The sequence below is a fragment of the Ruditapes philippinarum genome, unplaced genomic scaffold (assembly GCF_026571515.1).
Source record: "Ruditapes philippinarum isolate M1 unplaced genomic scaffold, ASM2657151v2 ctg2686_1_1_1_1, whole genome shotgun sequence".
NCBI lineage: Eukaryota > Metazoa > Mollusca > Bivalvia > Venerida > Veneridae > Ruditapes > Ruditapes philippinarum.
In genome coordinates, this window is record NW_026860174.1 from 1 (window position 1) to 120821 (window position 120821).

Consider the following 120821-nt stretch of genomic DNA (forward strand, 5'->3'; position numbering starts at 1 on the left):
ATTTTTCTCTATATTTTTATGTGAATGTGATATTGTGACAAAGTGTAACTTCAATCTAGGTCATGCTAGGACTTTTAATTTGGTCTCATTTTGTAACTATTATAGAAATACTATATACCTGTACCCCCTTTCATGGGGTCACATTTCTTTATTTTTTGTCTATTTTGGGTTATTCTGACAGGGGCGGCCTTTTCTCTATATTTTCATGGGAATGTGATATTGTGACAAATGTTACTTCCATCTAGGTCAAGCTAGGACTTTAAATTTGGTCTCATTTTGTAGATATTATATATAACTACATACCTGTACCCCCTTTCATGGGGTCACATTTCTTTATTTTTTGTCTATTTTGGGTTAATCTGACAGGGGCGGCCTTTTCTCTTTATTATCATGGGAATGTGATATTGTGACAAATGTTACTTCCATCTAGGTCAAACTAGGACTTTAAATTTGGTCTCATTTTGTAACAATTATATAGGACTATATACCTGTACCCCCTTTCATGGGGTCACATTTCTTTATTTTTTGTCTATTTTGGGTTAATCTGACAGGGGCGGCCTTTTCTCTTTATTTTCATGGGAATGTGATATTGTGACAGAGTGTTACTTCCATCTAGGTCAAGCTAGGACTTTAAATTTGGTCTCATTTTGTAGATATTAGAGAGTACTACATACCTGTACCCCCTTTCATGGGGTCACATTTCTTTATTTTTCGTCTATTTTGTGTCATACTGACAGGGGCGGCCTTTTCTCTATATTTTTATGTGAATGTGATATTGTGACAAAGTTTAACTTCCATCTTGGTCATGCTAGGACTTTTAATTTGGTCTCATTTTGAAGCTAATATATAGTTCTACATACCTGTACCCCTTTTTATGGGGTCACATTCTTTATTATTTGTCTCTATTGGGTTAATCTGACAGGGGCGGCCTTTTCTCTTTATTTTCATGGGAATGTGATATTGTGACAAAGTGTAACTTCCATTTAGGTCAAGCTAGGACTTTAAATTTGGTCTCATTTTGTAACTATTATAGAATACTATATGGGGTCACATTTCTTTTTTTTTTGTCTATTTTGGGTTAATCTGACAGGGGCGGCCTTTTCTCTATATTTTCATGGGAATGTGATATTGTGACAGAGTGTTACTTCCATCTAGGTCAAGCTAGGACTTTAAATTTGGTCTCATTTTGTAACTATTATATAGGACTACATTACTGTACACCCTTTTATGGGGTCACATTTCTTTATTTTTTGTCTATTTTGGGTTATTCTGACAGGGGCGGCCTTTTCTCTTTATTTTCATGGGAATGTGATATTGTGACAGAGTGTTACTTCCATCTAGGTCAAGCTAGGACTTTAAATTTGGTCTCATTTTGAAGCTATTATATAGTACTACATACCTGTACCCCCTTTCATGGGGTCACATTTCTTTATTTTTTGTCTATTTTGGGTCATACTGACAGGAGCTGCCTGTATACTATATTTTTATGTGAATGTGATATTGTGACAAAGTTTAACTTCCATCTAGGTCATGCTAGAACTTTAAATTTGGTTTCATTTTGAAGCTATTGCATAGTACTACATACCTGTACCCCCTTTTATGGGGTCACATTTCATACATGATTGTAAACTTTAACTTGTGTTTCAACTTTTGCGAAAGATATTGTCTGTATGATTGCTTTTACATGAACCGCTTTAATTAAAATGTAAGATCATGTTTACGGTAGTATGTGATTGTGTTAAAATGAGGAATTGTTGAATAAATCTTACTGAAATTTATTGTGAGTATTTTTTGTAAACCAAAGAAGACTCCAACCCATGGTTATTGTTCTCGGGACAGTAATTAGTATACTGAGCAAGCACATTATTATAGTAACAATTGATATTTAATCCAAATGTTTACTTAAATAAGGTGCTTTCTAATTGGATTGATAACTGATCTATTAGCAAGACAGATGATGAGATCAATGAAAAAAAACCACAGTGCATTGTGATGTTACAATCCACCCCAGTAAATGTGTTACAAAGCAGAAATTTATAATATTAAAGACAGAGATAAATGACACATCCTATCAAGTGACTGCATGCCTAGGTGTCCGACAAGGCCTGATATAATTATTGTCACCAAGGATACAAATTTGATTTCAATTGCTTTATTATGCATCTGCTTTAAATAGCAATACAATACAAAGCTCATTTCAATTGCTTTATTATGCATCTGCTATAAAAAGCAATACAATACAATACAAAGCTCATTTTCATCCGATGAATGAACCGTATATTAACAAAATCAAGTTATTGACCTAAAAATCAATAGCAGTGTTTAACCGAGAGCTTATTGGTCGATAGCTCTGTAATTCTTATGAAACATAAAAAATACAAGGACAGGTAACTCAAAGTACTATCGTTCGCTGTTATTGGTCGTTACGTTATCGGTCGCCAGTTTGTGCTTATTCAGAGAAAGACAAAAAAAAGAAATCCTGTTTACATTATTTAATGCCATAGACCAGTAATGTGCAATGTCTTCAACGGCTATGAACTCCTTCTTTTCAAGCGATTTAATCAACACCCAGAAGAATGGATAGAATGGAGGGAGAAACTGAAAGAAAGAGAAGAACAGGGAGTGGATAGTTTCGGGGTAAAATTATTATAAACAAAACAACAGAATTGTTTACTGTTTTATGATCATTGGTGGCATTTAAAAAAGTCATATGTAAATCCTGAGCTAGTCTTGCTAAATTTATCTTTCTGCATCTGTGAAACACGTCCACATTTGTATACTTGTTTCATGTCGTGACGTAAAGTCATAAGTGATGAAGATCCTATCTGTCCTATAAACTATCAAATTAGGATTTTCTTGAACCAAATTAAAAGAGACTTTTCTAAGCAACATATTCAGCCATTCAGATACTAAGCCTTAGGGCATGCCACTGATTGGATGAAAGGATATTTATACAGCGCAAATTTTCAGTTGTTTGTCCCTTTGTATCATGTCCTTGGGGTAATAGGACATTTCGGACCATGGACGTTTCGGACCAGACACTTCGGACCAGATTTTGGGACACTTCGGACCATATTTCGGGACATATCGGACCAGATTTTTGGACATTTCGGACCATGTGTTGGACATTTCGGACCATGAGTTAGACACTTCGGAACATTGTTTTGTCAGATTATATATATTTTGCAATATAAATGAAGAAAATTAAGGAAAAAAACAACAACAAAAACAATACAAGCAATGTTTTGGTGACACACGTTTGCAAACAATTTATTATAAATTATATACAAAAAGACATGACAAAATATAACTTTTTTTCAGTTTGTAAGCTATATAAGTTATGAAAATGATATAAATTTTAACACTGTTATATTGCAGCCTGGACATCAAATTTTTCACAAATAATTAATCCATTTGTTTGTTGTTTATTGTTGATTTAAACCGTACTTTAATCACATTTCCAATCAAACCAATCAATTTAAATATTTGTTGTCAAATTAGGTAAAAATTACAATACATACTTCATTAATTGTGTGAAAGGTGACACAAACGAGTTCTATTTAGCAATTTAAACGTGTGAAAAACTGCACTGACAAGGATGTCGTTGTTCTTTATTACCTGCCAGAACACAATTTAACTTGGTAAAAATTAACTCTAAATGTATATAAATCAATTTCAAAACACCCTGAAATAACAAATAATTATAATTATATTAAAAAGGAATAAATGGTCTGTTGAAAAAAAAGTTCTGGTCCGAAGTGTCCCCATCATGGTCCGAAATGACCATATCATGGTCCGAAATGACCATCTCATGGTCCGATATGTCCCAAAATCTGGTCCGAAATGACCAAAAAATCTGGTCCGAAGTGTCTGGTCCGAAACGTCCGTGGTCCGAAATGTCCGTAATTCGTCCTTGGGCTGTTCAAAAAGGAAACCGGATGTTTCAGCCACAAACCAAATTGGCCCCAGTGCAAAATTGGGTCCATTGACGTTTCGGCCCTTTTCCATGAGACATTTTGGCCCTACTAAAGTCTGAAGTATACTGCAATTAAAATATGACACTTTAATTCATAATTTATTATCTTTTTATCTCTTGAGCTAATTAGATATATGTTAAATAATTAATGTTTCTAAAGGTGTAACAAACAATTTAGGCACTTTAATCCTTGATTTATAAAACAAACTGCAAAAAAACCCTCTGGATTTAGAAAGTTAATAGCAGTAATTCCTTAGAAAACATAATCTATTGATCTTAATTAAACTATTTAGATAAACGTTAATATTTTTCACAAAATCTTTTCATTTTCATTTTTTAATAAACTAATTAACTGTTTACAACTTTATGCTAATTTGTAGTTAGTAATATCACAGAAAAATTCTAAAGTTTAAAAAGAAAAAAAAAAACAAAAAACAAACAAACGTTTTATTATAATTTTGATAATATTTTTCAATTATTATTGTTATTAGATAATAATAGATGCTAAATGTTCGGTTACACAATAAATTTAACTTACCAGAATCGGCCGAATTACCGGAATTGACCGGAATCAGCTGTGAATTACAGGAATCGACCTGTAACTTTGTTATTAGTAAATTTTTTATGTTTTTTCTTGCATTTTTATAAAATATAAACAATATCAATGATTTATAAAAAGATTTTTGTAATTTATCATAAAATCGCTTTTGATTAATTTAACAAGAGATCTAATATCGGCGAGCTACTGCCAAACTGCCCAAATCGGCGAGGCATGACCGGAATCGGTCTGTTAATTTGTAATTGATATGCTATTAATATTCCGATTTTAAATATAGAATAGACTTAAGCTTAATGGGGCCCATTTGGAGAAAGGCCGAAAAGTCTGTGGTTGAAACGTTTTGGGTAATTTGCGGCCGAAATGACTCGAAATCATTCAAAAATACTTGGACTCTTATCCATTTCTGGATTTCCCTTTTTTCCCCTCCAAAATCCAATTGCCACCACTTTATGTGCGCTTTCACTATTCCCTTTAAAGTGAAAAAAACACTGTCTGAGAGGTACTTTTCCAGGAGGTATTAAAAGTATTAACTGAAACCTCACATAGCCATTTGCAATTTTGGGTCATATTTGTAGGTCTCTTTTATAGGTCCATAATTTTATCTTATTTCAGGATGTCCATTAGACCCTTGAAATGACTCTTTGACTCTTCAAATTTCCTAAAGGCCTGATTTGACCCTCTAAATTTGGAGGGTCACATTTTGATAAAATTATAGGGGTTTGACCTTGTAATTGGCAAAACTTTAAGTCCATACTGGTCAAAATGACCTTCAGGTTTCCATTGCTAGTGGAACCCCTTCATATTTTTTACTTAATTGTTCCAGCTTTTCCAACTTATAATGCACATGGTACATGGAATAGTATTAATCAGTGATTCAAAATTTTAACAAATTTTAATACATCATGCAAAATTCAGAAAATGGATAGTTTCAGGTATGTTGACAACATAAAAAAAGAATTTGTATGTCGTTAAGGCTTTCTTTTATTATAAGATGTAAAGAATAAGCTGCTTTTTTCAGGATATTCCCAGGGAATTGTGGTACTTGTCAGTGGCATTACACCAACGCCCGAGGTACTTGTTACAACTAGTCAGGGATGAGATTGAAAAAGAAAAAAAGCATTATCTTCGGAGAACTGGAGGTATTCATATTGTTTAAATTCTTTCAGTTTTGTTCGAGCTTTATACTTTAAATTAGATTAATTGGCTTGCATTTTTTCATGCACAAAACATCTGTTGTTGAAAATTTGTGATATTCTCCAAAGTCAAAAATAAATGGAAAAAGAAAATTAATAATGTGAGTTACAAATTAGTCATTAATATTGTAACTCTTTTTTACCAATCCCTGGAAATAATTGAGATTTTACAAAAAATTATGAAATGTTAGTAATAGTGTCCACTGGACTTTTAGACTATTAAAGTTACTAATTCACTAAGGTCATGCAGCACAACGTCAATCATGATAGGGTAAAATTCATTTTAAATTACATTACATTTGACAAGGTTATCTAAAAACTAAACTTCTACAAAAGATTCAGTTGCCATCATTTTCTTTTATATACTTGAACTGTATTTTGGATTGTGTTGTTATATTTTCAGAAACCCTTCTCACCACATACATTAATATGAATCACTTCACAGAGTTTCATCTCGACAGTATCTTCAAGTATGGAGAAGACAACAAATTACCAAAAGAGGTTACAAATATGATATTATTGTTACTTTATCGTCTAAATTGTATATGTAGTAATGTAAGAACTGTAATGAGTATTTGGAGTCATTTGCTACAATTTTAGAAAATCCTGGCACAAGCTGACAATTATTTTAATATGTTCACGGTCTTAATCGCAATTTAAGCCGTGGTATGATATAATATACAGTTGTTGATGATAAAAAGTTAAATAACTATGTCTATGGTAATAACTTATTTTGTAAGTTTGGCCTGAAGATAGGTTAAATATCAGATTCGCTAGGTCCATAGACTTGGACATTCACAAAAATTCTTAATACAATAACTGTTTTATTATATGACCCGTAATGACCAAGATGAAATTCTTCATAAGATATATTTTCAAAGTTGTCTGATTTATATAAACTATTCTATTAATTATTGTTTATATTTTACAGATTTTCAAATGTGCCAATATTCGTTACCTTTCATTGAAGTTCAACTGTCTGTATGATATACCTCCGGATATAGGCCACCTCCAGAAGTTGAAATATCTTGCCCTCACAAACAACCGTCTACATGTGCAATCTATCCCTCACACATTAACTTTCTGTTCTAGTCTACGCACATTATTACTGGACAATAACTTACTGGATGCATTACCAGGCTTCCTCCTTCAGATGCCTAATATCGAGACCGTCCATCGGCATGGCAACCATAACTATTTCAAATCCACTTTTATGTGGTATCATACAGATGTATACTGCAGGATTATGCCGTTGACTGGAAATGTGCAGGTTTCGTGTAAAAAGCCATTCAAGCTATCATTCTGGGCCGCAAAAGCTTTGATAGGAGCTAAAAAGAACTTTTTTACAGATAAGAATGTTGCACCAGTTTTGAAGGACTATATTTGTGATGTGTATGAACAGTTCAATATTTGCCAGAACTGTACAACTGCCTGTCTCAATAATAAACCAGGTAAAGTATATTGTTACCATTTAATTACATACATATACAGTGATTTTTTAGCTGATACATGTATAACAAAGGCCTGTAAAGGGCCCCTTCCCAATGAAAAATTTCTTTAAAATCATGCACTTTTCCTCAAAATCTGCACTTACACCAGCCTTTTACATGTTCTTCCCAACTTAGTTATTTGAATGATAATTCTTCCCAAAATCTAGAGACTTAATAGGCCTCTTCCCAATTAAGTGAGAAAATCCACCAATATTTTTTCCAAAATAGGATTAAATAAAGAACAGTAAATTTAAATCATAGTTCACTAAATCGTCCTGTCAGTGTTGGTCTCTGTAACTAAGTGGTGAAAGTTTTTGACTGCTTATTATTGAGGGACAACAAACTGTACATAAATAGTTGTGCAGATCTCTTATGTTATTGGTCTCTGTGAAGAAAGTTAGTTTAATGAAAACAATAATGGATCTGTGGATTGACTTGAGGATACTAGTAGTGTTAAATTTTGTTATCAGTTGATTTGTGAAATATAAGTTGCAGGAAAATTAACAGTAGTATGATTAATATTATTAGTATAAAGATATCCTAACAGGTTGTATGCCCTAGTATAAACAGTTGAATGAAATTATTAACCAGACCACAAAGCTCAGATTATGGAGCAAACAATTGTTTAAACACAACCAGAATTATAGCTATTAAAACTTATAATGAGTTTTGATATAGCACAATTCCTTTCATTGAAGAAGAAAAGATACTGATTTAGCAGCCTGGTATATATATTATAGATTAAAATTGAGCCACGTCACGACAAAACCAACATAATGGTTTTGCGACCAGCATGGATTCAGACCAGCCTGCGCATCCGCACAGTCTGATCAGGATCCATGCTGTTTGCTATCAGTTTCTCTACTTGTAATAGGGTTGGTAAGCGAACAGCATGGATCCTGATCAGACTGCGCGGATGCGCAGGCTGGTCTGGATCCATGCTGGTCGCAAACCCATTATGTTGGTTTTGTCGTGACGCGGCTTATATTATCTGAAGTTAAAAACCTGACCTTAGAAACATTTGATATTACAATTGTCTATTTAACATGTATGACACTGTGTCATTTAAATTTAATAAGATTTGAACATTTATCAAAATGAAAAAAAATAGTTATTTTCATATTATTAGAAAAATGCATTACTTTTCATTTCAGGATTCAAGGTGATTACTTTTAAGAATCCATATTTAGGAAACACTTGTGTGCCTTTCCAGCACTGGGTGTGCTCATTTGAATGTGCCAAAGCTCTTGAAGTTCCTGCCAGACATGAACAGATAGCCAAGGCTCGGGAACTTGACTCAAAGTATGAACACTACGTGCACGAGTGTCAGCGTGCGTTTTATAGATGTAAACGGAAGCAGAAGGTATTGTCATGTTTGTCGCCAGATGATATAGAGAGTGTATCGGACTGTGATAGTTATATTTCGGAGCCAACGAGTCAGCTGACTGACGAGTCGGACACTACTGATGAATCCGAGTCGATTCAGACACAACCAAAGAACTGTATTATAATGTGATATTACTCTGTTATGAAAAACAAACCTAATGAAGTGTTAATATATATTTCTATTAAGGTATTAACACCAATAAGTGGAAGTGTGTACAATTTGGTAAATTTCGTCACTTTCGGTGTTGATCTGTTTATTTACAACACGACAAGATGTTTTGTTGGTATTGATTGTTTATTTTAAGTTTATCATCTATGGACAGTAACAAAAAATATGCCATTTTTTCTTAAGCAAATATTGGTTGCAATAACTTGTTTAAATTTTTTTCCAAAGCATAATTTTTTACAGGGTTAGGTATGGTATACATATATTATTATTGGAAACACTAGTTTCAATTTAAGATTCAGATGGGGAAATTTTGTTAATTTACACAGACTGCATAATATTATATTACAAAATAATTTATTAACATCATTTCCCTGTTACATATGCATTGGAAAATATAGATATTGGGATACTGTACTCTTCATTGTAGATGGTAGATTTTTGTTGCATTGATTAATAACAAAAGAGAATTTCATTCTCTCGACCATATATCAGTTTGCATTTATTTAATTATAATTTCAGTTTTTCCAGAGCATAGGTATTTGTTAGCCTCATTTCCCTGTTATATTTGCATTGGAAAATATAGATATTGGGATACTGTACTTTTGTAGATGGTAGATTTTTGTTGCATTGATTAATAACAAAAGAGAGTCTCATTCTCTTGACCATATATCAATATGCATTTATTTAGTTCCTTTTCAATTTTTTCAGAGCCAGTAACACATATTATCTGTTTTAATTATCATATTTGTGGTTATTTTTCATTTTTTTCATTCTTGCTTTATTTTCATACATTACAGAAATAAGAAAATTGTCATGGTGCGGCTCATATGTTTTGTGTAAAACCACTTCATGAAAATGGTATATTTAGTAATTATTTATATTATTCATTCTTGAAAATAATACATTTTTGTCATTATACAATGTTATATAAGCACAAGTTTAAAAAAATTAAAGAATTAAGTTCAGTAATAATTATTATGATTATCAATTGTTTTTAAAGTTTTTTGAAGAAATGTCTGGATAATTTATTTTGTTTTTTCTGTGAAGATATTGTATAGTTTCAAAGTACTAAAATCAAATTAGTGTCAAAAATGATAAAATTAACCAGTTCATTATTCCACTTGTCAGGTTCATAATTCCACATGTTAAGGAATGTTAAAAAAATACCTCTCAGAAATGTGAATGAATTGCTTTACTAATCAGCTGATATTATTTCTTTTATTAAAGTTGCATATTTCTATCACATCCTGTTCCTTTTTAGCTTGACTATTTTACACACCAGGGCGTCAGCGTTAGGCTTTGGCTCAGTTTTCGCATGTAAGTTGGTATCTCCAAGACCACTGAAGGGAATAGGTTGGCATTTTACATTATTTGAGAGCATGATAGAAGGTCACTATACATGCCCATAAGCCAATAACTCTAACATGGATTTTGACAGAATTAAGGCCCTTTTTGAACAATTTTACATTATCAAGACTCTTGTTTAACTACATGTATCCAGCTCTGAGAATAGTCAAGCAAGCTCTCCTACCTACTGCTCTTGTTTTTAAATGTAATAAATTAGTCAATTATGCTGCCATTTTCTGGCTTTATAATACATTATGTATTTGCTTGTGATAAAAAATTTGTTGTTATTTCATGTAGACTTGTATTTCATTCTATGTAATATGGTAAAGGGAACCTGTGTTAAACTTTTTTTTTAAAAATATAATGCTTCCCTTGAGTAGTTGAATACGAGTCTATCTGAAATAAGAACTTGTGTAATTATATATTTACAAAAGTGCTTTTGAATAGTGCGGAGTGTCAATTTAAAATTGACATAACAATTGACATAACTACATGTTTATCATGTTGCTCCATTCTTTTCATGTTACATGTACACCACTATATTATTGTCATGTAACTATATTATTGTCATGTTACTATATTATTGTCATGTTACATGTACATTACTATATTATTGTCATGTTATATGTACACTACCATATTATTGTCATGTTACATGTACACTACTATATTATTGTCATGTTACATGTATACTACTATATAATTGTCATGTTACATGTACACTACTATATTATTGTCATGTTACATGTACACTACTATATTATTGTCATGTTACTATATTATTGTCATGTTACATGTACACTACTATATTATTGTCATGTTACATGTACACTACTATATTATTGTCATGTTACTTTATTATTGTCATGTTACTATGTACACAACTATATTATTGTCATGTTACTATATTATTGTTCTTTTTATGTCATTCCATTCTTGTCTTGTTACTCCATTCTTTACTCCATTCTTTTCCTTTTACTCCATTCTTGTCCTGTTACTCCATTCTTTACTCCATTCTCTTACTGTTTACTCCATTTATGTCATGTTACTCCATTCTTTACCCCATTCTTGTCCTTTTACTCCATTTATGGCATGTTACTACATTCTTTACATGTTACATTCTTTTTATGTCATTCCATTCTTGTCCTGTTACTCCATACTTGTCTTGTTACTCTATTCTTTACTCCATTGATATCATGTTACTACAAAATTGTCATGTTACTATTTTTTATTTTCTAGTGATGTTCAAATGAAACCTAAAAACATATTGAACTTTTTGTAATAACAAGAAATCCTGAATAATTCATGTTTGAGGTTTATATTTTTAGGCTTTTCATTGATATACTTTTAGTCACATTTGGTATTAACAAAAATGTAGTGAGATATTAATTTTTGAATTTTGTTTTATTTATTATATGTTTGTCAAATATTTCATGATATTTTCTCTTGAAATCCAGTAAATATTTAAGTTACACATTAGAATTTTGTATTATGGTTTCGGGATAGAAAACAAATTTTATGTTTAGCAACTTATTATTAGTGCTCGCCAATTTTTTAAGCCAACCACCGACGAGGATTTTTCAAATTTTCAGGTTTCAAATCTTAATAGAACAGATTTTATATAAACTGGACGTTTTATATTATAAAACGCAAGTGGGCGGAGCTAAGTTTCGAAGAGCGCTAAAGTGCCATATACGCATGTGCAGAGATCTTGAAGTTTACTCCTCCTACTAATCAATATTTATGCATCATGTTTTTACAGTACACGCACATGTATATCGTCACTACGGCATATAATTAAAAAAAGAGGTTCATTGAAATGAAAACAGGCAAAATAACAGTTTTATTACTTATAAAACTTCAAGTCTATACCATTACTTAATACATCAGTGTACACATTTACTTATATTTCATTTTGACCTTATAAAATGCTATGAATCATGCAGGAACTCGCAAATTTGGCTCATTTATTTATATAATTATCAGTAAGATATATATTTTTTTTTGTTTTCCAAAACGTTTTCTTCCAATGTTTCACAATTGATAAAATTTCGAAATCTTCATTGAAGAATTGACCGAGGAGATCGAAATCACCGCTATCATTTTGCGCCTCCTTATTGTCTGATTTACCTAGACAGAATGGGGGAATTAGCTATCCCGAAAATGTGTACCGCTACCGTGTTGTTGTTGTTGTTGTTGTTGTTGTTTTAAGTTTATTTTAGCTCGGCGCCGGAAATTCCATATGTCCGAGATCTCAGCGTCCATGCCGGTCCACTCTGGTAGTCTCATCGGGGACGTCTTTTTCATGCCGATCTTCCTAAGTCCTGTTCTTCGTTCGGTGGAGGAAGGACAATACCGGAAAAGCATCAAGTTCCGTGACGGCTGCAAACAGGCGGTTGACATAAAACGGCTCTTGTTAGCGCCACCCTCCAGAGTTAGTCACGACAGGTCAACCAATCACCTCTGGTACTTAAGATGACTTGACCTTGACCTGCCGTGTGCCTTCTCCGCGACGTGCACGCCTCTGGAGGGATTTGGAGAAGTTGCCCGCTACCGTCTTCCAAACATGGTTTATAATATACACATTTATGCTATCGTGTGACGTCACGCAGTGTGTTGGGCGGAAAAAAATTGGGCGGAGCACTAAGCCAAACTAAGCTACAGTCGCTTCGCAAGCTCCGCTCCTTTTTAGCTTTCTTATTTACGAAGAACACCCAATATGCACTCTAACCTATACATAGTAGTTTAGCTCACCTGAGCACAAATTATTGACTTAAGTTTGATTGTTAACAAACAAGGCTCTTTTCCTCTTTATTATAAGAGAACTTTGCAAATCTTATAAAATAGGCGAGCAATGCTGAGCCACCATGGCCGTCTTTGTATATTTTGATGTATAAGCAGACATATACATTTTTGTCATCATTAAAATAACTTTGCTTTCAACCTTAAAGAAACAACTAAACAATTAAACGTAATTTGTTATTGTTATAAAATGTGTCTTTCTTAGCATAAGATTTATGTGTAAAATTGAGACTGTTGCATATGCATGAAAGAAAATAACTTAATATATGCATGTAGTTGTTTTTATTTACTTTTTTGCTAAAAAAACAAATTTCAAGCATGTTAACATACTTCTCTATTTTTGCCACTAGAATCCTACATAGGCATTTGGCTGCAGAAGACGGGTATTAATTTAAAGAGTCACCACTGAGATTTTTTGACATGACCGGATTGAAAATATTTCTCTGTGATTTGTGTACCAATTAATGCAAGTCTGGACCAATAATTTGTGTGCAAATTTTCAGATAATTTGGTCGCCCCCAGCAAAATTATTTTTATTGTGAAAAATAGCCCAGAATGAAGCGTTGAATTGCTTTCCACTGAAATCCGCGTGGGAATCACACAAAATTGATTTTGAATTTAATTCTGAGTACAGTCTAAACCCGATTATTCGAATTGCTGGCGACTGAAAATTTACTCCGAATAATCGATGGATTCGAATAGTCGAAATCCGAATATTGTGATAGACAAAAACTACTCCATTTTGGCAAATTATAGCAAAACTATCGCTTACAACACATTGTTTCGAGCAATTAATCGAGAAAAAATAGATATTTATGAAAAGATGCGTAAAAATAAGTTTTTATTGGTATTGAAAGCATAAATACTTGCATTTTATTCTACATTATGTATTCTTTGTTATCGCTTGCAAATTTTTCATTTTAAGTGCTTCACTTGATATTTGTAAGATTTTCAACTTTTATGTCTCATAGCAAGACGCTATTGTTACAAAAATGTCTCCATTGCATACAACAAAGCGATTTCTGGACTAATCTTTAGCTCATCTGAGCACGAATAGCACAGAGGTGTGCTTTTGTGATTGGTATTTTGTAAATTGTTAAACTTTATATTTTGTATCAAAAGAAAAGTGTGGTTTAAAGATAAAATCAGTCTCTTATCAGCCCAAAATTTAATTTTCTAAATTTATGTGTCTAAACTGTTAAATATTTAAATATTTAAATTGCTTATCAATCCAATATTTAAACATTTTAAGTCTTAAATAAGCAATGAATCACCATTCTTTCTGCAAGTGAAAGAACTGGATCCGATCTTCCTTTCAGATTATTAATAAGAAATATTTTCCTTGCTTAATATTTAATCTAATAAATGATGATAAATGAGTAGACGCTAGAAAAAGTGAAAAGGAAATATTTGTCGAAAAAAAACTTGGTGTAAATATCAATGAGAGAAAGAAACTTCAAGAATAAAGATATTACCGTCAGAGGTTTAGCTAACCATTAAGGCATTCCCTATTTGCCAGTCTTGTTCTCGAAGATATCCCTATCCCCCCCCCCCCGCCCGAACTAACAATTTTAATTTCATGCAAGTGAAAGTTGTCGACAGGGTTGCTTTCATTGTCGGAGGCATCAAAAACACGGAGCGAGATTCGAACTTTAAAAGACGGTAAAACAACACTCGGACCCCTGATCAAAAGAAACGATTTCCTGGCACAATAACCATAGGTTATTTTTATATTAACCGTGGTAGTAGTACACATACAAACATTCCAAAACGTTTACAGCCATGTGATTTATGAATCGAACAAGTGAAAAGTTAAACGTTTACGGCCATGTGGATTTATGAATCGAACAAGTGAAAAGTTAAACTTACTATATTTTATACCATGCAACATAAACACATTGCATTGTTACATGCAGTATTGCTTTCCGTGGCATTCTTAGGTATAAAATGCAAGCTTGATTTCACACCTCCATTCATCAGCTCACAAACAACCATGGAAAAATCACCCTAATACGGTAGTTATATGCCCTTCAATGATTAAGACATTACCCTTTATGTTATTGGGACACAATTTATCTCCGATAACAGAATAAGACCTTGTGTTCTTTTGGATTTGCTAAACAAAAAGGAACAGTTTTCCGTAAGAAAATGTGAAGAAGGAAACTTGGATATATTTTTGAAATCTTTTCGCTGTAATTTGAGAAGGTATCAAGGAACATCATTGCAAATAATGCGTCGGTTTATATTGATTAGTTTACTATTTCATGTATATTTAACTGTACAAATATACTCCGGGCTTTTATTAGGAAATGATTGGTGTCGCGAAATGGATAACAAGTCGTTGGTGTGCAATAATAAAATACCCGAAAATATTCCAGATGGGATAGAAAATGTTAAAATAATGAACATAGTACCAAAGGTAACGCATATAAAGAATGACAGTTTCTATGGAAACCAATGGGCACGTTTGAAAAGTCTTTGGATTGGAACGATGGATTATACAGAATCATATATACCGTGGTTAACACTATACAACAATACGTTCAGTAACCTATATGCACTGGAATCCCTTACTGTATATATGCCAGCACTTGAACGCATTGAACGTGACGCATTTCGAGGTCTTGAAAATTTAACTGAGGTGAGTTTTATGGCGCTTGACAGAACGTCAGTGTATTATTTATTTCTGGTTTTTGAGAACACTGAATCAATGCCAAACTTACAAACTTTTAGAGTTAATAAACTGAACATATTTTCAAAACCACCGATGACTTCAACATCACTGGACCGTAGGGTTTTTCAAGCTTTATCGTTGAGAAACATATCAGAAGTGCATATGACAGAATCATCTTTCGATGTCCTCGACTTCAAAGCCTCTTTGCTAGTATGCAATCAAATTCGATTTGTCAATGTTTCTCGCTCGACTATCATTAGAAATGTTAACAGAACGTCAACTCCTTGTTCGTCACTTGAAACTGTTCTCCTGACAAAGTTTCATAAGAAAAGTCAAACAACCCATCTTCATTATGAGAATGTTCGCTTAAAATGGAAGTTATATACCAAGTTTTATTATTTTAAAAAGGCAAAAAAGTTGAATATTGATTTTTGGTTCAAAGATGTTTCGACAATTAAAAACACCCATTTAACAATTGAAAGTCAAGCATTTCAACTGAAAGAGATATCCATGCAAAATAATAAATTAAACTACATCGACTTAGTTCTTAGAACCAATATATCTGTCAACTTAGAAAAAGTTGAGCTACAAAGTAATGGTATCAGATATCTTAATGGTGGGTCATTCATATCTACGCCTTTATTGAAAACGTTGAATTTGTCGGATAATCAGTTATTCCAAATGCAAAGTCGCAACACATCGTCGTTTACGAAAGTATTCTTTTATCTAACAAAACTGCAAGTTCTTGATATTTCTTGGAATGAACTTACTTACATACCATTCAACACCTTTGACGAAAATAGTGAATTGCACGAATTATATATTAGAAACAACAATATGGGCCAAATAGCTCTTAATTCAAGCTTCACGTTGTCGATAGTTGATTTGAGGTTTAACAAAATTAGCTCCCTGAACGTAGTCAGTCGTCAATGGTTTGACGAAAATTTCAGTTTTCATTTCAATACGTCTAAGTTTGATGTCAATATCCAAGATAATCCGTTACAGTGCTCCTGCAGGAATCAAGACTTCGTGCAATGGCTTGTACACACACCGTTGATAAGAAACTCGTCCTATAAATTAGCTTGCTTTGACCACGAACATGCTGAAATAACGCCTCAGTTCAGTAATGACTTAAAGGAAGAATGTTTGCGGCCTATAATTATTAGAAACATAGCGCTAACTTCTTCAGTTGGGTTTGTTGCAGTTTCTTTACTTACATCTGCTGTTTTTGTCGTCTGCCGTCGTCACAGAAAACGAATTCTTAAAAATCGAACAATTGATGAAATAATTGCCCTAGTTCAGGACGGAGCATATCAATTTGAATTTCCTGTGTTCGTGTCATACTGCAACGGTGATGTCGACTTGGTCATGGCACATATATATCAACCTCTAGTAAATCATTTTCGGGAAATATTTGACACACCAAGGGAGTTGGTATGTATTGGCGACCGCCATTTTACACCTGGACGTAGTATTTATCATGAAATTCATAGATGTCTGGAAAGCAGTGCAGTTATAATTACCGTTGTATCCAATGAATTTTGTCAGAGTCAATATTGTGTAAATGAACTGGAGCAGGCTTATGACTTGGGAAAGCCAATTTTGATGATTTTTGTGGACATGGTTGATGAAAATGAAATGACACCTATTATGAGACAATTATTCAAAAGGTACACGCGCGTGAATATGCGGATTATTGACGGCGAAGTTCAAATTGTGCCATGCTGGGACAGAATCTGCAGATCAATTCTCGAAATGTTGCCACGATAACTCAAATTTGAATCAGAAACATTTCTGATTTTAGAATGATACTTTATGACTTATGCGCAGCATTACACCGAAAAAAAATCCGTTTTCAAACTATTCTAAACATTGGACTGGAAAATTCGGAATGAAGAACTTTATTCTTTTTGTGTAGAACAAATATACGAGATAACTGAAGAAATTGTTTCTGAATCGAATTTAATCCAAATCTTATTTTAAACATTTGGACTGTTAGAAATAATTGCCAATATTTGGCATTTTCAATCTACGTTTTAACATTTTCGTGCCTTCATCATATCATTGACATCTATTCCAGTCATGTGTGTTTGCATATGACATGTGTGTGCTTGTTTTGTATTGTTCAAAACTTGTCATGTAAGTCTTTTAAGTAATTTCTTTATTATTTGGTGCGCCGTGTATGTCTCATCCTATCCATGAGAGCCAGTTACAAGTAACATATCAAGATACTCTTGCAATGTAACAAAACGAGATAACTAGATAAACAATTGAAGCTAGAAAGCCAAAAAATATATGTGGAGTCAGGTCAGACTGCAAGGATCAGGTGGCTAAGACCATGTAGGGGTATAAAACTGAAGTAACTCACGTTGACGGCTCGTTAACTATTGCGAATTTAATTCTTTTATTATGGAATTGTATCGGCTATACTTGTTTATTTGTATATCTTGTTTGATTTTTTCACGTTTTGCTTTTGATAAAACCGAAAATGTCAAATTTCTTTTAAAAATCAAATTAAATACATTGTTTCTTTTTTCTTTTATGCTGTTCTCTATCTTATTAAAATAAATTTTGCAATCTTGTTTAAGTTATATCAGCACTACGGGAAATGGATATCTCACATCAAATTTTATCTGTTTGGTATCATCATATCAATATATCATAGCTAATGTGTCAATTTTCGAAAATAAATAGCTTAAATAGATTTGTAGATTAATCTAAGGTGCAGATTATGCAAACTTCTTTATCATTAAATATCAATCTTGTGATTAAAGGATTTTTTAAGCGTTACTGGTAGACGGAGGTCTCAGGTTCAAGTTTTTTTTTTCAAGTCTCAATATTTTATTTTCAAACTAGGTCTATAAGGGCATAGTGTTATAAACAGAAAATTATATAAACAAATGTGCATTATAACAACTAAAACTATAAACAAACCTGGTAGAAAACTATTGTTGTTTGACAAGTACAAAGATTAGACTTGGAATACTATTGTATGGCAAATAAAGAAAGTGACTAGAAAGTGACAAAAATATTACAGTCACACCAGAAAGATCAGTGACAAAAATACTAATGCAGTGACACAGTGCCATGGCATAATTACACAATGGGGCATCTGAAGTTTTAAACTGTAACTACATCACGCAAATGCATGGCCAGCAATGATTATTGTCATAATGTGATTACAAATATGAATATTGTAAGGAAACCTTAAATAAAGAAAGACAATACTTGACTATAAAGGTTTCACTTCAAGTGTTGCTCCGTTGGCGACAACGTTTTCCGCGGCAAATTGGTCATCCTAATAATTTTATATCACAAAATGCATACAAAATCTGAAACAATTGTTTTACGCGTTACGTTGCAATCAGATTAAGATTAAGGATTTCAAGAATTTATACGAACACTTATTTGAAATAAGAACAACACTTATCACTGGAATAGTCAGGCTTTTTCATTCTCATGCAACTTTTTGTTTTTTTAAGGTTTCTGCGTTTCGGCATTGACATTGCTTTTCTATATAATATGTGCTGATATGAAGTCACAATGTTCTATATCAATCGTAAACATTTCCCTTGAAGTTCGTTTTGATTTAAAACCTAAGAAAATGCTTGAATATGTTTATATATGTTTCAAGTGTGTTTAATGATATCTCCCTTTTTGAACATGTAAAGTTCAATTACTTTGTCTTTTAATCTTTTTATATCTGTGCATACTATCTTAAATCAAATATAAATTGGAAAAAATGCGAGTTTTTCTTTTGTAATAAAAAAGTATATAGTGTATTTCTATACTGTAGAGACAGTTCAAACATTTCCTAGCTACTTTAATATTTTACATGCTCAATCAATGCTACGTGATCTCTGTATTATAATGAAGTACAGTAAATACATTAGATTATTATAATCATTAAAATTATTATAAATGTGCATGTTTGATTCTATTGACACTCCGTACTTTACAGCACCCATAATTATTTGGTCAAACCGTGAATGTATTTTTTTAATTGAAATGAAAAATGAATGAAGAAAAACCCCAAAGACTGACACAATTTAATGCCGTATTGATTGAAAGCATTTTGATAGCGGTTCCCATTTACTTAACCTTTTTCTTCAATGTTCAAATATTTCAATTCTAGTATAAAGTTTCGTAATCCTAACCGGAAGAAATTACAGTTTCATGAAAACTTCAACTTATTTGAGAAGATTAGGTTAATGATCACTGTTATCAAACTGCTACATATTTATCATACGCTGATTAAATAAAGACAGCCTATTAGGATAAAAAGAAGACATTAACAAAATTGATATGAATCTTTAATTTATGTCTGATTCGCAAAATAATTCATTGTGAAAGTTTCCTTGTACATGATTAGCCTTTAGTACACTGAGTGCTTGATCACAAGAGTTAGTTACATGATTTTATACATAGTTTCATTATCGGCTATGAAAAATCTAAACATTTAGAGATTTAGAGTAGATTTTTTAAGTCTTAGCTTGTGCTATTCACAACTTAATCAAACGGGACTTTGTAGTTTCCTTTTTGGTAAAGACTAAATCACCATATAACTCGTCTGTTGCTGTTTCAGCTCAAGAGAGCCAATACTAGTACCAAAACTGGTAACACTATAGTTCTAAGATTAACAGTAACAATATTTCCCAAAATTATGTTCAAACAACGTAATAGTTTTGTAAACGTCACTGATGCTGTTTCGAAAAAAATATTTTTAAAACTACTTTTTGCGTGTCATAATCTATATGTGTTTCATTTGTTTCAAACATTTTAAATTGTATTTATCTATCAAGAATATTTTTTATTAGAAGCGGTACAATAGTGTGTCGTGATGCGGTCAACGTGAGATGTCGGTAAGATAGTTAAGTCAAAAAACTTTTAAATGACTTCACTCGGATCAATATTTCCCAGAAGGTCGAGAACTATTCAGAGCTACTCAACCAATGGAGACAGAGAAACTGGCATACATGACTGTCTCCTATCGAAGTAGGAGTCCGAGGGTTCTGTTCACAATATGTGTGCTGACTGATTACAGCGATCGGATCCACTTGAGGACAATCAAGAGACTGAGTCAAGCTGCCGAGTGTGCGTCTAGCTGGCTGTGGAGAAGAGCTGGAAGCAGTCGACCTCCACACCGTAATACGGTCGGCCCACTCGCCAGCAGATATACATGGATAAGGGCCGAAACATCTATGACGGCGAGCACCATGCATGCTTATGATGGAGGTTGGTCAGCAATCTAATAGCACGACAGGCAGGAAATCTACAGGGATCTACATTAGGTGCATTCCAGATTTTATTATCTATTATTTATTAACTTATTTCAGTACAATCTCAAATAATCTCGCTCAATTTTGTTTACATAGGGTTTCGTTGCTGTTTGGAAGTCTACCTTTTTCAGTTTACAAAAGTCGTGATATGTGTAATTAACATAAATGTTGCTTATTATTTAATTCTATATTAAATGCCAATGGAATATTTACTCAAACAAGACCGGGTATTATGTGTAAGCTTTTATATATAGTGAAATTTCATTTCATTTATTCACGAGATGAAAAAAAAGATAAAACAATCCTACACAATAAAACAACGACACCTTTTTTTTACTAATGCGATACTGCGTTTTTAAACCATCATCTTAAACATTAAAACCCTCTATCCAAGATTTCAGACAACATTTTCCAATTTAGCCGTAACGATCAGTACAGTAATGTAAATGAGATGGCAATTCAGATATTAAGAACACTCATAAAAGAAAGCTTGCTTTGTTCAATAAAATAAATTATTTCAAACATTCTTTACATTTACATAGTTTTTATATTGGCTTTTTTCACATTGAATCTCGTGGAGTATAATTTATATATTATTTTCAGTGACAGATTTTGATTTTTTTTCTAAATTTTAAAAATTGTACCGAACCTACCGCTTGCGTTTATATTGTGATTGGTTTTGTGAACATACATTTGATTTACATATTAAAATGGGACATTTATTTTAGTATTGATACAAACAAAAAATATGACTGTTGTCAGTTGATAGCAAGTTCTACAAATAGATCTTATAATGTCTGGATTTACATTTTATCTGTTAACATGATTATGATTAAATGTGAGGAAGCACACTTGGACAAATGCAATAAACCTCTTATTATATTTCTCTTACTATGTACGATTATATAATTGTATATAGCAATGCTATACCAGTTGTATGCATAATACTAATACCGTAGTCAACGTATTTTCGACTCTGGCTTATAAATACAGAAGTAAATCAAAAGTAATTATGTGGCATAAAATCATTTTATTAAATGGTCATGTATTCGAGTAAAGTTTCAACGAATGTTTGACTAATTTTATCAAAGTACTAATTAAAAACGGAAAATATATACAATGTAGTTTAATTTGTTTCGAAAACATTTTCCAAGCTTACAAATATTTATCACCAACAATTTAGTTCAACTGAAACATCAAGTACGATTTTACATTAATATGTAATATAGTGAAGAATGTTTAAAACAGGATAATGCATTTTCTATTTTGGGTGTTTATTTAGAAAAAAGCTTTTCGACGTTTGCGCACTGAGACGGTCATTTAGTAGTTTAAGTCCTTTATCGACGAAGGATATGTTGTGCTGTTGTTTTGTTTTTGTTTGTTTGTTTTTGTTTTTTTAAATTATCAAGATTGTTCTTTATTTTGATGTATTGGTATTCTACATTTTTATTATCTTCTTTGCAGATGGAAAATATCAAAGTCTGATATGAATAACAAATGAATGTGCTAGTGTGAGTCTTGAATGTGCTCTCAAAATAGCACTCAAACAGTTTTAAATTATCACACTGCTGCGTTGTAACATGCTTGGTGATATCACCTATACTTTTTCGTTGGGTTGTTGTTGTTGTTATTTATCTTTTTTTGAAGGGGAAATTAGTTGTGGGGGAGTCAAAGCTAAGGTCCAGAAAGTCTTGATGTTATCACAGGAGCTTGAAATTCTATCAATAATCGCTCAAAAGTCCGATCTAAAAAAAAAATCCATACCTATATATAAAAAAAATATTTTATATATAGGTATGGATTTTTTTTTAGATCGGACTTTTGAGCGATTATTGATAGAATTTGAAGCTCCTGTGATGTTATGTTCTAAGATAGTTTAATGACATTGAACTCTTGATATTGAACTTTTTATTGACATGTATCAATTTTTTTTTTGTTAAATAAAACACCTAATTCATTGATTTAAACTAAACCCCATAGTAAGTAATTTATCAAACTGTAAACAATGTAGAACACATATTATATTTTCTACAATGCAATTCAATATTGCATGTGTTGGGTTCTTTTTGGCTAATTTGTACAATATAATTCAATAAGTAAGAAATATAGTGAAAATAAAAGGGAAATAACTGGAATTCCAGGTTTGATAATATGTCCGGTTTCAAATAATACCCAGTTAAGTGAATTATTTTGTACAAAAAAGCCAAAAAAGATCATAACCCATAAGTCTTGCATATTAAAGGTTTTTAAAAATAACACAAGTAACAGTTTATGAAAAAAGCGTTTATTAAAAATATAACTAGAGACGGTACTTATATTACAAAGCTGGATAGATATGGCACACAATCAGAAATGCAAGCTGAACATTGTGAGTGGCATGCAAAAAAATCCTCGTGAAATGTTTTATTTCTTGTATTTTGAATCCAATCCTTTGACGCGATATTTATTCGGATCTCCTCCGTTCCGTCCATGTCTGTTTGCTTCTTGATCAGCGTCTCTATCAGCACTACTGTCACCCTTGAGGGCACCGTAAACTTCGCGAAGATCACTGAAAATATAAATAATTTGTCCGTAAAATACAAATATTTACTTGAATGAAATCTAAATTAAAGTGTGTGTGTTTGTTTCCCCAGCGAATCTTTGGCTTGCATCCTTTAGAGCTCTCTCTAATAAGTAATTACGTGACAAATGATGATGTGTTAATTTATACGTTACTTCCTCATTTTTTTCTCACACAATAATTGACTTTCTTTGCTTTAAGATATGGGAGCTTAAATCAACAAGACAGTTAAAACATATTTTATCTAAATGTAAATGTTTATTTTTAATACTAATTGGTATACTACATTACTACACGTGGTCCAATTGTAAATTGAAGATGAGTTAAAATATACATGTATATTGTTTTAATATAAAGCTTGTGATGAACCTACCAAAATTCAATATTAAAAACAAAATTAAGAACCGTTTACATTAAAAAAGGAATATTTTTCTTTTTGACGCGCCTGTTAATAGTACACTATTTTGTTAAACTCAAATGACGCCAAGTTGTATGGAACACAAAATACTACTTTGTTTACATCTTATTACTATGATACTTTTTGTCAATTTATTTCATATTTATAGCTATAATATTCAGATAAATCCCAAAAACCATGGTTTAAAAATTATATAATTCACGATTGCCCTTTCTAAAGAAGTAAGATTTATTTGTTTCACAGATAAAATGTCTCACCATTCCAAACATGCCGCGCATCGGATCGCGTTCGTACCGCAAATACATGTATTACGATCGCACATTGTTAACCTATTTTAAGTTTTATAGAATACAAACTTGATACCTGATAACTCTTGCTGCATGTCGTCCGCCAGTTCCATGTTGTGCGGCATCATAATTTCCCCTTGAGTGAAAATACTTGTCAGCACCTATCGTGTTTGCTTCTTTCATGTCTCTGCAATAAATAAAATCATAGATGTATTTAAAGGTCATATTCTGTCATATAGCATATATACCTTTCCCGTTTTCTGGGCCATTTGTTTGGCGTTTGGCTGTGTACCTACTTATTAGGCGTAGTTAGTTTTCTACATCCATCAGTCACATTCGTGTCACGCAGATGGTGGTAATGCATCTAATTAAAATACTATTCTATCGAAATGTCGCTACATTCAGGCCATCTTCAACATAGCCTATAGGAAAATATATCTGTGAATCAATGGACCTTCGTGTCTGAGTTATTAAGGTCACTGATAACTTGCGCCGAGCCCCTGTGGGTTTGAACAGGGACTTTAGGTTCTATAATTTGAAGAAGCTATCCTGCAGTCTTATTGAATCAGTGGTTCTACTCAGGTACCCGTTCGTGCCTGAAATAATGCACTGATGGTCTCCTTAGGTCTTCCTCCACATTAAATGCTAGAAAGGTGCAATATAATCTTTACAGTGTCGGTTAGACTTAAAATCCCACAAGCCTGTGACTCTGAAACCTTGCAAAAAAACATATAATGCCGAGCGAAAAACATAAAGTCGTACAGCGCATACTTTTGCGTTGACTCTAACATTCGTGTACGGTTTTGACACAGTCATTTTCTCTCTCCGAAATCATATGTTTGAATTTTCAAATCCTGATATATACATTTTTGAGCATTTTATTGAATGGCCCTTTGAAAATATGAGTGCCATTTTAAAGTCACTTTATGCCGCTAATATATAAACACATGTATTCTTTACTCTCAGACCCTCATATTTATGGTTTTGAATAGCACCGAGAACTCGTAAAAATATATCTTCTTTTACCTGAAAAAATTACGCATAGAGAAATTGAGGTCTCTCTCCATCAGTAAAGATAATCACCAATCTACGTTTACATTGTCAATGACTGGAAAGCAGACAGTAAAACAAACTTAAACTATATGCTGCTTATAATTAGAAATAAACATAACGATAAAAAACAAATTTTCCAATAAAATACTAAAACAGGTTGTATAAATATAAGTAACTGTAAGAACAAACGAAATATTACTTGTATGCCTTGAGCATAGCTTTCGCTCCGTTGTTCAACCCAGAAACGTAATCGCTGGCCTTATATTTTACTTCCTTCGCCTTATCTTTTACTTTGGAGGCGTACTCGCTCGCTTTATTCTTTACCTCTTTCGCTTTATCCTTTGCAGTAGAAACATATTCTTTTGCCTTATTTTTCACCTCATGTGCCCTATCCTTTACTTTGGAGACGTACTCGCTCGCCTTATTCTTTATCTCTCTCGCTTTATCCTTTGCCCCGGAAACGAAATTGTTCACTTTATTCTTTACCCCGGAACCGTTATTACTCCCACTGTTCGTACTACTGCCTCTGCTGCTGCTGCTGCTGCTACGACGGCTTCCTCCCCACCAGGCTTCTGACTCCCCGATAACAACCAACAAAGCCACGAAGAGCAGCAACACGCTCGCTTTGCCGATTACCCTCATTCTTATGAACGTTTTCTAATTTCTAGTGATCGTGTAAACGTCAAGAAATCAAAATGAACAGTGACAGTTGATTTGCTTATATTGAGCTATATATTTGTTTGTGCGCGCACACGTGTAACTGGCGATAAGGAAAACAGTTTAAGAAGGCTTGAAATTACAATTAAGCATTTTCTATACATGTACGTCCAATCAAGTTTGTTATTCTTAATTTACTGACTTGTTGTGCAAGATATGTACTTTAAACTTCCTAATCCAGACAATGTTTCTTAAAATCTGATTTATCCTTATAGCACAAAATAAAACCAATAAAAACTGCACACGGAGATATACATTAACGTAGAAGAGAGCATTTACTGATAGAATCACGGGAGCAGACACCGTTATTGCGCGTTTTTTTCAATATTCGTGACTCGGGGCGTCCTATTACTGAAATGACGAGACCTGGTTATTTCAATGTCTATTGACATAGCACTAGGAAGGGGAAAGCCTGACAAAATGCTTTATAATTAAAAACACCAGAAAACAAAAGGTATAATTAATGAATTGTTAGACATTTTACACACAAAGTTACTGGTACCTTTCTTTATTTCCCTTTTTTATAAGTTGTATACTGTATCAATGTGAAAAATGCAAAAGAACAAGTAACTATAGTACTTAACAATGCTATGAAACAGATAACACTATGTCAGTAAACATTAAAATAGATGTTTCCAATGCACATTGTTTCGCTTACCTATTGAACTTTGGTAGATATATCCTCCAAATTTTGATTTTGTTGATTTTGAGATATTTTCTGAAGTCTGTTAGATATAGAAAGTGAGACGTTCAAAAGTCTGAGAACAATTTAACATCTCCAGGTCTGCTCCAAACTGTATGCTCCTGTTTTAAATTTTGAAAACTCAGTAACAGGGTCCAGTACTGACTTTATTTAAAAGTGTAAGTTGTTGAAGCCATTTTATAACAGACTGGTACTACATGCACATCTGATAAAAATATTTATTTTAGCTTATTGTAACATTTCATCTCCTTACTAAACTTGAAACCACGGCTAAAACCTTGCTGCAGTGCACGATTTTATAGCCTAGCATGGGTTTGTAAATTGTTTTTTTTTATTTTTTATTTTATTTCGTCTACGTCAACTAAAATTAATGTTAATTTCAAATTATTCATAAATCATTAGTAATGAAGATTCCTCATGAAATAATTTTAAAATCAAAGCACACTTGATGAGTGTTACTTTAAATTTGACCGTGATGCTTCTTCCTTGTAGTCAAGTCGACCTCATCATATTGGTGGTCTTTAACGAGGAAGTTGATATGTTGAAAGCTTTCCATGCAATTGGCTACTTATGAGAATGATGCAAATAGAGGTTGTAAAATGAAATGCTCTTTCATGTTTTAGATTTCATGTTTTAGATAAAACAAACCTAAAATAGAGAAAAACGAAAACCTTAAAGAATGTCCAAAGTAAGTAATGGGAACAAATTAAGTAATTTTTGTTTGATAAATATGATATTTTTCAATTCCATAGTTTAAATATAGGAGTCGTTTTGGCTTATGTATACCATATATTTCACTTGTAAATGAACGTTGTACAACAGTATATTACAATTTATGTTTCATTAAAAAGCGTTTATTACAGAGTTGGCAAAATATGTCACTATCAAAACATACGAGTAAACATTGCATATTTCGTAAGTGGGTAGCAAAAACGCGTTTTGGATGTTTTATTTTTTGTACTTTTTGGGCAGTCCTTCCGGACGATACTTATTCGGATCTCCACCGTTACGGCCATGCTTATTGGCATTTTGATCAGCTGCTATGTCCGCGGCACTATCACCCTTGATTAATCCATAAACTTCACGGAGGTCACTGAAAATTATACATTTATATTTTCTTGAAATTATACAATGTATAAACACTTACATGTGACATACTGATATGAAATAAGATTTTAATATTTCATACCATTAATAAACATATACAATGTAAATGTTTCTATCGGGAATATTGATAAATGTTTTAAATCTTGAATGCATATCTTTTGTCAAGCGGTCATGGATTTAACGACTATCAAAAAACAACCAAATCTCTAAGCTTAAAATTGAACAAAACGTTTTCCCAAAAAGTGATCCGTTGAAGTAACTGGATCAAATGACCAAGTGTCTAACAGAGATAAATAGGCCCTTATTCATCCAGTCTTGACCATACACCAGTATTAATCTAAATTATATTTATAAATGACCTTAAAGTTCATACATTGTCAAATATGAAAAGCTAAAATACACGAAGATACGATTGTCTTTTAATGTTATTTCAATATCAAGCGAAGAAATAAATTGAACTGCAAATCTTATGTAACTGCAAATATTGCAAGAAGTGCTTATAGTTTATGTGGCTCGTGTATTTTTTTCTTCTTTTTTGTTTCAGCCAAATTGTTCTACATCTGGTACACCTCTAATAAACCAGTTCGTTTAAATTACTTCCTTTTTTGTCTCACAATTATTGATGTTTATTGTGATAAGTATGGTAGTGAGGATATTAGTTGAAAATGCTTTTACCTATAGGACTTTTTAAATATTACTTTTATACTAAATCTTGTTCCCCTTTTTTTAAACATTATTTATGTATTTCTCAGACCCCTCGTCGAAAGAAAAGTGTTTCATTTTAATCATATAATTATTATAGGTATTTATTGACTAAAATGCGAAATTTAATAATAAAAGTGGTACTTAATATTTTCAAAGTCTAATTGTATCAAAACTACACGTCAAAAGTATTTTTACAAGATAAATCTATATACTTTTAAGAAAATTTAGGCGGACACTCAAGACAGCCTCCCATTTTGGTTAGTTTTAGGCATATTTTGAATAAGCCTCTATAAGTAGCAAAATTGTCAAACAAGCTTTTAAATGAGTGGGGTAGGATAAAATTCTTATACATATTTTAAACATACCTGATGACCTTTGCCGCATGTCGTCCGCCAGTTCCATGTTTAGCAGCATCTGCATTTCCCCTTGCGTGAAAGTACTTATCAGAATTTTTCCAGTTTGCTTCTTTCATGTCACTGTAATACATAGAGTTATAGATGTATTTTTATTTGATAAAACATTCTTATTGTATCATAATTTTGTCTGATTCTGAACCGATTTATAGCTATGTCTCGATAATTGTCACAAATTGTCATGCAGATGGCGTTGGCGGATGAAATTATTTCAACGCGTTGCCCCATGATGCCAAGTAGTCTACTTAAACGTACTGTATTAGCAAACATACCCGTATGATGCCAAGTGAAAACATTGAGATTTGAAATTTGTCTTTTGACGTTTTGTCTCGATATATGCAAGTAACATAAACTCTAATCCCCTTTCAAAATTCAAAAGATTTTATTTGGTTCCACCGCTTGTTTTCTCGTTTAGGGCAAACGCATTTTATTACATAACATTCTTTTACGCCACTCGTCATGGAATGGCATGAAAGTGTCACACTGAAAGTTCTAAAATAATCGCCGTATGAACAAATCTGCTGATGTTTCTAAATTAAAATTTTCCTCATTTTCATGTTTATATGTTTAATACTGCTTAAGCCGGTGCTAGATGGCGTGGACGGTATCTTGCAATTACAACTGCCTTCCATGAACAGGCTTATTTAAACCGAGCCTGCAACATTTTCAAAGCAATATGCTCTTGCGTTTACAATTTAAACACTACACGTTTTGCCCACATATATCAGTTTGACATAAAACAATAAGTGACATTTAATTCACTTTATACGAATTCAGGAACAAATGTATACCAGACCCTTATATTATCCGTTATATTAATTTGTTCGAATTCACTAAAGAGTAAAAGTGCTTTTGACTGCAGAAGTCTTCATTCGATTCCCTGTTGCATTGTAGATGTGACTGGTAAAAACGATCAAAAATATTTTACATAAAATCATTGTTAAGCTGCATTTTACTAGAACAAAACATTATATTAAATCAAATTTTATTACATACTACACAACAGCTAGGACTATGAATGTAAGATAAGTTAATTTACATAGAATGAAATATTACTTGTAAGCCCTGTGCATTTCCTTCGCCCCATTTATTACACCAGAAGCATAATCTTTTGCTTCTTGCCATGTGCTCCTACTGTTTTGGCTGCTAATGTCACGACCGCCTTCTCCCCATGCGTCCAACTGTTCGGCAACAGCTGACAAAGTCACGAAAAGCAGCAATATAAGTGTCATCTCAATCACGCTCATTCTAATAAACATTTTTCCTGCGAAGATGTTGGTGTCAAGAAACTAAAAGGAACAATATCGATTAATTAGTTTATTTTCATCGTGGCATATTTGCATATAAACAGTTTAGCAATTGATTATCACATTAATATTTTACTCGCAAGTAAGATATCCTGCAAATAAAGTAAAGCATTAATTGTAAATAAGATAGATTATATATTTCATTAAATACATTTTTTCCTCTTACATAATTAAATGACGTATTAATTTTATTTTTCCGGAATTCAAAATTAATTGCATTTTGATGAATTAGTAAACCTTTCAAGATGCAATTTGCTATGAATGAGTGATATTAACATTGGATTAGAAAATAATACCCTAAGGACACATTAAATAATTATAAACAAAAGATGATCAAGGTTGAAATGTGAATAAAAGTATTTTGTCGAAGATTTGATAAATTACGACGTAAATTTTGTTTGTTTGTTTGTTTGTTTCATTTAACGCCTTTTCCCAACAGTATTTCAGTCATATAGGCGGGTAGTTTCCTACCCATCGTTCCTGGAGAGTTACACCAATACTAGACTACCTTCCTCCGCGCTAAACTACCAAAGCATCTCCCGGGGATTGTACCCACGCCAGAGAGGTAACTGGATTAGAAGTCATCGACTCTAACCCCTCGACCACGGAGGTGGTTTTACGACGTAAATGCAGTACACAAATGATGTTATTATAAACAAAATGATCTTCTTGTTACATTTTACTGGTCCTTCGGGATCATTTATGCAAACACAATTGAGTGCTGAGAATTGTGTACCGCTCAAGCCGGTGCTAAAGGGCGTGAGGGATGTTGCGCTATTCATTATCCCTTTTTGTACAGACTCAATCAAAGCGAGTCTGCAATTCTCTTCTAATTTTGATGTGATTAATGCGTCCGAGGGATCACTTTGTTTCCAGATTTTTATACTTCACAACAGCTGGTGTCAAGTGCTGTGTGGCAGCTGTAAAAAGTTGCCCCATACTTCACTTCAGTGTTGTAATATTTTTCTGGTCCTTCGGGATCATTGATGCTTCCAAAGGAATCACGTTGTTTCCAGATTTTTTTATGTAATAATAGATTTTGTTGGAACTCTTGTTTTATGAGTTAAAATTATTACCTTATGTGGTCAGAATATAAAAATCTATGTAGAGAGTGATCCCTCGGAGGCATTAATAACAACAAAATTGCCTGAAATTACATGAAATGACATTAAACATATAGTTAAACTGTTAAAAATCATATTCAAATTGTAAACTTGTTAAGGTTTCTATCAATCTATATAAGTCTTATTGCATATCCTTAACTTTGTTAATTGTTCAACATATGTTCATACATTGAATGAATTTGTTTACCAATAATTATTTTTCTAACAATTTATACAATTTTAAAGTTATTGTTAATTGCACATCAACCTCAAACGTTTCGAGAGGTTAAACCCTTCTTGATCGAAGAGTTTGCAGTTTATTTTCTTAATCAACATATTATTCTTCATTTTTCCTACGCTATGTTTTTTTTTACAAATTGATTTCCAAAACAGATAGCTTTCCACAGTTATTTTATTTGATCAAACAATTATAGTTAAACTGTTACAATCATGTTCAAATTGTAAACTTGTTATGGTTTCTAGCCATCTATATCGTATATGATTTTAAAATTATTCTTTCTGATGAATGCTTCAACTGTAACATTTTCGAATTGTAAAAAAACTATGGCTTCTATCAATAGATATAATCTAAAAGATAATCTTTATAATAAATGTTTCGTATCATTCAAAAATATAGTTATACTGTTATAATTATCATACAATTGTAAAATGTCTGTACCTGTTTTCTCCTTCAAATGTTTATTCCTTTTGAATTGAACGCTAAATAATTAACTTTAACTATTCATATTTTGAAATGTCTTGCATGTTTACTTGCCTTGGGGATATTGTCTTGTAATGCACAAAATCTGTATTGTCATCCAATTAACAATTTTATTAGTTGTCAAAAGCCATAAAATTTAAAGTAATAAAATGCATCATGTTATTTACAGAATAACATAATTTTTTTAGACATTAAATGTTAAAACATTCAAAGCCATATTAAATAAGTTTAATGCATACATATACATGTTATTTCAATATATGCGTGTCTAATTTATATGTAAATCATGACTAAAGGATGCTCTGTCTTAGACTTTTTTGTTGGTAATAGCAACTTAAACAATTTCACACATTTTATATTGATACGTTGCTCTGATTTAGAAACACTTTTTGTGTAAGATGATTTGATAAAATCTATTAATTTTCTTCATTTGAAACTAACTTTCTCAACCAATTACAAGAACAAGGTTTAATAACTCGGATTCCTAAACCAAATAAAAAATTATTAATATCGTCAAACTGGCGGCTTAAAAGACATCATTTTTGCCACGATTTAATGATAATATATTGCCAATGGTTGGGATTCTTTTAGTCAATTAGCCAAGGATCGAGGGTTCAAATTCGTCGCTCAGGTCATGATTATGTTTCCTCATATGACACCAGTACTTGTTTATTGCAGGAAGCGGAATTGAAAATGGTTAAAAAGCTACAATATTTTTCCATAATTGAGCATAAATATAATTCATGAATTGTTTTCTTTCATTCTTTTTTATCGTGGAATCTGATGTTGGCTCATATTTAATATCCATTTAATTCTCTCTAATGAAAAAAAAGGCTAACTCATTTGAAATGTGATTATATGTTGTAACATCTGAAACAAAATATATTAGCCAGTACAAGTAAATAAAAACAAATAGCAAAAACAAACAAAAAAGCCCATAACACTCGTGGAACCTACATCGATTATTAAAGGAGCCTAAACTTTGGTTTTGAAAAAAAAAACACATACAATATAATAATATTTCTCAACAAATTATGTATCAGTCTTCCTTTTCTGTATTCCATGTCCATTAATACTATGTATTCATGTCAAGTATATAATTCTAATTCCAGAAGAAAATTCATTTATGAAAATTTATACAAATTTTGAAAAAGCCCAAACAGACTTATTTTTCAGATTTTTAAGACTTTTGTGTGGAACCTATATCATATTTTAGTGACTTTTGCTAATCATTGACCCGTGTCAGTGTTGTAGAAGTCCGAATAACTTATAACAATGTTAGCGTTTATTTCTACTCCCGGGTAGCTAAAATAAACTCAATCTCAGCGCTACACTTACGATTGTACATAAAATCAAAATACTCAAGAAATAACTTTCAATTGAAACACAATTGACGATTGCTTCCTGGTGATTCTTCCCTGTAGTCAAGTCAACCTCATCATAAAAGTTTTTTTTTCCAAAACTAAGATCATGGAAGTTACGGTGTTAAAATCCTTTCATATAAGTGACTACTTAAACTTGAGACTGATGCAAGAACGGTTTACAAAATGAAAAAAAAAAAAAAGAAAAATAACAAAGATATTTCTTGCACATATCGATGCATCATCTTTTAAATGTACAACTTAGTCTGAAATTTCTATTTCAATACAAAAGTTAGTAATTAATATCTGAATACAGAACCAAAGTGTTAAAAATGAAGAATATTTAATTCATTTTGCAATGCAGTTCATTATTCTACATGCAGGATACTTTCCGGCATATGTGTACTATATAATTTACTTTCATCTGATATAGAACAACAATTGCGTTTTATTAGCTCACCTGAGCTAGCTCAGATCGTTATATGTCCGTCGTCTGTCGTCTGTCGTCCGTTCGTTAACACTCTAGCGGTCACATTTTTGCCTCAATCATCATCAAACTTTGTCAGGATGCTTATCTAGTTAATAGCTCGAATGAGTTAGAACATTGGTCGTCTCGGATGAAAAACTAGGTCACAGGAGATAAAAAGAAAAACCTTGTTAACACTCTAGCGATCACATTTTTGCCTCAATCATCATCAAACTTTGTCAGGATGCTTATCTAGCTGATAGCTCGGATGAGTTCGAACATGGGTCATTTCGGATGAAAAACTAGGTCACCGAAGCTAAAAATAGAAAAACCTTGTTAACACTCTTGCGGTCACATTTTGCCTCAATCATCATCAAACTTTGTCAGAATGCTTGTCTAGGTGATAGCTCGGATGAGTTCGAACATGGGTCATCTCACATGAAAAACTAGGTCACCAGAGCTAAAAATAAAAAAAAAATCTTGTTAACACTTTAGTGGCTACAGTTTTGATCCAAGTAACCTGGAAATTGGTCTGAAAGTTTGTTTTGGTGATTTCTAGGTCAATTTCGAATATAGATCACCTGGGTAAAAAACTAGGTCACACTGCTCAAATATGGATTCACACTCTTGAAGTCACATGAAACCTGGTCAGAATGCATGTCTAGGTAATTGTTTTGATGAGTTCGATGGGTCAGGTGAGTGATCTAGGGCCATCAAGGCCATCTTGTTTAGGTAAAGCATACAGATAACAGATGTTTTTCAAGAAGCAGCAAAACACTTGGAATGTCAATTACTCTCATTCTTAAGATACAAAAATGACATATAACAATTAATTAGTTAGTTTTCGATGTTATAAGAGTAATCGATGACTAATGAAACACTTCAAAATGGTCGAAATGACAATTTAGCATGTTTATTATGTCCAATCAAATATGTTTATTTTATCTTCCTGGCTTGTAGAACGCATTTGTGCATTTTGAATTTCCTGATAAACATAATATTGTTCGGAATCTCATTTGTCAGATTTATAATTACATAATATAACCAATAAAAAGAAGACTTATCGATATGTAAACAAAAGTGTGTGATTATCAGACGTCCGGCTATCCAAATCTGACCCGTATTGGCAAGATGCTTTTATAGATATTTGATTACTTTTTTCAAACACATATATCACAGTATAAGCGTTGACTCGTTTTTTTTCACCATGCCTATAACAATTTTCTTATCAATTTTTATACATCAATTTCTATGTTCTTTTTCCAAGGTAAGTGAATAAGTTATTTGTCAAAGAATATAAAACTAAAAGTCTACACTCCAGATTGACACATTTGAAGTACTGATCATTTTAGACAAACCTTTTAAAAGACTACTGACTGAATAGCGAACAGTTCAGATAATGATGAGACGATACGGATGTCTTTCTTGTTCTTGGTTTGCACTGGTCGAACGGTAGGGTATAATCTGTTACCACAAGCAATCTAAGAGTTTAACCCAAAAATGTTTTTATTCTTAAAACTCGAACGTTTTTATTTTTTGTTACTCCGTTACAGTTTCCGAAAAGGTATTCATTGCCCATGATTACAGCTGTATATATTCACCTTTTGTTTGCGGGTCAAAATTCAAGCAATATTATGTATTGTAGACAAAGTACGTTTTGCAACTTTGATGAGTAATTATTTCACCTTCAATGCTGCTATATTTGCGTTATAAGTCTCTAAACCTGCTCTTAATAAATTACACATTATAAAGCAAACATTTTCAATTTCTTCAGAGGAAAATTTGCATTTATTTCATAGACTAAAGGTGACTTTAAGATTTTAATTTAACCACGAAAAATCAATTTTAAAGTCATGTTTCTTTCTTCCTTTTTAAGTTTTAAGCTTTGACAACAGTCATTAAGATGATTCAGAATCGTTAAATTGTTTTGTCACCAATAGGATTCATGACAGATAAAAGGACTTATCAAGTACCAAAAGTGGTTTGTAAAAACACATTTGAAAAATACAACATAACACTTGTTTGCAATATGTTTTTTGTTTTTCCTTGGACTTTTGAGTAGATATCGCTCTACGGTATTCTCATGTTAAATACCCGACATTAATTGGATGTTTTTTTCTTGCTTTTAATTTACTGAGTGAAAACGTTTTCGTAAATAAAAACGGCACTTTTATGTTTGTGATTATGACATATGTACAGGGTCATCTGATGTCTTTTCATGTTTAATTTGTAATAAAATGTTCATATTTAAATTAGAGTACATTATGTCCATCACATAGGAGAAGATGTTCTGCCCATATTTTCTTATTTCCAAATTATTTTCCATTTTTGCTCTAAATAAAATTTTCTCTGCCTTTCAGTTGTATTGTTTCTACTGTTATTTTGTATCTTTTTTGTTGTTGCTTTTATCAACACAATTAATCAGCTGTTAATCTTAATTCATTATATTAGATAAATTCGTATCAATTAAGGTTCGCATTAACAATGCTGTAACTGGTTCAACTAAAATGAAACCGTGCTGCAATGTTTTATTTATATTTATTTTACGAACTCTAAGTTGAACATGCTTGTTTTTGTCGTCACGATTTAATGACCATATTTTTTCAAGGGTTATGATTTTTTTGTAGTGTCTGTCTCTCAGCTTAAGATCGTGAGTTTGAACCCTACTTGGGTCATGGCCATGTTTCCTGTGTTACACCAGTTCTTGTTAATTTAGGAAGCGGCCATGATAATGGTAAAATAAGCTACAGGATTTCTCCATAATATCCATAATCGACCATGAGGACGGTCGTTATGAAGATATGTGTACATTTTTATGATGACCGAAAATCGGCATTTTTTCAACAATTTCTTTTAATATTGTATATATATTTACATAAATATCAGGTTTATTTGTTTATAGCGGGTAACATTTTTGTTTTTACTTCTTATTTTTAAATTTAGTTTTAAATCAGTTGTATTCAAAAAAAAGTTTATGTTAGTATTTAATTATAAATTCAATGTGATGACCCAGGCAGCGCGAATGAATTCAATCTAAGAGTTACACTTAAGGCTGTCTTTAGCATAAAATTCCTCAGGAAACAACTTTCACTTTAAATGATACTTTAAATTTCACCCTGGTGATTCTTTCTTGTAGTAAGGTCGACCTCATTTAATTGGTGTGTTTTTAATTGGTCAAGGAAATTAACTATGGTCAAGGAAGTTATAATGTTGAAATCAAATGACATGTGTACAGTTATCTAAACTTTTATACCAAATAAGTAATGTATGTTCTGCAACGCAAATCATTATTTCATATACAGGAATATTTTCGGCTTATGTTTACTATAAACTTCAGTTGCATATGAATTAAAGGATATATTACAGGTAACGTTTCATGAAAAACACTTTTATTCTAAGTAAAGCATACAAACAGATCAGATAATAGATGTATTACAGAGATTGCAAAATATTGCACATAGTCAAAATATACAAGTAAACAGTGCATACGATGTGAGTATGGTCTTTAAAGACGTTTTATTTCTTGTACTTTTTTGGTAGTCCTTTGGGACGATATTTATTCGGATCTCCTCCGTTACGTCCATGCTCATTGGCTCTTTGATCAGCTGCTCTGTCCGCGGCGCTGTCACCCTTGAAAAATCCATAAGCTTCACGAGCATCACTGAAAATTATGCATTTTTATTTTTGTGAAATTATACTCGTATATATTCACATATTACATATTGATACGAAAAATTATGATTTCAAAAGAATTAATATCATGGCGACATATGTGTTTGTCTAAATGATTTCAATTTTGAAATTGTTCTCCTGACAAGTTTAAAGTGGACATTACTTGAACGATTGTAAAAATAATTTATCTCTTTACATGAGTAAAAAAATCCCGAAAAAAATTGAGTCCGTTTCAACCTTTGAGCAGCTGGACACATTCAACTGATCAATGCTCACACAGTGAAAAAGGTTCTTAATTATCCAATTTTGACATCGACCATGCACTAGTGTTAAGCCAAATGTTATATATTAATGACCTAAAAGCTTATATATTGTCAAAAATGAAAAACTAAAATTGTAACTAGATACGATTGTCTTAAATATATTAAGCGAAAAAATAAATTGAACTGAAAATATTGCTTAAAGTTAAGGCGGCACATCTTGTTTTCTTTGTTGCAGCGAAACAGGTTCGCATCCAGTAACCTCTAATAAACCAATTCGATTAATGTTTCTCACAATTATTGATGATCATTGCGATAAGATGATCCAAAAATGTAATAAGTATAGAAGTAAAGATCATCAATACAGTTAAACATGCTTTTATCTAGACGGTTATTTAAATACTACCCCTTTCGTCTTTAAACATTATTTAGGTATTTCTCAGACCCGTCATGGACAGAGGGTGTTTCACTTTAATTATATATTTATTATGGACTAAAAATGACAAATATTGCAAATATGGTACTTGATAATTTCAAAGGCAGGCTTATGAAAAAAAAATTCACGATCAAAGTAATTTTGACGAGATAAATCAATAAACTTTTAAGAAAATTTAAGCATTTGAAGACAGCCTCTCATTTTGGTAAATTTTAGGGATATTTTGATTTAGCCTCTTAAAGTAACAAAATGGTCAAACAACATTACCAATACTTTATTCGGAAAACATAAATGCCTTGTACGATTTCTATGATTCAAATGGTGACTTGCATGGAATCCATGATTCAAAAGTTGTCTTGCACGAAAATCATCTTTCGAAATGTGTATTGTACGAAATTCACTGCTCCAACTCAGTCGTGCATCGCTATAACATTATAATTATGTACAGTGCTCAATCAGTATGATCTTTTTATAAGCTGTGTTACTCTCAAGTTCGTATTACACAGATAAGTAGTAAAAGTGAGAGTATTTTAGAGAATACATTTATAAGTGTTATAAGATTCAAGAGTACCTGATGAACTTCGCCGCATGTCTCCCACCAGTTCCATGTGTAGCGGCATCAGCATTTCCCCTTGCGTGAAAGTACTTATCAGAGTTTTTCCAGTTTGCTTCTTTCATGTCACTGTAAAAATAGAATCATTAATGTATTTTTGATTTGATAACTAACTGAATCCATTTTCATACTTATTATATAAGATTTTGTCTTGTCTATAGCAGATAACTTCCCGTTCTCTGAACCGATTTATGGCTGTGCCTCGACCTACTGTAATACTTGATATGATCTATTTGCGAAATTGGTGCAACAGTCACAAATTTGTCACGAAGATGGCGTTGGCGGATATAATCATATCACCGAAATGCTCCATAATTCCATGCAGTTGACTTAAACGTACCGGGTTTTTTTGGCAAACGTGCCTATGAATCTGTCCAAATGCAGATGTAGTGTCAAGTGAAAATAGTGAAGTTAAAGCAATATGCTCATTAGTTCACAATTTACAAACAATCTGATTAAAATCAGCTATAAAATAACACACCGTTTGTACGGTATATATGAAAAACATACAATCTGAACTTTAGTCTGATTGCAATAAAGCAGAGACAGACAATGAACTCTTTAGATTGCTTAATTGGAATTTTCATGAAATGGTACATATACTTTTTGACTACATGTCAGTTTCACAATAGAAATAAGTGACGTTGAATTCACGGACAAATGTATACTAGACCCTTTGTCTTCATATTAATTGGTTCGAATTCCACCAAAGAGTAATAATGTTCTAACAATGTCTATCCCTATTGCATTGTAGATGTGACTGGAAAAACGATCAAACAAAATTTACATAAATTCAATGCTAAACTGCATTAAACTAGAACAAAACATGATAAATAAGATTTCAGTATATTCTTCATGTACACAACAACTTAGACTGTATTAATGTAAGATATGTAAAATTACTAAAACTGAAATATTACTTGTAAGCCCTTTGCATTTTTTTCGCCCCATTTATTACACCAGAAACATAATCTTTTGCTCTTTGCCATGCTCTGCCGATGCTGCTGCTGCTGCCGCCGCCGCCGCCGCTGCTGCTGCTGCTGCTTTCATGGTCTACTGCCAAAGTCGCCTCAAATTGCACTGCAGCAACCTTCAAAGTCACGAAAAGCAGCAATATAAAAGCCATGTCTGTCACCCTCGTTTTAATGAACATCTTTCAGCGATGATGTCGTCAAGAAACCAAAATGAACTATAATGATTAATTAGTTTTTTATCGTGACATATTTATGGCAACAGTTTTACACATAACCATCACGTTAGTTATATTATTAACTACTTCGATTTCGTGTGGATATGGTAAAAACAGATATTGTTAATAAGATGAATTACAGATCTTCCTCTGATTTAATAGATTTTTTGTTATATAAATGACGTAATATATTCATGTATCGATTATGACCTTAATATAAATTCAATATTAAACAATTTTTACTATTTTTTAAAGAACTCAATATAAAACTTTTCATAAAGTAATGTTTATTAAGCTTTACAAAATGCAATTTGCTATGAATGAGTTGAATATAGCTTAGGATTAGAAAGTTATTACCTTTAGGGCAAATGAAATAATAATAAGCAAAACATGTTAAAATGGTTGACATAGGAATAATAATTGTGTCGAATATTTGATAATTTAGGCTGTAAATGCATTACACAATGGCATCATTATAAACATAGAGATCTTTTAAATATAACAATGCAATTTGTTGGAATAATAATATGATTTGAAAGTTATTATCTGTTGCATACCAACCTGTAATGTTTCGATGGGTTACACCCCTCCTTAAATCACATAAATTCTTCATTTTTCTTACAAAATGTTATTTACAAATTGTTCTCCAAACACAGTGCTTTCCAAAGTTATTTTATTTGATAAATGCTTTGTATCAAACAAATATAGTTAAGCTGTTGCAATCATGTTCAAATTGTGAACTTGTTATGGTTTCCTTCCATCTATATCCTATATGATTTTAAAATTATTATTATTTATTATTATTCTGATAAATGCTTCAACTGTGCCTTTTTCGAATTGTAAAATTGTTATGGTTTCTATCAATATATATAATCTAAAAGATAATCTTTTTGATAAATGTTTTGTATCATACAAAAAATATAGTTTTACGGTTTTGATTATCATACAATTGTAAAATACTAAATGCCTGTACCTGTTTTCTCCTTCAAATGTTTTTCCCTGTCGGATTGAACGCTAAATCAGCTTTAACTATTTATATTTTGAAATGTCTTGCAGGTTTAATTGCCTTAGGGATATTGTATTGTTATGCGCAAAATTTGTATTGTCATTCAAATTACGTTTAAAAAGTTGTCAACAGCCATAAAGTGGAAACTAAAAAAATGCATCCTGTTATTTTGCATCATTTTGACGTATGTACAGTGGCACAAAGGTGACGTGTGTGTGTTTTTATTTATCTCGTGCGTACGATAAACAAATACGCGTAAACAAAGATCAAGTAAAGATATACGTGAATACAGGTCTATAAATATTTTAGGGTATTGTAGTTTACCTATTTTCAAAGATTAATTACCATTAATAACAACAATTTAAAAAGCAATTACAAATTAAGCATATGAAAACCTAGGAAGATGTATGTTACTATAAGGGTATAGCAATATGATAACGGGACCATAAGTTATTAAATGACTCAGGTTTGAATAACTTGGTGTGAGAAGAGAAATTTTGTCTTAATACAAGACCCAACTTGCGTTTAAGGATTAAAGATTGAAAACAACAACCAGAATTTCTTCATATTTTATTTATTAATAATTAGTTACCCTATGACAAAAACACAATATCGATTAGACGCAACGTTAAACCATTCGAAACCATATCGATTAACATTGAATACATAGGAAATATCTGTGCGTGCGTGAGCGTTTATGTGTTTATATATATGTAAATAATTTCACACATTTTATTGATACTTTGCTCTGATTTAGTAATATTGTTTGTATAGAGTTAAACAAAAATATTTTTGATCTATTTTAGAGATCAGTTGATGAGTGCTTTTCTTGTTATCTTTTGAACAACTTACATGCACAATGTTTAACCATAAAACCATTTAAAAATTTATAAATCTTGTCAAACTGGCGAGCAATAAGTGAAAATATGAGATTACTTTATGGTGTGATAAAGTATGCAGACAAGAATGATAAACCGGGACTGTTATTCTTTGTTGAGTTTGGAAAAAGAAAATCGGTAACAAAAAATACAATTACGTATTTAAAACTTAAGATCTTTTTTAACTTTGGACAAACTAAATGGCATGGCTTGAATTAATTAACAAAGACCCACAAATTGCAAATTCTTCAATGGCCTATTAAATGTCTATTAAAAGAGGAGTACGACAAGGCTGTCAATTAACCGTACATTTTTATCTGAGAAATTGAATTTCTGTAAAAGCTATTAGACAAAACAAAATTATTAAAGGATGTAGAATTAAAAATAGCCTCTTTGCTGACGATGCAACTTTACTATTAAATGGTATATTTGACCGCTTTGTATCAACCATGTACATATTTGGACATTTTTCTATTTCCGCTCTTAAAACTTAATTACAAGAAATGTACAGTTCTCAGAATAGACTCACTAAATAACTTATATGATCTAATTTACTGTAGAAAAAAATTGTACATTCGAATGTTCAACAACATTATGCATAACATTCCATTCTAAATGTGATTTTATAATTAAATTGGATTTTGAGAATAAATCAATCAATCTAAAGTAGATAAAAATAGATGCAGAGAAACAAATGGTAATTTTTTCGCCTTAAAGTTCTAAGTGATAAAATTATGGAAACAATTACACAACACTGTTTTGAATCTATTCGGTACTCAAAAAGGGAGAAAGTTATTACTATACAAAACTTTGAATATGGATGATCGGATTGATTGGATATAAAAGACTTGCAAATTTTTATTAACTCAGTTAAATCAATCTAGGCCAAAAGGTTATTATGGATTGTGAAAGAAATAATAAAGAGGATTTTTAAATAGGTGGAACCGATTTATTCAAAAGTAATCTAAACACAAATGAATATACAGAAATTAAAATTAAAACATGACTACGGTCATGGAGTAAAAAAAAAAAAAAATTCACAAAATCTATTATACCAAATTATTTAGCAAAATTTACAATTAAAAATAATGAATCTTTATATATATTTTTTTTCAAAAATGGAAACTTAATGTAGAAATATCAATCACATTTAAGATTAAAGCTATTTTTTACACTAAAATAAAACAATTTAAATCTTTTGACCAGCTGAAAAAATATTTTAACATTCCTAATACATAGATATTTAAATTTTACAAACTAACTTTATCAATACCAAAAGAATGAAAACATGATATAATACACTGCCTGTAGAAATAAGCACTTTTAGTATCACAGAAAAAAAGAAATCGTCTCGTCCAATGTCAGTAAAAAGCTAACACAGATTCAAGAGCAAATGAGACTGTGACAACATTGCAAATAAATTTGAAAAAATGAATTTCCCCAAACAGAATTTCAATGGCAAAGTATCTACGAAACGTTTGCAACACTTCAAAGATAATATTTTACGAAAGTTTCAACTTAATTTTTACACAGGGACATTGCAAAAACACGTTTCTCCTTCAATGTAAATTTACCAAGTAAAGTCTTTGTGGTTGTTGCTGCATGGATATTGAAAGTATAAAGCATCTGTTCTGGAACTGGCAAACTGCAGACATTTTCTGGAGCAATCTATTCAAATGGCTAAATGAGATAGGAATAAGTGTATCGTATGGTAATTTTACATCTTTTTTCGCTCTTAAGAGCTAGATAAGACAACGTCATAATTTTTCCTTTTCTAAAAAAACCCCCCTACAAATAACAAACTCCAGACGTAAGTATTTAAAAATGAAGCAGTTAAACAGTTTAAAAATTGAAAGATTTCTTTTTGCATTACAGAATGATATATTAGAAGACTTGAAAATTGCTGCATAATTTCTAATAGAATTTTTTCTAATTAAATTTTTATTATCTAAAATAATATCTGCATATAGAAAACCTACCAAAGCAGTTTATTTACACTTATTCCTTTTTCCTGTGTACTTGTAATTGGGGACTATACGCCGCTTTTCATGGAATGGCACGGAAGTGTCACATTGAAGGTTCCATGATAACCGCCGTATGAACACATCTGCAGATGTTTCAAAATTCTAAATTTTACCATTTCATGTTTAAATGTTGAATTCTGCTTAAGGCGTGCTAGGGGGCGTGGACGGTAGTTTGCACTTTACAGTACCGTCCATGAACAGACTCGATCAAACCGAGCCTGCAACATTTTCAATTTTGCCGTGTTGGGCTTTCTTTAGGGATTCTAATTTTCTCTATTTTAATAATATATATTTGATCTTCTTAACTTCATTTAATGTCTTAATTCCCCTACTTTCCCTATTTATAATCAACAACAGAAAGTATTTACAAACATAAAATGTTATATATTATCTACGTAAATGCTATAGTTGTAATATATGTGTTATTGTAAGTGTTTACACAAGATAAATTAAATGAACAAAACAAAAAACAAAATGATTATGAAAATAAAAAAATATTCTCTTGATGTACCTGTATGATTTTCCTCTCTCTCTCTCTCTACGAACTCTTTATTTGCTGTACGCCTTAAGAAAATATTTAGAACTTTTTGGCGTTAACTATTTACCTGCTTGAACAGAAAGTGATTAGATTTGGCCACCAGTAAAGGCTGACTAGGCTCTATACTGTTGGTTGATTTAAATTCACATTTTAAAGTTCGCAGTATTGATAATGGACAGTTTTATAAATAGAAGCTGAACAAGTCCATTTAAGAATTTCAGCATGTTTAGGCTGTCCTGTGACAATTATAACATGCCTTAGCCTACTGAATACTTCTCTATACTGGTGGTGTCTCCATTTTGGTATATTCATTAAGACGTTCCTGCATATTACAATGGATTAATGCATATTCAAAACGGGACAACCCATTACAAAAATAAAGCATGTTTAAGGGTTGAAGATGTGAATCTCGAAGTTTATTTGAGGTTAAATGACCAAAGTTAATAATGTACTTCAAGCATGTTTTATTTAAAGGGACTCCATTGATGTTTTTTGACATGGCGGGACTGAATTTTTTCGGAATAAATGTCCCGGTTGATGTAGGTCTAAACCAAAAGCCTTTGTGCAAAACTTTAGGGCATTCGCTTACTCCGTTAATTATATTAAATGTACAAAATGACCCAAAATCGAAAAAGCGTTGCAACGTTTTACACCTCAAAAAAGCACAAAAAAACGATATTCAAGTATATTTTGTACTATCTTTGCATATCTTTCTGTTTAAGGTGCCCAAGATTAATAATGAAAGAATTTAAATTTTTATGTCTTTCGGCTTTTAAACTTCGTTGAGTCCTTATAAATCTTTGATTACTTCGCAATATCAATATATATTTAACAGTTTGTGCACTAGAAAGCATATGACTTTTCTATAGTTATCACTTTCCCTGTCGTCACAATAAGTAAAACTCAAAATGTTACTCGTATTGAACTTCATTTCAAATGTTAATATAATTACTTTTTTAACAAGAACAGTGATTGAAAATAAAATGTATACTGACACAACTGTAAGTGTAAAATTGTAATCAAAGTACAGAAATACCGATGGGCTGGATATCTGTCACTCTGTTTTACACACCTCTTTATGAACAGAAAAACACGGTACTATTTCATAAACGATGAACGTCATTTTGGTAAGCAGTTGGTAGTAGGATATTCGAATAACCAACTACCTACTAGCTGATTTTTAACACTCAACTATTTAACAGCTGGTGCTTGGTAATTCAATCCACTAGTAAAAGTATGTAATGTTCAAACACATCATACATTTTTTTAACACAGAATCAAGGAGGGGACCTAGTTGATTGTTCGCGCGAATCCCCATCTACTCACCAGAATAGCATGGTTTACCCTCAAAACAGAAAGTATCTTTCCGAAATTAAACGGATGTATAGAAAGATAGGTGCGGTTTTCAACATTTAAACAAACTGTCTCCTTATGACCACAATGAGAGCCAGACTCGCGCGAATCGCCTAACTACCTACTAAAGGTACTACTTATATTTTTGGAGGATACGTACGACTAATATGTTTTGGAGGATACGTACTGCTTATATATTTTGGAGGATACGTACTACTTATGTATTTTGGAGGATACGTACTACTTATATATTTAAGAGGTTACGTACCACTTATATATTTTGGAGGAAACGTACCATGGAGTGGTTTAGTGGAACTGAAAAAACAATACATACATTGAACTTATACATTGATTTGTTTGTAAATATGAGCCTGTAAATAGAATGTTTAAGACGTAATATGACACTGTATGTGTTTGTATGTAATTTAGAAATGTGTTAAATATGTAGAAAAAAATATTTCTTTTTTTCCGTATTTTTTTATCTAAGATAAGTAACTTTGTTTGGTACATTTAACTGCATATAAAATATTATTGTTATTAATTATTTTGCCTCATTTAGTTCAGTTTAGTAAATAAAACTTAAAAATATTAGTTTTTTTATATTTGTTAATTGTGGTTTGTTGTTTCATTGTAATCATGTTCATTTCATTTTAGAGCGTGTCTTATTATTATTGTTGTTAATTATTTCATTGTATGTTTAGTTCAGTTTAGCGCGTATAAATAAATCTTAATAATTTATTTATAGATAATTGTGGTTTGTGTTTCATTGTACTCATGTCCATTTCAGTTAGGTGCTGTAAATAAAACTTATTTATTATCGTAAATTGTGGTTTGTTGTTTATTCTTCTTATATATTTGTATATTCATGGACGCAACGACGATTATTTTGAGATATGTGTACATTTTTTGATGACAGAGTTTAATTTGGAATAAGTTGGATTAACACAAACCAAAATGTTATGTCAAATGTGAAAAGAATAAACTCCTTCTCAAGGCTGCACGAACAGTTGGATTACAAATCATCACTAATGTTAGGGATCAATTCAATTCCTAGGCGGCTAAAATAAACTCAACCTTTTCGTTACACTTACAGTTGACCTTAAATCACAATTCTTTAGAAAGCACAATGGACGAGTGCTTTTGTTTTATTTTTCTCCTGATGAATCTTTATTGTAGTAAGGTCAAAGACATCATATTAGTGGTTTTTCTGTCTTCGAAACAAATGTTTGGTAGACGAAGTACAACTTTGTTTACCTTTTGCAACTTTGATGAGTAGTTATTTCACATTCAATGCTGCTATATTTGCGTTATAAGCCTCTAAACCTGGTCTTAATAAGTTATTTTAACACATTATAAAGCTAAGGTTTTCAAATTCTTCAGAGTAAAATTTGCATTCATTTCGTAGACTAAAGGTGACTTTAAAATTTTAATTTAACAATGAAAAATCAATTTAAAAGTCATGCTTTTTCTTCCTTTTTAAGTTTGAGCTTTGACAGCAATCATTTAGATGATTCATAATCGTTTAATTGTTTTGTCAACAATAGTATTCATTACAGATAAAAGGATATAAAGTATCAAAAGTGGTTTCTAAAAATACATTTGAAAAATACAACATAACAATTGTTTGCAATATGATATTATTTGTTTTTCCTTGGACTTTTGAGAAGATGTCGCTCTACGGTATTCTCATGTTTAAATAACCGACATTTATTGCATGCTTTTTTCTTACTTTTAATTAAATGAGGGAATACGTTTTCGTGAATAAAAACGGCACTTTTATGTTTGTGATTATGGCATATGTATAGGGTCATCTACTGTCTTTTCATGTTTAATATGATGTCTTTTCAGGTTTAATTTGTAATAAAATGTTCATATTTTAATTAGAAAACATTATGTCCATTTTGCAAAACATCACATTGGAGAAGATGTTCTGCGCATATTTTTTTATTTCCAAATTCTTTTCCATTTTTGCTTTAAATGAAATTTACCCTGCCTTTCAGTTGTATTGTTTTCTTCTTTTTTGTTGCTTATTTTATCAGCACGATTAATCAGCTGTTTATCTTAATTTATTACATAAGATAAATTCGTATCTATTAGGGTTCGCGTTTACAATGCGCTAACTGGTTCAGAACGAAACCGTACTGCAATGTTTTATTTATATTTATATTACGACTCTTAGTTGAAAATGTTTTTTTATTTCGTTTGTTTGTTTGTTTGTTTTTATCACGATTAAATGACCATTATATCAGGGTTATGATATTTTTGTAGTGTCTGCCTCTCAGCTTAAGATCGTGAGTTCGTACCCTACTTGGGTCATGGCCATGTTTCCTGTGTTACACCAGTTCTTGTTAATTTAGGAAGCGGACATGATAATGGTAAATAAGCTACAAGATTTCTCCATAATGTCCATAATCGACCATGAGGATGGTCGCTTGGTAGATATGTGTACATTTTTATGATGACCGAAAATCATTTTTTAATATTGTATATATGTTTACATAAATATCAGATTTATTTGTTTAAAGAGGGTAATAATTTTTGTTTTACTTCTTGTTTTTAATTTTAGTTTTAAATCAGTTGTATTCAAAACATAACTTATGTTAGTATTTAATTATAAATTCAATGTGATGTCCAAGGCAGCTCGGACGAGTTCAATCTTAGGGTAACACTAACGGCTTAACATAAAATTCCTCAGCAAATAACTTTCACTTGAAATGAAAATTGATGAGTGTTACTTTAAATTTCACCCTGGTCATTCTTTTTTGTAGTAAGTTCAACCTCATCAATTGGTGTTTGTTTTAATTAACTATGGTCAAGGAAGTTTTAATGTTGAAATCAATTGACATGTGTACAGTAATCTAAACTTTTATACCACATATTAAGCAATGTATGTTCTGCAATGCAAATCATTATTTCATATACAGGAATCTTTTCGGCTAATGTATACTGTAAACTTCAGTTGCTTATGAATCAAAAAATACATTACAGGTAATGTTTCATGAAAAAACACTTTTATTTTAGGTAAAGCATACAAACAGATAAAAGATGTATTACAGAGATTGCAAAATATGGCACATAGTCAAAATATACAAGTAAACAGTGCATACGGTATGAGTGGAGTCATTTAAGACGTTTTATTTCTTGTACTTTTTTGGTAGTCCTATGGGGCGATATTTATTCGGATCTCCTCCGTTACGTCCATGCTCATTGGCTCTTTGATCAGCTGCTCTGTCAGCGGCGCTGTCACCCTTGAAAAATCCATAAGCTTCACGAGCATCACTGAAAAGTATGCATTTTTATTTTCGTGAAATTATATATATTCACATATTACATATTGAAACGAAAATTTATGATTTCAAAAAAATTAATATCATGGCGACATATGTGTTTGTCGGAAATATTGATAAATGTTTTCAATCTTGAAATTGTTTCTCCTGACAAGTTTAAAGTGGGCATTACTTGAACGATTGTAAAAATAATTTATCTCTTTACATGAGTAAAAAAAATCCCGAAAAAATTGAGTCCGTTTCAACCTTTTGAGCAGCTGGACACATTCAACTGATCAATGCTCACACAGTGAAAAGGGTTCTTAATTATCCAATTTTGACATCGACCATGCACTAGTGTTAAGCCAAATTTTATATATTAATGACCTAAAAGCTCATATATTGTCAAAAATGAAAAACTAAAATTGTAACTAGATACGATTGTCTTACATATATTAAGCGAAGCAATAAATTGAACTGAAAATATTGCTTAAAGTTAAGGCGGCACAGCTTTTTTTCTTTGTTGCAGCGAAACAGGTTCGCATCCAGTAACCTCTAATAAACCAATTCGATTAATGTTTTTCACAATTATTGATGATCATTGAGATAAGATGATCCAAAAATGAAATAAGTATTGTAGTAAAGATCATCAATACAGTAAAACATGCTTTTATTTAGACGGTTATTTAAATACTACCCCTTTCGTCTTTAAACATTATTTAGGTATTTCTCACACCCGTCATGGACAGAAGGTGTTTCACTTTAATTATATATTTATTATGGACTAAAAAATGACAAATATTGCAAATATGGTACTTGATATTTTCAAAGGCAGGCTTATGAAAAAAAATTTCACGGTCAAAGTAATTTTGACGAGATCAATCAATAAACTTTTAAGAAAATTTAAGCATTTGAAGACAGCCTCTCATTTTGGTAAATTTTAGGGATATTTTGATTTAGCCTCTTTAAGTAACAAAATGGTCAAACAACATTACCAATACTTTATTCGGAAAACATAAATGCCTTGTACGATTTTTATGATTTAAATGGTGACTTGCACGGAATCCATGATTCAAAAGTTATCTTGCACGAAAATCATCTTTCGAAATGTGTATTGTACGAAATTCACTGTTCCAACTCAGTCGTGCATCGCTATAACATTATAATTATGTACAGTGCACAATCAGTACGATCTTATTATAAGCTGTGTTTCTCAAGTTCGTATTACACAGATAATTGTAAAAGTGAGTGTATTTTAAAGGATACATTTATAAGTGTTATAAGATTCAAGAGTACCTGATGAACTTCGCCGCATGTCTCCCACCAGTTCCATGTGTAGCGGCATCAGCATTTCCCCTTGCGTGAAAGTACTTATCAGATTTTTTCCAGTTTGCTTCTTTCATGTCACTGTAATACATAGAATCATAAAGGTATTTTTTATTTGATAACTAACTAAATCTATATTCATACTTATTATATAAGATTTTGTCTTGTCTATAGCAGATAACTTCCCGTTCTCTGAACCGATTTATGGCTGTGCCTCGACCTACTGTAATACTTGATCTATTTGCGAAATTGGTGCGTTGTCACGAAGATGGCGTTGGCGGATATAATCATATCACCGAAATGCTCCATAATGCCATGCAATTGACTTAAACGTACCATTCTTTGGCAAACGTGCCTATGAATCTGTCCAAATGCAGATGTAATGTCAAGTAAAAATAGTGAAGTTAAAGCAATATGCTCATTAGTTCACAATTTACGAACAATCTGATTAAAATCAGCTATAAAATAACACTACGTTTGTACGGTATATATGAAAAACATACAATCTGAACTTTAGTCTGATTGCAATAAAGCAGAGACAGACAATGAACTCTTTAGATTGCTTAATTGGAATTTTCATGAAATGGTATTTTTTTGACTACAGTTCAGTTTCACAATAGCAATAAGTGACGTTGAATTCACGGACAAATGTATACTAGACCCTTTGTCTTCATATTAATTGGTTCTAATTCCACCAAAGAGTAATAATGTTCTTACAATGTCTGTCCCTATTGCAGTAGATGTGACTGGAAAAACGATCAAACAAAATTTACATAAATTCAATGCTAAACTGGATTAAACTAGAACAAAACATAATAAATAAGATTTCAGTATATACTACATGTACACACAACTTAGACTGTATTAATGTAAGATAAGTAAAATTACTATAACTGAAATATTACTTGTAAGCCCTTTGCATTTTTCTCGCCCCATTTATTACACCAGAAACATAATCTTTTGCTCTTTGCCATGCTCTGCCGATGCTGCTGCTGCTGCTGCCGCCGCCGCCGCTGCTGCTGCTGCTTTCATCGTCTACTGCCAAAGCCGCCTCTAATTGCACTGCAGCAACCTTCAAAGTCACGAAAAGCAGCAATATAAAAGCCATGTCTGTCACCCTCGTTTTAATGAACATTTTTCAGCGATGATGTTGTCGTCAAGAAACCAAAATGAACTATAATGATTAATTAGTTTTTTATCGTGACATATTTATGGCAACAGTTTTACACATAACCATCAATTTAGTTATATTATTAACTACTTCGATTTCGAGTGAATATGGTAAAAACAGATATTGTTAATAAGATGAATTACAGATCTTCCTCTGATTAAATAGACAGACTTTTTGTTATATAAATGACGTAATATATTCATGTATCGATTATGACCTTAATATAAATTTAATATAAAACAATTTTTACTATTTTTAAAAAAACTCATTATTAAACTTTTCATAAAGTAATGTTTATTAAGCTTTGCTATGAATGAGTTGAATATAGCTTAGGATTAGAAAGTATATTACCTTAAGGGCAACTGAAATAATAATAAGCAAAACATGTTTAAATTGTTGACATAGGAATAATAATTGTGTCGAATATTTGATAATTTAGGCTGTAAATGCATTACACAATGGCATCATTATAAACATAGAGATCTCTTAAATATAACAATGCAATTTGTTGGAATAATTATATGATTTTAAAGTTATTATCTGTTGCACACCAACCTGTAATGTTTCGATGGGTTACACCCCTCCTTATCAAAGAGTTTGCCGTTTATTGTCTAAATCACATAAATTCTTCATTTTTCTTACAATATGTTATTTACAAATTGTTCTCCAAACACAGTGCTTTCCAAAGTTATTTTATTTGATAAATGCTTTGTATCAAACAAATATAGTTAAGCTGTTGCAATCATGTTCAAATTGTGAACTTGTTATGGTTTCCTTCCATCTATATCCTATATGATTGTAAAATTGTTATGGTTTCTATCAATATATATAATCTAAAAGATAATCTTTATGATAAATGTTTCGTATCATACAAAAAATATAGTTTTACGGTTTTGATTATCATACAATTGTAAAATACTAAATGCCTGTACCTGTTTTTCCTTCAAATGTTTATTCCCTATCGGATTGAACGCTAAATTAACTTTAACTATTTATATTTTGAAATGTCTTGCAGGTTTAATTGCCTTAGGGATATTGTATTGTACTGCACAAAATTTGTATTGTCATTCAATTTACGTTTTAAAAGTTGTCAACAGCCATAAAGTGGAAAATAAAAAAAATGCATCCTGTTATTTTGCATCATTTTGACGTAGGTACAGTGGCACAAAGGTGACGTGTGTGTGTTTTTATTTATCTCGTGCGTACGATAAACAAATACACGTAAACAAATAACAAGTAAAGATATACGTGAATACAGGTCTATAAATATTTTAGGGTATTGTAGTTTACCTATTTTCAAAGATTAATTACCATTAATAACAACAATTTAAAAAGCAATTACAAATTAAGCATATGAAAACCTAGGTAGATGTATGTTACTATAGGGGTATAACGGGACCATAAGTTATTGAATGACTCAGGTTTGAATAACTTGGTGTGAGAAGAGAAATTTTGTCTTAATACAAGACCCAAATTGCGTTTAAGGATTAAAGATTGAAACAACAAACAGAATTTCTTCATATTTTGTTTTATTTATTAATAATTAGTTACCCTATGACAAAAACATAATATCGATTAGACGCAACGTTAAACCATTCGAAACCATATCGAATAACATTGAAAACATAGGAAATATCTGTGCGTGCGTGAGCGTTTATATGTTTATATATATATGTAAATAATTTCACACATTTTATTGATACTTTGCTCTGATTTAGTAATATTGTTTGTATAGAGTTAAACAAAAATATTTTTGATCTATTTTAGAGATCAGTTGATGAGTGCTTTTCTTGTTATCTTTTGAACAACTTACATGCACAATGTTTAACCATAAAACCATATAAAAATTTATAAATCTTGTCAAACTGGCGAGCAATAAGTGAAAATATGAGATTACTTTATGGTGTGATAAAGTATGCAGACAAGAATGATAAACCGGGGCTGTTATTCTTTGTTGAGTTTGGAAAAAGAAAATCGGTAACAAAAAATACTATTACGTATTTAAAACTTAAGATCTTTTTTAACTTTGGACAAACTAAATGACATGGCTTGAATTAATTAACAAAGACCCACAAATTGCAAATTCTTCAATGGCCTTTTGTCTATTAAAAGAGGAGTACGACAAGGCTGTCAATTAACCGTACATTTTTATCTGAGAAATTGAATTTCTGTAAAAGCTATTAGACAAAACAAAATTATTAAAGGGTGTAGAATTGAAAATAGCCTCTTTGCTGACGATGCAACTTTACTATTAAATGGTATATTTGACCGCTTTGTAGCAACCATGTACATATTTGGACATTTTTCTATTTCCGCTCTTAAAACTTAATTACAAAAAATGTAGTTCTCAGAATAGACTCACTAAATAACTTATATGATCTAATTTACTGTAGAAAAAAAATGTACATTCGAATGTTCAACAACATTATGCATAACATTCCATTCTAAATGTGATTTTATAATTAAATTGGATTTTGAGAATAAATCAATCAATCTAAAGTAGATAAAAATAGATGCAGAGCAACAAATGGTAATTTTTTCGCCTTAAAGTTCTAAGTGATAAAATTATGAAAACAATTACACAACACTGTTTTGAATCTATTCGGCACTCAAAAAGGGACAAAGTTATTACTATACAAAACTTTGAATATGGATGATCGGATTGATTGGATATAAAATACTTGCCAATTTTTATTAACTCAATTAAATCGAGCTAGGTCAAAATGTTATTTGATAAAAAATAACCAGGGATTGTGAAATAAATAAAAACAGAGGATTTACAAAAAAATAGATGAAATCGATTTATTTTAAAGTAATCTAAACACAAATGAATATACAGAAATTGAAATTAAAAAATGACTACGGTCATGGAGTAAAAAAAATAATAAAAATTCACAAAATCTATTATACCAAATTATTTAGCAAAATTTACAATTAAAAATTATGAATCTTTATATATTTTTTTTCAAAAATGGAAACTTAATGTAGAAATATCAATCACATTTAAGATTAAAGCTATTTTTTACACTAAAATAAAACAATTTAAAACTTTCGACCACCTGAAAAATTATTTTAACATTCCTTATACATAGATATTTAAATTTTACAAACTAACTTTATCAATACCCAAAGAATGAAAACATGAACTATAATACACTGACCAAACTTTAACGCCTGTAGAAATAAGCACTTTTAGTATCACAGAAAAAAAGAAATCGTCTCGTCCAATGTCAGTAAAAAGCTAACACAGATTCAAGAGCAAATGAGACTGTGTAAAAGTACAAAGACAACATTGCAAATAAATGGGAAAAAATGAATTTCCCCAAACAGAATTTCAATGGCAAAGTATCTACGAAAACGTTTGCAACACTTCAAAGATAATATTTTACGAAAGTTTCAACTTAATTTTTACACAGGGACATTGCAAAAACACGTTTCTCCTTCAATGTAAATTTACCAAGTAAAGTCTTTGTGGTTGTTGCTGTATGGATATTGAAAGTATAAAACAAACTCCAGACATAAGTATTTTTAAAAGGAAGCAGTTAAACAGTTTAAAAATTGAAAGATTTGTTGATTACAGAATGATATATAAGAAAACTTTGAAAATTGCTGCATAAATTCTAATAGATTTTTTTCTAATTAAATTTGCATTATCTAAAATAATATCTGCATATAGAAAGCCTACTAAAGCAGATTAATTACCCTTTTTCCTGTGTATTTTATAATATATATTTGAGCTTCTTTACTTTATTTAATGTCTTTAATCATCTACTTTGCCTATTTATAATCCACAACAGAAAGTTTTTACAAACATACAATGTTACATATTATCTACGTAAATGCTAAAGTTGATATATTTGTAAGTGGTTCCAAAAGATAAATTAAATAAATAAAACAGAAAAGTAATGATGAAAATATAAATTAAATATTCTCTGGTTGTACATGTATGTTTTTCATCTCTCTACGACCTCTTTATTTGCTGTACGCCTTAAGAAAATATTAAGAACTTTTTGAAGTTAAGAACTTACCAGCTGGAACAGAAAATGATTAGCCTTGGCCACCAGTAAAGGTCGACTAGGCTGTATACCGTTGAATTCACATTTTAAAGCTCCCAGAATTGATAATGGACAGTTTTATAAATAAAGGCTGGACAAGTCCATTTAAGAATTTTAGCATGTTTAGGGTTAAAACGTTTAAGTGCTGGTGACAATAATAACAGCCTTAGCCTACTGAATACTTCTCTATACTGGTGGTGTCTTCATTTTGGTATTTTCATATGGACGTCTCTGGATATTACAATAGACTAATGAATATTCAAAACGGGATAATCAATTACAAAAATAAAGCAATTTTAAGAGTTAAAGGTGTGAACTCGAAGTTTATTTGAGGTTTTATTGACCAGAGTCAGAAATTATAAGTACTGAAATACACTCAAAGTCATTATATTATTATTTCAATTGACTATTTCTCAAATTGACTATTGTGTCCTGATATTTTCCTTTTCCTCTTAATGAAATTTAGCCTGCCTTTCAGTTGTGTTGTTTTCTGTGGTTATTGTGGTCTTTCTTTCTTTCTTTCTTTTTCTTGCTCGTTTTATCAACACAATTAATTGGCCGTTTATTTTAGATAAATCATTTACTATTTAAGTACGTGTTACAATGCTTTTGCTGGTGATGTGAGGAAGCCATCCAGCTGGCTTACGGAAGGTCGGTGGTTCTACCCAGGTGCCCGCTCGTGCCTGAAATAATGCCCGGAGGGGCACCTGGGGTCTTCCTCCACCAATAAAGCTGGAAAAAAAATAGACGAAAAATCTCGGCGGGACGCTCTAGGATGTCCCGACTTGAGTGTACGGTCGCCCATATGGGCTTTTCGGCGGCGACCTTAAAAAAACGCATCAAAAAAAACTTTTGCTGGTACAGCCGAAATGAAACCGTGCTGCAATGTTTAATTTATACGCATCCTCTAAATATCGTAACCTCTGAATTTCGAGTACCGGACAATTTCCTATGGCTACTTATGCTAAACATGCATAAACAATCCTCTGAAAACCGGACAGCAACTTAAGTGTAAACTTTTTGAGCACTTTAATCTGGACTTTGATATACTCCCAACAGGTGACATGTTTAATAACCAGTTAATGATCATCTGTTTTTTAAATCAATGCAGGTGTGAAAACACTTGTCAGTGTGTTTATTTCTAATTGACAATTAAATTATAGCTCTTTCATCATAATTGTGTCTTGCCCTGTTTAGGTATAATTTTCCACAATGTTTTAATTAGTTCAGTTTTTTTATATAATTTAAAAATGTAAAAAAAATGCAAATCATTTGTTAAATGATTCCTGTTTCGCTTAATTTTTTTTATCTTGAAGCCATTTGGTTATTAACTTTATGCAAAAATAATAACAATTTATTCCATTCCATTATTTATATATTTCAAAAGCTAATTAAAAAGTTGTATTTCAGACAATATGACAATTTGTTTTAATTTCTAATTTTCTGAATTATATTTATGAATTTACATAAGACATTTATTTAAATATGACTTATACAATAGGGTAGAAATATAAATACAAAATGATTTAAACAAAGTTATTATTCAAACACATTTTAAATGTTGCAAAAAACCTCCCTCTGAAAACCAGACTTTTGGTAAAGTCCGTACAGAGTTTTTACTGGATTCATTTTACGGACCCTTAGATGGGAAATGTGAGTTAATCATTTTTGTTTTTTGGTCACGATTTAATGACCAATTTTTTCCAAGTGTTATGATATTCTTGTGGTTTAAGTGTCTGCCTCTTAGCTAAAGATCGTGAGTTCGTACCCTACTTCGGTCATGACCATGTCTCCTCGTATAACAGCAGTACTGGTTAATTGCAGGGAGCGGACATGATAATGCCGGCTCGCCACGGCGAGCCGGTATTACGGTAGGATTTTACTGAGAAACAACCTAAAACTCCGAAGCTATCCAAAAATTTAATCGAAGCTTGGCTTCCAGCTTTCTACAAAATTTATCTATCAGGGCTAGGATCCAAAATTATTTAGCCAATCAAATTTAATCTTACATAGCGTCAAAAAACCTTCAATTTTCACGCCATTTTTAAAAATCAGCAAGTATTGTTTTGAGCGCAAAGATATAATGATGATTAAAATGTTTGTCTTTATGAATTCTTTTCAATAAATCATATTTACACTGACTTCTGATTTAGCGATTTCACCTGTTTTCTCTGTAGTAAGTTTTCGTTTGGTTAATTAACATAAGTGTACATCTGGTTCTGTGCATTTTTTATTTTTTTCCTTTCTACCGGTCATTTTATTCTTTCCGGTATTTAGTGTATGTATTTACTGGCCGGGATCCGGGACGCCCGGGATCCGGGATCGTATGAGATATGGAGGAAAAACCTAATGAACTATATTTGTGTTGATTGTTGTCGTAATGAAAGGCCATTAAACGATAATTTTTTTATTGTATATAATGAACGTTAAATTAATTTAACTTAGAATATAGATATATTTAGAGCTATTTATTAACAAACTTAAAATGCGGAAATCACAATACTTATAATTATATGCCTAATTAATTGGAAAAATCAAAGACTATTTTCTTGAATTGGTCAAATCCCGGGATCGCTATATGTTTAAAACGATCCCAGCTTTTCTGAAAACTATATACTTGAACTGGCCAATCCGTGAGATCTATTTACATTTTAATACGATCCCGGCTTTTCTGAAAACTATATTCTTGAACTGGTCAATTCCCGGGATCCCTATATGTTTTAATAGGATCCCGGCTTATCTGAAAAACATCTTCTTAGACTGGTCAATTTCCGGGATCCCTATATTTTTTAATAGGATCCCGGCTTTTCTGGCTGAATTGATTGACAACTTGTGTTTACTTTAGGACTTGTGCATCTCATTCCAATACTAAATAACATACATGTATTACAACTTAATTTTGTATAAAGAGACATCTTTATGAAATCTACCTATCTAACATTTTGTGGTCAAGGTCAACAGGCCATATAGTAAATGTGCATAGACATAGGTTCTTCATTCTATCTGTTTACATGCACCTTCATATATACTCATACTCATCTTGGTTAAACTGAGAGAACTTTATATGTCACTTTCAGTCAATGAGTTTAAGATTTTGAATTTACTGGCCCGAATTCCAGTTTTGAATTTATTCTACTAAATAATTAACAAAATTTTCTTAAATTTACACTGGCCTGAACTTATATACACTGGCCATCGGGCACCGAGCCAGTGTTGACTTCACTTTTATTTTGATGTTCGCTGAAGTCTCTTCAGCTAACAGAACTGTCATTTTTACATTTAAACACACCCCTTGAAAAAAATTACGAAGCGAGTCGCTACTAGCTTTTTTAAAAGCTAACCTTGTGGTAAAATAAGCTACAAGATTTCACCATTATGTTTATGATCGAGCATATGTTAGGACGTTCGTTTGGTAGGTATGTGTATATCTTTATGATGACCGAAGATCGGTATATTTTCAACATGTTTTTAATATTGTATATATGTTAACCAAGATGTCAAATTAAATTGTTTATAGTTTATAGTACGTTATACGTTGTGTAGTTATAGAATCAATATAATGTCCAAGACAGCTCGAACAAGCATAATCATAGATTACTTTAGATTTTCCCTTGATGATTCTTTCATGTAGTAAGGTCGACCTCATCATATTTGGTGTTTTTATTAACTAAGGTCATAGAGAAAGTTTATGTGAACTATAAACTTCTGTTGCATTTGAATTTAAGGATATATTACAAGTAACGTTTCATGAAAAAAAACGCTTTTATTGTAGGTAGAGCATATAGACAGAGAATAGATGTAATACAGAGTTTGCAAAATATGGCGCACAGTCAAAATATACAAGTAAGCAGTTTATATATTGTGAGTGGAAAGTTACAACGTCTTTTTAGATGTTTTATTTCTTGTACTTTTTTGGCAGTCCTTTGGGGCGATATTTATTCGGATCTCCTCCGTTACGTCCATGCTCATTGGCTTTTTGATCAGCTGCTCTGTCCGCGGAGCTGTCACCCTTCAAAAATCCGTAAGCTTCACGAGCATCACTGAAAATTATGAATTTTAATTTTCGTGAAAGTATATAAACATTCACATATCACATATTCATGCGACAAAATATGATTTGAAAAAATTAATATCATAACCATTTACATATGTTTTTGTCGGAAATATTGATAAATGATTTCAATCGTTGCTTCTCCTGACAAGTTTAAAGTAGACATTATATAAGTAAAACGATTGTAAAAACAACTTAATACCATAGCTTAAACATAATTTAAAAAAAAAATCCAAAAGGTCGAGTCATTTGAATTTTCACACTGAGAAAACACCATGATTTGAAAGTTAATTTATTGTTACAAATGAAAAGCTAAAATTGTATGATATATTATTGTCTTAATTTGGAGAAATAGAATAAACTGCATACATTACGAAAAAATACTTATAGTTTAGATATCTTGTCTTCATAACCTCTGATCCCCTTTCAAAATTCCATTTTATTTAGTTCTCGTTTGGGGCACACGCATTTATTTTACTTTGGGACCATATGCCGCTTTTCATGGAATGGCACTTAGGTGTCACATTGAAGTTTCCATGATAACCGCCATATGAACACATCTGCAGATGTTTCAAAATTCTAAATTGTGCCGGTTCAAGTTAAATGTTGAATTCTGCTTAAGAGGGGCTGTGGAGGTAGTTTGCACTTGACAGAACCGTCCATCGACAGGCTCAATCGAACCGAGCCTGCATCATTTTCAATTTTGCCGTGCGCTTACTTTAGAGACTCTTATTTTCTCTAGTTTATCATTTTTTGCAACGAAACGTTGGTTCTCATCCAGTACAGGACTTTCTAATAAACCAATTCGATTAAATGGTGATCGAAGGAAAGGACTAAATTTGTAATTTTACTTCAATAACCGATGTCTATCCCTTTAAGACAATTATGTTAGAAATGATCAGCAATACAGTTAAACAGGTCTGTATCTAAACGTCTATTAAAAACTTTTGTACATACTATATTATAAAAAATTTACAAAGTTTTGATCCAAACACATACACTAGAAATTTATCATTCAAAATGTGTGGTGCACGAAATTACTGCTCAAAATATGTTGTTCATCATATTAGCATATTGAGCAATGAGTACGATCTTATAGGGTCTTTTTTAAGTTCGTTTTATATAGATAAGAAGTAAGAATGTTTTAGAAGAATCATAAGTATAAAATTTTATACCTGATGACCCTTGCTGCATGTCTCCCGCCAGTTCCATACTTAGCTGCATCTGCATTTCCCCTTGCGTGGAAGTATTTGTCCGAATTTTTCCAATTGGCTTCTCTCATATCACTGAAAAAAAGGTCAAAAATGCATTTAAAATTCAAAATGGGTCCAACACTCACCAGAGTGCCATACATACGGCTTTGACTGATGCAGTTTCCGCTGTTTTCTTTTTAACTTTATCAAATATGCATAGCACAATATTTTTCCACACATATAAACATTTTTAAAAATAACTCTAGCTATAATCACCTGTTTTAAGTATAGTGTATATAGCTTTGTGAGGTCGTTAAACTGAAGAAAGATGATTCAGGCGCTGAATCCGGACATTAACAACAAGAAAATAATGTCTAAAGTCAAGCAAACTGACTTGTATCTTTATTTGTTTGGTCTTAGTCCTAAGCTGCAATGATAAGAAAAGGTAAATGAAAAGAAACGAAAAGCATACCTGATAAAGAAAGTCATTCATTTAAAATATATAAATTGTTTTACTATATCATTTTTTTGGCGTATTTCGTTAATTATCGGAACCGTTCAGTATTTCTGGGCACTGTCTAGTATACATAAAGGTAACCACGTATGCCTAAAAACAGTACCCGGGACAACAATAACCCCAACAGCGTAATTATGTTACATGTAGTGACTTTATCATAACCTATAGGTAAATGTATCTGTGACTCTGGCAAGTTGAGGGACACCAAAAAGTGCTAAACGACTGTAAAGTCGTCAGTCTTGCGTTCCCGAACAAAAAGTATGACGCATTCTCTCCGAAATCGTATGATATCTAGTTTTGACTTGTCAGACCCCGGTAAATTAACATATTTCACATTGCGACTGAATGTGTCATCAACAATAAATAGTACAAATCTAAATTCACTTTATGCAAATGTAAGAACAAATGTATGATGACCTAGAGAAATCTAAAGTATTTCTTAAGTGAAACGTAAGTCTCCATTATCACCGTTTATATCTGTAACGTAGGAATGTAATAATAACGCAGGAATCGTACAAAATTAACGCCGAATTGGTGTAAATAGCGGTCGAAACGAGTTTACACGGTTAGTAAACGGACGAAACATTTTCATAATAAATCAAATAAAACAAAAGAATAAGCGCATATGGCTGCTATGACAAATATTTCCAGAAATATGTTTTATTTTTAGAGATCGTTCGTGAGACATTTGCGATATACCTTGGTCATTTGCCAAACTACATATTGTACTATGTTCATATAATAGTAAAAAGTTGATATTGTTTGTGAGATAACCAGCGTTGCTTTGGTTAAGCATTCATAAAATCGGCGTTACCTCGTAAAAATTGTCTAAGTCACACTAGTTGTTTGGTAATGTGTCAGGTATACCGAATTTCAAAACAATAATTTAATACTAGTATATGTGTAATTGTATTAACCTATATTGACAAAACACAAAACATCGCCTAAATACGATAACCTGGTCGTCATTATCTTAAAAACCAAACACTTTCATTGAAATATTTTAATGAGATTAAAAATATGATGTCTTAACAACGGCTATCGTATGCGCTTTTTCAATTTTATTTACTTTGAAATATATTGGTTCATTTACTTACTGTGGTGCTCGTTTTGACCATGGGAATAACCATGGAATTGACCATGGGATTGCAAAATTCTGCGTTAATTCTGTACAATTCCTGCATTATTTTCACATGTATTCATTGCAGGATGTACCTGGTGATTATACACTTGCATAGTCTCTGGACTACTATGAAACAAAATATATTTGAATTAAATTGTAAGCTGCATATTGCAATGACAAGATTTAAAAAATTAAATCTACACACCTCAGATCGTAACAGTGTTAGGTAAATAAATAAATGTACGAATGAAATATTACTTGTAAGCCTTGCGCATAGCTTTCGCTCCGTTCTTCACTCCTGAAACGTAATCTTTTGCTTTTTGCCATGTGCTCCTCCTGCTACTGCTGCTGCTGCTGCTGCTACGACTGCCTCCTCCCCACCATCCTTCTGACTCCTTGACAGCAACTAACAAAATCACAAGAAGCAGCAAAACACTTTGAATGCCAATCACCCTCATTCTACTCAACGTTGTATCCAGAGACGATATTGATGCCAAGATACAACAATGAACTATGGCAATTATTCAGTTAATTTTCGGTTTTATAAGCATAATCGATGACTAACGAAACACTTTGAAATGACCGAAATGATAAGTTAGCATTTTCAATATGCCCAATCGAATATGTTTTTCTTATCTTCCTGGCTTGAATAATGTTATTGTGTATTTTAACTTCCTGATACAAAAAATGTTGTTCAGAATCTCATTTGTCAGATTTATAAATGTGAAAGTAAAATGACAGAATGTAACCAAACAGAAGGCAAACTAATACAGATGTAAACAACAGTGTGGGATAATCACGCGTCTGGTCATCGAACTTTGACCGTATATTGACAACATGCTTTTGGGACAAATATATCACAGAGTCAGCGTTAAATTGTAACAAGGTTAAAAAGCAGACAATGTACGCCATATATAAATATGATTTCATTCAACAATATATCGATCTTCTAAAGAGTTTTTCTGATAAATATTTTTGAATCCGTTTTTATGATTTCTGTGCCGTGTGAAAGCCACTCCAATTTGGCACTGTTATCTTTACAATATTGGAATATACTGAAAATTGGTGAATATATATTAATTGAACTTATTTAATGTTGTTCTTTTTTAGTTTCCGAAAACGGCACTCATTGTCCATAGAGTAGAAATTGTTTGTCTGTCATCAGAAAAGTTATGGTGATCCAATTCATAATTTACATTTTGATACTATGATAATACTCGTATTAGGAGAAATTATTTCACATTCAATACTGGTAGCTCTAAACGGAGCTACTCATGAGTCATGACACATCAGTTAATTTATTACTTTATTACTGCTTAAAAAGGATTTTTTTTTTCAAAGTCGGTGTATATTCTATAACCAAATATACATGTACACAACAATCATTAGGATAATATAACCAAAAAGCCACAGAATCTATAAAAGCGGCAAGTACAGACCATTATAATCTGGCACATCCGTTTTCTGATCATGGTCTGCACTGTACACTATTCAGTAAGTACATTTTTTTAATTTTCTCAAAAAATAGACAGCGGTTATGTCCGGATGGAAAAGTCCATTTAAGATATATAACGTTACAAGGGTTAATATTGCTAGGCTGTTTGTTGTCAAGCTGAATCATTACAGATCAAGTAATAATTGACACTTCGATGGGATACTTTAGTAGTTTTTAAAAGTACATTTGAAAAACACTACAAAAATAATTGCTTGCGATATAATTTTTGTGAGTGTGTTTCCTTGTACTTTTAAGTAGCTATCACACCACCAACAATGTTTATTCAGTCTTCTCATGATTTACTGCGGTGTTTTCCCCATGCCTTTTAAAATTACTTGATGAGAAAAGGCACTTGAAAATGTTTACGCATATAAAAACTGTCATGCAATGAATGAATGAATGAATGAATGAATGAATGAATGAATAAATGAATGAATGAATGAATGAATGAATGAATGAATAATGAATGAATGAATATAATTAAGAAATGATATCCGTCTGAGCGGTGTTTATCGGTTTTTCACAATGTTATAAATGTATGCTACGTGATGAAGAAGTTCTGTTGGTATGGCTACTGCGTAGTGATATTTTTCTTTCAATATTTTACTAAACTAAGAAATTTGTTAAAACCGCAACAAATGATTATCGAGAGTAGCATACTAGACGCACCACGCACTTATACACATGGGAAATGAATACAGTGAGGTTTATTTTGATAGCAGGTGGCGCTATGACGACTTCTCTCCTGAAACGGTGTCACAGGTAAAATGTTATCACATGCCATTCGGAAAAGCTGGTATCCGGGATCCTTTTAAATGCATAGTAAATTCGTGAATGTCATTGGTTACTTCTAGCTCCTGTCTAGTACTGTTTCAGCTGTGTTATGTTATACGTGTAAATAAGAGTGAAAAGGGGGACAAAATATAATTACAGTTTTTGTACAGTAAACTACTGTTTGTGTCTGTGTGTGTATTTGAATTTATTCATACTTGCTACCGGTTGCATATACTTGTGAGTACTCCAAAGAAATATAAGTATACTGTTCCAAATGTTTATACCATGATATGTGTTTTTAATATAATTCGTTTTATGTGTTGTCCATATTACAATATCTTTTCGTGAGTTAGATTTTTAATTGTATATTTTGTTGTCTGTTATATCAACACCAAGGGCCAATAAATATCGCGCAAGGGATTGTGGGCATAAACGGGAAAAGTTTCTATTTGATTTTCCTTCTTAGATATAGATCGACAAATTGATTTCACATGTCAAACATATGTATATTGGTTAAGTTCTTATTATCAAGGTTGTTATCAATAAACGGGTATTTATAAAATCACAACAAATGCCATTCATAGAACAAATGATCCATATCCCTCATGATTTATTACGATACTGTGCGTTCCACATTGATTATAGAATTTTATCATAAAGAGGGTGTATAGCTAAATTATATAGAGATCCCAGGAATTGACCACTACCATATCGCTTTCTAAATCAAAGCACAGAAGACGCTGAATTTGTTTGGGTACCATAATGTCAGAAAGGTGAAGGTTGTGCGATTATAAACCAATTTGTTTTTGTATAGTGCCACCAATGCTTTCCATTGTTTTAACTGTAGTAAATTGGCTATAAGACTAATTACAACACAGATAGTCAATTCAATGTTTACTTGACTTTTAAAAAAATAAGTTGTCTCAACTGGGATTTGAACTCGAGACCTCTTAATTCATAAGCGAGCGTGCAAACCCCTCGGCCACGGAGAAATTATAAGTAAACGACCTGAAGAAAACCATATTATTCTAAATTAGGGTTTGTAACTCTTATTAATTCGACGCTAAACACAGATGTAAATAATCATGGAGCTTACTTTAAGCATGTATATCTTTAAAGAATGAAACAATATTAGAAATCTTCGACCATTCGGGAACTACTTTGCTTGTAAATTAATGCGCCTGTCATTTGACAATCTTTACGCATTGATCTCCCCTGAATTTTTCGGCGTTAGTGTACATATAAAGGGAAGTGACCGCTTCAAAAAAGTGGACTACTTAAGGCATTTACAATTAACAGCATTAGGCTCTGAAATTTTGCTACCATTATTTGTTTGGGTCGTCAGACCAAACAAATATAAACCGTGATCGTGTTAAATACACAGAGTCCCCGGGAACTGGTCATAGACGTCAAAGGGAATCTTTTGTCAATTATGTTAATTTTTTCTTATAACATTGTCTAAAATTGATAATACTTAAATACACGAACATAAACTTAAGCTAAGTTGTGTGTTAACAAAAACTTTGATTTTTCTATTGAGGCACCGATCAGTAATAAATAAACATTGTGATTTTTACTTTTGATGCATGTTAATATATAGCTATAAACATATTTCAGTACTTCTAGTTTAAATCAATATACTGGTCATTACATACGGCATAATCCAAAGAATTTGTCGGTGTTTTTTTTGCCTTTAATTACAAGTATCAACATAAGTAAAGTTTTATACATATCCCTATATTTCTAATACGATCCCGGATTCCGAGACCCCCCCCCCCACACACACACACACAGAGCACCTTCATCTCCTTTTCTCCTTTTAGAAGAATATCCTCTAGGGATTGCCGTTGTTATTCATGAACAATATATGCCAAATAATCCCGGGTACCCTCCACTAAATTTGCAGGGAATCTAAAAGTAACCGCAAAGATATCTATAAAAATATAACTTAAATCGAGTGATATTCTCTTTGACGATATATATAAAGTCACGTGGGTTGGTTAGAAGAGGTGTTAAAATTTAATTGAAATACATTTTTGTTAGTCATTGAAGTAATAATGTATATAGAACTTTCAAAAACAGTTATTATTCAGAGCGGGCGCTATGATGCAGTGGTAACAATATCTGTCTACCAATCAAGGGGTCGTGAGTTCGATTCTAGCTACTCAACTACATGACTACAAAACTGACAAAACCAGAATATAAAACTCTAGAGACTTAACTAATATAGCACAAAAACAGAGACTTACTGGTTTAAAACAAACAGATACAGACTAAACTGACCAGAATTCAATTCTAAAGTCTTAACGGAAAGAGGAAAAGAGCCATAACAGAACAGGCAACAAAAGACAAAAGGGACGTGACCCAGCAGATAACAACAAATACTAAACGGGAGCATTCTACAATACACTGAGAGGAACAGACGATAAGACACGGAACAGACAAAGGACATTTAAAGACACAAGGACATCGACGAACGATACAGACAAGAGAAGACTCAACGAAACCGGAAAGGAGGACCGATAACAGAAGATGTATGGAATATGTAAAGAAAGACTTAACGGAACATTCGAAAACAAAGATGTAACGGAGCAGAGGACACTTTATAAGCAGGGACATCAAGAAGGAAAGAACAAACAACAAGACGCGCAACACAAAACAAGAAGATACGTGATACAAATCACAACATAACAAACGAAACAGACAAGAAAAAATCTTAGTGATCATAGACAGAAAACGAAGACTAACAACAGAATAATTAACGGTCTACAGGACACTGAATAACACAGATTTTGGAAAACACAAAACAATGCATGCCTTCAAACCAACATGTTGGAAGTTCGATACTCATCTACTATACTATTACGGATAAAAAAGATATTACGAACAGATAGTAAGACACATAAACAGGAAAAGGCCCAACTATATAAGAGTGATTAAGACACATGTACAGAAAAAGAGTATCAACAACAGAAGAACTGACGGATAGATAACACAGTAAAAGACAACAGAACAGTAAATCAGACAACAAAATGACAGACACGTCCGAAACATTAAAATAGATCAAAGACAAGAAGTTTATTTGGACAGCAAACTAACAAATTAATCGGGAAAATACATATGAAAATGAAAATAACCAATAAGAACGAAATCAACAAAATATATAACCAAAGACTAATTCAAATAGCTTAAAATTAATTCAAGCTCTTTATGTAATATTGGTGGATTACTTCCACTCATCATTCCTTTGTACTTCATAAATTCAAAGCTCTACTTGTATTCAGTGCTCCGGTGAATTAAAATTACACAAAATTAACACACACATATAAACCAAAGGAACACCTTTTAAAACCAGCTCACATAAAAACGATCTTTTGAACGTCAAATTTCCAAATGTCTGAACATTACTTACAGATTAGGCCCTACGCAAGTTACGGAAATGACAAATGTTAAATCAGTATTACATATTTCACAAATTTAGTCTAATATTTGCAAAAAAGGTGTTAAGGTATATTTGTTTTTATTCCTGACCACCAAAAAATAAAGGAATGTGGCGTAAGCATCTTTCAATATGTATCCATGGCAACAGAGTGCATACTATATGAGGAATATCGAGTTCTTTCAATAGTCGCTTTTTATTTAAGCTTACGTGCAGATTTTTCCCACGAAATGATATGATATGACGCTATTAAGCACTTGTAAAAGTATTGCTGCATTGCATTCTATAAAATAAAGACAAGGCAAGCAAGTCAGTCAGGCAAATTATAAAATAAACATACTCAGACGAAATTTAAAACTTATAATCGTGGAAAACGTTTGGGATTCATCGTTTCCAGTGTTTTCAAAAGGTAAAGGCTGCCATTCATATAGCAGTACTTGACTGTGTATCAAAATTCTGTAAATCTATACATGTATCTATATTTTCAGTTAACATATTTTTATTGAATACTTTTCAGTGTCTAGTGTTGCGTGGAGAGGAAGGAAACTGTCACCACAGCTCAAGAAAAAAAGCAAATATGCAAATCCTTTACTCGATGTGCACCCAATATGATGATCAATAAGTTCATCAGCGGATCTGAAATCGTCTTCTAAATTGTACATTCTACATTTTGCATTGGATATATTGCTTGGCAAATTTAGATTAAAACATATTCATATATACAAACAAAATGCCGAAGTTTTTTGTACTTCTAACTGAAATAAAAAAGCAGTGTTTTTGTTATTTTATTATTATTTTTTTGTTCTTTTTGTTTGTTTGTTTTGTGTGTTTTTTTTCAAAACTGTTCACTTGATGTCGATGCTATTTTTTTCAAGGAAATGACTTTCCGTGAATTACACAGGGAAATATTGACGAACTGCAAAGTCACAATGTAAACTAAAATAAAAGTAATATAACACATGCACAGGGTTAATACAATTCAGATATTGTGTATCAAATGTCATGGCGTATTACTTTTTGGAACTTTATTTATAAATAACAACTGTTGTGATTTAAAAATCACGCGAAACAAACTTTTTTTCCTGATTTGGACGTTCTTATTGGATTACGTGTTGCTCAATTTTACCATTTAGATACTTATGTCATCCTAAATTTAACCTGTTCCTGATCATTATGGCGAGCGCTTCGGACATGTCGGAAGCTTAAATCTCAATTAATAAATACAAAACGTGGAAAATGTGGAAAAAAATGAAATAGAATTAAATTAAAAAGAATAACACGCACACACTGAATACGTTTTTATTTCATTGTGCTGGACAATAAGTTGTTATAAAAGAAGGAGTAAGCAATAAAGTCACTTGGTTTGTATGTTAATGGGTTTATGTGTCTATTTATCCAGATACAAATAACTTATTAACAATATTTTAAGGAAGACTTTAAAAATTGATTTGTATTACAAAGATATATGCTATATATATGCTACACTGAAAAACCGTGCAAAATATCAAATATCAATATCAAATTTATCACCCTGTCTCGCCATGTTTTCAAGCAACTGATCTGATGTTAAAATATATTAACTGAACTGTTACCCCACTCGGTAATTGAAATGCGCGCGCCTGCAGGGAACCTCGCTTATTCTCTCTCCCGCAAATGTCAGACGATGTCGAGTGCCAAATTCAATTCAACATGACATATGAAATTAACATTAATAAATGGTAAAGAACAAGTCCAGTACATGTAATTTTCAATACTTTGTCTTTGCATTTTTAGGTTATCCGCAACGGAATTAGATAATGAACAATTCCAGAACATCAACCTTAAAAAGAAAAAAACAAAGATTTTAAGAAAAGTAAAAATATTTTACAATTGAACTAATAATTAACATGTTACATGCAATGAATGACTGATTTTGCAGTATTTATCACCATATTGATATATTGCGTGATAAACGCAGTATTTTTCTTATTCATATTTTTACTTTTATTTGTTTATTCACGTAAATTATTTCCTTTGCTCTCTGAAAATATTTCACCTTTAAATATATGTTCAAAAATTTTACGAAAATCAGCATGAATCTGGTAAATGCGGTTGTCAGCGCTGAAAGCCACAGCTGGAATAAGCAACAATTTGGCAGTTTTTGGAGAAAAACAATTGGGACGGGGCTGGCAGGATGGTACAAAAAGATTCCCGTATAAACATTGCAGAAAAACAATACGCCCGAAGAAACTAGGAGACAATTGTTTCCACATCATTACTTTGAATGAGCACACTGTGTTTAACATGTTAGTATATTGTATCAAAACACAGTTCATATTCTATATTAAGCTGCAATCGACTGATTACTTTTTTAGATTTAACTGAATTTTCTGTGAAATTATTGGTTTCTGTGGCATAACTTTTGAAGGTTATAAATGATTGTGTTTATAAATGGCATTTTAGTATGTCATACCAAAACGCTGGACAAGACCGATTTTTTGCGGTAATCATTCAACTTATATTGAGAGTTATGCCCCCTTTTTAACTGGAGTTTTCTATGGAGCTATTAGTTTTCGAAGGATAACTATTGAAGAATTTCAGTGATTGAGTTTATATTAAGCATTTTTATATGTTATATTAAAACACAATTCAATTTCCATTTTTTGCTGTTATTAAATTATTATTGATAGAGTTATGTCCCCTTTTAACCATTGATTTTGTGTTACATTATTGGTGTCCGCAGGAATTGTTTTTGAAGGATTTTTATCTTTGCAATCTATAAGGCTTTTGTCCTAAGCTTATTCCTGACATGGTCGAATGGTTCTATGTATAAATGAAATATTGTGACATATGACTGTATATAAATGTATACAGTGTATACTCGTATAAACAATGAAATTATAAATAGAAAACAATCAGCACAGCCCATTAGACATATAAGTCACTGGATACAAATTATATGGTGAATCGTCTTAAAATAAGATATCACATCAAACAAACAGTTAAATAATTTTCGTAAATTTAGGTTTATCTGTTCAAAAAAACACTTTTAATAATTACTTAACAATACGAGTTAAAAAAGAAAAACTTACAGATTGATACAATGACATTAATCTATGCATATGAACTTATGGTTATATATTACTATGCACTTTTCATACAAAAACTATTTAGCCTCAAATATGGTCATTTTATAAATACATATAAATAGTTCAAAACTTTTTCCTGATGTGTTCTCAGTTTATACATTGAATATATATTTGGCTATCTTATTAGACTACTAGGATATTGAAATTATTAAAGTGCACAAATGAAACAGTTGGGATTAGAGTAACCTTAATGATTCTCTCACGAAAATCCGTTCTTACCATTGCCACAAATGTCATGGAGATATCAATCAGCACTTTAAGCGAAATTACGTATAGTAATGTACAATTATACGAAATTAAAGGCCAATTATGCAACATGACAGTTCTCCTAAAATGTGCTTGAGAATTGTGAAAAACAAAAAACTATTTTGTATTTTAGTGAGGATTTGTTATAGTATTTGTCAGTAACAAAAATTGATAGTATAAAAGTAAATAAATGAAAAAGAAATTATACATTTATTGTGATTCCAAACTAACTTTTTATCAGACCAGATTCAATTTCAAAGTTGGAGAAAAAACATGCAACATACTAACGAGTTGAAGTAGTGAATTATCAATTTGGAAAATATATTTCATTATGGAAAATATTTCGTGGTCATACTAACTTGAAGACAATTTATGTACCTAAGGTATAAGCAGATGTTTTTATATATAACATATTTTATATCTAGTGTCTCATTACTTCAATTAAGAACCACTGTCTGAAATGCATATAATTAAAAGCTCTGGAAATTTGGCTGGTTAAAATTTGTTTTAGCAATAAATAATTTTATAACTCATGCCATCAGTTAAACTAGGATTGATGCATTCAGGCAAAAAAAATAAATAGATAAAAAGCGTGTAGTCCGGCAAAACACAAGTCGTAAGTGGCCAGGCAAAAGAAACTGAAAACATGACGTGTATAATCTGACAAAAGAAATTGTAAATAAGACATGTCAGTCTCGCAAAAGAAACTGTAAGCAGTACGGCAAAAGAAACTAAAAAATAAAGCGTTCGTAGTCTGACAAAAGAAACTTAAAAAAAAACGTGTGCAGTCTGGAAAAAGAAGGTGAAAACAAGACGTAGGCAGTCTGGCAAAAGAAGGTAAAAACAAGACGTGTGTACTCTGAAAACAAGACGAATGAAGTCTGACAAAAGAAGGTGAAAGCAATACGTATGCAGTCTGGCAAAAGAAAATGAATACAAGGCGAATGAAGTGTGACAAAATACTGACGACAAGACGTGTGCAGTCTTGCAAAAGAAACTGAAAACAAGACGTGAATAAATTGATAAAAGAAACTAAAAACAAGATGTGTGTAGTCTAACAAAAGAAACTAAAACCAAGAAAGTATGTAGTTTTACAAAAGAAACTGCAAACTGGACGTGTGCAGTCTGGCAAAAGAAACTAAAAACAAGACGTGTATAGAGTCTGACAATAAAAGCTGAAAACAAGACGTGTGTAGTCTGGCAAAAGAAACTGAGAACAAGGCGTGTGAAGTCTTACAAAAAAGAAATTAACCACAAGAAAGTGTTTAGTTTTACAAAAGAAACAGAAAACAAGACGTTTGTGTCTTACAAAAAGAACTAAAAACAAGAAAGTGTGTATTTTGACAAAGAAACAACTAACAGTAAGTTTGAAGTCTCACTTTTTAAAAAGAGGCATGTTATATAACATCCGAAGTTACCACCAAAAAAAAAGAATGGTATAAACACACACATTTGTTCTAAATTTAAACTGGTAGACAACGTATGTAAGCAAATAGCAAACGAGCTGAATAAAATACCAACTTTTCATAGTAATTATATTGATTTGATAAGAGAGACGACAGCGAGTTATTATGTGAAACAAAAAAATTGTTATGACAAACAATTTTCATACCAAATGATTTAAATTGATAATTTGACCTGTTTTCATTTTTAACAGACTAATCTAGACGAATAAATAGCATGATATCTATTTGTACATATAATCAAATCTTTTTTTTCAGTCTTTAAAGACATGCACTCATTTACAAAACAATATTTTCGTTCCATGTCCTATTTGTTTTAAATACGATCTGATAATATTTACTACAAATGACAAAAGTATACTATTATTTTTTATTTGTAATTTTGCAAGAATATGGAAAAAGCACAATTTTAAATCGATAGTTTTCAGATCCGTGGTATGAAGCTTAATCTTTTTCACTATTAAATGGCATTTTTGACTCTCCGGTAAGTGAATATTTTTACATTTAATATAAAATTATACAAAAAATCTGCTATTAGCTTCTACAGGAAAAATTATTTAAAACCCGGGAACCTTAAATTTAAATTTTTTTTACGTGTTCACTAAAAATTTTTTTAAAAAAGAAATTTAAACCCCGGGATGAAATTTAACCGCAGAACCGCCTGGAATTTTCCTAGCAAAAACCCAAAGGTTTTTTTTTTTTAGTCCCTAGATAAGGTGATTCTTTTTCAAAATTGTGTGTTTTTTTGTGGGCTTTTTTGGAAAATTTAAACTCTCTTTGTTTGATCAAAAGGGCAAAAAAACAAAAGGTACATGTTCAATTACTTTTAATTTTTTCGCATTGACAGTTTTTTTTAGCATATAGATTAACTGTAAGTGTGTATAACCCAGGGGGAAAAAAATCCCCTACACTGCCCTTTGAGTGCATATTAAGCGTAACATTCTTCAATTTTTCACCTGAGCTTTCAGCCTGGATCATTGTTTGTATTTGTGCTGAAAGAACATTGAGTATTTATTTTCCATTAAAATTAATTACAAAGGGGGCTGGCAGAAGAGCAAAATTTGCCTTTATTTCACTTTTGATTTTACTTGCTGGAGTGAACCTGTCTGGTGCAACTTTACGATGTATCGACTTCTACTCTAACTCAGGATATACAATTACACATATCTCAGACGTGTATGTCCTATGTGTATTTCCACTTTCGTTGATAACAATATGCAATGTTATTACTATTGTAGTTCTTTGGAAAAGGAAGTCACCTGTTGTTAGCAGTAGCAGAAGACATTTGACAAAATTCACCCGTTTAAGTATAGTTACAGGAATCTCCCACTGTGTTTGTGTACTCCCTTCGTTGTATATTATATGTTAATAAATAAGTGATTTAAATTTGATATTAGCCCTGTTATTTGTCCTTCGGCTTTGGGCCAATACGACTGCCCTCGGACAAATAACAGGGCCAATATCAAATCATTTATTTATTGACAATTTTATTAAATAACTACATGTACTTATAATATTTTACATTTAATCCTCGGATATTTCTTCTTATTTTAATTCTAACATATTTTCATTATAACAAGGAACAACTGTAAAAATAAATACATTTAATCAGTTTGTATGGAAAACCTACATTATGTATTTTATATTGTACATGTACAACAAAATGTCAGACTGTGAATGTTTAGAAACTGAGAATATTTTGTTTCATTTATGCAACCTGTCGGCGTCTACACATAGACCGTGTTAAAACAAATTGGCTGCCATTTCCCAGTTTCTTGCAGATATCTATATCATTTTTTGGACCTGATTTATTAGCCAATCAAATTACTTCTAATGCGGGCTTTATAACTATACCAATTTTCGGCCCGGGGCCGAAAAATGGTATAGATATTGGTCCTGTTTTAAGGCAGGCCATCGTGTTATTGAACGTGGCAGGTGCTTTTTATAGAAATAATACCGTATAGTTATTTAATAAACCGGAATATTGGTTGTTAATACTGGTATATCATATAAATTTGGCTGTATGTACCGGCAATTATATACATTGGTGTTATATACAGGTATATTAGTATATACAGAGCGAAAACTACTGTTTTGTAATGTCTACGTGTGTTACGTGGCTTTGAGAGCGAAACATCGTGAGTCCATGTGTTCTTTTATATTATATTTTTCATTTTATTGAAGCTATCCGACTTTCTTAAAAGTTGGACAGACTAAGAGCTATGTCAAATGTTGAAATTGTCATTATGTGATGTGAGGAGTGAATACTTTAAAACTCGAAATATTTCCCATTAGAATAAAAAGATAGATTTCGGAACATTATTGCATAAAGTTTAACTTTAAAACTAGACGCCAACAACACCATCCATGCCGAATGTATAGTGACACTTTGTTAATAGATTTACACTATGTTAACAATGATGCTTTTTAATACATGCATTTAGTTTTTATTTAATTTTATATGAAATTGTATTATCAATTTTACTACTGATGTATCCTTTATTTGTTGTTTGTTATATAAAAATCGTTTAGAATCTGTCAGTATGGTTACATCATTAACATGAGTGGGCAGTCTCTTTTTATAATTAAGGTAGTTTTCATATCTTATTTTTAATGTTTTTTTATTGTCAATTATTTGTAAATCACCATTATTAAAGGCAATCTTGACAGCAAAAATAATTATTATCTGGTGCTTGCAATATTATTTACATTATACAGTATCAATGCCACCTCTTTATGACAAACATCATTTCAATGTTGAAACTACAAATGCTTTTATTCGATGTGACATTTAAAGCAACTGTGTTTTTACAAAAAATATATAAATAAAAACAAAATTAACTGCCTGTACCAAAGCACCGTCTTGATCATTTGATTCTGAATCTGTCTCCTATTTATATTATTTCATTTGTTAAATGTAATTGACTATAGTCCTAAAATGACTTATGCATTAATAGATTTTTTAAAGTATCTGTTTTTATTCTGAAAATATTATGTGCATGTATTTTTTAACATACTTTCTAAAACTAGTATCACATCCGAACACAATAAACATACATTATTGTCTTTTTTGTGTTCGTTGATTTGTTTTGATCATATTATTCAAATAATAGAAATACGTTGGCATCCTTACTTAAGAGATTATTTTTATATACAGTATATTCACAAGAATTTAATCGGCCATACATTTAAATGTAAGGTTACTGTGTGTGTGTGTGTCTCTCAAGTAATGTACAGAGGGGCATCTGAAGTCTTTGACCAATTAAATTCTTGGCAATATTTATATACAAACAGGTACCTTACATTTAAATGATTGTATATATATATATAATGCATCTTGTAAGGACGCAAACTTATTGCTATTATTTGAATAATATGATCAAAATGAAATTGAGGAACACAAATGTAAAGACAAAAAATTTATGTGTTATAGTGTCTTAATTTGATACTAGTTTTAGAAAGTAAGTTAAATATTACATGCACATAAATGTCCATAAAAAATACAGTTACTTGATACACAAACAGGTACCCGAGTAGAACCACCGAATGTCCAAATAACATTTAAGAATATTTATCAAAAGATAAACAACGCCATTTTTTCAAGCTCTGTTTTTCCATTATTATCGGTACGTATAACAAATATTGTCAATACATTTAATTATTTTTGTTTGACAATTTTAGTAAAAACATGCCATTATTTTATGTTTTACAATTATTATACCCCAAACCACAAAATGTCGGGGGTGACTTTAATGGATTCGCTTTGTCGCGTCGGTCAGTCGGTCGGTCCGTCCGTCCGTCCGTCCGTCAGTCAGTCCGTCCGAGGGTCAAAAATTGACTTAGAAAATATTCTTAAATTTTAACATGTACTTGAATATTTCTGAAACAAGCAAGGTATTTGCTTGAAACTTAAAAGATATATGAGGTGTCACAAATAAGATATGCAGGTCAAGTTTCATAACTCTGTATCGCATTTTGACAAAGTAATGCCCCTTTTAAAGTCTTTAAATTTACATACAGTCAATACTAGACAATATGTCGTGTCCGCTATATAAATTCTATACTAATGGAAGGGTTTTCTTCAAACTTTACTCAAATGTTCACCCTAACTGGGCAATGTGCAGAACCCATCTTACCCTTGTGCCAGCTTAAGGTCAAGGCCACACTTAAAGGTCAAAAATTTACTTATAAAATGTTCAGTACATTGGACAAAATGAAAGGTTATTTGTAACTGTTTCGAACATGATTTGATAATATATATTTATACTATTACCTGTACAATTAGTCTTTTTTTCACCAGAGATAATTTCTTTTTATGTATTTGTGCCACTAAAGTTATTCCCTTAACCACCTTTCCAAGTTGTCTTCTGTCAAGGACATTGGTGGGGGAATGAATCGCATTCAGCGATAGTTCTAGTTGTCAATACATACGACTATTTTCCTGTTTTCAATAATTATCAATACCTCTGATTTACATTTTTTGCATTACATACGATTATTTCCAGTCATTAAAATATTGTCAATACATAACATATTTTTTTCCTTTACAACTAATGTAGCGTTTATTTTTTTCAGTTTTATAATTACTAGCAATACATTCCATTATTATTGTTTCACCATTTTTTTCAGTACATACCATTATTTTCTGTTGTTTCTTTTTCAGTTATTGTCAAGAGATAGTATTACTTTCTGTTTCAAAATTATTGTCAATACATACTATTATGTTTTGCTTTACAGTTATTGTCAATACATGCCATTATTCTTATTTAACAATTGTTGTCAATATTTACCGCTTTATTTCTGTTTTACAATAATTATTAATCTGTCACCGACAAGTGCTTGCATTAGACTGGTCGGTCTTACTTACACTTAAATAAAAAAACAACACGCTCAGTTTGCATGACCAGAAGTGCGTGTTTATTATCATAAATCATTCATGTTTTATATAATAATTTTGGTCACACAAATGATAATAGAATACGTCTCTTGCCTCAATGTTCTACTTTAATAATTTGAAAAATTTAAAGTCTCGTACAGGAAAAAAAACAGTAGATCAAAACATTTCGTTCTTTTCTTTTAATTAATTTCTCTGAGAAGCCTGCTTCACTGTGTGAAAGATAGATCGCTAAATGTGAGACCACATTCTTATTGCATAAACACGCATGCGCTATTTATGTCAAATTTGAATTTACTGACAATATATTTTATAAGTAAAATACTGAAAACACTTCTGTAAAAAGATTCAAGACTTTGTACCTCAGAAAAATGCAAACAATGAACATTGACGTAAAATACATCATAAAACAGTTTCCATCGATTAACTAAAAAATAATTCTATGATAATTGTTCTCCTCCCCTTCTTTTCTTTTTTTTTTAAATAAAAGAATTAATTTGACAACACATACTATGAAGTTAAGATTAACTTGTTCGGAGTTGTCAGGTAAAATGACCAGTAATAAATTACACACTTATTTAAATATATATACCCGTGTACATATATGCTAAACTGAAAAACCGTGCAAAATACACACTGACTAATATCCAAAAAAAATTCACCCTCTCGCGCCATGTTTTGAAGCAACTGATCTGACATCAGAATATATTGATTGAACTGTTACCCCACTCGGTAATTGACATGCGATTGCATGCAGGGAACCTCGCTCATTACTTCTTCGCAAACTGTCAAACGCTGTCGATCGTCAAAATCAATTAAACATGGCATATTTAATTAACATTAATAAACGGTGAAGAACGAAACCAGTGCATGTACTTTTCAATATTTTTTCTTCGCTTTTTTTTTAGTTTATTCGCAACGGAATCAGAGAGATAGTGTTTAAACGATTGTGAGCAGAAAATGGTGATCTTTTACGAACAATTATATACTTTATATATACTTTATATATTGAGAAAATACAAGTCACCGATCGAAAAAAAAAGACCACCTTTCTTCACTAAGAGATCTCTCACTTTATTTGCTTGATTTCCAGATTATTGGATGAAATTCAAAAGTGACGTTCACGACATTTAGCAGGCGACAATTTTCCCAGCATACAAAGGATAGAATGAAAATCTCATATGCTATTAACATAAGATTGTCGTAAAACTATTAATATTCTATGAATGCAATTATTTCAAAAGTTTTGGCATTTGAAAGCATGATTATTTTGGGGAAAAATACTTTGATCTTGATATTTCCGAACAATAAAATATTTAAGGAATTTCAAAATTATTATTTTGTTCCGAAGACATCATAAACCTTTCCCGACCACCCCTAGATAAAAAAACATGTTAGTATGCCATGCTTAAATGTTTGCAAACAACAAAATACTAACTACGACGTAAGTGAAATGGTTTGTTCATTTTGTAATACTAATTTAATACAGCATTAAATGTTTGCAAAAACAACAAAATACTAATTACGACGTTCGTGAAAAGGTTTCTTCATTTTGTAATACTAATTTAATGCATCATTAAATGTTTGCAAAATACCAATTATGGCGTTAGTAAAGGGATGTGATCATTTTGTAACACTCCTTTAAAACATCAACTAAAATTGTCCTACATTTGATAAATTTGATGGTTTCAATCAGAGATGTTATATTTCCGATCCTTAAAGATCGTTCAGTAAGACATTATTGTTGTGTTTGTGGTTATTTAGTTATTTCTACTCAGCTATTTTCTTGTTGGGTGGTTCCAGTATTCCTCACTTTGATACTGTTGAATCACACTTAGGATATGTGACCTGTTTTTCAAATTTGTCTTTTGACGTATTATCTGTGATATGCAATCTTCATAACCTTTGATCCCCTTTCAAAATTCCATTTTATTTAGTTCCGCCCATTGTTTTCTCGTTTAGGGCACACGCATATTTTTACTTGGGGACCATATGCCGCTTTTCATGGAAAGGCACTAACGTGTCTCATTGAAGGTTCCATGATAACCGCCATATTAACACATCTGCGGATGTTTCAAAAAAATTTTACCAGTTCATGTTCAATGTTGAATTCTGCTTAAGGTGCTAGGGGCGTGGACGGTAGTTTTGAACTTGACAGTACCGTCCATGAACAGGCTCAATCACACCGAGTCTGCAACATTTTCAATTTTGGCGTGTTGGGCTTTCTTTGGGGATTCTTATTCTCTCTATTTCATTAAATGTTTTTAGAGATAATTCATATTGCTGTGTTTTAAGCCGGATGCCTCTAGATAATAAACAATTCAAGAATGTCAACCTTAAGGAAAATGTTCTAATTAAGATTTTAAGAAATGTAAAAATATTTTACAATTGAACTAATACTTTACATGTAACATGCAATGAATGACTGATTTTGCAGTATATATCACCATATTGATATACTGCGTGACCAACGCTGTAAAGTATTTTTCTAATTCATATTTTGACTATATTTTGGCTATTATTTGGTTTTTGACGTGAAATAACATTAGCAGTTTGCAATGTATAAATTACTTCCTTTGCTCACTGACAATATTTAACCTTTAAATACATGTTCAAAGTTTTAAAAAAAATTAGCATGAATCTGGAAAATGTGGTTGTCAGCGCGGAATGCCACAGCTAGAAAAAAAAACAACAGTTTTACCGTTCTTTTTTAAAAAAAACAACAACAAAAAACGATCGGAACGGGGCTGGCAGGATGGCACATAAAGATTTCCATATAAACATTGCAGAAAACAGTTTTCATACGCCCGAATAATTATTAAAACAAATACTATAATAAATCCTCACTAAAAGACATTTTTCAATTTTATGTCCCCTTTTAACCATTGATTTTGTGTTAAATTGTTGGTGTCCGCAGGATGTATTTTGAAGCATTTTTTCTCTGCAAGCCATCAGCAATCCATAAGGCTTTGTTCAAAGCTCATACATGGCATGGTCGTAAGTCCATGGTACTATGTATAAAGAAGTAAGTAATTCGTTTATTATTGTGACTTATGATAATAAACATATATATACAGTGTATATAAACAATGAAATTATGAATAGAAAACACCCAGCACAGCAAGTCACCGGATACAAAATTATATACTGAATCGTCTTAAAATAACATATCGCATCAAAGAAAAACAGTTATAATCATTTTTGTAAATTGAGGTTTATCTGTTAAAAACAACTTTTAATAATTACTTAACAATAAAATACACTTTATACTTTAATGAGTTAAAAAAGAAAAACAAACAAATTAATACAATGACAATGGTCATTTTATAAATATATATAAATGGTTCTAAACTTTTTTCTGGTGTGTTTCTCAGTTTATTCATGGAATATATATTTAGCTATCTTATTAGACTATTAGGATATTGAAATTATGAAAGTGCACAAATGAAACAGATGGGATTAGTGTAATCTAAATTATTCTCTTACAAATAATTGGTGTTTACCATTGCCATAAATGTCAATAGTGATATCAATCAGCACTTTAAGCGAAATTACGTATAGTTATGTACAATTATACGAAACTGAAGGCCAAGTATGCCAAAAAACGTATATACGAATATTTCTGATTTTTTTTATTTGGTTAAATGTTACAGTTTCCAAAACAATACTATCTTTGTTGTTTACATGAACAATCTTTTTTCTTCTTTTTACATTAAAGTGTATAAAGCTACATTTCTAATGCACAAATTATTGATTGGATTTTAAAAAAGTAAACTTCCAAAATGTTTGTATGAAATAAAAATGACAATAAATTGCCTTAAAGCGAGTGGCACATGCACAAAGCCATTGCTAAACGGATAAAACACTACTTAGATTTTGTTCCGAACATTTTATTCTGTTTTCTTACATTTTTCATGTGTATTAAATAACAAAGACATTCTATTTCAATTTATTTCGGGAATCAGCAATATAATAATGGAACCAATATAATTTTACTGTTGATAAATTGTATAAAAATATTTCATAAGATATTATTTTGTCATATACCTGAACCATCATTTGCTACTTTTGCATTAAGGACTTTTCACAGTTATATTGATAGAGTAGTTTGTATGGAAGTCAGAATACCACTTTGTTTACATATGACTAATTTTATGGCAGATTACTTCACATTCGTTGCTATTTTCTTTAAGTGATAATCGTGTTTAATGCTCAAAATTCATTATCAAAATGTTGTACATTTGTGTGCATATGTTTGCCCTTTCTGATGGAGAGGAAATGTATTAATTTCTGATGGTTAATGATGTGCTTTTAAGACTGGAAATACCAAATATAAATATTTAATTAATGAGATCCGGTTTTAAATGTTAGCAAGCTGTAAATAGCATTTTACATGTAATTATTAAACTACTTTCAGTGAGTATATATAAATGATTCTGCAGTTGTCAGCAGAACATGACATTTCTCCTAAAATGTGCTTGTGAATTGTGGAAAAAAAGAAAAGTATTTTGTCTTTTAGTGTGGATTTGTTACAGTATTTGTCAGTAACCGAAAATTGATAAAGTAAAAGTAAATTATTGTAAAAGAAATCATACATTTATTGTGATTTCAAATGAACATTTTATTAGACCAGATTCAATTTCAATGTTGGAATAAACATACAACATGCTAACAACGAGTTGAAGTAGTGAATTAACAATTAGGACAATCTATTTTATCAACGTTGAGAAACCTGTGGAAAATGTTACATGATCATACTAACATGAAGAAAGTTTATGTACCTACAGTATAAGCAGGTGTTTTTATATATACGATATTTATTATTTCATATCTACTGTTTCATAACAATAATCAAGAACCACTCTCTGAAATGCATATATTTAAAAGCTCTGGAAATTTAGTTGGTTAAAATTTGTTTTAGCAATATATAATTTGATAACTAATGCCATCAGTAAAAATGGATTGATGTATACAGGCAGAAAATTAATTGATAAAAAGCGTGAAGTCCGGCGTAATTAAGGCCCTGTCACACTAGAAAGCACTTTTACTGCGTTTGCAAGGCGTTGTTAAATTTAACAAAGCGCCGCGAGATCGCAAGAAAAATCTGATATTTTTGATGACATGAATATTTCACGGCTTCCTCACTGCGATCATGTCGTTGCTACGGAGCTTCCACGGCGTTATAATGCGTCCTTACGGCGTTTTAATTGGCGATTGCCTGCGTTCGAACAGCGCTTCTATCGCGTTCCTTGCGATTCCACTGCGCTTTCACAGCGCATACAATGCGCTCTCGTGACGCTCACGCTGCGCTGATATTGTGCTTCATATTTCATTGATTACTCATTCTGAATAGTCGTATATCTGCTGTACCTGCATGGAAGCAAGCAATATTCCAGCTTGCTGCCGTTCATCATCCATGGTTAAAAGGACATTTACTTGCAAACACATTTTATACAGTCAACACAGTTAAAACCCTCTATTAAGACCATCTTATGGACTTGACTAAATAAATATTAATTACGGGTGGTCTTAATTATGGCTAAAATAATCACGGCATGTATATTTCATAACCACACCATTCGATTTATTATGTATACATTTTTTTAAACAATTATATTGTAACCTTCAATGTTACTATAAACTGATGTTATGATATTTAATCCTAATTGGAACGTTAGACTGAAAATATTTAATGTTAAAGAATAATTAACCTGTCAATTAGGAAATTAATTGTCACAAAATAAATGTGCAGAAAATAATATTAAACCACTCTGAAGTTTATTTTTTCACCTTTATACAATTTTCTGATCATAATACTTTTTAGACCTTGTATCATCAGGTGTTATGCTTTAGAGAATTCAAGCAGATGAATAACAACAAATTGTGATCTGAATAGGTATTGACTGGAATGTAATTGGTCTCAATAGTAGGGCTAGATAAATAAAACAGTTAATTGGGACTGAAAATGGTGGTCTTAAAAGTGGATAAATGGGTTTGGTCTTAATTGTGGATCATGTTACTTTTAACATAAGAACAGAAAATTCCGTTCCTTTCAAAATTGGTCTTAATAGAGAAGTGGTCTTGATTCCGGAGTGGTCATAAGATGAACGCAGTAGAATCGCCTTGAGAGTGCAGTGGTCGCCGTAACAGTGCGATAAGTCGCCGTAAGAGCGTTAAGATAAGTTAAGCTCTTTAAAAGTGCCGTACACACGCATTATAAGCGCGGAAGAGACGCCGCACAATCACCGCCCAATCTCCGTACAAGCACCGTGGCTAACCATGGCATTCATTCGGCGATCCTTCTGCGCTTTCACGGCGCTGCTGTTGCGTTGTATGGGATTCTACTCAGTTGCTACGGCGTCCTTACTGCGATCCCACAGCGCTCTTATCAGAACGCCGAGTGGTGGCGTTTGTTTTGAGCATGCTCAAAATGCGCGCCGTCGATCGGCGTTCTTTGAGATTCCACTGCGTTGTTAAGGCGATGCTGTGGCGTTGTTTTCGATCTTACTGCGCTCACCTCGGCGTTCTGGATTTTCTTTGGACGCCGTAAGAACGCTGCGCCCTAGTGTGACAGGGGTTTAAGTTGCCAGGCAAAAGAAACTAAAACATAACGTGTATAGTCTGGCAAAAGAAACTGTAAGCAGTCCGGCATAAGAAACTGAAAAATAAGGCATGTGTAGTCTGACAAAAGAAATTCGAAACCAGACGTGAGCAGTCTGGCAAAAGAAGGTGAAAATAAAACGTGTGCAGTCTGATTAAAGAAACTGAAAAATAAGGCGTGTGTAGTCTGGCAAAAGAAACTGAAAACAAGGCGTGTGTAGTCTGACAAAAGAAGTTGAAAACAAGGCGTGTGTAGTCTGGCAAGAGAAACTGAAAACAAGGAGTGTGTAATCTGACAAAAGATACTTAAAACAATACGTGTGTAGTCTGACAAAAGAAACTAAAAACAAGGCGTGTGTAGTCTGACAAAAGGAGGTGAAAACAAGACGTGTGTAGTTTAGCATAAGAAACTGAAAACAAGGCGTGTGTAGTCTGACAAAAGAAACTGAAAACAAGACGTGTGTAGTCTGACAAAGAAACTGAAAAAAGGGCATGTGTAGTCTGGCAAAAGAAACTAAAAAACAAGACGTGTGTAGTCTGACAAAGGAAGGTAAAAACAAGACGTGTGTAGTCTGGCAAAAGAAACTGAAAACAAGGCGTGTGTAGTCTGACAAAAAGAGGTGAAAACAAGACGTGTGAAGTCTGTCAAAAGAAACTGAAAAAAAGGCATGTGTTGTCTGGCAAAAAAAACTGAAAACAAGGAGTGTGTAGTCTGACAAAAAAGGTATAAAAAAGACGTGTGTAGTCTGATAAAAGAAACTGAAAAATAAGGCGTTTGTAATCTGGCAAAAGAAACACTGGTAACAAGGCGTGTGAAATCTGACAAAAGAAGCTATAATCAAGACGTGTGTAGTCTGGCAAAAGAAACTGAAAACAGACGTGTGCAGTCTGGCAAATGAAAATGAAAACAATGCGTTTGTAGTCTGGCAAAAAAAACTGAAAACAAGACGTGTGTAGTATGACAAAGGAAACTGAAAAACAAGGCGTGTGTAGTCTGGCAAAAGAAACTGAAAACAAGACGTTTGTAGTCTTACCAAGGAAGTGTGAAATTTGACAAAAGAAATAACTAGCAGTAAGTTTGATGACTGACAAATCACTTTTTAAAAAGAGGCATGTTATTTATATCTGAAGTTACAATATGAACAAGAATGGTTAAGCTCACAAATTTGTTCTAAATTTAAACTGGTAGACAACGTAAGCAAAAGAGCAAACGAGCTGAATAAAATACCAACTTTTCATAGTAATTATATTGATTTGATAAGAGAGAAGACAACGAGTTATTATGTGAAACAAAAAATTCTTGATGACAAACAATTTTCATACCAAATTATTTAAATTTATCATTTAAGCTATTTTCATTTTTTAACAGACCAATCTAGACGAATAAATAGCATGATATCTATTTGTACTTAAAATCATAGCAATTCTTTTCTTCAAGCAATATTTCGTTCCATGTCCGAATTGATTTAAATACGATCTGATAATATTTACTATAAATGAAAATCCGTATACTGATATTTTTTATTTGAAATTTTGAATATGCAAAGAATACAATGTTAAAAATGAATAATTTTCAGATGAAACATCTAACCGTTGTATGAAAAATAACCCTTTTAACGATTAAATGGCATTTTTGACTCTCCAGTAAGTGAATACTGTTTGATATAATATAAATGTTTGACGAAGAATCTGCTATTCAGACTTCATATAGAGAAATTATTTAAACATCGGAACATCTATTCAATTCTTTGAATAGTGTTGTACTAATGTTTTGTAAAATGAACATTTCAAACCTGGATTATTATAGTATTATAGGTCCAAACTTGGATAATAATAGTTTTATAGGTCCAAACTTGGACAATTATAGTTTTATAGGTCTAGCACTCATGAATGATAAACATTTATCTATAGAAAACTTACAAAAAGTATCGTTATTTATTCAAGTATGTGTGTTTGCTGTAGGACTTTTAGGAAATTTAATCTCTCTTATCGTTTGGATCAAAGGACAAAATACAAGAAAGCTAGCATGTTCAATGTACTTTACATTTTTATCAGCATCTGACAGTTTTTGTATGCTATGTACCTTAACTGTAAATGTGATCTATAATCCATGGAGGGATAATCAAATACACCCTACACTGTCCTTTGAGTGCATATTAAGCGTAACATTCTTCAATTTTTCACCTGAGCTTTCAGCCTGGATCATTGTTTGTATTTGTGCTGAAAGAACGTTGAGTATTTGTTTTCCATTAAAATTCAATACAAAGGGGGCTGGCAGAAGAGCAAAATTTGCCTTTATTTCACTTTTGATTTTACTTGCTGGAGTGAACCTGTGTGATGCAACTTTACGATGTATCGACTTCTACTCTAACTCAGGATATACAATTACACATATCTCAGACGTATATGTCCTTTGTGTATTTCCACTTTCGTTGATAACAATATGCAATGTTATTACTATTGTAGTTCTTTGGAAAAGGAAGTCACCTGTTGTTAGCAGTAGCAGAAGACATTTGACAAAATTCACCCGTTTAAGTATAGTTACAGGAATGTTCCACTGTATTTGTGTACTCCCATATATGATACTATCACTATCCGAAACTGACTATATTGACCTAAATCTTGGGTTTGAAAGTTATTCAATCTTTGTCCATGTATCGACATTATTTCTTTACTTAAATAACACTTTTAATTTCTTACTCTACTCACTAGCATCCAAAGATTTCCAGCAAGACTTAAAGCAACTGCTTTGTAGCTGCAGGAATTGTGAATAATAACAAAAACAATTCAAAAGACAATATGTGTGTAATTCATCTTAAGTAAAATATCAAAAGAAGACAAATATATTGTTGACAAACCAAAGGACCCTTGAACATGAACAGTATAATACAGTTTCTGTAAACGGAATTGAATTGGTTATATATACCTGTATATTATATAAACTTGGTTCTATTTACCGGTATATTATGTACACTTGGTTGTTTTTACATGTATGTGTATTATATAAACTTGGTTGTACATACCGGTTTATTTTATAGGCATGGTTGCATATACAGGTATATTAATGTAAACTTGGTTCCTTTTACCGTTGTATTATATAAACTTCGTTGTATATACCGGAATATTGGTTGTTAATACTTGTTTATCATATAAACTTTGCAGTATGTACAGGCAATTATATAAATTGGTGTTATATTCCTGTATATTATATAAACTTGGTTGTATATACCGGTTTATTATATACAGAGCCAAAACTTCTGTTTTTTAATGTCTACGTAACTTACGATCTTTTGAGATAGAAACATCGTGAGTCCATGTGTTCTTCTTTTATATAATGTTTTTAAAAATTTTATTGAAGCTATCCGACTTTCTTAAAAGTTGGACAGACTAAGAACTATGTCAAATGTTGAAATTGTCATTACGTGATGATGTGGATGGTATCGAGGAGTGAATACTTTAAAACTCGAAATATTTCCCATTAGAATAAAAAGATAGATTTCGGAACATTATAATATTCATGTATTGCATAAAGTTTAACTTTAAAACTAGACGCCAACAACACAATCCATGCGTAATGTATAGTTGACACTTTGTTAATTCATGTTAAAGATCCTGTAACACAATTTTTCTATGGTTTTATATCATAAATATGATGCTCAAATTAAGATTTATCAATTTTGTAAGTACTAAAAAGCATTATTTATAAAGATATTACCGAATTTATAATTTCATGTAAAGAAAGAGAGGCAATAAAAAATATTTTCTATGAAGTCTGAGTAAAATTTTTCAAAAAGAAATGAATGCATATATTTTAATGATTACATATAATATGTACGAATATTTGCAGTACATATTTTACATATTCTTCGATGTTTGAAAATTGTTTTATAAGCATAATTATATACATATATATATATTCACTGAAGTGTGCTATACAACCTCAATTACAACATAAAGGATCTTTAAAATAGATTAACACTATGTTAACAATGATGTTAATACATGCATTTAGTTTATTTTTAATTTTATATGAAATTGTATTAACAATTTCACTGCTGATGTATCCTTTATTTGTTGTTTGTTATAGAAATATCGTTTAGAATCTGTCAGTATGGTTACATCATAAACATGAGTGGGCAGTCTTTTTTATAAGTAAGGTAGTTTTCAATGTTTTTTATTGTCAATTATTTGTAAATCACCATTATTAAAGGCAATCTTGACAGCGAAAATAATTATTATCTGGTACTTGCAATATTTACATATTTACCCTCTCCTTATGACAAACATCATTTCAATGTTGAAACTACAAATGCTTTTATTCGATTGACATTTGAAGCAACTGTGTTTTTTTTATAAAAATTATGTAAAAAAAACTTAACTGCCTGTACCATAGCACCGTCTGGATCATTTGATTTTGAGTTTGTCTTCTATTTATATTATTTCATTTGTTAAATGTAATTGACTATAGTCATAAAAAGGACTTATGCATTTATAGATTCTTTTTAAGTATCTGTTTTTATTCTGAAAATATTATGTACATGTATTTTCTAAAACTAGTATCAAATCCGTACACAATAAACATACATTATTGTCTTTTTTGTGTTCGTCAATTTGTTTTGATCACATTATTCAAATAATAGAAATACGTTGGCGTCCTAACTTAAGAGATAAGTTTTGATATACAGTATATTCACCAGAATTTAATTGGCCATACGTTTAAATGTAAGGTTACTGTGTGTGTCTCAAGTAATGTACAGAGGGGCATCTGATGTCTTCCCCCACCAGTAAGGCTGGGAAGTCGCCATATGACTGGTGCTACGTTAAAACAAATAAAAATTCTTTACCTTACTTTTTTTATTCTTGGCCAATTAAATTCGTGGCAATATTTATATACAAACAGGTACCTTTCATTTAAATGTATATATATAACGCATCTCAAGTAAGGATGCCAACTTATTGCTATTATTTGAATAATATGATCAAAATAAAATTAAGGAACGCAAAAGTAAAGACAAAAATTTATGTGTTATAGCGTTTTAATTTGATACTAGTTTTAGAAAGTTTGTTAAATAATACCTGCACATAAATGTTCATTAAAATTATGGTTACTTGATACACAAACAGGTACCTGAGTAGAACCACCGAATGTCCAAACAACATTTAAGAATATTTATCAAAAGATAAGCAACTCCGTTTTTTTTTCAAGCTCTGTTTACGTGAAATACATATTGACTATATTTACGGTTGTGTTTCCATTATTATCTGTACAGTACAACAAATATTGTCAATACATTCAATTATTTTTGTTTGACAATTTTAGTCAAAACATGCCATTATTTTCTGTTTTACAATTATTGTCAATACATACGACTATTTTCCTGTTTTCAATAATTGTCAATACCTCTGATTTACATTTTCTTGCATTACATACGATTATTTCCAGTTATTAATATTGTCAATACATAACATAATTTTCTCCTTTACAATTAATGTAGCGTTTATTTTTTTATAGTTTTATAATTACTGTCAATACATACCATTATTTTTGTTTCACCATTTTAATCAATACATACCATTATTTTCTGTTGTTTCTTTTTCAATTATTGTCAATAAATAGAATTACTTTTTGTTTCAAAATTATTGTCAATACATAATATTATCTTTTGCTTTACAGTTATTGTCAATACATGCCATTATTCTTATTTAACAATTGTTGTCAATATTTACCGCATTATTTCTGTTTTACAATAAATATTAATCACACCAGGTTTGCCTGTTTTTAAATTATTGTCAATACGAATCATTATTTACCTGTTTTACAGTATTTGTCAACTGAAAACAATTCTGTAAAAAAAATAAAGACTTTGTATCTAAGGAAAATGCAAATCATGAGCATTTACGTAAAATACATCATAAAACAGTTTCCATCGATTAATTAAAAGATAATTCTATGATAATTGTTCTCCTCCCCTTCTGTTCTTTTTTTAAATAAAAGAAATAAATTGACAACACATAATATGAAGTTAAGATTAACTTGTTCGGAGTTGTCAGGTAAAATGATCAGTTATTACTTAATATACAAATATATATTCCCGTGTACATATATGCTAAACAGAAAAACTGTGCAAAATACACACTGACTAAAATCCAAAAAAATCACCCTCTCTTGCCATGTTTTAAAGCAACTGATCTGACATCAGATTATATTGATTGAACAGTTACCCCACTCGGTAATTGACATGCGAGTGTATGCAGGGAACCTCGCTCATTACTTCTTCGCAAATTGTCAAACGGTGTCGATCGTCAAATTCAATTAAACATTGACATATTTAATAAACATTAAGAACGATGCCAGTGCATGTAATTTTCAATATTTTTCCTTCGCTTTTTTTAGTTTATCCGTAACGGAATCAGAGAGATGGTGTTAAAATGATTGTCAGCAGAAAATAATGTTCTTTTACGAACAATTATATACTTTATATTGAGAAAAAACAAGTCACCGATCGGAAAAAACTATTATTTTTCTTCACTAAGAGATCTGTCACTTTATTTCCTAGGTTTTGAGATTATTTGATGAAATTCACGACATTTTAGCAGGCGACAATTTTCCCAGCATGCAAAGGATAGAATGCAAATCTCATAGGCTATTAGCATAAAATTGTGGTAAAAATATTAATATTCTATGAATGCAATTATTCCAAAAGCGGTGGTATTTGAAAGCATGATTATTTCGGGGAAAATTAATTTGATCTTGATATTTCCGAACAATAAAATATTTAAGGAGTTTACAAAATAGTGTTATTATTTTGTTCCCAAGACATCATAATCCTATGATGGTTTATTAAATGTTTTAGAGATCATTCATATTCCTGTGTTTTAAGCCGGATGTCTCTAGATAATAAACAAGAATGTCAACCATAAGAAAAATGTACTAATTAAGATTTTAAGAAAAGTGAAATATTTTACAATTGAACTAATAATTAACATGCAATGAATGACTGATTTTGCAGTATTTATCACCATATTGATATACTGCGTGACGAACGCAGTAAAGTTTTTTTCTCATGTAAATTTTGACTTTTATTTGGTTATTTACATAAATTATTTCCTTTGCTCTCTGAAAATATTTTACATTTAAATACATGTTCAAAGTTTTAGTGAAAATTAGCATGATCTGGAAAATGTGGTTGCCAGCGCGGAAAGCCAGCCTGAAATAAGCAACAGTTTGACAGTTTTTTGGAGAAAAACAATTGGGACGAGGTTGGCAGGATGGCGTTTAAGTATTGTAGAAAAACAGTTTTTATATGCCCGAAGAAACTAAGAGGTGTATTATGGTATGGCGTTGTCTGTTTGTTCGCCTGTCCGTAGACAAGAGTTTCCACATCATTACTTTTGAATGAGTACAATGATTGTGTTTAAATTTAACATGTTAGTAAATTGTATCAAAACACAGTTCATATTCGATATTTAGCTGCAATCAACTGATTACATTTTTAGAGTTATTCCCCGATTTAACTGAATTTTTCTGTGAAATTATTGGTTTCCGCGGCATAACCTGAAGGCTATAAATGATTGTGTGTATATATGACATTTTAGTATGTCATATCAAAACACTGGACAAGTCAGATTTTTTTTTTTTTAATCATCCAACTAATATTGAGAGTTATGACCCCCTTTTAACTGGATTTTCTATGGAGCTATTAGTTTCCACAGGATAACTTTCGAAGAATTTCAGTGATTGAGTTTATATTTGGCATTTTTGTATGTTATATTAAAACACTATTCAATTCCATTTTTGCGGTTTTTAGATAAATTATCATCGATAGAATTATGTCCCCTTTTAACCATCGATTTTGTTTTATATTATTGGTGTCCGCAGGATATGTTTTGAAGAATTTTTATATCTGCAATCCATAAGGCTTTATACTAAGCTCATACATGGCATGTGTAACGTTCATTATTGTGACATATGACGAGAAACACACACACATATATAAATATAAACATGTTACATTAAGATAATTAAAGACAAGTTATAAAACAAAAGTTGTATACAAGTTTGTAACTGAAAATTCAAAAACAATCTATCTCTTGCACTTGTCCGGCAGTCCCTTTGGGCGATATTTATTCGGATCTCTTCCGTTGCGGCCATGCTTATAAGCTTCTTTGTCAGCGGCTCTGTCTGCGGCACTATCACCCTTGAGCCAGCCATAACCTTCACGTAGATCACTGAAATAAATATCAATATTTAAACTGAAAAATAACTTAATAACAATTGTGAATGTATTATGAATACTTAACAAAGCACTTACAGAATCATGTCCAACTTTTGTTCTTTAAATTTGAACAACAAACTGTCAGAAACACACAAAGCGTCATACACCGCATAAAATGCACATTTTTTTTTTTTTTTTTTTTTTTTGAAAAAAGTAGCTTGATTTACGGAATCATATACCAGTATCGGAAAGAATCATGTAATAAGAAGAATAGAGAAACAGCCAAACGATTCATTACAAATAGCAATTCGGACACTTCAATTATTTGATTAGATAATATCGATGCCTTGCTGAAACAAATAAACCGGTACCTGATGACCTTTGCTGCATGTCTCCCACCAGTTCCATGTTGTGCAGCGTCATAATTTCCCCTGGCGTGGAAGTACTTGTCAGAGTCTTTCCATTTGGCCTCTTTCATGTCTCTGCAACAATTTGTGTCATATTTACTTACAACTCGACACATGTGATATTGATACCCATTGTTTCATCTGTTAGTATTGTATTGTGGTATTGTTATTTATTTTTAATTCATATAATATATGGCCATGGACAGTTTGAGAACGTTGAGCGAGTTTCATAAGACTCATAAGACTCTATATACTGTTTCAACTGAGTTTTCAAATGCGTTGAAGGCATTTGAATGTTTATCTATCTTAAAATGATAAACAGTTATAAAATGTATGTATATGAAAAGAAATACACAGAGAGCAAAATTACGTATAGGCTTTATGCATCTCCTTCGCTGACTCTATAAAATCTCGTAACCAATTTCTACCACTGCCACTGCTGCTTATGCAATTCGTGTTTATGCCATTATTCCCTATTCCATTCGTGCTAATGCCAATTCTGGTGCTAATGCCATGAATGCTTATGCCACTAATGATGCTTATGCCATTGGTGCTAACACCACTTCTGATGCTAATGTCATTGGTGCTAATGTCACTGATACTAATGCCACTACTTGTGCTTATGATACTGGTGCTTATGCTACTGCTACTTTTAACACTTCTGTCATTGCTGCTCCTGCTAATGAGAACTACGGCTACAACAAATACTGCTTCTACTACTGCTAATGTCACTTATTCTAAGGTCTTTGCTGCTAATACTGCCACGGCTTCTTCTGTCACTTCTCTCACTTGTGCTAATGTTTTCATTGATACCGCCGCTGCTCTCACTATTTCCATTTTTGTTCAATTCTTTGCCCCCTCTAAGACCACTGTTGTTACTGCCACTGCTCTCCCTTCTACTTCGTCTTACCCGAAATGCTTTGAGCAGATCAATAATCACCATAAATGTCACGTAAAGCAACAACATTTTGATATTTGTAACCCTCATTTTGACGAATGTTGTTCAAAAAGTGTCCTTTTTGCATTGGTAACAAAATAAAATAATATTAATTAGGTTTGCACATATTTTTTTATATCTTAGATGGGAGTAGAATGTCACTTTTAAAACACATTAAGTTATACATATTAAACTGTTTTTAAGAGCAGGTTTATATGTTTATATTTTAATACATTTATAATAATAAACAGTTATTAGAGACAGTTCAACCAGATAGAAAGGCGTGGCTATGCATATTGCAGAGAAGAAGTATCTGTTAAATTTTATTTAGAAATTCGGCCGAAAAACTTCAATTGTTTTGTGTCTTTTTAGGTCAACTTTAAGTTCTTTCTCAGTCAGTTTTGCGTCATTTCTCAGTGAAAACAGATTGTTTTTATCGAAGAAATTCTGAAGAGATGGTGGAAATGGCCTCAAGTAAAAGTATCTACCACTAAACCTAAGGATCTTGGATCCGACCAATACTCAGGCTCTCATACTGCCTTGTATCAAAATATTGGCAGAAACGAATATTTTTTTATAATTATTTTTAGGGTTGCCATAATCACAACCATGCTACCGTGATTTAATATTGTACGAATCTAAGCCTACTTCAACATACAGTAAACTTCACTTACAGCGAACACGGTTATAGCGAACTTCCGGTTATAAGGAACAATTTATTTTGGCCCGAATTTTGCCCTTCTTTATTTAATATAAAAATATACGGTTATAGCGAACACGGTTATAAGGAATTATCGCTTATAAGGAACTCATTTCTGAGTCCCAATTTAGTTAAAAGTACCGAAAATTACACTTTTATAACGAACTCCACTATTTCAGCTATCCGTAAATATTCAAATTTCGTTTCCATTTGCAGGGGTTAAAACTTCGTCGAATGTACAGTTTATTTTTATAAGTACTTTATACATTTATGAAAATGAATTTGTATAGCAGTACGTAGACTACCTACTAGTTAGGATATTTATAGCACCAGTTTTTGTCACCAAGGTAACCAAGGTTATACCTTTTATTCTAATATTTCTTTTCTTTTATAAGTTTGCTTGAGTGAAATAATAATGATCATTTATAATCGGTTTTCAACATAATCACGCATGTTTGCAAGCATAATCCATTGAAAACTACGAAGTACGCTTGCTTGAAATGAAAAGAAATCTATATTTTTTTATTAGTAAAGGTCATCTTTAAAATATAATAGAAGATATTCAATATAGAAGGAAGGAAAAGTCGAAAATCTTGTTTACTCCTAATAATGGAAAGAAAACGAAAAGCACTGAGTTTAGAAACAAAATATGATATTTTATGAGAACTTTAGAAAGGGAGTAAAACTAAAACTGAAATAGCAAAGGATTTTCAAATTCCAAAAGTACGCTCTCGGCTATTATGTCTAAAAAGAAATAAATGACTATTTTTTTCTTAATCAAATGCTCTTCAAAATTGCAGACGATGGTATAAACAAGTAAAACATGAATGAGTGCTCCGATTTTTTACCATAGTTATTTATTTTTTTTAATTTTACTTAAATATTATATTGTATATATCGAAGGGTTTCTAATTACATTTCAAGATACTTACTACCGATAACGTCTCCATTGAAATTGCAATTTATTGAAAAATCAGACAACCCTGGGATCGTGAGTATATTTGGATCTTTTTGTTTATCTGATTTTTCGCCAATCTTAACACATTTTTGGTCATATCTCGTCGACAAGTCCACCTATCCGGCTTTCCAGCATAATTAACCAGTAATTTCCGTTCACTCCGAAAGTGACTAAATTACTAATCCCATATGATTTTTGAATCAGCAGTAAAAGATAAAGACGATCAGACTCAATGTAAGAACAATTGTCACAAAAATAATTTCATCTCGCCCGAGAACGGAACCCGCGGCCTCTGAATTACTACTGATGCTCTCCCTATCGAGCAAAGAAGGCGAACTTTTTATGTGTCGTTAAAACAAGTTAAAAACTTTCTAAAACATTTCAATTCCTTTTTTTATTTTCATACATTTTTAAGTAAAATAAAGAGAAAATGATATGAATAAAGCATTCAATCTTCTTAGTTTGTTTAATTGTGTTGTGTTCAAGTCTATTTAAATTACTAAGTAAATCTATAGATATAAAAATAAAATCACATAAATTATATATAAATTATTGTTTTAATACAAATTGCACACTGTACGTTGACGTTATTTTGGTTTTGGTTATGAGTGTATGCTAACGTGTATTTTAAAATTAGGCCATGTTGTCAGACATATTTTTCAATCAAAATATTACCGAAACAAATTGTTTTCCGGAAGATGTCAAATTAAAACATTTGTTAGTTATTATAAAAAGATTACCCGCTCCGTTTTTATTCAGATCAAAGGTGATTTGAAGAACCGTTTTTAGTCCGTAATAACCCAGACGATTATAGATAATCGGTGAGGTGTTCTCAATGAAAATTTTTCAAAGCACAGTGACTGCTCTGTTTAACATATTGTTCTCCTATCCAATAAAACAACCTGTAAGAGAGGGAATTCTTCTACATTTCCTGTTATTCCCTTACAAAAGTGCAGGCCTTATTAAAGGAACTTCATTGAGGTCCTTAATCCTACAAAATTTGAAATTCTTACATATACCAACTCAGTGGAGCACTAAAACAGGAGGACATGCAACAGATAAGTAGTAGATTAAAAAATTGATCGTATTCTTGTGGTATTCTTAGCCCAATTTGAGCAAATAGCGTTGAAACACTTTTAAATTTTTGGTCTTTTTCACAATTAGAATAATTAGTCTGGAAAAACAGAATAATCTGAAGTTGTGCACACAAGTGTTTGGCTTTAATCAAATGGAATAGTAATATCGAAGAAATGTTTCTAGTCCTGTCATGTCAAAAAACCTTATTGGATTTAAGACTGGCAGCATGTGAGACAATAATGGTGAGGGAAGGTAGCCCTGATTAGGGTTACTGTTGCCGACTAAAGGACATGACCATGCTTAACTTTATTTGTTACTTTATCCAATCGTCATCTCACGTTTGGAAAAAATTCGTTAACTACTTAACACATTCTTAAATTCCTAAATAGAAAATTCCCAAAAATTGATAAGATCGCTCTGTAAGTGTCGATATTGTGTCGATATTTAAGAAAGCGAAGTGTTGAACATATGTTACGTCCTAAAGCATTCATTTAAAACATATCCTTGTATGCTGAGAGCCTCCACTATTTCTAGAACGTACTTTTTGCAGATAGTAAATACTCAGTATGAGACAACTGTATGCAAATTGAAAGCAAAGGCAGAGCCATTTTGAAACATCCGTTTATACGAAATCAAATTTCAAAATATACTCTCAAAATGTCTTAAACATTACTTACTTATTAGGCCCCCACGCAAATAACGTATATTATGCGCTAATGTAAAATCCATATTACATTTTTTCACAATTAAGACTTATATTTTCTAAGGATGTTAAGTTATATTTGTTTTTAATCTTGATCATTAAGGAATATGGCGCAAGCATCTCTTAATATGTATCCATAGCAATGGAATGCATACTACATAAGGAATACGATTTCTTACCATATTCGCTATATATTTAAGCTCGAATTTAATGTTCTATGTACAGGTTACTTCTCACGAAAAGGTATAATATGACGCTTTTAAGCACTTGTAATAATATTTGTTACATTCTTTAAAATAAAAGCAAGGCAAGAAAATCAGCAAGGCGAATAATAATATAACATATTCAGACGAAATTAAAGACTTATGTTCGTGAATAAATAGTACGGAAAACGTTTGGGACTCTTCGTTTCCAGGGCCTTCAAAAAAGAACTTGAATTTGACTCAAAAATTGCTCTAACTTTGCATCTATGTTTTCAGTTAAACCTATACTTATCAATACTTTTCAGTGTCTAGTGTTTCGTGGATAGGGCATTGAGGAAACTGTCACCACAGCTAAAGTACAAAAATAAAATGTACAAAGTCATTACTCGCTGTGTCGTCACTATGGTAATCAGATATTTCATCAGCTGAACTGAAATCGTCTTTTACACTTGTCTTTCGACATATTGATTAGCATATTTGTCATCATTATGTTTTGTCAGTCAAAATACCCACTCATTTGTAACTTTAACTCCTTTTACATGTACCTTGCTTACATTGTTCCGTTCTATTTTGCGTCAGCAGAATTTTCAAGAACCACAATAACTGTTTACGCTTATGTACACTCAGTGCAACAACTAGGTTGATCTTGTGTGATAATAAATGTATGCTTTTAAATGTTGATCATCAGAAGTGAAGAAACAGATAAAGGGGCAATACACGATAGTGTATATTTACATTCTACATTGTATATTTAATCACTTGTGAATATTTCTTTGATTATTTACTTGAATATTTTTAAAGCCATGACATGTAATAAAGAGGATAAGTATCAACAAAAAGAAACAAACTAGAAACATTTTTTTAAGCAATAGCTGATACAAGTGAAACATCAGTCGAATTTGTCCATTCTTATCATAAAAACTTGCTAATGCATCACGTTGTGTAACATCATGTATTGATAAGCTTTCAAAGAAAGTTGATTAGACAAACGATATATGATCGAAAATGTTTTTCAATCAGCGTAAAAATAGGAAAACAAACAAACAAACTTTTAAGAGATTTTGATACAGGGTAACATTATTTCACCATAGAGGTACAAACTGTTAAGAGAGGAGAGTTTCTGTGTTCCTTTTTAATGCGGTTTAAATACTAGACCAATAGAATAATTAAATTATCTAAATCCATACTTTGTCCCATGCTTACAATACACCAATCAAGGTCTATAACTAATTGTCCTAATACATGTATGCAGTTTCTTGATGTATAACTAGTATTATAATTATCATACTATTATTGTTGAGCTAGCTTTTCATATTTTGAACGGGTTCAAACCTGTATCAAATATTGCATTACTATAAAGTAGAATTTACAGTAGAATTTACAGAAAGTAAAGGGACTGTGCGTGGAGAAATAAAATATGGAGCGGCATATCGGATGAATACTTGTAAACTGACAATGCCAAGAATGGTTAAAAAAACATTATCAAATATATAAACAAAATACCGAAGTTTTCCTCAGCTTCTAACTGAAATAAAAAAGCAGAGCGTTTTTTGTTGTTGTTTTTTTTTTTTTTTTTTTGTTTTTTTTGTTTTTTTTTTTTTTTTGGGGGGGGGTTCAAAATTGTTCCCTTGGTGTGGATGCTACTTTTCACGAAATTGACTTTCAACGAATTACACAGGGAAATATTGAAGAACTGCATAGTCACATAGTAAGCTAAAATAAAAGTGATATAACGCGTACACATGTATACAGGGTTAATACAATTCAGATATTGTGTCAAATGTTCATTGCATATTACTATTTGGACCTGTATTGAAATATAATAATAAAAAACAACTGTTTTTATTTGAAAATCACACAAAACAATTAAACATTTTTTGCAGTTTGGGACGTTCTTATGGGATAACGTTTTGCTCCATTTTACCATTCAGATGCTTCTTGTTTCCTACGAAATTTAAGCTGTTCTTGACCATAAAGGCGAGCGCGTCGGAAACTTCACTCGCAATTAATAAATAAAACAGTGAGGAAAGAAAGAGACATTTTCTGCTTTCTTTACGGAGGGATTACCCGAAACGGTAAAAATGTAAGAAATTTGAGATAGAATTAAATAAAAGAAATAAAGTAAAACATGCATACACTGAGTACGTTTTTATTTCATTCTGCTGGACATAAAATTATTATAAAACAAGGAGTAGGAAATAAAACCACTTCGTTTGTATGTTTATGGGTTTAAGTGTTTATCTATCCAGTTACAAATAATTTTATTTTTATTATCGATAATTTTCAGAAACACTTCAAAAATTGATTTGTATTACAAAAATATACAAGAAAAGCATTGATGCAAAGCATCAAAGGGCGTCCAAGCAAGAAATGCAGCAAGTGAAGATGAACTAGTACACATATGATGACAAGATATTCTTATAAACTACCAGAAATGTATACCACTTATGAATGAGCGGACGAAAGACATTGTTCATTATGAACTTTGATTGGCATGCTAGAGATAAGATTATTACTTGTTATTTCTTTATGATCGTGGTTATTAATAGCAACGGATATACATGTATGCAATCATTTATAATCCATATGTGTAACGCATGATCAACACGTACCACACATTTGTCCCTTATTATGTACATGTTATCGCTATTAGCGAAGACCCCCTTAAGGTATCTGTTCACACTTTAAGTTAGTAAAAATATGACACTGGTTATATTACCATGTTGATCATGTTGAGCATAATTGTTTATTATACAATAATTGTAATATCTATTAATTTTAATTTAAAAAAAATACAAATTTTATGAATATTGTTTTCTTTTATTCTTTTTTGTGTTTTATGTGCTATTTTAATACTGAGTTTTTACTACTCTTTTTTATTAAAATTGTAAAATAAATTTTAAGAATTCAATTGTCATATTGACCGACGATTATAAGTAAAAGCTTAACTGGAAAAAGTCAGTAAATTATGGTTTATCTTTCAATATATAATATTGTTTATTCTTAAACCATGTACATGTACATTGTATTTTTCTTTATCATTTTTTAAATTATCGATCAATTGAATAATTCATAAAATCTAATTTGAAACTTTGAATAATTCCTCGGCATCTTTACTAAACACGGATAGCAAATTGAATAATTAAATAAAATGTTTCAAAGTTGATAATGTCATTTTAATACCATAAAAATGTACCTTTTTCTCAATTATTGTACATATCATGGATTTATATTACATATAAATCCGTGTACATATTTATTGTTTTATCTCATATAGATAAAATGAAACATGCTATTGTTGTTTTTTTCCAATTATAACGATATCAAACATCTACTCCAAAATCGGGAGAGACCGGACAATAAACGTGTGGTACTATTCGCCGGTCACTAGTAAATCCTGGTCAAAATAGACCGGGAGAGACCGGCATTTACCGATAGGAGTGATAAAAAGATATATCTATAAATAGGTTTTTGGAATATTTAGGTCATCAACTGATCATTCTAGGATACATGTACAACAATAACATACCATGACATGATAACCGACTGTGTACTACAAAATGATAAATAAAAAACCCCGAAGAGCGCGATTTATTGACGGAAAAGGTTATTTCATTTGTAAATGTTTGCATTGCGAAAATTCATTGTAACATATCGCGACATTTCATTCTTATTTAATAATCAAGCACCCTCATACCGATCGGAATTTTCGGCTTTTATTATGACCGACTAAAAGGCTCGAGAAGTTGCTGTCGCCCTTTCACAAAATCTGATCTCATTCCATAAGAGCGCCGCGCTTCGGCGCGGACGCCAATAAAGATATTACAAATCTAAAGATAATCTAAACAAGTTCTAACAAAAAGTTGTATACAGTGCAAAAGTTTCTCCATGTAACTCAAAAGTCAAAACATTTTCTATCTCTTGTACTTGTCCGGCAGTCCCTCTGGGCGATATTTATTCGGATCTCCTCCGTTGCGGCCATGCTCATTAGCTTCTTGGTCAGCGGCTCTGTCTGCGGCACTATCACCCTTGAGCCAGCCATAACCTTCACGTAGATCACTGAAATAAATATCAATTTTGGAATATCAATATTTCATAGAAAAAATAATTTAATTACAATTGTGAATATATATTATGATTATACTTTACAAAGCGCTTACATAATCATGTCCAACTTTTGTTCTTCTGGAACACAGATACACCGCATATATTTTTATATAAATGCTCATAAAGTTAAAACAATAAATAAATAAAAATGAAAAATTAGCTTGATTTATCATATACTTGTATCGAAAAGAATCATATCCTAAGAAGAATAGAGAAACAGCCAAACAATTCCCTACAAAAAACCAATTCGTTTGCAAATTCAGAATTTTGCCGAAACAAATAAACCGGTACCTGATGATCTTTGCTGCATGCCTCCCGCCAGTTCCATGTTGTGCGGCGTCATAATTTCCCCTTGTGTGGAAGTACTTGTCAGAGTCTTTCCAGTTGGCTTCTCTCATGTCTCTACAACAATTTGTGTCATATTTACTTACAACTCGACATTGTGATGTTGAGATATTGATACCCATTGATTGATCTGTTAGTTATCGTCCTCCATATGTTCAAACATTTTTAACAATTAATAATGTTGTTTAAAACAATAATTTGAAATTCATTTCATTATTATAATTCTATAACATCATTGCACTTTTATCAATTACAGTTCCATATAAATGCCCAAGCTTGCTCCATATGTTTTTAATAAAAAGTAGAAATGATGTATACATAAAATACATTAGATAAAATAATTACGTGTAAGCTTTATACATATCTCCTGCTCCATTTTTAAATCCAGTGACATAATCTTTTGATCTTTGCCACAAACTTCCTCCACTGCCACTGCTCCCACTACTGCCACTGTTTCCACCACTACTGCCACTGCTCCCACTACTACTCCCACTACTGCTACTACTTCTGCGACTCCACCAGGTTTCTGACTGATGTACCACCGCCAGGAAAGTCACGAAAAGCAACAAAAATGTTGTGATGCTTGTAAACCCCATTCTGATGGATATAATATCGCAAAGTTGACGACAAGAAAAGCAATAATTTACCTGTGACGGTTTAGCTTTTTATATAGGAAAAGTGACACGTGCCGGGTACTAGGGGAATCCCCGAAAGCGCAACAAACATTTGCGATTGGTTAAAGGTCTAATAATGAATATAATAGATTATTTGTGATACTTTTTACTTTGAAAGCATTTTTGTACATCTTTATAAAAGGGTCACTAGCGGAGAAAACAGGGCAGACATTGGGCACTTCATATAGATAGAAGTTTTTCTTTCGGTGCAAGCTGATACTTTTAGATATCAAAATAAATGACCTCAAAATATATCAGAAAGCAAGGATGCTGTGTATAGTTCAGGGTTTAGAATGGGGACATCCCACCAAAATGTTTCTTGTAAGCTTGATCATATTCACAAAATGCTATGACGAAAATGTAGTTTTTATTGCACGTGCAAATATATTGTATTTTACATTATCATATACTGTATAATACATGTATTTTCTTAAATAATGAATGCAATACGATTGTATTATTAATCGCTGAAAATATCCTTTCCCTACTTTAAAATTTCTGGATCCGCATCTGATTGTCACTTTGTTTCACGATACACTACGTTAAAATGTTTTATCAGGTTTTATCAGATTATATCAATACGCGAACAGAAACAACTGCTTAAGCGGAAGTCCCATGCATGCAAATTTCTGTTGTCTTACTTATTGGCCTAGCAATAAGCACCAAATTTAGCAAAGAAACCCAGTTTGAAAATGTCCTGGTATTTGCACTAGTGTACCTTACTTGTTAAATTGCTTACTCGTGTTTATTTTCTTCTCTTTTAAACATATTGCGAATTTGTAATGTATACTATCCTTAAAATGGTTGTATCCTGGGACAAAAATAACCAACATCTTTTGTCCCAAGTTTATCACATACCGACAAAGAGTTTTCGTGCAGTGAGCTTAATTTTAAAAAAAATATTTATTAAATACTAATCTCTACATGTATTTTATCAATTATAGAAGCAAAAATATACTTTTTTGAAAAACTATTTTATAGTTAATCGCATAATTGCCAAAAGAGCTTGATAGTTTTTAAAAATCGATAAAAGTACTAAAGTCCTAAAGCAAAAAAACATATAATTTGAGCCGCGTCATGACAAAACCAACATAGTGGGTTTGCGACCAGCATGGATCCAGGCCAGCCTGTGCATCCGCAGGATCCATGCTGTTCGCTATCACTTTCGCTACTTGTAATAAAGTTTGAAAGCGAACAGCATAAATCCTAATCAGACTGCGCGGATTCGCAGGCTGGTCTGGATCCATGCTTGTCGCAAACGCACTATGTTGGTTTTGTCGTGACGCGGCTCATTTATTTTTCAGCTAGGACACTTACAACAGAAAGATGTTCAAAAGATCGTATGTCTCTGCTATTCTTCGCCTGAATTGAATTAAGAGCGTTGCAACAGTTTTCAATTGTGGGTCATTTTTGACATGGAAAAACGGAGTGAGCGGATGATCTGAAATTTTGTAATTAATATGGTCTAGACCTACATTAAATGAAATAGTCCCGTCCAGTCCCGTCATGTCAAAAACCTCAGTAGTGTTCCTTATATGAAAATGCTACATATTTGACGAAAACGTACCCAGTTTTTAATTTGTTACCTCTAAATATGTAGATATGTACATGTAATAAAATTTGAAACATTTACATGTACATAGTTCTTAAAAAGATCAAGTTTAATACAGTTTTAGTGATGGTATTAAAGAAAATTATTTAATATATGTATAGTTTTCTACAAAAAGTTTACATGACAAAAAGCAAAAGTTTTAAGTCAGTTTAAATCAGCATAAATAGCGAGTTTTAGAATTATTAAGACAATCAAATTTAGCCAATATAAGCTCTAGCTTCCCCTCAGTACGTGCACGTCGTTAAAATAGGGCATCGGCAAAGGATTTAAAGAACTTTTGGTGGCAAAAATACAAGACCGAAACTTATATCTTGTGGTCCGACTGCCGATGTCCTGACTAAAGCCGAGAGGAATGGCCCTCCAGAGTAGACAGGGGTGAGAAATGTGTTAGTCCCTACTTTAAGGGTACACCCTCGAATCAACGACCTTTGTCAAGGCTACCTCGACTTCAGTTTTTCGGGATGGGGGTGCTTTTCGATTCGAAAGTCACATTTTTATACTCTTTGGAATTTGCACGGAGGATTTGTGACATGTCCGACGTCTGAATTCGGTAGTTACTTTTTGTACATAAACGAGCAGGTGGATCCCTAATAAATATAAACTAACTGCACAGAGTTACTTAGTTACTATGGACCAACAGAGTAGGCAGATCGACAAGGAAGAGTACTAGGGTGCGTGATGTCTAGAAAAACAGGGTTTTTGCTTGAAACCAAAAGTCCTTATTCGGGCTATCACCTTCAATACTGTCACAGGTTACTGCACGCCCTATTCATTGGCCACTGTACAGTCACCGATTTTTCGGACCAAAGTTCATCTCACATGTCTGGGGTCCGTACTCGATACTGAAAGCTACACATTTGCCTAAACAGGCTGCTTGACCCTCATTATAGACAATATACTTACATGGGTCCGGCCATGAAGAAGATCAAAGCAGTATTATATTTAATGGTACACAGAAATCTCGGATATCTGGATTAGACTGACTTGAAATAACTATTCTTTTTAAACATTCTCGCTATCAAACGTTTGTCTAAGAGGAAAAGCAAAATAAGATAGGTAATCTTCAATCTCAGACAATGAAAATAATTTCCGGTGTTACACAAGGCTCAATATTAGGACCTTTATTATTTCTAATATACATAAATGACATAGCTTCCATTGGTAATGATATAAAAATTGATTTATACGCAGACGATTCAACTCTTTATGAGTCCGGAGAAAATCTATCAAAAGTAGAAATAAAACTTCAAGATCATTTAAATAACATTGACAAATGGTGCAAAATAAATAATATGGCCTTAAATCCAGATAAATCAAAATGTATGGTAATAGGAACAAGACAAAAAGTAAATATTATGAGAAAATTAATTCTTAAGATAAATGAAATAGCTCTTGAAAATGTGACTGATCAAAAAGTCTTGGGTATTTGCATACATAACAACTAAAAATGGCACTTGCAAATTGACAATGTTTGTAAAAAACTTAACGGAAAAAATGCCTAATTGAAAAAAATATCGTATATTTTGCACTTTGATGTGAAATTATTGTTTTACAATGCATATATATTGCCCATTATGGACTATTGTTGTATTATATGGGGTAAAGGAAACACAAACTACATAAATAATGTTTGTAAGATACAAAAACGAATTGCTAAAATCATTTTACAACAACCTCAAAGATCTCCGTCAATAAATCTATTCGAAACTCTTAATTGGTTACCGTTCATTGACAGATGTAAATACCACACGAAGGTGCTTGTTTTTATAACTTTAAATAACATGGCACCGACTTATATGACAGAACTGATGACTTTATCCGACAACAAAATATATTACTTAAGATCTAGGTCACGAAAAGATATTGTATTATGGACGAGACCTAAAACAAATTATATTAAAGACACATTTTCTTATTATGGCATGAACATTTGGAACAATATACCTTTAAATATTCGTAATGTTAATAACCTTAAATGTTTTAAAGAAAAATACAAAGCATATCTTGATGTTCATATGAATGAATGAGTGAGTGAATGAATGAATGAATAAATATATGAACGAACGAATGAACGAACGAACAAATGATGCAATATACGTATATGTTTAAACAAATTGCTGAGTGTCTGTCGAAAGTATATGAGTTGTATTATTCTAAAAATTACATATTATACATTCATTTTTCTACCTATGCATGTCCTGTTGTTGTTATTGTTTTCTATTTCAGAAGGCCACATTGGAAATAAGATATATATGATTGTTACAGACATGGGGCGATTACTTGACAATTGTAATTGATTTAATTATGATTATTTGTAAAAATGCTTGATTAAATTAAATTACTGATTACTCCATTTTGACATTGTAATTGATTAAATTACTGATTACTGACAGGAGTAATCAGATTACATTTATGATTACTGATTACATGTACATAAGTTAAGAAATGCAATGGTTCAACACTATCGTTTTATTGAACATTTCAATACAACAAATGTACAAAAAAATAATCCAGCTTAGTTTTACAGTAATTAAGTCAGTCTACATATGTACATGTGTTGCCTCCTATTTACTAAGCTATATTCTTATATTATGTCACAGTTCAGAACTGTTCACTATTTAGGGGAGAAGATGTGTAAGTGGCCGGATAGCTCAGTCAGTAGAGCCGCGGTACGGTATTCTGAGGGTCCTGGGTTCGAGTCCCAGTCAGGCTGCACATCTTCTCCCCCGTTGGGCGCCAAAATGTCACAGGATGAGAAAAATGTGCAGCCTGACCTGGACTCGAACCCGGGACTCTGGGAATACCGTACCGCGACTCTACTGACTGAGCTATCCGGCCGCTTACACATCTTCTCCCCTAAGTAGTGAACAGTTCTGAACCGTGACATTACATTTAATGTTCATTAGTTTTTCAAATGTATTTGGTTTCAGGAGGCACCTTGTAGGAGTAAAGATACTTTTTGCTTCTACATGGACTTAACAATACCAAAATGTAACAGAAAATATAACCATATGATATCTCACTTTTGTCAGTAATTGCAGCTTATACTTGCTCTTTACTGAACCTGTAATGTCTTCTCAATAAGTGATAATATACCTATCCAGGCCATTGTTATAATTTCACAGCTAAATTTAAGTGGTATAATTGTGACAATCATTTATGTATAATGGGTCAATCTGTCATTGATCTTTTCATCACCTAATTAAAACACAGGTGTCATCAAATCTGATCTGGGTGACTGCATTTAATTCACCTACAATACCTAAGACAATTAGTAGGCATTGACACTGGTACATTTTTAACCTTTATATGTATGTTTGTTCTGCATTTTTTTTTAGCTTAACATGTATTGTAATCATACATGTAATCATTGTGATTACTGATTAATTGGTCATGTAATTGATTAAATTATGATTAAATTACAGGAAAAAAATTATGATTACTGATTACTGTGATTACTCAAAAAATTGTAATCGATTAAATTAAATTACCGATTACGATTACCCCATGTCTGGATTGTTATTGTATGTTCTTAATTTGTAACCTTCTTTAAATAAAGATATTATTATCATTATTATTATTATTATTATTATTATTATTATTATTATTATTATTATTATTATTATTAGTTGGATGGTAGAAGTTTATTAAACACAGAAATCTCGGATATCTGGTTCTGAAATTGTTGGTTTGCTTTAGAACATGTATATCTTCTTATCACAAGGAAAGTTTTTAAATGAAAATTTGACATCAATATGGATAAGCATCTGAGAAAAAAAATCATTTGAGAATATTAAAAGATTTTTACAGACGATAAAATATTTTAAAAAATCGCTTGGTACAAACTATAAAAATGTCTTTTCGCACAGGTGCATCTGTATATTTTGTTTTAATAACAAGGAAAAATTAATATAAATACGTTCAACCAGGTGAAAAAGGAAGTGCATACGAGTATGTACTATATATGTACTTTGCATGCTACGAGAGGCGTGGCTTCATCACTAAAATTACTTTTTAGGAAGTCAATTGCAAACTTAAATCGCAAGTACAACATTTTTCCTTCTTAAAAAAAAACCATATTGTTTACTTAAACATCTAGAGGTGCAAATTTAGAAGGAAAAAATGAAAAGATTCGTCATGTGTTCCAGTCTTTTCCTCTATTGTAGAAGTATCAATGCATGTTTGTTATTATACTCTTAAAATACCTAACAACAAGTATTACTGTATCCCCGCGTCGGGTATTTTCGTGGGTATAAGGACAATATCGCTGACGTAACGGATATTTTTCAGAGAATTAATAAAAAGCAATAAAGTTTAAATAAACCAATCATTTACCTACATAATAGAATAATTTTTAACACATGACCTACTTTCAATATAAAAATACGATGTACATACCTTCCGGTAGTCAAGCAGAGCTAGCATTTTGCTACGAGGGGTATTTTCGTGGGTCATATTATGTTGCTGATTAAACAGTATAAACAGAATAAAATCCATATATTTTAACATTAAATCCTTCTTCAAACAATTATCATTGTTTTCAACACGTTTAAAATGTCAGAAAAGTTAATAAACAAAAACGGCGGTAACAGGAACTGTTAACTATTTACACTTGGAGGTCTCACATAGTTATTTTTGACAATTGGGACATAGGAAAGTGTCCCCAAGTCTTAAAACTCTAACTTCTGAGCAGAATGTCAAGTGCACCCATCCATCACATTTATCACATCTCCCCCACTTCACAATGGTGAGATAAGGGTACTTATTCCTGTCTTGTGGGTAGAACTCATGACAAACAATGCACTTGTCAGAATCTGGGATGTCACTAGAATCACTTTCATCAGAATCTGACAGATCCTCACATCTATTAAGACAAGAAGGACCAGGGACAGGTGACTTTGGTAAGTTAATATTTACTTTTGATTTTGCTTTTTTAGCTTTAACAGTTTTTATAGAAGGTTTGGCTTGTCTTTTTTGGCTTTGAACATGTTCTTTTACAGCATTGAATACTTCTGGCTCTGTAATGGCTTTCCCACCAACAACTTTTCCAAGAGTTTTTCTTGCTTTAGCAGTTTTAACATTTTTTAAAATCTGCCCACCTCTATTTTCTAGGAATGTTTCTGCTGACAATGAGTGTTCAGAAGAAATATCTGGTTCACAAGCTGCTGGATGAGCAAAAGCAGTAGAAGATGCAGTTGACTCTGGTGCAATGACATTGGGGTTGAAAGGAAAGACCCCAGATTTCTTAAATGCAACCTGGATATTTGATGGATTTAAGGTAGACAAGTAAACTTTGCAGGCAATTCTGCAAACATCGTACCTTGTTAGCACCCTACCACCAGACTCTCTTAGATGAGTATGACATGCAGAGTTCCATGCCTTTTCCAAAGGACCAAAGCAGCTTATATCAAGGGGCTGTAAAATGTGGCTGCAGTGAGGGGGCAAAACAAACAACACAATATGATTTTCAATGGCCCATTCAATTAAAGGAATGGTAACATGACTTTTGTGTCCATCATAAAGTACGAGAACAAAGTTGTCAGAGTCACGAGCTGGTAAATACTTTAGTAAGTGCTCCTTCATATACTCTTCAAAAGTCTCTGAATTAGACCATCCAGATTCTGTTACTGTACCAGTAGCACCAGGTGAAGCTCCATCAAGTAGAGATTCTAACATCCGTTTCCCTGGAAATATGAAATATGGAGGGATCTGTTGACCTAGAGCATTCACACAGCCAATTAAGGTAACATTCTGGGCTTTTCCCGATGTAACTGCTTGAACTTTGTAGTTCTTACCAGCAACTATCTTTGGTGGCTTGTGCTCAACTGATAAACCCTTTTCATCTATATTGAAGATGCAGTGTGGTTTGTTGGTTAGACTATACTTCAGTAAGATATTTTCAAGTTCCTGAAAGTACTTATTGATTACATTTTCAGTGGCACACTTAGCCCTAGCAGCCTCCAGACTTCTAGGTTTAACAACTTTGAGCTCTGGCCATCTGGACATAAAAGCATAAAACCAGTCATAACCTAGAGGATGGACTTTGTCTCTGACACCAAGATGAAATGCATAATCAGAGGCCAGGTTAATTGTCTCTTGTCTTGAATAACCAAAGCCTACTTCACCCATAATAGTCAAATGTCGGACTAGAATTGCCTCATGCTCTTGCGAGAACACTGACCTTGGACCTGATCGTACAGTGTCAATGTCTACCTTGCCTTTGACACGGTCTCTGAGGGTTGAAGCAGGCACTGAATATTTTCTAGCTGCTCTATCAATTGGCAGACCTTCTTCAATAACAGCCTTATATGCCTCATTCACGTCCTGGACATCATAGGACCTGTAGGGACCACGAACAGCAGGTACCCTCTGAAAAGAAAAGAAAACAGAAAAGATATGTAAATAAATTTACTTACCAAACTAAGTTTTTGTCATATGCTACCATCATTACTTTGGACAAAAAATTTTACTATGTGAGACCACTTTTTTTATCAATGAAAGTCACGTGACCTTTGGTTGGGAGAATAGCCAGAATGCAGCCGAACTGTCAAAAAATTTTAGGGCTCTGATGTATTTTAAAAACAGATTAGAAAATTGTCAAACTTTGGGATTAAGAAAAACAGGTAGAAATCTTCGTATGTACATTCAAGTTTTTTTTTACTTACCTTTCTAACTTCCATTTTAGAAAAAAAATCGTCAGTGTTTACATTATAATGCAGACATCCAAAAAATCACGTGACCGGAACCACGCGTGCGCACAAAACTTATTTATACCGTAAAACGGTGAAACCACGAAAATACCCCACCCACGAAAATACCCGACGTTGGGATATTACAGTGTCCCTATTACTTGTTTTTACGTTTGACTTTATAAATTCTATACTCATATGCAACATCGACAGTATCATTAAAAGAATCACAATATTTCAAATTTTGAATAAAAAGATAATGGATAGTATAAAATAAACAAAAAACTTATAAACGTTTTATCTTTTATTTAATGTAAACAGCTATTATGAAAAAGAAAAATATTAAACACTGTAAACACTGTGTTAACCGGCCTTGGTTCCACAAACAGAAGCAATAATTGTGATAGATATAAAAGCGGTTCGAAACCCCATCCAACACATTATCTATGTTAACATTCAGGGGTAAACACAACATAATATTCGAACAATTTGTTTGTTCACCATAATTTCGTTACAGTTCATTTTAACTTTAAATTTAATTTTTTTATTCATTCTATGCTGAATGTCATTTTAGATCTAAATAAATTACTTTACAATTAAAGTTTAATCAAAACGAAATTCGAAAACTGTTGGTTACGGTTGTTATTGATTTTCATTGCTTCTAATGGTCATTTTGTACTAAACATGCATGTATCGGGACAAATGCATTGAACAATTTGAAGGGTTTGCTACTGATTATTTTGATTTAGTAAATGTATTTATCTATTGAATTAACAAATGCTTCCACATAACAAAGTGCTTTAAAACATAATGTGTTTAGACATGACAATGATAGGTGTGTTATGAGAAAGATATAACCGAACAAGAAAGACCATGAAAAGAGAATTCTTATATTTCTATACAATGCATTGTTAAAACAAAACTTTTTTAAGCTTAGATTGACATCTTAAAACGCTTACAAGAAGATTCGTATTGTTTGATAAAATGTCCGGGTTAGCAATAATCTTTTACTGTCAGGTTAGGTACAACTTGTTTTCATATATATTGTTATAGGAAGCAAGTATTGCAGTTTTGATAAAAATAACCTGTTGCAAAATGTGAGATGCATGCACAAATACGATACAATCTAACAAATAGATTTGCACCCGTTTACTCTGTATTATAATGACATTTGTAAATTTACATGATATGATAATAAATGCGAGAAAAATTAATATGGCTGATTAAAATGCAGTTATGAATTTAAATGTGCATGTATGTTATATAAAGATAAAAGGGTTAAAAAGCGTATTGATCGTTTCTACTTTCTTAGATCAAGTAATACAAGCATACGTTGTTTTGTTGTTGTTGTTGTTGTTGTTGTTGTTGACTTTTTGTCGTTTTCTTCAACTGTGGCGTGCTTTTTCTCCCTATATTGCGTCACCCTGCTGAGTCAGTTAATATTTTTGGGATTGTGCATGATACAATAGTTACCCCGTTCTAAAAGATGGCCTTGGTTCTTTTACATATTAGAATACAGATAGTTTGATTTTTCTTACAACCTGATTCTGACATTGTATTAATTATCAATTTCACAAAGTTTTAACCTCAAACAATAACAATCGAGGTTGTGTTCCTCTCAATCCTCAACCGACCAAATTTTCTAAAATGAATTGTCCAGCTTTTATTTTTTAGAACTGCTCTTTATAATTCTTGGGATATCAAGAAGAAAATTTTATGTGAGTGAGCCTACAGTATAGAGCCTGGTCATACTACACGTATTTGTAGATTGTCCTGACTCTATCACTGGTGGCAAAGGCTAATCATTTACGGTTCAAGCAGGGTAAAGTTGTAACTCTGACAAAGGCATGCAATAAAGCGATATAAGAGCAGGGTTTTCAGTTCATCAAAATATGCGGTATTAAATCAACTTGCGGAATAAAAACAATAATTATATTTTTGAAGAAATTATCTAAATGAACTTGCGACCAAAAAAAAATGTTTTTGAATGCATGATGAAAAACAAAAGAAAGGACCCGGTTGATATCAGTTTTAACATGTGTCATTTGTCCACACATAGTATGCAAGTAGGTTAAACATTTTTTAAACATGTTTGTGAAATGCTTCGTGTACACATACATTACTACATAATATGTGAAGAACGGGCCAACTGTTTATTCACGAGAGAAAGTGTACAAGTGCAACATCTCTCAAGCCTTAATCGTCATGCTTTCAGATTCATTATAATTTTCAGGGAAATTTTACAATGTATTAAAAACATATTGTGTAGTGAAAAAAGAAAATGATTAACGCATTGCAAACGGCAGTAGTAATCCCATAATATGGTTATAAATTAAGCAGTCCTTAATCGCACAATTTGTTGGGCTTACCGTAATATGTATGGTAAATTGATAGTCAATCATCATTTTAGATTAATAATATCTGTCATATTTTGCGGTTCGGATCGGAATATCCGTCCCGAGGTGACCCGACCATTGGGCAGTAACGAGGCTTGCCGAGTTACCGCCCATGGGCGGGTGACCGAGGGACGGATATTACGATCCGAACCGCAAACATATGTCAGATATTTTTTCTTGCATATTCTACCATATTCCATTATATTTTAAATTCTTTATCTTTATTTTCAATGAAAATTTATATCATTACAACCGTAACTACTTTCATTCAACAGCGTATGAATTACAAAATCATTCATAACGGTAAAATGACGTAATCTTTATCGTACCATTGTACAGCACGCGACTCATCTGGAACCCCCCATGCCAGATGAAATTTCCGGCATGGGTAAAACTAACGGAAACGCCAGTCTGATATGCAAGAAATATTCATATATATATGAATTTCTGGGATATATACATGTCGTTTTATTTGATAACCAAACCTATGGTCAGATTCCTTGGAAGGCTAGAGTTGCAACAAATTAAACAAAAGTAAAGACAGTTCCGTTTGGTGAAGTTAGTATTTATTTCTACAAATATATTTATATCAAAGAATTTAAGAAACGAACACCAAAACAAATTGACACAAAAAGTGGCCATGCATTATTATTGATGGTATTGAGATGATCACTTAAAACTATTACAAACAATTTCATTTGTTAGTGGGATTGATAGCATTTGGTTTTATTTTATGTATATCATATTGATAAACTTGTATTTCAAGAAAATATAGAAAAAAGTCAGAACTTTCTACGAAACGATGTATCAGAATACGTTTATTTTTTGTACTTTTTTGGAAGTCCTCTCGGGCGATATCTATTCGGATCTCCTCCGTTGCGGCCATGCTCATTGGCTCTTTGATCAGCTGCTCTGTCTGCGGCACTGTCGCCCTTGAAAAACCCGTAAACCTCACGGGCATCACTGAAAAAAGGATAATTACCTGATAAATGTACCATCCTCGAATTTTGTAATGAAATATGATATGACTTCATTTTATGTCTATATTATATTTTTAATACTTTCATGCAAATTGACCTTAACCCTTATCATGCTGAAAAATTAAAATGGACTTGTCCCACTTCCATTTTTAGAACTGTCCATTATCAATTTTAGGGATATCAATTTGAATATTTAAAGATTGTCAGAAGCACGGACGTGCATGCTGGCCTGGTTCTATACTGGTGGCAAAGGCTTAACGCTTTCGGTTCTAGCACTTTAAAGGCTAAGCTTAAATGATTTTTCTTAATCAAGTCCACTTAAAACGGCCAGATCCTGAAGGCCAAACAATATGTAGATTAAACACCACAGGTGATTCTGTTTTTATTTTTCTTAAATCATTTTAAAAGGCACCTTTCTCAGTGTCATAATGATATTACATAAAATGGTTCAAAAATGGTACAAAGGTACCATACGGACTGGCTGGTGAAAAGAGGATAAGAGTACCTGATGACCTTTGCCGCATGCCTCCCGCCAGTGCCATGTTGTGCGGCATCATAGTTTCCTCTTGCGTGGAAATACTTGTCAGAGTATTTCCAGTCTGATTCCTTCATGTCACTGCAACAAAAAGTGTCATTGTTACATGTATTCAAAGCCTCGTCATATACAATTACAATAATTACAATTTTAACACTACATGTATTTGTATTTATTTATTTAATCGAGAGAGAAATAAGCATTATATTAGCTCATTATTGAGCTAAATTATTGAAAAACGGTCACGTATATATTATTTCTGAATAAACCGAGTATTTCTAGAAAACCTTAATTATAAATAAGCTATGCCGAATAGCATCAGCGAACTTTATGCGCCGCCACGGGAGGTACGGGTTTTAGTCGTTCGTAGAAACGGCTGAACGGATAATAGCCCTACATAAAATCGTCTTGAACCAGTTAGCAACAAGAAAAGCATTGATGCAAAGCATCAAAGGGCGTCCAAGCAAGAAATGCAGAAAGTGTCCCTTATTATGTTATCGCTATTAGCGAAGACCCCCTCTTAAGGTATCTGTTCACACTTAGTAAAAATATGACACTGGTTATATTACCATGTTGATCATGTTGAGCATGTTGTTTATTATACAATAATTGTAATATCTATTTTATTATAAAAAACATACAGATTTTTATGAATATTTGTTTTCCTCTCTTTTTTTTTGTTTTTATGTGCTATTTTTAATACTGAGTTTTTACGTTTACTACTCTTTTTTTTTATTAAAATTGTAAAATAAATTTTAAGAATTAAATTGTCATATTGACCGACGAATTTAAAGTCAAAACTTAACTGGAAAAAGTCAGTAAATTATGGTTAATCTTTCAATATATAATATTGTTTATTTTTAAACCATGTACATGTACATTTGTATTTTTCTTTATCATTTTTTAAAATATCAATCCATTGTAAAATTCATAAAATTTAATTTGTAACTTTGAAAAATTCCTCGGCATCTTTACTAAACACGTATAACAAATTAAATAAAATGTTTCAAAGTTAATAGTGTCATATTAATACCATAAAAATGTACCTTTTTGCTCAATTATTGTACATATTTATTGTTTTTATCTCAGATAGAGTTATAAACTAAGTGAAAAACATTTATTTTGGAAAAAAGCTTATTTATCTGTAAAAAAAATGGTTCTTTTCTGAAACGATATCAAACATCTACTCCAAAACCGGGAGAGACCGGACAATAAACGTGTGATTCTATTCGCCGGTCACTAGTAAATACCGGTCAAAATAGACCGGGAGAGACCGGGAATTAACGATAGGAGTACATCCTTCTATAAATATATTTTCGGAATGTTTAGGTATACAGTAGACATTTAGGCAATCAACTTATCATTCTATGTACTACAAAATGATAAATAAAAAAACAAACTGAAGAGACGGAAAAGGTTATTTCATTTGAAAATGTTTGCATTGCGAAATTCTCCAGTTCGCTATTCATTGTACATATCGCGACATTTCATTTTTAATTAATAATAATTGTAATAATCAAGCACCCTCATACCGATCGGAATGATCGGCTTTTATTATTACCGACTAAAAGGCTCGAGAAGTTGCTGTCGCCCTTTCACAAAATATGATTTCATTCCATAAAGGGGCGCCGCGCTTCGGCGCGGACGCCAATTACTAAGAAGCATAGAAAGAGGAAGCAAAAGTTCTTTGAGAAAGTGATTTGATAAAATGATTTTATATAGTTATTTTTACGGACATTTGTGGATATCATAAGACACATAAAACTTAATCTGGAAAGTACCAGGTTGGATATATTTGTTTCTTTGGTGTTATTACCACCGATTGTTTTCTTTATATCGCCGACTGTCACTGAGTCAAAACGGAAATATGGCATTGAGTGAATTTCCAACTGGGATGCGTGTGGCTGTTTTAGGTCATAGTTTTATTCGTCGGCTGTATGAAGACTTTAAACAAAATTCACATCCCTCAAACTACGATTTAGAAGAGTGTTCCGTGGTCCATTTTGGTATAGGGCCATGGCTTTAGAGTATGTGATGGTGATGCAGTTACGCATTTCAGCTCAAAATTTGGGGATTTTCTGAGACAAATTGAGCCAAACATCGTTGTTCTTCAATTAGGAGGTAACGACGTCGATTCAGTAAAATCTTCTCTGGACATTGCCAATAAAATTGAAGAAATTACAGCTCTTATTATTCAAGAGTATGCAGTAGAGAAAGTTGTAGTGTGCGAAATATTCACCCGTGCTCGACCAACGAAAGTTACGACAGATTTATATGAACACAAACGCTTGCTTTCAGTATCAATCCTACAAACTCTTTTGGATATGCATGATAAAGCAAGATTCTGGAAGCACAGAAGGCTGTTTTACTCACAGACTCCCATATTCCGGAAAGATGGAATCCACATTTACCTCAATGGACAGCAACGCTTTTACAGGTCCTTGAGACATGCCATCATGTCAGCTCGGTAATCAAGGATCGGTCGTAGGGGAGTATTGTTATTTTAAAAATTTTATTGGTATATATTAGTTCATCATAAGAACCTGTCTGTTGATAAGAAGTGTGGGAGAGAATAAAGCCAGTATAAATAATATGATATCATAGAATAGAATATTATAGCTTGTAGAGTCACTATATATATTTATAATATTATTCAATGTTAGCATGAAGATAATAATTACGTAATTATGGTATAGTCTTTAGTCTTTACAGAGACAATTAACTTAATTATTGTTGTCTGAGAGCCATTGGGCTATAGCAGAAATTTTATAATTCTTATAAGCCATAAATAGTCTTTAGCTAAAATTTTAAAACTCCAAAGTGAAATATAAACAGACAATGATCACAATCACTTAATGTCTACCATTATAATGTTCAATTGTTTGGAACACTTTCTGTGCATATCAGATTAAGCACAGATCTTTAACTTTATTCAAATTATTAGGTTTGTTTTCTTTGAGCCATTGTGCTTTAGCACAGCTATAGTTTTCTGTGAGCCATTTAGCTTTAGCACAGGTTTTTATATTTTCTGCGAGTCCTTAGGGCTTTAGCGCAGGCTTAAATAACATGTTTTCCTGTGAGCCATTGAGCTTTTAGCACAGGTTTTTATATTTTCTGCGAGTCCTTAGGGCTTAAGAGCAGGCTTAAATAACATGTTTTTCTGTGAGTCATTGGGCTTTAGCACAGATTTTTATATTTTCTGCGAGTCTTTAGGGCTTTAGCGCAGGCTTAGATAACATGTTTTTCTGTGAGCTATTGAGCTTTAGCACAGGTTTTTATATTATCTGCGGGTCCTTAGGGCTTTAGCGCAGGCTTATAGCAATACATCATTTATGCGATTTCTTTCTATCAAATCATATCAAACCATGCTCGGTCTGGGAGCAAAGATAAACACACACAAATAAAACACGATTTGAAAAGTTTAAGCTGTATGCTATGGTATTGCAATGGTATTGCTGTTATTGTGTTGTTATGCTCTGATAATATATTAATAAATGATAAATATATCATTGAAAAAAATCTTAATATATCTTTAATATTTGAACTTACTGGAAAAAAGACAAAGCTTGTGATTTCAAAACAACAATTCCCACTCATGATATTAGTATATCCGAACGACATTTGATAAAGTAAAAAGGTGCATACAAACAAACTTAAGTCTATATAGAACTTGCAGCTCTAAAGTTGATATCTTAATGGCATTTTCAAGCAAAATTTATTTTAAAAAATCGAATGGAATCATTTTTTAACGCTAAAATATTTTACTTCTATCATTAATAATACAAAAAAATGCATGTATTTTTTTCTGTTAGCGTCTATGAAAATTAATGTCTAGTCTGATTTTAAGAACTAGTATTTTTTTTCCAATATTTTGATTACAATCAGACAAATATAGGACTCGACAAGAAAAAACGTTTTCATGACTATTTTGTTTCTTTTTCATTTTCAAAGAAATTTTATTTTGACTACATCATTTGGATATTTACTGCTGATAGACTTTTTTACTATAGCTACAATAATAGAACCTCAAAAATAGCCTTTGTAATGATACCATTTATTGCTTTAAGGGTATTATTCTGTCATAAAGGGCGATATCTTTTTCTGTCAGTACACGCAAAGACGCAGATTAGATGGTGATTTGATGTAATTTCCAATTTTATCGCCTGAAACATTACACAATGTTAGCAACTTATATAGAAAATATTACCTGTAAGCCCTGTACATGTCCTTTGCTCCATTTTTGAATCCCGAAGCGTAGTCTTTCGTTTTCTGCCATGCGCCTCTACTGTTACTACTTTTACTGCAACAATCGACGACAATCAAGAAAGTGAAGAAAAACAGCAATACAGTTGTTATGCCTGTAAACCTCATTTTAACGGCCGTTCTACCAAGGATAGTGATCGTGTCAAGATCCCGAAATGAACATGGACAATTTTGATGCTGAGCTTTATATGTAAATCATTTGGTGACTAATAACACTTTCAACGGAAATTGCTATATTGCATAAAGCATGTTCAATTGGTGAAGTGTCCGGTGGTTCGTGCTGAAATACACTTGTAAACTGTTTTGTTTTTAACATTTTCGAACAAATATAGAAATGGAAACAACTAATATTTGTTCTTTCGAAGGACTGATTGCAACCAATCATAAAAATTGGAACCACTTCCTTACAGAAGTGTCTGAATCAGATGTCACGAAGTTAGGATTAGGAAGTAGGAAAATAGGAAGTTCATTGGACTAAAGATTGTAATCTGTCGACAAAATGACATGACAAACATAAAGAAAACCAAACCAGCCTTTTTAGCTTATATAGAATTTATTTTCGTGATATTGTGAAGGGAGCTTTGACCAAATAGACTGGCTCTCGGACAAAACCCGAACCCAATTTGTGATAGTTTTTTTGCTCAAGGAAAAAACGGCTTTCCCTTAAGGGGGATGACCCCCCTTTTGTAAAAAAAAAAAAAAACTGGAAAAAATGCAATTAACAAAAAGCGGGGGCCCCACCTTTATTTTCTGAAAAAAGGCTTACATTAATCGAGATAAATCAAAAAAGTGTAATTAAGTATGTTACTTAGGGAAACGGTTTTTTAATTTACGTCAAAACAAATTTTATGAAAATTTGGGTTTTCTCCTTTTTAATTTTAGGTTAAAAAGATTTAAAAAAAACGTTTGTTCATTCGGGAAAATATAACTTTATCATAAAAACTTACCTTTTGATAATATTTCAAAGACAGTCACCCGCTAATCAAAACCTCACCACCGTAAATTAATATGTTTGACTACTTCTTGCGGCGATGGCAGCCTGACACCGATTTTACATTGAGCCCAGAGGCGGATGACTTTCTTTGAGGACAACTGTTCATATTCGTGATTCAATCATATACAAATAAGTTATGCTGAGGGGTTACTCGTGTAAGCTTGTCTAAATCATGAAAGCTGGTTTAAGTCTCAGCAACATACAGTACAATATGCCATCCTCATCGTGTAAAAATCAGGTAACATATTGTCGTTGTCCATTGAAGTTACTAGATACTGTGCAGGTCTCCTAACATAATTTGAAACATTGATGTAGAATATGTATCAAGACAGAAATTAAAACTAAGTACTTATCAGTTTAAGTAATGTTTTCCAATAAAACAATTTTGAACGACTCGGCAACGTGTAATGACATTCTAATTTAATCAAAATTTGAATACAGATTACATTTATTCTGTTTTTGTTACTTTGGCTCCTAATACATGTAAACAAAAATCGGATTTATACGTGGATAACCGGA

General features: G+C 31.9%; 10 protein-coding genes across 11 annotated transcripts; 2 read left to right on the plus strand and 8 right to left on the minus strand.

The window, feature by feature from the left end:
• The first annotated feature begins 2427 nt into the window (after positions 1 to 2427).
• LOC132759127 (uncharacterized) lies at positions 2428 to 13189 on the plus strand. The gene is made up of 5 exons (XM_060750849.1): positions 2428 to 2637; positions 5554 to 5674; positions 6132 to 6229; positions 6660 to 7179; positions 8373 to 13189. Exons 1-5 carry the CDS (start codon positions 2512 to 2514, stop codon positions 8732 to 8734), a joined length of 1227 nt encoding a protein of 408 aa, XP_060606832.1. The 5' UTR covers positions 2428 to 2511; the 3' UTR covers positions 8735 to 13189.
• Positions 13190 to 14524: 1335 nt separating this feature from the next.
• Positions 14525 to 18093, plus strand: LOC132759126 (toll-like receptor 6). Its single transcript, XM_060750848.1, has one exon. It carries the CDS (start codon positions 15153 to 15155, stop codon positions 17364 to 17366), a length of 2214 nt encoding a protein of 737 aa, XP_060606831.1. The 5' UTR covers positions 14525 to 15152; the 3' UTR covers positions 17367 to 18093.
• A 5044-nt stretch (positions 18094 to 23137) lies between these two features.
• LOC132759128 (uncharacterized) lies at positions 23138 to 25986 on the minus strand. The gene is made up of 3 exons (XM_060750850.1): positions 25393 to 25986; positions 24217 to 24327; positions 23138 to 23423 (listed from the first exon to the last, which is right to left on the minus strand). Exons 1-3 carry the CDS (start codon positions 25833 to 25835, stop codon positions 23279 to 23281), a joined length of 699 nt encoding a protein of 232 aa, XP_060606833.1. The 5' UTR covers positions 25836 to 25986; the 3' UTR covers positions 23138 to 23278.
• A 499-nt stretch (positions 25987 to 26485) lies between these two features.
• On the minus strand, positions 26486 to 33454 carry LOC132759133 (serum amyloid A-5 protein-like). Its single transcript, XM_060750855.1, has 5 exons — positions 33308 to 33454; positions 29895 to 30127; positions 28791 to 28901; positions 27575 to 27706; positions 26486 to 27261 (listed from the first exon to the last, which is right to left on the minus strand). Exons 2-5 carry the CDS (start codon positions 30095 to 30097, stop codon positions 27240 to 27242), a joined length of 468 nt encoding a protein of 155 aa, XP_060606838.1. The 5' UTR covers positions 30098 to 30127; positions 33308 to 33454; the 3' UTR covers positions 26486 to 27239.
• A 3709-nt stretch (positions 33455 to 37163) lies between these two features.
• LOC132759129 (serum amyloid A-3 protein-like) lies at positions 37164 to 41051 on the minus strand. The gene is made up of 4 exons (XM_060750851.1): positions 40940 to 41051; positions 39698 to 39966; positions 38736 to 38846; positions 37164 to 37457 (listed from the first exon to the last, which is right to left on the minus strand). Exons 2-4 carry the CDS (start codon positions 39928 to 39930, stop codon positions 37313 to 37315), a joined length of 489 nt encoding a protein of 162 aa, XP_060606834.1. The 5' UTR covers positions 39931 to 39966; positions 40940 to 41051; the 3' UTR covers positions 37164 to 37312.
• Positions 41052 to 48756: 7705 nt separating this feature from the next.
• On the minus strand, positions 48757 to 52592 carry LOC132759131 (serum amyloid A-5 protein-like). 2 transcript variants are annotated; one of them, XM_060750852.1, is made up of 4 exons: positions 52461 to 52592; positions 51263 to 51531; positions 50328 to 50438; positions 48757 to 49044 (listed from the first exon to the last, which is right to left on the minus strand). In XM_060750852.1, the coding sequence occupies exons 2-4, from the start codon at positions 51490 to 51492 to the stop codon at positions 48900 to 48902; spliced, it is 486 nt and encodes a 161-aa protein (XP_060606835.1). In that variant the 5' UTR covers positions 51493 to 51531; positions 52461 to 52592; the 3' UTR covers positions 48757 to 48899. The 2 variants fall into 2 exon arrangements, with proteins under 2 accessions (XP_060606835.1, XP_060606836.1); XM_060750853.1 differs by lacking the exon at positions 52461 to 52592 and adding an exon at positions 52084 to 52303.
• Positions 52593 to 59334: 6742 nt separating this feature from the next.
• On the minus strand, positions 59335 to 63060 carry LOC132759132 (serum amyloid A-3 protein-like). Its single transcript, XM_060750854.1, has 3 exons — positions 62726 to 63060; positions 60810 to 60920; positions 59335 to 59623 (listed from the first exon to the last, which is right to left on the minus strand). Exons 1-3 carry the CDS (start codon positions 62923 to 62925, stop codon positions 59479 to 59481), a joined length of 456 nt encoding a protein of 151 aa, XP_060606837.1. The 5' UTR covers positions 62926 to 63060; the 3' UTR covers positions 59335 to 59478.
• A 38465-nt stretch (positions 63061 to 101525) lies between these two features.
• On the minus strand, positions 101526 to 102804 carry LOC132759135 (serum amyloid A-5 protein-like). The gene is made up of 3 exons (XM_060750858.1): positions 102505 to 102804; positions 102106 to 102216; positions 101526 to 101766 (listed from the first exon to the last, which is right to left on the minus strand). The coding sequence occupies exons 1-3, from the start codon at positions 102753 to 102755 to the stop codon at positions 101622 to 101624; spliced, it is 507 nt and encodes a 168-aa protein (XP_060606841.1). The 5' UTR covers positions 102756 to 102804; the 3' UTR covers positions 101526 to 101621.
• Positions 102805 to 108675: 5871 nt separating this feature from the next.
• LOC132759134 (uncharacterized) lies at positions 108676 to 111263 on the minus strand. Its single transcript, XM_060750857.1, has one exon. The coding sequence runs from the start codon at positions 110572 to 110574 to the stop codon at positions 109075 to 109077; it is 1500 nt and encodes a 499-aa protein (XP_060606840.1). The 5' UTR covers positions 110575 to 111263; the 3' UTR covers positions 108676 to 109074.
• A 2861-nt stretch (positions 111264 to 114124) lies between these two features.
• LOC132759136 (serum amyloid A-5 protein-like) lies at positions 114125 to 119547 on the minus strand. Its single transcript, XM_060750859.1, has 3 exons — positions 119253 to 119547; positions 115016 to 115126; positions 114125 to 114493 (listed from the first exon to the last, which is right to left on the minus strand). Exons 1-3 carry the CDS (start codon positions 119414 to 119416, stop codon positions 114349 to 114351), a joined length of 420 nt encoding a protein of 139 aa, XP_060606842.1. The 5' UTR covers positions 119417 to 119547; the 3' UTR covers positions 114125 to 114348.
• Positions 119548 to 120821: the final 1274 nt, after the last annotated feature.

Bases quoted from the DNA above. Each gene is read 5' to 3' on its own strand.
- LOC132759127 (XM_060750849.1), top strand. From the start codon at position 2,512: ATGTGCAATGTCTTCAACGGCTATGAACTCCTTCTTTTCAAGCGATTT. The intron at 2,638-5,553 runs GTAAAATTATTA...TGCTTTTTTCAG, and splicing joins AGGGAGTGGATAGTTTCGGG to GATATTCCCAGGGAATTGTG. The intron at 5,675-6,131 runs GTATTCATATTG...TTATATTTTCAG, and splicing joins TTATCTTCGGAGAACTGGAG to AAACCCTTCTCACCACATAC.
- LOC132759126 (XM_060750848.1), top strand. From the start codon at position 15,153: ATGCGTCGGTTTATATTGATTAGTTTACTATTTCATGTATATTTAACT.
- LOC132759128 (XM_060750850.1), bottom strand. From the start codon at position 25,835: ATGAGGGTAATCGGCAAAGCGAGCGTGTTGCTGCTCTTCGTGGCTTTG. The intron at 24,328-25,392 runs GTAATATTTCGT...TATTTATTGCAG, and splicing joins GCTATGCTCAAGGCATACAA to AGACATGAAAGAAGCAAACA. The intron at 23,424-24,216 runs GTATCAAGTTTG...TTATATTTTCAG, and splicing joins CATGCAGCAAGAGTTATCAG to TGATCTTCGCGAAGTTTACG.
- LOC132759133 (XM_060750855.1), bottom strand. From the start codon at position 30,097: ATGTTTATTAGAATGAGCGTGATTGAGATGACACTTATATTGCTGCTT. The intron at 28,902-29,894 runs GTAATATTTCAT...TATGTATTACAG, and splicing joins GAAATGCACAGGGCTTACAA to TGACATGAAAGAAGCAAACT. The intron at 27,262-27,574 runs GTACAAAAAATA...TCTCTATTTTAG, and splicing joins CCGGAAGGACTGCCCAAAAA to GTTTGTTTTATCTAAAACAT.
- LOC132759129 (XM_060750851.1), bottom strand. From the start codon at position 39,930: ATGTTCATTAAAACGAGGGTGACAGACATGGCTTTTATATTGCTGCTT. The intron at 38,847-39,697 runs GTAATATTTCAG...CTATTTTTACAG, and splicing joins AAAATGCAAAGGGCTTACAA to TGACATGAAAGAAGCAAACT. The intron at 37,458-38,735 runs GTACTCTTGAAT...CATAATTTTCAG, and splicing joins CATGCGGCGAAGTTCATCAG to TGATGCTCGTGAAGCTTATG.
- LOC132759131 (XM_060750852.1), bottom strand. From the start codon at position 51,492: ATGTTCATTAAAACGAGGGTGACAGACATGGCTTTTATATTGCTGCTT. The intron at 50,439-51,262 runs GTAATATTTCAG...TATGTATTACAG, and splicing joins AAAATGCAAAGGGCTTACAA to TGACATGAAAGAAGCAAACT. The intron at 49,045-50,327 runs GTACTCTTGAAT...CATACTTTTCAG, and splicing joins CATGCGGCGAAGTTCATCAG to TGATGCTCGTGAAGCTTATG.
- LOC132759132 (XM_060750854.1), bottom strand. From the start codon at position 62,925: ATGAGGGTGATTGGCATTCAAAGTGTTTTGCTGCTTCTTGTGATTTTG. The intron at 60,921-62,725 runs GTAATATTTCAT...CCTTTTTTTCAG, and splicing joins GCTATGCGCAAGGCTTACAA to TGATATGAGAGAAGCCAATT. The intron at 59,624-60,809 runs GTATAAAATTTT...CATAATTTTCAG, and splicing joins CATGCAGCAAGGGTCATCAG to TGATGCTCGTGAAGCTTACG.
- LOC132759135 (XM_060750858.1), bottom strand. From the start codon at position 102,755: ATGGGGTTTACAAGCATCACAACATTTTTGTTGCTTTTCGTGACTTTC. The intron at 102,217-102,504 runs GTAATTATTTTA...AAATTGTTGTAG, and splicing joins GATATGTATAAAGCTTACAC to AGACATGAGAGAAGCCAACT. The intron at 101,767-102,105 runs GTACCGGTTTAT...TATTTATTTCAG, and splicing joins CATGCAGCAAAGATCATCAG to TGATCTACGTGAAGGTTATG.
- LOC132759134 (XM_060750857.1), bottom strand. From the start codon at position 110,574: ATGGGTGAAGTAGGCTTTGGTTATTCAAGACAAGAGACAATTAACCTG.
- LOC132759136 (XM_060750859.1), bottom strand. From the start codon at position 119,416: ATGAGGTTTACAGGCATAACAACTGTATTGCTGTTTTTCTTCACTTTC. The intron at 115,127-119,252 runs GTAATATTTTCT...TTTTTGTTGCAG, and splicing joins GACATGTACAGGGCTTACAG to TGACATGAAGGAATCAGACT. The intron at 114,494-115,015 runs GTACTCTTATCC...TCCTTTTTTCAG, and splicing joins CATGCGGCAAAGGTCATCAG to TGATGCCCGTGAGGTTTACG.